At 40.9% G+C, this 138,147-nt stretch overlaps 2 protein-coding genes across 3 annotated transcripts; one reads left to right on the top strand and one right to left on the bottom strand.

Annotated features, from left to right (window-relative positions):
- Window positions 1-28,971: 28,971 nt before the first annotated feature.
- On the bottom strand, window positions 28,972-65,671 carry wrnip1 (WRN helicase interacting protein 1). Its single transcript, XM_077242060.1, has 7 exons — window positions 65,029-65,671; window positions 60,488-60,682; window positions 56,598-56,830; window positions 31,914-32,128; window positions 30,730-30,885; window positions 30,526-30,605; window positions 28,972-29,443 (listed from the first exon to the last, which is right to left on the bottom strand). The coding sequence occupies exons 1-7, from the start codon at window positions 65,533-65,535 to the stop codon at window positions 29,162-29,164; spliced, it is 1,668 nt and encodes a 555-aa protein (XP_077098175.1). The 5' UTR covers window positions 65,536-65,671; the 3' UTR covers window positions 28,972-29,161.
- Window positions 65,672-73,770: 8,099 nt separating this feature from the next.
- mylk4a (myosin light chain kinase family, member 4a) lies at window positions 73,771-135,749 on the top strand. 2 transcript variants are annotated; one of them, XM_077242058.1, is made up of 16 exons: window positions 73,771-73,962; window positions 89,281-90,376; window positions 91,525-91,615; window positions 91,702-92,314; window positions 106,609-106,868; window positions 108,408-108,513; window positions 109,108-109,201; window positions 109,295-109,404; window positions 116,934-117,075; window positions 117,224-117,294; window positions 117,398-117,526; window positions 117,813-117,965; window positions 119,219-119,297; window positions 119,384-119,438; window positions 119,555-119,738; window positions 135,447-135,749. In XM_077242058.1, exons 2-14 carry the CDS (start codon window positions 89,870-89,872, stop codon window positions 119,435-119,437), a joined length of 2,409 nt encoding a protein of 802 aa, XP_077098173.1. In that variant the 5' UTR covers window positions 73,771-73,962; window positions 89,281-89,869; the 3' UTR covers window position 119,438; window positions 119,555-119,738; window positions 135,447-135,749. The 2 variants fall into 2 exon arrangements, with proteins under 2 accessions (XP_077098173.1, XP_077098172.1); XM_077242057.1 differs by lacking the exon at window positions 73,771-73,962 and having other exon boundaries at window positions 89,595-90,376; window positions 106,606-106,868.
- The last annotated feature ends 2,398 nt before the right edge of the window (window positions 135,750-138,147 follow it).

The raw sequence follows: 138,147 nt of genomic DNA, 5'->3' as shown, positions 1-138,147 counted from the left end.
ATTTAAATCCCTGCCGCCAAAACGCTCCTCTCTCGGTCACGGATCTAAAGTGAAACTTAAATCTGTCACGGGGTGTTTGGATTTATTCACGCACGTTACAAATATTCATTAAAAGCTTCTTCCTTTGCACATTTGTATTTACAGCATTATTATAATAGGCTCCTATATTAACGTATTGACAGAAAACCGTTAGTTCTATGTGAAATCAGACATTGAGCACCCGTATATAACCTCTGCGAAGATTCGACCATGAGATTGGTTGTCGAATCAGGCTCCTCCTATCGATGCTTCGAATCTTCGACTATCCGGGGTCACCCCTAATAGGGTAGAGTGGGGGAAAACGCCCCCCTTAAGGTAAAATGTGATATTACTGTGAAACAAAACATAAATGTGACTAGAATTGCCATCCCAGTTTTGAATGACTATGGGAGGAGTTATTCACCAAATATAAAAATTGCTCAGCCTTAGTAAATATTTTGAAATTTGACTTTAAATATTTTTGTACAAAGGGGGCGTTTTGCCCCAGCGGTGGGGTAAAACGCCCCCCAAAATGGGGTAAAATGCCCCCTTTCTTACCAACCAGTTTGGTTCATAGATCAACAGCAAAATGAGCAGACTATAGTTTTTAATCTCTAAGAGTAAAAGGCAAGTAATGTATCATCATGTATAATTAATATTTATTTCAGGAATGTCCAAAATAGCCAACTTTTTTACATTTATATTTATACATATAACTAAGCCATGTAAACAAATATGTTGTAATAAATAAATAAATAAACAAACAAACAAACATTCATTCATTAGTCATTCACTGTTCATCCATGCAAATTCCGCAGATGAATTCCCCTCGAATCTCATTGGAACAATCTACATGTGCCCACTTTTGGCACCCCTCACACCTTATCCAGTCCCCCCTACTAATTGAAAATAACTCCCCACAGTAGAGGCATTCTGCATCATCTTCTTTCTTCTTATTCTTCACTCCAGCTGCACTTTTGCCTTTTACCTTTTTTGTGTGTGCCATTCTTTCGTGCAGCTATCTTGTCCTCCAACATTTTTTTATATGGCGAGGAGGTCAGCACAGCTGAAGATTCGCATGCCCTCTTTCGTGGCCTCTTGTTTTTTATTCTTGACCTAGGGGACAGCTCTTCTAGAATCGATGAGGGTGACTGACTGACTTTTATTCCGGAAAAAGGAATAAAAAAAATACATTAGAATACAGAAACTCACTGGGGCCTGTCAAAACAACACACACACACAATTTAGTGATGATGAAGATGATGACCATGACAATGACAGGAGCCTAACAGTAATAGAGGTTCTAATACAAATTATACCATGGTCTGGGTGAATACTCGATTCTGATTGGCTGCAGGGTGTCTGTTAAAAAGTTATAGAGGACACCTAGTAAAGTAGTTCTGGTGAAACTGCCTGTTTACCATTCGCTTTTGTGGATCCTCCTTCAAAGGCCCCTATGTCTGACTGGCCGACTTTTTCAAATTGCACTATAAATTGCCCTCTATAAGCGCAAATCGCTGGAGCGCAGAACTAATTGTTTTTTTTTGTATGATTGTTGTTTGATTAATTGTTTTATGTGTAATAAAAAAATAACTATGCCTACCTTTGTGTTTCATGAAAAAAAAAATGCATTTTTGAACCTGAAGGGTTCTACAAGTTGAGCGGACTATAAATATCTCCGGTTGCTAAATAAACCGTCAGGCAAGTTATTATTTGTAAAAACTAGATTTAGCCTAATTAAAATATAAACTAATGTTTTAAAAATGTTTTATTTGGCAAGTGACCATGGTATAAGTGAATATACCTCCGCTGCTCGTTGGCCGGTTCACACCTTGCCGTCGTCCATTAAAACTTGACAATGGACACCTTGTCGGGTATTAACCCTGACTTAAATGACCAGCTGGAGTGTCTTCAAGTGACTGGAAGGCAAATTATAGTAAGCTCTTTAGAATACATAGTTTTTCTTACCTTTTACAGCTGGCCTCTGGAGACTTGTCCCGGGTTGTGGTTGGGAGTGGGCGCTAGTGCTGGGGACCACAGATGATCCACTTGGGCCTGTCAAGAGAACACACACACACACACACAATTTAGTGATGATGATGATGATGATGATGACAATGACACTAGCCTTATAGTAGTTGTAATTGTTTACCAGCACTTATCTCCTCCTCAATCTCCCTGCGGTCCTCGAGGGTTGGATCTGGCTCCTCAGTTACTTCGGCTCCTTCAAAGTCTTCATCTTTGTAGACGGTCTTGTCAACAGGCCACATCCCACAGGCCTTGAAACACTTTTGGCCCTTCCCCACACACGCTGAAGCTGAGTAGGCTTTTTCGAAAAGCCCACACACAGCATAAATATCTATTCGTTGTCCTGGGTGAGAGGTCATCCAGTTATCTGCAGCTGTGTTGTATTTTGCCTTAAAAGACTTGAAAAAGGTGCGGTCTAATGGCTGCATCTTGTGGCTGCAGTGGGGTGGGATGGTAATCATTATCACCCCACGCTCTCTCGCAAACAACACGGCCTCGAGGGTCTTATGCGAGTGGTGACCATCCAAAATCAAAATGTGAGGCCTCTGAGGAGTGCACCCAATGGTGTCACAAAAATGTCTCAGCCACTGGAGAAACAGTGTACTGTCCATCCACCCTGAGTCAGTCACTCCACCAATCGATCCTGCTGGGGCACCATATAGCAGGCGCTCATTCATTTGTTTTCTGGGAAAAATGAAAAGTGGTGGTACAAACTGCCCAGCGGCATTCATGGAACAGGCAGCAGTGATATTAAAGCCTCTTTCCGCGCTTGTGACTCTTGCCACCTGCCTCTTCCCCTTTGAAACAACAACTTTGTTTGGCTTCTATACATTCTGGACACCCACCTCATCCATATTCCACAGACGGGTGGGGTCAACGTTTTCCCCAAGCCTATGGAGTTCGTCCTCATAAATACGGAAGAACAGGTCAACCTTTGGTCTATTGAACCCCACCATCCTAGATATGCTTGTCGCCTGTGGAGTCCTGACAGACAGGGTTCCTTGTCTCCTTAGAAAATTATAGAACCATTCTTTCCCTGCCATCTTGCGCTCTGAATTAAAACAATGGTTCAAGCCTAACCACTCTGCCAGGTCATAGGCCAGCCTCCTTACATCCATTGTTGAAAGCCCAAACAATGCCCTCTCCATTGACTGAATGTGCTCAGTTAACTGGAGCTCGAATGATGTAGTAAAAACTGCTTTGCGGCCTAAACACTTTAATCCAGGCTCCAAAACTTTTATATCCCTATGCCGCCTCAAAGTCTTTGGGGGGACTCCAAATTGATGGGCTGCAGCCTTCAAAGCAGTTCCCTCTTCAATAGCTCTGATGGCATTTTGTAGAGCTTGCTCTGTATATGCACCACGGTTACTTTTTCTCTTATATATCCTCATCTATAAGGAGAGAGAAAAAATACATTAGGTTGAGATGTCTACACTAGGCCTATATGGAGTTGATAATTGATGTATTTGTTCACCACTATCACCAAGACAAACAGGAAACCCTAAATAAATATTAAACTTATAAATTAGTATATTTATGTAGGGAAAAGTAAATTCATTAAAAGCCACTATGTTTTATCATTGAGGAACCCACCTTCCATCAGTGAGCTAACTGTGCTAGCAAGCTAACTATTTAATGCTCACTTGAGGTATTTTTTCATGTTTTGTTAAAATATTTTGATTTTACCACCTAGTTATACTGCATTAAGTTTGAAACAAAAGGATTTGATAGACAGAAATATGTTATTACAGTAATTATGATAGAGAGAAACTATGCCCCCTAGGGGGCGTTTTACCCCACAAGCTATGACTTTTTTTTAAATTGTTTAATTTTTAACATATAATTATATTCCTTGTAAATAACATATGCTCTCAAACTACAGACTTCACTGTTCATATATCATACATCATTGTGATATTCTGCTGAATAATATTTTCTTAAACACTTGTTTACTAATATCTGAAAATTATAGCACTTACCATGTAATCCTCTTCTCTCAAAATATGTCGTTGGTGTCAGCATCTCCATGGAGATTTGTGTATCCCCGTTGTCAACGTAGTGCATAGCAACAGTAAAAATGTATCTTGACTCCCTCTAGTGGTTATTTTGGGAAAAAACAGGTGGGGGGCGTTTTACCCCACTCTACCCTATATATATATATATATATATATATATATATATATATATATATATATATATATATATATTATAAAGCATTGTTCCAAGTTGTCACTGTAACAAAAGTTTATTCGTCTTTGGTTTGTTTCAATTCCACCGTCACTCCTTAATTTAATTTTTAGATGTTCACTTCTTAGTAAAAAAGATTCAGTTTATGTGACGTCAGGGGCGATTCTAGGATTGTTTCAACTGGGGAGCACAAGAGGGGCCACAATTACTACAGAAGGGCCATTCTTATGTTGTGTATTTATGTAGAACTGTAGATATCCAAATCATTTCAAGTTCAGTAAGCTTTAAAATCAGCAATAAACATTGATACCCTATTATCTTTTAATAGCAGTTATTCACTGCTCTAAATCAAAACAATAAAATACAATTTATATTAACTTTTCACTTTACAAAAGTGAAAGAAAAACTGTAATAAATAAAATAATCCAATGTATTAGTGTACAACTCACAAATAATAATAGAACAGCCTTATTTATATAAATGCATAATTATAATCATTAATCATTCATATAATAAATACACAATTAATGAATTCATATAACTGTAATAAAATTGTATATATAAAATCTTTTTTTTTCACATCCTATTCAATTTGCATATCAGCAGTTGCAGTAAATTTGCATTGATGAATAGACCAAATCTACTTATGTCGAGAAAGGCTAATTAGTCTTGAGCATATTGATTGTAAAATATCATATATCAATACTTTGTTAGATAGCTACTTTTCAAAAAGGTAGCTTTAGTTTAACGTAAAATATGTGGATCATAGAAACAGTATAGAATGACTTAATTAATCCAGTGTTATTTTAGTATTAATTATTTATTTTGCTATTTAATCATGCATTTTTATTTATTTATGATTTTTTTTATTTGAGAATGTTTCTGCATGTCATCAAAGGACGTTTTGTCACTTCTGTGAAAACACAGTACACACACCAAATTTGAGACTCATTTTATTCACTTTGCTTGACACACGATTCGCCTGATTGTACCACACAGCATAGCAAAACAAAACTACAATATCTTGTTGTACAGTCCTGCGATTTTTATGGTTGCTGCTAAAACGGTTTAAAAACTCATCCATATTTAATGATTTTGCTCGTCTTGATTCAATGCTCAAAACCCCTAGATGGCTCAGTCTCTCATCCCCCATTGTTGTTCTGAGCTGGTTTTTGATCAACTTAAGTGTTGAAAAGCTACTTTCCCATGCAGAACTACTTACAGGTGTTACAATGGCTATCTTGCACAGCCTGAAAAGCTCATGAAACACATCCTTAAAGGGTTCCAGAAATACCACAAATTCAATGAGAGAAGTCATTTGTTTTTTTCTTTCCTTTCCAAAACCCTTTTGGTCTGATACAGCTCATGCTTCAAATCTTCATATTTTACTCAAAAATTTCCGCAAATGAAAAAAGTGGTTCTTCATGCAAGAAAGTGCTGCTTTTAGGGTCGAGTGCTTGGATCCCGTTACAAGTCAAATTAAATAATTCAATCCAAATCCATCTTTGCAGTGCAGAGGTGACAGAAGCGGCATCAGAACTGGCATTAATATTCACACTCCATTTACAATTGCATAAATAAAGCTATGAGATAGTTTTTTTTTTAAATCAATATTCAATATTTAAATATGAAATGATTTCTAATTTTAACGTTTTAATTAAAGGGTAGTTTAAATTTGAAACTAAAACCGCCAGTAGGCGGCGGCAAGTCCCTGTCTTAATAAGCGAGTTGAGGGAGTCATTCATTCAACCGATTCGTTCAAACGGCTGATTCATTCGGGAAAGAAGCAAGTGATTGATCATTGAAAATCAATCTCGTTAAAAACAAGAAATCATCGCCGTCTGTTGCATTGAGACTCTGCTACGGTTTAATTTTGAAATTATAGTCGGCGAAATAAAGGGAAAACAAACAATATTGACAATATTGTGTCTAAAAAGTAACTCAAAATGTTAATTTATTTTTAATTTAACTATTGTATAACATCAATATCACAGTTGTGCACGGGAAAACGGCACTCTTACTAATGTGATATTCTAATATAAGAACATATGATATAAATATAAGACAAAAACTAATTTGGGGACATAACGTTACCTATAACTGCACACATTACGCAGTGAAAGCACGAGAGACAAACGCGATGTCAGCTCACAGTGCCTCGTACATCGTTAAAACAATGATTACAATCTCATAATAGACAATACACATGGCACACCCTTACGCACATAAAGAATGAACTTACGACTGAACTGACATTTGCCAACTTTCTTCTTCTCTCCTCTCTCGCGTGCAGGAGACAGACGTTATTCTGCCGCGAATGTGATGCGAATTGTCACGTGAACAAGCAAATCCACAAAGATAGAATAATAAAAAATAATACTACGCTAATTAGATAGTTTTAATTTGGAAAACATTTAGATATGTCTAAGTCGAAGTCTCGTCTAAAATTTAAGACCTTTCATAAGTAAAAATAAGACTTTATAAGACTTTTTATGGCCTTATATTTAAAAAATCTAATTTAAGACTTTTTAAGGATCCGCGGGAACCCTGATATAACACGACCCCCCATTTTTCAGCCTATTTTTAGGACAAAACCCTCTCTTATATTCGGGAATATACGGTGATTAGCATTATCTTGGTCTGCTCTAAGAGAATACACGAGCCTGGTCTGTCCTAACACTGAAAGACGGTACCAAACTCTAGCACTGCAACAACTCGCTAATCGAAAAAAATAAGCTGTATGAAATAGATCAACTTACCGTGTGTTTTTTTTCCGTTGGAAAACAGCTCGCTGTTCTTGGTCCTCGTTGAGAAGCATCGCGATGCGGATTCATTAATTATTCTATTACAAGCTGAAAGATTATGATTTGAATTTTTGAGTGACAGACAAATAGAACGGTGGGGGCACAATGGGGGCCAATCAGTTTGCAGGAGGGGCCAGTGCCCCCATGGCCCCTCCCCTGTCTACGCCACTCTGTGACGTTGAGGTATATAAGAAAATGGCTGTTTCTGTGAAATGCTACTTAAAGGTAAAATATTAAAATGTTGAATTTGCATGGTAGCGTTTGTCATAAATCTAAACTTGCAATAAGATTGTTAAAAGAATAGGAGAGTGTTGCGTTGTAAGATGCGTAACCAGTTAACAACTATGGAGATAGCATAGATATATTTTGCGGACATTCTTCATTTTACAGTAAGTTAACTTACGTGTACTTACAGTGTACTTACCTAAGAAAGTAATGGGTAATAACGCTTAATTTTACAGTAAGTTAACTTACGTGTACTTACAGTGTACTTACCTAAGAAAGTACTGGGTAATATAAGGTAAGTACATGGGTTAAGGTTAGGTTTAGGGGTAGGTTCAGGGTTAGTACCTAGTTATTACCCAATTATTGTAATTACTATAATAAGTACATAGTATGTACATGGGGAACAGGACTGTAAAATGAAGCGTTACCTATTTTGCAACCAAGGCCAGTAATGTGCATTTACAGTGAGCTGATTGTATGTCATGAAATTAATGAAGAATGTTGTGAACTTTATATATTGTTAACATCTACTTAAAGGTGCCATGTGTCAGAATTGCTTTAAAAATATACAGAAAATGAGTTACACGGATCAAAAGAATGAGAAGAAATAAGGTTGATGATGTCATTAAAAAAATGAAAAGTTATAGTGTTGCAGAGATATCAACCTGAATTAGCATGCTAAATTACTAGCCCCGGTCCGACAGATGTCATAATACCAGTTTCGGCTATGGGAGGCGGTATGCGGGCAACACCAGCCAAACTGCAATACATGTATTAGTCGCACGGCTTGTGGGCGTACTTGAACCTGATGTCAATCGTGTGGAAAGTACACCCCACTACTACAGTTCAGTTCAGGGAAGAGAGCGGAAGAATGGCTGAAGCCCTTGGCAAGAGACCCTTACCACAACCACCCGCTGCCGGGAAAAAAAACGCGCTCGGAATCACAAATAAAATCGGATAAAAAAAAGGAGCAGAACCAGAGTTAACATTGACACTGCTTTCCATCGTTGGAAACAACTAATGGAAATTAAAGAAATGAGGTTTGACTCCGAACTTGCAACATTTCTTTTGGATTGGTAAGTAAGATGCTGTTAGTATTTCGCTAGAAGTTTGTTTTATATGTTTGTTTAGTTTTTTCGGGAAGTTATAAGATAGAAATGTATCGAAGGCTGTTCGATATAAGTCCTAAAGTTAGCGATGGCTAACGTTACATTGAAAGGTGTAATGAGAACCACGTGAGCTATAATATGTTTACTAAATTGCTTTCCTGAGGTAAATCTGACATATTTGTTCTCCAGCTATGTTATTGACCTCTGCACGCTGATTAAAAAAATGATTGGTCGGTATTATGTATGAAGAATACATTTTGGTAAGTTGTAGCATACTGTATCTTTCAACAGTGTTTGTGTGTTTTTACTATTAGCTAGTAGAGCTGATCGGTTCACGTGCACTAGGGATCTGCCGTGTAACATTAACATTTACAAGCGCCAAAACAGTATTTTTTGTTTGAATTGCGTAATAACATTGACAGAATCGGTGACGGTGAATTCGTGAGAGTTGGCAGCTCTGAATGGCGCTAGCTTGGTCAACAGCAGCGAATGCTGTCTGTCAAATTAATGTAATTCAAACTAACAATAAAAATGTAATATGAACAAAACGAATATGAACATTCACTGGTGAAGGGGAGTAGCTTGAAGATGTCATTTAAAAAGCACTTGACATCAACCAACGTTCCTTTGGAGTCAAAACGTCCTCTATTAGGAGTTGGCTCGGCTTCGGCTATGGCTCTAGGGTCGTTGTGAAGGTAGGGGCGGAGCATAGAGACTATGCCGTTTCTCGTTTGTTACTCTAGAGCAGATCAATTCACTTTCTGGAGGTAGACTGCCCCCATCTGGTATGGAATGTGGAGTATGAATTGATTTTTTTTGCGGATATTACACAAGGCACCTTTAAACTAGATTCACAAAAAAATTGAGATTGTAAGTGCATCAAAATCATGCACTTACAAACTGAGTACTTGCTATTGTTTCTAGTCTTTCATTATGACGGACTAGAAGCAATCGCAAGTACTCAGTTCCTTTATCCAAAAGTGCAACAACAGTCCAGTGATGATGAAAAGACAGGTGGCGCAGGGACAAGATGGTCAGATCCAGGGAACAGTGACTTGATGAGGTGAACCCAGTGAAGCGTGACGAGTAATCCAAACGAACCAGACGACATCAACAAAGAACACGAACACGGGAACACTGAAGCACGAGACTGGAGACGCCGACACAGGATACATGAAACAACGATCTGACAAAGGGAATGAGAAAGCGGTGAGTATATATAGAGAGATGAGATCGGCTGCAGCTGGTGATGAGATGATGGTAATCAGCTGGAGCGGATCAAGTAGTGACATTCAGACACACCCACTACACACGTGCTTTCATACAACAACACAAACACAAGACGAGAAGGAAGCAATAAACTTGTATACCGTGACACTCTCTATTCATTAAAATGCATTATATCAGCATCATAGGCATGGCAGTCAAAGTCATTTCAATTCAAGTCTTATTATACCTGTGAACCCAACACCTGTGTGGCCAGTTGCATAAACTTAGCCACTATGTTAAGACTGTCTTAAGAACCAGTTTGACCAACTAGCAATTAGCCAAGGAGTCAAGGGTATAATTTTCCAGATTCAAATTAGACCAATTAACCATTTTAGACTGGTCATAATATTTAAATGACTAACTTTTAAGACTAGTCTAAGCCATTATGCAACTGGCCCCAAAGGGTCATGTCTTAAGGGTATGATTCTTGGAGTTGGGGTACTCTGACTCAAGCAACTTTCGCGGACTTGGACTTGCAACAGACTCGGATGCAGTTCTACTCAGGTCAGTATTACTGTATTGTCACGAAACTCAATCATTTGCATGTGTTTTTAAGTCTTGTCTGTTTATACAATCTATCCAATACTTAGAAGCTCCTGAATAAACTACTTTAAATTTAAACGCTGGAGTTTGTGCTGAATTTTATGCTATTCATTAGGGACATTTTAAAATTCTATAAATACTTTTTAAGTGTGTATGTGAATGTCTTTTTAATCAGTACTCTTGGTCAATTCCCTAATATATACTTTTAGGACAAAGGCCTCACAGGAAGTGCTGTCCTTTTGGTGTGGCAGTGTGTCACACGCCCATCTGGACACGCCTTTTTTCACGCATTAATGAACTTTCCAGGTCATTGTGGCTCGCCCCTAGGGGATCCAAATACAGAGCCTGTTTTTCCTTTGGGATCATAACCTTAATAATTGGAATATTGCAAATGGTTTTTAGAAAATCCCCCCAAAAAGTCCCACCTACTCACTCATATTAAAGGTTACAAATTAAAGGTACTATATGTATATTTCAGTGTCATTTAAAAAAAAAAAACATCCACCAACCTTCACTTTTGCTCTTCTTTGCTATATGCTTGTCATTTCAAATTAATCGATTACTGCAGACCTGTCTGTTGGATGCCTATTACATTTTTGTACTAAATGAATGAATGAATGAGGGATTTATAAATAGTACATATAGGCCTTTAATGAATTAATGAAGGCAGATTATCCATTTCAGGTAAAATATGATTACAAATAGTAGTAATAGACAGTAAATAAATAGTAGATAAGATAAGTTTTACATTAAATGGTTTGTAGCAATGCAACAAATATGAATACCAGATATTATCATGAATGACTAAGATTAATCTCACTTTCAAGTTGTTGAGAGGGTGCAGTTCAATGAATGTCAGCAAAGAAAAGTTTAAATAGCCCTATTTTTGAGACAAGGAAATAAACATCTTTTCTTTCCCAGGTACTCTCATACCTGCAAAATGGAAAATAAAGAAAAGCACCGTCTTCCTGTGTATATTGCCAGGGGGGAGCTGAATGGAGAGTCTGTGCTGACAGGAACTGCAGATGGACTGGAAAGCTTTTTTAACTTTCGAGGAACTCTGGGTAGGTCCACAACATGGTGATCAATATTAATTTTGGGCATAGGTACACCCCTCGCATCCTCAAGATCTGCACTCTTGCCTTCCAAGTAAGTAATTGTAAACGGCCCAAGGAAATTTGCTTCAAGTTTTCCCCGTTTCCGTTGCTCTGATGTTTCTCCTCCACAGCTTGTCCCCAACTTTTTAAAGTTGTGAGAGGGGACTAAAGTGTTTTTTGTACATTTTCCGACTTTTTCTGATCTTCCCCTTAACATCCGTTAAACTTTTAATAAGACTTAGGGATCCCGTTTACACTGCAGGTCTTGTTGCCCAATTCTGATTTGTTGCCTATATCCGATTTTTTTGACCGTCCGATTACACATTCTTTCAATTGCGACCCATTTCCGATTCATGTATTTACACTAGCCATACTATCTGAAACATCGCGCATGCGTTCTTGCACCATACACAATCTGAGATGGATGAACGCACAATTTTGATGGTAGCTCTGGGATATATGCGAAGTTCCCCTAACATCCCCATGATTTTGAGGCAGAGGAGGAGGAAAAGGGCCATAATTGCAGCTTGTGCATAATGTTTCAGCTATTGTTCCCACGACCGTTCAGAGGAATGTCTGGGTGCGAGAGAGGTCTCAGGATTGGTGGGGGCATATTGTGGCGGGCTTTAATGTCGAACAGTGAATCCAAAATTTTAGAATGAGCAAGCCAACATTTGATATGCTGTGTCATCATTTGTCCACATTCCTCTCCTACGGGCCATCCCTTTGCAGATGCACGTCGGGGTTGCTCTCTGGTGGCTTGCAACAGGAGCGGGCTATCGCGCATTGGCACACCTGTTTGGGACAAGCAGCGCATTGGTCTGCCTGATAGTCAACGAATTCTGTCAAGCCATGCGAGACGAGCTGTGGCGTGAGTACACCAGCTTCCGCAGCTGATTTTTTATTCAAATTATTACCCCCCTAGCATTGGTAGGTTTAGGATTAGTTGTGGGTGAGGGGTTAGGATTAGGGGTGGGGTTAGGATTAGGCAATCAGGTACTGACTTCAACGAGAGGGGTAATAATTTGGCAGGGGGTCGAAATTCGGCACAACACCGGCCATCTCTCCATCTGAGGACCACACTGACTACTTTAATCCAAAGGGATGGCATTCTATGATTTTGCAAGCTGTTGTGGACCACAGATTTTGGTAAGGACATAAATTAAAAGCATCCTAACTTCCATTGCATCCTTAGCATAGCATATCCAGGTATATAATCTGTGCTTTAAAAGGCTAGTAGCAAGTCATAATGTAATAACTGTACATAATAAAATATTACATTATTTTAATAAACGGTTCATAATGTAGTAATTTTCTCAATTTAATAAAATATTGAGCTCATAATGTAATAACAATTTTTACATTATGATAAATTCATTACATTATAAACTCAAAAAAACATTTCATATTTTCATAATTGTATTAGCTTTTAAAAGTATTACAGATATTAGTATTTCCTTACAGTACATTTTTAAAAATCTAAATCCAGTTTAAAAATGCAACATTGAATGAAATATGAAATACATTATGCGCAGTTTTTACATTATGTGTAGTTATTACATTAAGAGTTACTACAATGCTCGAAATCATACAGACTTTTCATCTCAATAGTTTTACTGTACAAACATCAGTGTTGGATAGCCTGGAAGTGTACATGACTCCAGAGTTCTCAGGAACTCTGACATTTATGAATAGGCAGAAAGAGGAGTGCTCTTTCCCAACGTGAGTATTTTTATTATTTTTATATGACATTTGACATTTCTGCTATTAGGATTTAGAATCATGATCTTCATATGCTATAGATATCATAATGTTGTTGTTAATGTGCTTCGATATACTAAAAACATTGACCTGAATTGTAAATACTAATGATGCAGACCTGTACTTTTGATCTGTAAATTGACTGCAGTTACACATTTTCTAATATTTTCTCTCAGATCACAGATGAGATCCAAGGCACACAGGTGTCCATCATGCTGCTTGGAGATCCGGCCTACCCACTTCGGCCATGGCTCATGAAGGGTTACCCTGATACGGGAAACCTTACTGAAGACCAGCGCTACTTCAACCAGAGGCTAAGCAGTGATAGAATGACAGTCGAAAGTGCATTTGGTCGATTAAAAGGTAGATGGAGATGTCTAGCCAAACGTCTTGATGTTGACATAGCTTAGGTCCCCACTGTTATTGTTACATGTTACACTCTAACATATGTGAGAAGCACAATGAAACATATGGCGAGACCCTCCCTGCAGCTGGCCCTCCTGAAGCAACAGGTGAGGATGCTGACCCAGTGGCTGCTGTGGACACTCAACCATTGAGAGTTCAGGAGGCACTGACCCAGCATTTTGCTGCACAGCGCTGAACATGACAATACGGCGAGATAAGAATGTGTGAATGCCTTACAATATCAATGGAGTATAGTATGAACGCCTTACAATTATTTGTTATTATTTTTGATACTTTTACTCTGTTGTGGTGGTGTATAATCACACTCAAATTACCGAGTTATCGTGTGTAAATAAAATCAGGACCACATTTATTCTCGTTCAACTTGTATTTATTTTAACTGTATTCAGATCTAAGTCAAATGTTGAAAAATGAAAGCGACAAGTGCATTCAAGTCTGAATAGATCAAAACAAAGCTTAACTCCTCTAGTTAACACGAGATAGCTCAAATGAACATTGGCTACACATTAAAATGATGAAACAAAAAAGGCAATTCTGAATATTCAATTCCCTGAGTACTGCTAAATACAAAATGGGATGCAGGTTTTGCCTATCCATTTTCAAAAGTTGCCTAAACACTATCAATTGTGGGGCTGGGGGCTGAGGCTGAAGACTGTTGGGGGCTGCCTGGCCTTGACTGAGCAGAAATGATGGGCTGAGAGTATGTGTGGCCCTGGTAAGAGGTTGAAGGTTGGGTTTCATGGTGAGAGGAACAGATGTGTGTCTGAGTGTGTGAATGATGAGAGGACATAGTAGAAGCATAACCTTCGTACCAGGAATGAAAGTTGGTAGCTTCACTTTGGTGAGGTGTTACTGTTGTGTGTGTTTGATCTGGGTGATAAGGTGCAGTGTGGGTGTAATCTGGATGGATGGGAGGAGGTTGTGTGTGATCTTGGTTGAAGTGCTGAGCATTAGTATGATCTGGATGGAAAGGTGGATTTTGGGTCTGATCTGAGCGTAAGGGAGGAGGGCGTGTGTGATCTTGGTGGAAAGGTGGAGTGTGGGATTGAGCTGGGTAGAGGGCATGTGGCCTTGTCTGTTCAAACCAAGGAGGGTGTGCTTGCTCTGGGAATGGCCTTAGGACAGGAGGTCTGCTGGCGAGGAACTGGGTGAACATGCTAATCATTATCGTAACTCGTGGGGTTGCTGAGCAGCCTGCAGTTTGTGTTGAAACTCTGCGTCATCCGTCTGGCTGAGAGAACTGGCAATTTTCTGTGCAAACAGCTCCATTGTGGATTCCATCTTGTTTTCTCCATGTTGTATGTGGACCTGTAAGAACAGAATTTATTTATGTTTAGAGGAAATTGTTTATGACAGTAACTACTTTTCTTTAAAGCCATATTCGCACGGGTTTAGTACTATCTGGGGACCTCGTGTGATTTAGAAATTACCCCCCCTCCCCCCCCCCCCCCACATCTGAATTTCATTTGACGCATTCGCACGGGATAACCGAAGCCTGTGATTTTACTCAAATTTACTGACTTATCTCCCGGATATGACGTCAATAGGCTATTGCTTGGAAATGTCTTTTCGTTATAGGTCTAGCTGTGTGATATATTATGACATAAACAGAATAAAGTTCCTTACTGCATGCTGCTATACATGTCATCCATCTCCATCTAATCATTCTTTTTTGTTTTTGCTCTTCTGATGATTTTCAGCTTTCACTTTCTGCAAATTGTGTAGGTGTGTAAAGCGATATGACCCAGCACCCAAAATACTATCAAAACACTCCAACACAGCCTCCATTCTTCGCAAAAGATGGATAAAAAGGCGCACATGAAACAAAAACCTTGAAAAACTGATATACGATCCGGCCAAATCACAGAGATGCCGATTCGCACGGGACTAATATTATCACAGGACCTCGGTGTTCGGCAAAATATTGTAGGTAATTTGCGGGGGAATTTTGACTTTACAAATTACAGACATGGTCGATTCGCACGGGATTAAGATCTCAGACAACCTCCGCAATTATTACAAATGACTAGAGGTCTCCAGGTAATACTTCAAGTATTTGTAAAATGGACACACAAAAGCCCTATTCGCTTTCTTTCACGCCTTTTTATCCATCTTTCGCGAAGAATGGAGGGTGCGTTGGAGTGTTTTGGGCGCTGGGTCATATTGCTATACACCATATACAATTTGCAGAAAGAAAAAACTGAAAACCACCACATTTCCAAGCAATAGCTTATCAAAAATAATGCACAATCAAGCGAGGGGGTTCACATCATAATTAGAGGTTAATGTTACAAATAAATCAAGCAAGCTTGAGCTAATAGATTTTAACCTGGTGAAATCTTTTTTTTATCCATCTAACCGGACCCTCAACCATACGCACAGTGTACAGTGCCATATAGTCGCTCATTGAAAACATATTTCCACTGGGCTACAAGAAATATAATATGGGGTAGCTATAAACTATTTTTATATGGTTATAGTTTATTTTTATTATTAGTATTTTTGTTTATTTATCATTGCTATCAATAGCCTACATGGCACATTTAAATGATAACAGCCTATGAATAATTATTTTAAAAAACTATATCAATCTTGCTAGCCAATGTGTAAACTGTAAAAATACAGTGAAGAATACAGACTACAGTAAAGATATGTAAAAAAAAAAATGTGATACACAAATGCAAGCAATGTTGGCTGTTGTTTTTTTTCTGGTGTTCTTGTAAAGTTATGTAGTCAGTCTGGGCTGGGTTTAGGTATTAACTTTTTTTTTTAGATCAAAATGTCATTCTTAAATTTCTGAATACCTTTGATGTCACTGTTCTCATGCGAATCGTTTTCTGTAGTTTAGGTTCTTAAATTTGTAATAAAATACTATGTTAATGTAATGATTTTTATTAATTAAACATATGTGTTGAATATTAACACTGCAAACTGACAATGTGTACTGATCGCCTTCTCTCTCTCAAAGCAAAATCATGTACAATGAGAGAACAACATGGGAGCAAGGCCCTTCCTTTTGGGAAACAGAGGTGCACCAGAATTTTCAAGACAATGATTGGTACCTCAACTTCAGAATGCCCAAAGAGGCCTACAATATCCTTTGTGACCAGCTGCACCCATACATCAACCCTCAAACTACCAACATGTTGGATCCAGTACCTCTAGAGAAGAGGGTAGCAATTACCATCTAGAAGCTTGCCAGTAATGTTGAGTTCCACGATGTTGCCAACCTGTTTGGTATTGGAACCAGCACCGCCTGTAATATCTTCTGGGAGGTGTGTGAGACACTGAGTAAACTCAGAAGGGTTTTTGTGAAGAGGCCTAAAACTTGAGGCCTCAAGTCCAAGCCATCATCACAGGATTTGAGAGGAAGACGGGATTCCCCATGTGTGCTGGGGCTTTGGATGGCACGCACATCCCAATCCTTGCCCCAGCGAGCTATCCCACCGACTATTATAACAGAAAAGGATTGTACAGTGTTCTTCTTCAAGGACTTGTAGACCACACTTACAGCTTCCTTGATTTTGATGTTGGTTGGCCTGGGAAGTGCCACGATGCATACGTTGTTGAGTGTTCACGTCTGTGTCGCAAGCTGGAGGATGGTACCTTTTTCCCTCCTGTCAGCAGAAACATCCAAGGGGTCGACATACCTGTCCTGATTGTGGCCGATTCTGCCTATAGCTTGACTAGCAACATAATGAAGCCATTCCCGGAAGGTACAGCGAGGGGTCCCAAGGCAGCCTACAACGCCTCCCTGAGCCGTGCTCGTATCCATGTTGAACACGCATTTGGTCGCCTCAAGGGCCGTTGGAGATACATTATGAAAAGAAATGACTGTGAAACCCAAAATGTGAAGTATGTTGTGTCTGCTTGTGTAGTGTTGCACAACTTCTGTGAAATGCAGAAAGTTGCTTAGCAGGAACCCCAGGAAGATGTGTTGGATCAGCCAGAGGCAGGACCAGAGTAGCTTGATGTACCTGCTCTCTCCCCAGCAGAGCACATCTGGGAGGCCTTAGTAGCTCATATTAATACAAATCAGTAAAGTGCAGAGAAGCTTTGGAAGCTCATACACAAACTATGCAGTCAAGACGCATGTGAAATTGAAATCAAACATTTATTTATAGTGCAGAGCATCCTTCATTTCTGAACTTGGCAATTAACATAAGTTTGAACTTTTGTTAAACTTTTTTTCCCCCAGTGTTTTGATATAAAATAAACAATTGTTAAAAGGATAAAAGAAATGTGCAAATATTGCTTTCCTAAAAGAAAAAGGCACATTCGGAATTTGTCCAGACAAAGTTGTCTAAATTTCTAATTTTTTTTACACACCTTTTTTCCTACATACTGTAAAATGTGCAAAATACTGCTTTCTGTAGGGAAGCACCAAAACCATACAAAAATCTAAGTAAAGTGAAATAAATAAAATGGTGAACTGCCAGACCTTCTAAATACACTAAATCTAAAAGGCCTAAGAACAAATAATGCTTTCCTGCAAGATGTTAAGGCACAAAAAGTTGGGTGTATCATTGTAGTAGTGCACTTGATATGCTGCTGGGGCAGGGGGTCCAGGGGTTGTGGATGGAAAGTCCATACTCTCAGCTGATGGGCGTTGGGGAGGTGGTGTATAAGGGTAGTAATGTGGGGCTGAACATGGTGAATGGTGGGACTGGGGCCTGAAGCACTGAAACATCTGGAGTATTAACGACCTGTTCTCTTCTGCTCTCTTTTCATCAGCTTCCATCTTCTTCATTTCAAAATCAAGACGTTTCCTTTCTAGCTCCATTCTATTTCTCTCCATCTCTTTCTCCCATTCAAACCGCTCCCTGTCGTAGTCACAGGTATTTTCATTTTGCAGGAGACGGTCCAGACCCTTGTCCATTGCCACCATTATCTGTGTTTTTCGCCCCTTTCTTCGGCGATGTGCTGCAAAGACAAAACATTTATTTCAGCAAATTCCGATGTTAAAACTTGTGGTCAATTAATTGTTTGTGAATACACCTTTGGGACATTTGTTTTGGTTACATCTGTGTGCCCGGCAATATCAGTGCCCCATGCCATTTGCCAAAGTTCAGTTGATTGATGCACCTGTTGAGAAAATTATGTATTTGAGCTCTCATAATTCCTTATATCTTTATTCTCAATTAAAGTGATGCTGTGATGCGTGGTCTGTATATTATGCTGTAATGGTGATAGGCTACTATAAGCAGGGTGAGGGAGACTGTCCTGGGATTTTGTAAGTGCAGGTTTATTGCAGTCCACCACAACATAGACCAGACAAGCCCCGTTTCACTATTCATACATGAAATTACACACACAACAAAGCATCACTGTAAATGACAAAAACAATGAAAGTTATGATTGGAGATAAAATACAATTTCCTGGTGGTAGCAGTTGCATCACTCAACTGAACCTAGTGTGTGGGAGTGTTGTTGCCTCCGACACACACATGTAGCCAAAACAAGTATTGCCCAAAGGTACATTCACAAAATATTGATACTTTTAAGTATAAAAGTACAGCTAACCATATCATCCATTCACTCCTAAGTAACTACCTACATTGTGCTGAGCCATGCCTCATCCTCTGCATCATTTTCCCTAGATGTATTGTGATCATTAGGGCTCTCAGATGAACCTGCGTAAAACAAAAGAAAATCAAGCAGGTTCACTCAGTAATGATTTACTATGCTTCTACTTATTTCTTTATTTAATTATAGAGAAGATACAATGTCTACATATAAATTAACAACACAATATAGCTTTACAGTATTATGTAGTGTACAGGCCAGTGTAGGCTGCTTACCACAGTCAGATTCCTCATCTGAACTCTCCCAGTTATCCATCCTTATGTCTCCAGGGTTGTTCATTGTACAGCAACCTGTAAAAAAAAAAATTGTAAACAAAAAACAATAGAAAATTAGGTAACACTTTATTTGACAGTGTCCTTGTTACATATGTTACATGTACTTACCATAGTAATAACAGTAAATTATGCATAATTACATGCAACTAACCCTCAACCAAATCCTAATCCTACCCTAACCCTATAGTAAGTACATGTAGTTAATTCATATCACTCAGTACTTAAATATATAATTACACTGTAACAATGACACCTTAAAATAAAGTGTAACCGAAAAGTAATGTCAAACTAATGTGATTTGCTGTGGATCAACAATTGGCAAGTAGATGTCTAAATTGTGTGCCATTACTAAAGTTAGCATAAAGTTAACGTTACTGTACGTTAGCCGTTGTATGTTGCTGTTAAACTGGCTTTTACTGTAGGATATGTTTGTATTACGTTAACGTTACAGTAACTTACGTAGCTGCTGAAACGGAGAAACATTTATAGCGGCTAAACTTGCTATTACTGTACCATATGTTAGCTAACGTTAGAAGGGAAATGATTCTTACCGAGAACAGTATCCAGTTCATCAAAATAAGGACATTTAATGGGGTTTGATCCGGTCTTCTTGTTGTTTTTGAGGCTATGATGGTACTTTCGTCGCAGGCAGTCCAACCTTTCTTTACACTTGGTCCAATCTCCAAAGTCCTGTATAGATGGGCACAGGAGGACGAGGTCTTTGTGAATATTTTCCCAAACGGTGTGGTTGTGCACCATTTGTTCAAATTGCCTTTGGTAACGTGGTTCACCCCAAACATTGATTAAACAGAGTGTCTCCTCCCGCGTCCAATGTCGGGTTTTCTTCTTAGCACTAGCAGCCATGTTGAGAAACAAGAAAGCAGATGTACGCAAAGCCTTGACATCATATCCGGGTTCCGGGAGAGAGTGAAGTCAGTAATTTTGAGTAAAATCACAGGCGTCGCTTATCGAAATTCAGATGTGGTGGGGTAATTTCTAAATCACACGGGGTCCCCAGATATTACTAATCCCGTGCGAATAGGGCTAAAGACTGGTAAAACATAATCAAACCCTACCAGTTCCACTCTCCTGATGGCGTGCGCCAGTTGCTTCTTTGATGTAATCAAAAGACGTTGCTTCTTTTTCACGTAATCGTGCTGCTCGTATGAGGAGGTTTGCAAGGTACCAGCTGAAGTGCAGCAAGGACTTTGCAGCTTTGATTACGGACTACAGTTCCCGTACATCACGCGTCCTGTTCCGTGCTCCAGCACGGTTAGCGCTCACACTGCATGCGAACCGCGCCCGAGTCCAACTGAACCGTGCTCTGGCCCACCTCTTCCAAGCGGGCCAGGGCCGCCTAATCGAGCCGCGCCTGGGCACGGGTCGGAGCACTCACACTAGTCAAACGAACCGCGCTTTGGTGGTCAAACGCACTCGGGCACGGTTCAAACTGGCTAGTGTGAGTACACCCTTAGGCACAGCAGCTGCTTTTCTTTTCTTGTTTACCAAGAACTTTATTGAACAATGTGAAAAACCATAAATGGCCTGGTACAAAATAGGGATGTCATGATATTCGATCAGTTAGAAGACGCATAAAGCTTGCCACAAAGAACCGGCAAATGTAGCCTAAACATTATGAATGTGTCAAATATAACAAGGAGACATTTTAATTGTTTCTTAATAAATAGTGTTTTCTGTGACGATGCTGACTCGTGCACCCTCGTAGTATTGTGAAGGTGCCTACAGAGAGAAATGCACACTTCATACGGATTATAAGAGAGTTGTCTGTTTCTTTTTGTTTTGAATTGTTTTGTTTAAAAGTAGACATTTCAAGCTTAGATATATTTCTGAGTTTGTTCATTTATGAGACAAGCTCCAGTTCACGTGGGATGCAAGTTATACCGCGTCGGCGCCTCCGTGTCCTGATTATAGGCTGCTATATTTGCTTCTTATTTATTAAATCCAGGCAATTGGTTAAAACATTGATTAAAATTAAGATGCAATTTATACAAAACGAAATTCACTTTAAAGAAAGGCTTTATACAAAACAAAACTTAATAAAGCGGTCAAAATTATGTCTCTCGATATATCATGATTAGGCTATTCATACTGGCTGATCACTTTTCATATAATCAACATAGATGAAATGGAAAAAATAACATATTATTTAAACATAAATATGAAACTAACTTTACTTTAATGGCTACAACACGAAGGCCTACAGTACAGAGAAATGTAATGTAATGAAATGAAATGAAATGTAAAGGGGGGGGGCGGGGTTTTGAATAATAATCAAATTATTGCCAGCGATCGTCGAATATTATTTTTGCTTGAAATGCCCATCCCCTACAAAATACGAAATGTCTTAATCAAACAAAATACAAGCATCATAGCATAAGAAAGAAATGTAAATATGGAAGTAAAATAAAAATACATTAAAGTAGGCCTAAATAATAAATAAAGAAATAAAAGAGGCTCAGTAGCTTCTGAAGCAGGAACACAAGCATGCAGTCCCAGTTGTTGTTGATGTTAGGCTACTGATTTAGCGTGTCTGACTAGTCGACGTGTGGGGTGATGACATCATCGTTTCACAAAATATGTTGGGGGGGGGGGGGGGGGGTGGGGGTTGTGCGTTACTGAAGGCCCTGACTGAAACCCCATGGTACGCTACTGAAAATAATATTTTTCATACCCTAATGGCAGATAATTAAGCTTATTTTAAGCAAAAACTCAAATATATATATATATATATATATATATATATATATATATATACAGGTCCTTCTCAAAAAATGAGCATATTGTGATAAAGTTCATTATTTTCCATAATGTAAAGATAAAAATTAAACTTTCATATATTTTAGATTCATTGCACACCAACTGAAATATTTCAGGTCTTTTATTGTTTTAATACTGATTATTTTGGCATACAGCTCATGAACACCCAAAATTCCTATCTCAAAAAATTAGCATATCATGAAAAGGGTCTCTAAACGAGCTATTAACCTAATCATCTGAATCAACTAATTAACTCTAAACACCTGCAAAAGATTCCTGAGGCTTTTAAAAACTCCCAGCCTGTTTCATTACTCAAAACCGCAATCATGGGTAAGACTGCCGACCTGACTGCTGTCCAGAAGGCCATCATTGAGACCCTCAAGCAAGAGGGTAAGACACAGAAAGAAATTTCTGAACATATAGGCTGTTCCCAGAGTGCTGTATCAAGGCACCTCAGTGGGAAGTCTGTGGGAAGGAAAAAGTGTGGCAAAAAACGCTGCACAACGAGAAGAGGTGACCGGACCCTGAGGAAGATTGTGGAGAAGGACCGATTCCAGACCTTGGGGGACCTGCGGAAGCAGTGGACTGAGTCTGGAGTAGAAACATCCAGAGCCACCGGGCACAGGCGTGTGCAGGAAATGGGATACAGTTGCCGCATTCCCCAGGTCAAGCCACTTTTGAACCAGAAACAGCGGCAGAAGCGCCTGACCTGGGGTACAGAGAAGCAGCACTGGACTTCAGGCATTTTGGCATGTCCTTCTCCCCAGTCTTCCTCCAGACTCTGGCACCTTGATTTCCGAATGACATGCAAAATTTGCTTTCATCCAAAAAAAGTACTTTGAACCACTGAGCAACAGTCCAGTGCTGCTTCTCTGTACCCCAGGTCAGGCGCTTCTGCCGCTGTGTCTGGTTCAAAAGTGGCTTGAACTGGGGAATGCGGCACCTGTAGCCCATTTCCTGCACACGCCTGTGCACGGTGGCTCTGGATGTTTCTACTCCAGACTCAGTCCACTGCTTCCGCAGGTCCCGCCAAGGTCTGGAATCGGTCCTTCTCCACAATCTTCCTCAGGGTCCGGTCACCTCTTCTCGTTGTGCAGCGTTTTTTGCCACACTTTTTCCTTCACACAGACTTCCCACTGAGGTGCCTTGATACAGCACTCTGGGAACAGCCTATTTGTTCAGACATTTCTTTCTGTGTCTTACCCTCTTGCTTGAGGGTGTCAATGATGGCCTTCTGGACAGCAGTCAGGCGGGCAGTCTTACCCATGATTGCGGTTTTGAGTAATGAAACAGGCTGGGAGTTTTTAAAAGCCTCAGGAATCTTTTGCAGGTGTTTAGAGTTAATTAGTTGATTCAGATGATTAGGTTAATAGCTCGTTTAGGGACCCTTTTCATGATATGCTAATTTTTTGAGATAGGAATTTTGGGTTTTCATGAGCTGTATGCCAAAATCATCAGTATTAAAACAATAAAAGACCTGAAATATTTCAGTTGGTGTGCAATGAATCTAAAATATATGAAAGTTTAATTTTTATCATTACATTATGGAAAATAATGAACTTTATCACAATATGCTAATTTTTTGAGAAGGACCTGTATATATACACAATGTATGATGTCATTTTACATATCTAATAAATGTCTATTAAATGCTTCTTGATTTAAGAATGTTTAGATATTTGGACTGGAAACAATACAAAAAAAATACTAAGTAAGAAAAGGATATATATATATATATATATATATATATATATATATATATATATATATATATATATATATATATATATATATATATATATATATATTTTTTTTTTTTTTTTTTGCAGTGTGTTTAAAAATCAGAAATGTTATATCTTTTTAACTTTTAACAATTGATATATAACGTTATATAGCCTTGTTTCTGGTTGGGGGGCACTGACATAAATTAACACATCATATTTTCTCATCTGGCGACAAGACAACAATAGCAACCATTAATGTGAGCATGAAAGTTCCTAACTGCAGGAATATAGTGTCCTCCCCATCCACTGACTCTTCTTCGCGGGAACTGTCCAGAACATTTCTTAGTGTTTGTCCCCTGAAATGATATCCATTTGGTGGTAGAATGGGAAATGTAATTTTCCCCTATTACCATTTTTGTTATTGTGGTCTTTCACCTCCTTGTATTTAGATTTAAGGGACTTCATTTTTCGCTGACACTGGAGCCAGGAACGTCTGTAGCCCTGCTCCGCCATTGCAGCCGAAATATCCTAAAAAACGGATTCGTTTCTTTATGAGCCTTTAATTTTATCTTGAACTGACTCTGCCCACAGGGTGAGAAGGCAGGTAACTTCAGCCGTCGACTACTGCCCTGCATTTTCCTCCTCAATGTTACCTGCGTTATCATTTATCGCCTCCACACGTTAGAATAATACGTCATCAAAACCGCGTAGAAGAACCAAATTGTGGCAGTTTTAATGATGTACAGAGTGCAATGCTTCAGAAAATCCGATCTGCCTGTTTACATGACAGTCGCATTGGCATATATCGGATTTATTTCCACATATGAATGAGGCCTGAAGCCGATCTCGAAATATCCGAATGCATGCGTCTTATTCCTGTTTACACTGTCATAGAACACATCCGATCTGTGTTTCATATGTGTAAAAAATCGGAATTGGGTCACATTTCACTGACAGTGTAAACGAGGCCTTAGAGCTGACTCAGTCACCTCCTCAATGAATACTGTGTCCTCCACAGTCTTGTCAATCTGTAAGGAAAGTTCTTATTTTGCTTAGTATATTGACAGATGTTTAGGTGATAGTTAACATCCCTGTTTGGAAACTGAAATAATCTGCAGTTACCCTGTAGTGTTCGGCAATTTCAGAGGGATAACGGGCCTCTTTCCCCAAAAAAAAATAAAAAATGGAGACAACTTTGTGGTCATTTGAACTTTCGTTCGTAATCCAAACATAACTGCGTCCAGGTGCCTGTCCCAGTCTTTCGGCTGATCGTTCACCAGTTTGCAGAGGGCTCTGAAGATGTTGTTCAATTCAATATATATGAATATGACAACCTTTAAATCTTGAAACATTTAACTTTTGTGCCATGTTCTTTGATTTTATAAATTATGAATGCATTCCATTTTAAATACATTAATTGCCTGAGAATGAGTCTTGGCACGCCATTCCATGTTTGAACTAAGTTGACCTCCAGTGTACTTGTGAATCAAACCCATGACCTTAAAGGGATAGTTCACCCAAAAATGAAAATTAGCCCATGATTTACTCACCCTCAAGACATCCTAGGTGTATATGACATTCTTCTTTCAGATGAATACAATTGGAGTTATATTGAAAAAATGTCCTGGCTCTTACAAGCTTTATAATGGCAGTGATCGGTTGTATATTTCAAAGTGCATCCATTCATGATAAACGTGCTCCACACGGCTCTAGGCAGTTAATAAAGGCACTGTCACGAACACACACAGGACGAGGGAAAATTCAAGTGCAGTAATTTATTAAGAGGGCAATCCAAAATTGTTGTAATCCATGCAGAGGTCAAATATCCAGAGAAGCAATCCAAAACAAGAACGGGTCTAAACAGACAAGAAGTGTGGTAACACAAAACAACGACTCCGTACACATACTAACACAGACAGGGAATATATGTGACCCGTCACAGAAACCAGGGACACAAGTCGGCAGAACAACTTTCGAGCAAAATGAGAAAGAAGAGTTTTTTTTTCAAAATTGGTGAATTTCAATTTTTTGCAGAATCTGTTAATTGAAATCACGAAGAAGCCTCTCCATGTTTGAGATAACAGTATTGGTATATTTAATAGCTTACATTTTGAGGTTGAAATCGGCTTGTTTTCGGAGATTCTAGCATGCAGTAGGGGCGTGGCGTGTCATTGTCTGTGTGTATTTCCATACTGAATAACCTGGCGCTCTTGCCCCCGCCCTCCAAGTGAACCGCATGGCTACTTATTATGCTGTGCTCTGGCCGGCTCTATCTGATATCAAAATTCAATAAAGATGGATGCCCGAAAGATTGTCGCAGACGAGCTGAACCGTCTGGCAGTTACGTCTTAGGGAGACGTAACGTCTCCGTTCCCTACTCACGGAACGAGGGTTACATATGTAGCCGAGACGTTCCCTTTCGTAGTCACTATGAGTTACGTCGAATGGGGTTCCCAGTCTAATCACGCCATGTCAGCTGTCTTCCAGTGCTCTGCGTAAGTCAGAGCTCCCTGTCGTGAGACTAGCACGGACGAAGGACTCCTACTTAACACAGGAATACCAAGGTACACTGGGGAGCATATCTCAGAGGAGATATGCAACACAATGCCTACCCGAAGGGAGGACTTAAAAATACACATATGGCCCGAGAGGGGGTAACATATGGAGAAATACTGGAGTATCCAGCCCCCAGGGTGGAATCTTTCAACTCCAGGGGTGGCAGTGTGGCTTGCCAAGGGAAAGACACATTCTCATAGAGACTTACAGTGGAAATACACATGTTTGGGTCGCCCAAGGGGGGAACCATGCACATGGAGGCACCTAGCCAACTCGAAAACTGCCGCTGGCATTCACTCTGGCGTTGACGTCAGCAGTGCTGGAGGAACTCAGGGCTTCTTGGGGAAACTCACCTGAGGAGAATATCGCACGTATCCAGTCCGAGGAGTGGAATGGCGAGCAAGCGATGACACCGAGCAGGTCCTATTACCAGCCACTGGGAGCATGCACATGAGAGGACACTGGCTCAACTCGGAGATTGTACAATCTCGCGAATGTGTTAGGTGTCGCCTTGCCTGCACTGCAGATGAGATCTGAGATGCTTCAGAACTTGACGAGTGATGATTCGGATGCAGGGGAACAATTGGAGGTGGAAAGTGACAGCAAAGTTTCCTGGGTGCACGTAAACATTTCCTTCTCATCAGAGAGTGATTCAGAGTCAGTCCACATCAAGGAAAAAGAGGCGGCTGCTATCATTAGACACGGCGGATCCAGATGTCCCTTTCATGTCGGATGATCCTGGTGAGCTCCGCTGCCCTGTCCTGTTTTGCTGCATGGGATTTTCACTAGTTCTGCTGGTGCTATTATTGTTTATTATTATTATTATTATGTTATTATTATTGTTATAGGCCCTCCCGGAGCAGTAGTCCTACCTGCTCTTGAGCCAACTGTGCTCAGCCCACCCTTAGAGCCATCTCAGCCAGAGACGGCTGTGGAAAAGGGGAAGGATGGGACGGTGTGGACGTCAGTCAACTAAACGTCCAGGGAGAAGGCAGAGCCAAAATGCCCTGACTGAGCTGCTGGCTTCTTGTGTGTGTTTGATGATGGCATGCTGAAGCATATCAGGGACTGCACTGTGGCTGAGGCACATCAGCATCATCGTGACAGCTCATGGGACCTCGCAGTGGCTGAACTAAAAGCCTTCATGGGCTGTACCCCACCAAGGCCCGGTGCAAATTTATTCAGTTTATGGGGAATAAGCCTGATAAATTCGGCATCAAATTTTGGCTGCCTGCAGATGTCCAAACCAAATATATGCTGGGAAGGGAAGAAATATCACCACGGATAACTTCTTCACATCTCTCAAACTGCCCACTGCCTTGCAGGCAAAGACCAGCCTGGTTGGCAACGTAGGGACAACGAAACGTGAGTTTACCCTTCCGCGAAAGAAGCAAACAAGCGGAGCTGTTCAGCACAAAGGTGCTGAAATGTGCTGACACAACGCTCACCATCTACCAGGAAAAGCCGTGGAAGAATGTATGTATTTTGAGCTCTGTGCACACAAGCGTGGGCATCACCGATGGGCCGAAGGCAAAGCCCGAGTCGGTAACGTACTATAATATGTGATCTGAAGACCGTCCTTCAGGCCAGGAAGGCATCGAAAAGAGGTTCTAACTCACGTTGGGCCCTCATGAAACTGGTGTCAGTATCCCGCCGCCAGTGGCGCTTCAGGGACACATCAGTTTCCAGCGAATGCACACTGCTCTGTCTGCCCCACAGGCTTCAGGAGAGGAGGAAGCTAAGGCTCTAAGGGGAAGACCTATAGGGGGTTTGAAGAAATGGATTCTTTTTTAAATCCAAATTGGCCTAATCTACATGATAATCAAGCAAGAGCACAAAGTTTTGCCCCTTGATGATACATAAATAATTATAATATAATTGATTATATTTTGTTATGGGAAACAGAAAACAACACTGGGTGAAATATTACATGAATGTGTAACAAACCAATGAATTTAAGAATGATGAACACATGTCCATGTTATTGGTAAAGTTTGATGAAGTGAATGAAGTTTGTGCCAAAACTATGTCTGAGAACGAAGGATGAGTCAGGATAATTGCATGAATGGAGTGTTACTTGAGTTCACAGACATGAAGAGGTGGGCAGCTTGCACCTGTGAGGCCTTGAGGACGATCTGGGAAACTTTGAAAAGCCTAAACTTATGTCAATCAAAAAGATTAGAACCTAACGCCTGTGGTAAAGAATTGGAGTATTAAAGACTGATGAGCTGATTGCCTCTTTGGATACTGATACGTCAGTACCCCCGACACCTAGAAACCCAGAGCTGAGGACAAGAAATCCCAAGAGGAAGACAAGCCCAGAGCTGACTACAACTTTGATTCAAAATGTGATTGTTGTATTTTATACTTTAATGATGAAGTTCTATTTGCCTATACATTTTTGTTTACTATATAAAGAACAGTAATAAATTAAAAGAAATAAGAACATACCACAGAAGTCTTCTGAGAAAATTATAAGTGATTTTAAAATGCTTATAATTTAGGCCAGACTCGACTTATTTTACCTAACCTGAGAATAATAAATAATAAGATTAAAGGTGTTAAGATCAAAGTACACACCGCAAAACAATTTACCACTTTTTATTTAAAACTTTGAATAATATAAAACCATTAGCAGCATAAGAAAATGCAGATTTATTGGAAGATTTTGTGAAATCTCGTTGTAAGAAGTGGAAGACAGGACAACAATGACAAAGGCAGAGGATAAACTGCAAACTCAAAAATCCATTCCTCATGCACCCAAAAGGGGAACAGTCATCGATTGGAGGGCGTCCAGGTAAAAAAGTTGATACCATGAAGTTCCTCAGGAAGGTAATCTTGGTCCACTGTTCCACTGAAGTTTGGGTTATATTTGTATCCTTTAGCGTAGCCCAGATTCTTCATTAGTTTGGTGGGGGCGTTGCGTAGGTGGAGGGGCACGGGCGGTAACGGGCCCTGATGGTTTCTCAGACAGGCCTTGACGTTATTATAGGCCTTGTACACCTCCACAGACTTGGGCGCTCTGGCCATATAAACCACACACTGGGCTAGAATTACCTAAAATAATTCAAAAAGAGATGTAGGTGAGATTGAAGGTAAAAAGTTAGTAAGAAAGATCAGGTGTATCAAAAAACTACTTCAACAAGTATATATACTTTATGGAAGCTTGTTTCTTCCACTGAATAAAACAAATTTAATTGCAATTGCAAGAAAATGTCAGAACTTCCATGAAGTTCAGAAAGGTTCAAAGGGAATTGCAGGTTTTTATTGGACAGGATATGCGCTGTGAGAAACTCAGGCTTTTGAGAAATATTAGACTGCAGTCACTTTAAGACCGAATGCACAGATCTAATGTACTGTTCACATGCAACTTATTTCCCAACTGTTTATGTTCACTTTAGACATAACCAACTGTTTTTAAACGGATACTCACCAAGCCGGGCATTTTGACATATTTCTGTGTATTTAAAAGTTTAGGCTTTTAAGGTTCACTTTGCTTGTCCGGTTTCCACTCTGTCTCGAAGCATGTTCACAGAAAGCCACTTGGAGAACAGTATAACTTTCACAGTTTCAATAACTCTTATTATTAATCATGCACGCCCTGCAGTTTAGCAACAGCAGACAGTATTTTACGACAAACACTGATCTAGCTGATTTGGACGTTAAGTTTGGGCTTTTAGGAAGGAACGAATGCGCACTGCAGTAAAGGGAAAAAAAAGAAATGCACTAAAATCGCACAGCCCTAGCTTCTTGCTGTCATTGCTGTAGAGTTGCAATGTCTCTGATCTCCGCAAAGATGTTGCAAATTTATTGTCCTTTTCAGACATCTGGTAGAACTGAATGTAGTGAAGCAATCTTAGCTGCGCACAGAGAAATTGTCTTGCGAGTTTTCTGTCATCTGATCGGGCTTTATAGAGACCACCGATCAAACTATATAAAGCTATTATCGGCTAATAACCATCAGCGCCCGATCAAGTGGACCACCCTTAAATAACAGTTAAAAGTAGTTAAACTAATGTAGATCAAGAATTGTTATAGTATCTGATTGTGACTCCCAGAATCTAAATTCGATCGAATGGTGATGTGCCTTAAGATTCCCACCACTAGCAGCAATTGCAGTGTATTTGTCTGTGTTGTACCTCACATTCGGGCATGCCCATGAAGTGACAGGCCTGGAACGCTGATACAGCCTGAGTGAGCGCCACAGGGTCCGCCAGACCTTTAGAAGAGTCCACAACAGATCCAGTCTGTCAAGACGTTAACTTTTGGATCACACACTAATTATGAAGTTACTATTATGGTAAAACAACACAGGTTTTGGAAACAAAGGACCAGCTACTTACCAATATCCTCACTAGCAAACCGGACCAGTCTGCGAGCCACATACAGGGGGTCTTCACCTCCCTCCAGCATTCTTCCCAGCCAATAGAGGGCAGCATTTGTTTCTGATCCTCTCATTGACTTGTGCAGGGCTGAGATACAGTTATAGTGCTCCTCACCTGTGTGTCACAGATTTTACATTTCTAGTGAACTGTGGATCTGACTCAATGTATTGTGTGTCAGTGAGAGTTTGAGTACAACTACTTGTAAACATTTATGTGCATAATGACAATATGCAGTAAACATATAAGCGTTAAGCTCAAGACTGACTGTTCATTCTGATTTTAAAGCATGATCACTCTGTGAACACAGTTACAATGACTTATTCAAGTCAAGTCACCTTTATTTATATAGCGCTTTTACGATACAGATTGTTTCAAAGCAGCTTTACAGTGATAATAGGAAAATAATGCAACAAAGTTTTTTTCCAGAAGAAAGAAAAGGTCCAGCTTAAGTAAGTGATGTCTGACTGAGTGAACCGTGATTCACACTGACTGAGGACAATTACCATTATAATAGAAGTTTTTGGCAATAATTTACTTAAGAAAATAAATGGGAGTACAAAACGCTCCACCGCTCTCATGAACCAGTCCTATTGATATACATTTCATGTTTATAAATTCCTAGAATATATTTCTTCATAGTAACGCTCACTTACCTGGAATGTATTCTTTTTAATAAAAATGTGCAGAAAAATTCTGAAAACCATTTCAATTAATGTAGGGATAATCTGGGATTGCTTGAACTTGCATTAATTCTTGCAACTACACATTCCTGAGGGATTAAATCAATAAATTCAAATATATTTTTTGACAGTTCAAAACCATAGTGAGCTGCCTGAATGCAAAATAACTTATAAATAAATAAATAAATAAAAATTATTATAAATAAAACGTTTATATCAGCATGTTGCTAAACTAATAAGCTAATGACAAAATACTTTCATAAGCTTAAACATATATGACACACAAATTCAAGACCCTAAAAACAACACCACAATGGGAAATGGCTGCAAATTTATGGTAGCCTAATTCGTGAAAGTGCAACTACTGGACGTCTTTTGTTACAGGTTATTTTAGCCACAATAACTGCATTAGATGAAATGGACTGATTATTGAATAATAACTTCAGTGCAAACCGGACATACCTGCTTTGTCATAAAGAATGTGGGATCTCTGAAGGCCCTCTTTAATGTGTTGCTCACGCACGATTATCTGCGGAGGGCCGCCGTTGGGTTTGGAGGAAGCCTGCACAACACACGCCTGCACCGCCAGCTGAAGGCCGTTCAGAGCGGCTCGGGCATCACCATCACACAGGTGCGCCACAGTGTCCAGGGCTTTCTGCTCAACACACACCTGAGATCTGAAGACAAACGGCACATTGAGTTCAGGCCTCTTTAACAAATAGTGTTTTCAACAAACAGTGTTTCCCAACCCTTTTCATTTCAACGTTTTCAAGATTCAAAAATTACATAGCAAAAAGTAATCCATAAGAATCGAGCAGTTTAATCTAAGTCTTCTAAAGAGGCACTTCCGTACACAGAAGACAGTCATACAGGTTTGAACAACATGAGGGCGAGTAAATGATAGAGCTATTCTTTTTTTTTAATCGAAGGGACAGATTATCCCTTAACAAAATCTTTCCAAAGACACCTTGGCAATCACATAAGGTACACATAACTAAGCTCAATTATTAATGATATATTAATATTCTTCACAGTCATTCATCTCAATTAACTGTGTGCAGATTGCATTACCCATTGTTTGGAATACAGAGTCTGTGCTTCTAAGAACCTACATTCACTCCAGTCTTTCTGGAGGTAATATGGTTTGCTCAAAGGTACAATGATTCTCTTACGAGAGGTTCTCTCGTATTGCGTAAGTTTAGCTTACGCTACGGGAAAGATTCATCTTCTCGAGATATTGAAGCCAAAAAATTATCCTTAATTTTGTATTCATTGTCAACGCAGTGAAGCAGCTAGCAGACCTAGAGCAGGCCATCTCGCCTGCTCATTGGCTGCCCTGCGGGTAGGGATGGGACGATTACCGGTTTCACTATAAACCACGATAAAATGTACTGACGGTTAGTAATATCGTTTAAAATTCAATTATCATTAAAACCGTGTTTGATTATCGCGATTTTAATAACTCACTATAAATCCTGTCCAGCCAGCAATAGTCTGACGCAGGCGCGCAATGTTGTTTTTTTTTTTTATTCGAGAAGGAATGGCGGAAGGCAGTGACCGTGTTCAGGAGATTTTTCAGCCTTTTAAGAGGACCAAATCTGAGGTGTGGTCATGTCTGCAGAACATCCACGAAAAAAGTCGCAGTGATAGGGGTAAACACTTCAAATCTGCCGAGTCGTCCTGTGTGACCATCATCCACTGTTGTAGCGAACGCAAGGCAAGTTAACTTTGATCTCAATACTAAAACTACGTCTGGGAAATAATTGGGCACAAAATGTTGTTTTGAGTTTACATATTTTATCTCACTCACTTGAAATAAACTTGAAGCTTCCGCGAAGAAAAGTTCGCAGCAAGTGACTTTGAGCCAAAGACGAACGAATAAGTTCAAACAAGACTATTAAGAGTGACACTTAAGAGATAATAATGTATATATGCATTGTACACTTATAACACCGATTCTTTTTTTTACCACATAATTACAGGGACATATTGAATAGAGATTAATGTCTCTATTCTTCGCTGTTAAATCCATTTAGCGTACAAAACTCGTCCAGACAATATGATCACAACAATAATGTCAAATTCTGTAAACAATAAATCAACTCTGATTTCATTTTCAAAAACGGAGACGCAAGATGACAAGTTCTATTTGAATGAAATGAGAGCGCGCGTCCGTTGTGATACATGGATGTGCGCTGTTATAATATGTTGCTATTGACGACGGTCATCATAAGGAAGAAAATCAAAATGCCACAGAATAGAATCTTGCTTTAAAAAGTGCATAGAACTTCTTGTTTTATTTGTTGTTTGTTGATTCTCAAATATTAAACTTGTTGAAATGTTTTCAGTGTGAGCATCAGTTCTTTTTTAACACTTTCATCTTGTTTTAACAAACCCGTGATAATATTGATAATCACGATAATTTCGGTCACTATAATCGTGATATGAAATTTTCATACCGTCCCATCCCTACCTGCGGGCAACTGCTGCAGCCTACCAGTGAGCCCGGCGTGACGTCACGCCCGCGCCTTCATAGTGTCACAGCCCGCCGGAATGGGCGTGGCTTAGCGTATAAAAGTAGGGGCTGTAGACTGACTTCCCAAATCTTTCGTCTCTTCACGGAGCTCTTCGCATCGCTGGATCTGAGAGAAGCCATCGCCGCCGTCGAACGCTGTCCGTTAGGAACGCCGTCCGCTGAGGAAGCCGGCCGTCTTCGCCACCTTCAGACATCCGTGCAAGCTACGCTATCCGGCGACGTATCCTTTACCTTGCTAACCTATTCTAAAAGAGCAGCGAGTGTCTTTTTAAAGATGCCTCGCGCTTCCTGCGGCTCGTGTAGAGCCCCGCTCAGCGCCGGAGACCGCCACTTGATCTGCGCTCTCTGACTGGGCCTGGAACATGCAGAGCTCGCCCTCGCGTCTGGGAGCCGTGAGCTCTGTGAAGCGCTTCCGCTGTCGACCCTGCGGGCTCGACTCGAAGCCCTCAACACCGCAGCAGTCACTCTGCCCTCTGTGGGACCACGCAGGAAGAAGCGCAGTTCCCTGAGACAGCCGGAACCTGTGGCCACAGCGACGCGCTCGCCGGAGAACCTCCCTCGAGCCTCGCTTTCGCCTTCCCCGCCCCTCCTCACCGACGCGCAGCTGCCGCTCACGAGCCTCACTGCCGTCGCATCTGAGGATGAGGCCGGGGACACGCCACGAGAGACTGCTGCTCCATCCTGGCATCAGACAACGAGGAATGGTCGCTTCACTCCGCCTCCTCGTCCATCCAGGAATCCACCCGTACCTGCACTGGAGCTGATGCGGAACTGATGCGCCTGATGACGCAGGCTGTTGACCGTCTCGGGCTCGAGTGGTCACTGCCGAAATAACCCGCGCCGAACAGGCTCGACGGCTGTTTCCTTCAAATTCGCCGCCGTGTAGCTTCAGCAAGCAGGCACGCTCCATTCCTGCCGGAACTTCACTCGGAGCTGACGAAGTCATGGAATGCACCATTCTCCTCGAAGCTTCAGTCCCAGGCATCCGCGTCGCTCTCCCAAGTGGACGGCGCCGCCGAGAAAGGGTACACGGCTATTCCCCCTGTGGAAGAGGCGGTCGCAGCGCACCTTTGCCCGCCCTCCGCGAGATGGCGGTCACGGTCAGCCCTCCCGTCAAAACCCTGCAGAGCCACTTCCGCCTAGGTCGGCCGCGCATATGCCGCCTCCGGCCAGGCCGCATCTGCTCTCCACTCCATGGCTGTGCTACAGATCCTGCAAGCCGACCTCCTCCGTGAATGGGATGAGAAGGGCCGAGATCCAGCTGCGGTTACAGATCTGAGAAGTGCGACGGATCTCTACTACGGATCTCTACTTTAGTGGATCGCCACTAAAACCGCAGCTCAAGCCATTGGACGAGCCATGGCCGCGTTGACTGTAACAGAGAGGCACCTCTGGTTGACGCTCGCGGATATGAGGGAAACTGAGCGAGCCACCTTTCTGAACGCGCCGCTCTCCCCCACTGGTCTCTTCGGCCCAGCGGTGAACGGGATCGTTGACCGTTTTTCTGAGGTACAGAAGACCACGCAGGCCATGAACCTCATCCTGCCGCGACGCTGGAGCTCCGCTACAGGCCACTCTCGCGAGAGAGAAAGCCAGCCTCCTGTGCGAGCCAGCGCCCAGCGTCCAGCACAGCCTCAGCCTTCGCAGCGATGTCAGGGCGGCCGCCCTAGGTCGCGCTCAGATAGCCGTCACAGACCGCTGCCCCCCAGAGGGCCTCGGCAGAAGATCACGCTGAAGTCTGAGCACGCGAAGCCCTCCAAACAAAGAGAGAGAAAAGACGCGTGTCCCACTTGCCGGACCGCCGTCAAAGTTTATTTCCCTGTCAGTCCCCTTCAAACAGGCTACTGCAGTGGTTCATTTAGCAGCCAACGAGCCGGTGTGTTCACCCTCTCGCCTGCACACAAACGCCGTTTTCACGGCGACCCAGAGAAATCTCAAAAAGAGTATAATGTCTGGTCCGGCTCACGTCGTCGGTGTTTTAAGTGTAGTGAAAGTGCCCACGCCCCAGTATTCACCCCTACACACAAGCATTTCGAATCTCGTGTCACTCACAGAGCACACTCTCATAAAGCGCAGAAAAGCCGCTCGAGTGTTGAATGTAAGAAATGTGTCCACAGGTCTGTGCCCACTATCTGCCCGCTTTGTTACACGATCAAAACAGCAGGTTATGAATGTAAGTCTCGTGCCCGCCAGAGAGCGTTCACGCTTGCTAACACAAACCTCCCCCCGGCTCTGCCCGCACATTTAAGTGTTATCACAAAACGCAGGGCATTAATAAGACGCTCCCCATCCATTATGATCGGGGCGTCAAATACACTTGTAAGTCTCGTGCCCGCGCACACGCGCTCACGCTTACAGAAGCTTTTCCTTGTTAAAAAGTGAAAAAAGAATGCTCCCCATCCCTTATGATTGGGACATCTCACATAAATCAGCCGGTTTCGGCTTTCAGCGAGCAGCCATTGCCCAGTTTCACAAGCCCGCAAATGGCGGCGATCTGAACCCGGAGGCCATTCGCCCCCTAGCGGCTCACATAGCTGCGTGGGAAACTATCCCAGGGGTTTCAGAATGGGTGCCGAGCACAATAAAGCAGGGCTATACACTGCAATTCATTCGCGCTTTCAAGCACGGACCGCGACGATAGTGTATGCGGAAGTAGCACACCTACTTCACGCAGAAATAGCAAAGCTGCTGTGCAAAGGGCCTATAGAAAAGGTACTACCTTCTCTGAGCGAGTCAGGTTTTTACAGCCGAAATTTTCTCGTACCCAAGAAGGACGGAGCCTTCAGACCTATTAAATAGGACGCCTATTTTCAGATTCAGATAATACCCCGTCACAGGCAATTTTTGAGATTCGCCTTCAACGGTCAGGTATATCAATACACAGTCCTGCCGTTCGGCCTCTCCCTAGCACCCCGTACAATTACGAAGTGCATGGACGCGGCGCTCGCCCCCCGAGAAGTCAGGGGCTGAGAATAATGAACTATCTTGACGATTGGCTGATATTGGCACAGTCAGAGACAGAACTGCTATCTCACAGAACAGTGCTTCTCAGTCACCTGGAAAGCTTGGGTAATGAAAGTTTATCGACACAGCGCACGCGCCGTGTTCGCCCCCTAGCCGCATCTTTCCAGAAGGGCAGCTTTCTCCCTTTGAAAACATTTCAAAGGATGTTGGGCTGTATGGCATCAGCTGCAGCGGTGCTTCAGCTGGGCCTACTGCGCATGCGCCCACTCCAACGCTGGTTGAATGCTCGTGCGTCCCGCCGAGCCTGGGTTTCTGGCAACAAGAAAATCAGAGTGACTCAGACCTGCATAGCGGCTCTGCAGCCCTGGTTAGTAGCCGACAGGTACCAGCAGGGATTGATGATGGGAACCATCTCTTATCGGAAAGTCATTTCGACAGACGCGTCCAACTCGGGTTGGGGCGCGCTGTTCGAGGGCAGACCGGTCTTCGGCCAGTGGTCAGACCACGAGAAGTGTTTTCACATAAACTGTCTGGAAATGAGTGCGGTCGAGAACGCGCTGAAGCGCTTCCTCCCGTTCATAGAGGACCAACATGTTCTTGTCCGCTCGGACAACATGTCTGTGGTATCCTATGTAAACCGTCAGGGCGGTGTCAGATCCAGAAATCTCTGCAATCTGACGGAACGCCTCCTTATTTGGTCTCAGATGCACCTGCGTTCGCTGAGGGCGGCACATGTGCCTGGCCATTTGAACGACGGCCCAGACAAACTGTCCAGGGACAATGTTCCCCCAGGGGAATGGTCCCTGCACCCCCAAACGGTCCAGAAGCTCTGGCGCCTATTCGGCAGAGCGGAAGTCGACCTATTTGCGTCAAAAGACAACGCTCAATGCCCGACGTTCTTCTCGAAGGACGAGGACGCGCTGGCCCAGGTTTGGCCCAGCCTCCCGCTATATGCTTTCCCTTCGGTCTCTCTGTTACCACAGGTGATCAAGAGAATCAGGGAAATGCGCCACTCGGTGCTCCTCATAGCCCCGCGTTGGGAGAATCAGATTTGGTTCCCGGAGCTAGCACGGCTGTCACTTACAGCTCGGTGGCCGATTCCGGTGAGGGCAGATCTCCTCTCTCAGGCTCACGGCGCGAACTGTCATCGCCATCCAGAGCGCTGGTCTCTGCACGCATGGTTGATCAACTGGTACTCGTTGCCCTGCCAGAAGGAGTGATGAACACGATCACGCAGTCTAGAGCTCCTTCCACGAGAAGGCTCTACGCGTCGAGTCTCGCTCTACGCGAGAAGGCTCTAAATGGTCGCTGTTCTCCGGATGGTGCACCGACAGAGGTCTGAACCCACGGACATGCGGGGTGGCGCATCTGCTCACCTTCCTACAAGAGCTGTTGGATAAGGGGAGGTCCCCATCCACACTCAAAGTATACGTGGCGGCCGTGGCAGCGTTCGCAGAATCGACGCACGGCCAGTCACTGGGAAGACATGAGTTGGTCATCTGCTTCCTTAGAGGAGCTAGAAGGATGAACCCGCCGCGCCCCCCGTCGGTTCCTATGTGAGATCTTTCATTGGTCCTCGAGGCCCTGAAAGCCTTTCCATTTGAACCACTAGACTCCGTGGGGTTGAAATATCTTTCACTGAAAACCGTCTTTCTGACTGCACTGTCGTCAGTAAAACGTGTGGGCGACCTGCATGCGCTGTCTGTCAGCGCGTCGTGTCTTGAGTTTGGGCCGAATGACTCTAAAGTCATCCTCAGACCTAGACATGTCTATGTTCCTAAGGTGATGGGCACTCCATTCAGAGCGCAAGTTATTTCGCTGTCAGCTCTGCCAGCATCTGACAGCGAAAGTGAGGTGAATCTCCTCTGCCCTATCAGGGCGCTGAGATTTTACATTACGCGTTCTGCCTCCTTCAGGCGTTCAGAACAGCTTTTTGTTTCGTTTGGTGGGCGCACCAAGGGTCTCGACTCCTCGAAACAGAGCCTGTCCAGATGGATAGGGAAACGCTATAGCAGCTGCTTATGCGTCAAAAGGTCTGCAATGCCCTCTGGGCATCAGGGCTCATTCCGCGAGAGGCGTGGCCTCGTTGTGGGCGTGGTCCAGTGGGATTTCTATCCATGACATATATGTAGCGGCGGACTGGAGCTCTCCGTCTACCTTTGTCAGGTTTTATAAACTAGAAGTTCCTGCCTTGCAGGCTAAACTTTTGTCAGTTTGAAGGAGAGGTGTATTCTGCCCAGATCTTCCTGCTGAGATCACTCATACGTGACTCAGCTCTCCTGGTTGAGCTGCACTAGTAGGGTATGTGGCATGTGCATATACAGACCGGCGCGCTGCTCTGTATTCCCTATGTGTGCTTATATATGCTTATATATATATATGTTATATATATATTCCCTATGTGTGCCGCGTGGCTGGCCACCTTATTTTTTCCACTTATGGGGTTCCCCTGAAAGTTCGGGGTCTCATGGTGGATGCTTGGCGCGCACGGCGTTGACAAAGTGTTCCCGTAGCGTAAGCTAAACTTACGCATTACGAGAGAACCTCTCGTAAGAGAACGATACTCGGTTACTAAACGTAACCACGGTTCTCTCTAGAGAGGGAATGAGTATTGCGTAACCGGCCGTGCTCGCGCCACGAGCGACTTCGATTCAGTCGACGAAAAACCAGGGAAGTCAGCCTACAGACCCAACTTTTATACGCTAAGCCACGCCCATTCCGGCGGACTGTGACGCTATGAACGATTCATTGGGCGTGATGTCACGCCAGGCTCACTGGTAGGCTGCAGCAGTTGCCCGCAGGGCAGCCAATGAGCACACGAGATGGCCTGCTCTAGGTCTGCTAGCTGCTGCACTGCTTTGACAATGAATACAAAATTAAGGATAATTTTTTGGCTTCAATATCTCGAGAAGATGAATCTTTCCTGTAGCGTAAGCTAAACTTACGCAATACTCGTTCCCTCTCTAGAGAGAACCGAGGTTACGTTTAGTAACCGAGTATCGTTTTATCACAGTATCAATAAGAAAAAGTTAAAAACTAGGGTTGGGAATCAAAAAATCTATCTCTATTCTGAAATTGGATACATTTTAATGTAATTTCAAACCATTTTCAAGTGCAAGTCGACGAGAAAGAGTGTTTACACATTCAAAGAGCGCACACAGAGAGCCGCTTCTCATATAAAACACGATACTGAATTGAGTTCTTGTCCGCGTCTTCTTGCTCTTAAATGCACAAATACACACAAGATTGTCAAAATATCTTTATAAACACAGTCAGTTGTGTCTTAAGTGAACGTAAACAGTTGAGAAAGAAAACACGTGCAACAGTAGATTGGATCCTGCATGAGGTCTTAAAGTGACAGTAGGCTAATAAACCTGCCGTCATCTGTCATTAAATTAAAAGTTGTTCAAGTTGTTTCAAACCTGTATGAATTTCTTTCTTTTGCTGAAAACAAAGGAAGATATTTTGAAGAATGTCGGTAACCAGACAGTTAATGGACCCCATTAACTCCCATAGTAGGATACCATGGAAGTCAATGGGGTCCATCAACTGTCTGGTTACCGACATTCTTCAAAATATCTTCCTTTGTTTTCAGCAGAAGAAAGAAATTCATTCAGGTTTGAAACAACTTGTGGGTGAGTAAATTATGAAAATATTTTCATTTTTAAGTGAACTATACCTTTAATGTTAATCAAAGAGCAAAAGACTGATCTTGACTGAATAACTTTTGTTAATAAAGATTTATTTTACATTTGATTTCAATTTCTGCACCTGAACTTTGTTCAGTTGGATTTATTTGTGCTATTGCTAATTTGTTTATTTCTTCTTATTATTACCGTTTACTTGTCTGTATTAATCTCTGACATTTATATTAGTTAGTCCAGTTGTTTTTGTTGTGGTATTTATGTTAAAACCATAGAAAAATGTTAAGTGTTCTTTAGGCTGCTGATTTTTGTTCATGAAAATCAGCTGCATCAAATGTTTCCAAAAGGAATTTACCTTACTGTAATTGAAACTGGGAAACAGTAAGAAATGGAATTGATAAGCAGAATAGGAATCACTAAAATTCAAACAGTACCCAACCCTTGTGAAAACACATTTGCATTTACTCGCTGTGTTGTCAAGCTCTGTTAACTTTATCAGTGGCTTTTCCAAATCCCAAACCACTTTTGATGCAGGCCAGGAAGTACGGGTGGCACGATCCACCTTTCTTGCCTCCGATACCGATTCCGATACCTGGGACTCAGTATTGGCCAATACCGAGTTCCGATGCAATACTAAAATAATAATTAGACAAACAGTTTACCGTTTAAACAGTTTAAAGTTGCAACTTTTTAATGAAGCAGCAACATATGATAGATTGGACAGAACAACTAAAGCTATCAATAAACTGCCATTGCGCAAAAGTATTGTAATATGAAAGGCTCCAATTCAGAGCGGCATGAAACACTTATGCGCATCCCGTGCGCAGAATGATGCGCTCGAAGCAACTCAAACTTGGAATATAGTACACGAAAACATTTTGGTACTTTATAATGATTTTGTGCCTTTTGTGTTGTATAACAATAACATACGCACAATATCGGATTTGGATGGTCTCGTCCGGCCGATACCCGATCAGGCAAATATTGGTAGTATCGGAGCAATACCGGTACTGAGTATCGGATCGGTGCACCCCTACCAAGAAGCAAACACAAACCAGACAACAACCCAAATCACCACTGAAACAACATAGCAAAGCCCTGGCTCTAGTGATGGTTGAGTCAGAAAATGTGAAAATCTATTTAATTAAGCATGTTACAACTTAAGATCTGAGACATTGCTATTTTGCTTACAATTTTACTTTGTTTTCGTTATTACCACTTAACACATAATAAATGTCTCAAAGATGAAGTAATCTTACCTTTAACCATACACCAGCATGGGTGAAGGAAGGGACTGTAACACCCAAATCCAACCAAAATTTTACACTGATGTAAGGAACTCAGCTTTTTGGAAATATTAATAATCAATAATATCTTGTTATTATTAATTATAAATATTTGGGTCAGTTAATTGGATTAACTTGATGTGGCTGAATTAATATTACAATCAATTAATCAGTTCTTCCAACGAACTATTTTGATTATTAATTTATTCTAATAAAGGGTATCTTCCATGGCCACCGAAGAATAATTATTTCTTCGCCTGTACAGTACTTTGAGCCAGTAGCAAAAACCGTGATCGTAAAGTGACTTGTATTGCAAACAAAACAGAACCAAATACATATTATGTACAAGTTTTATTAACTAAATATAGATATTTATATGAATATAAATAAACTAAACAACATACACACATGAATACATAAATAGGTTAGTGATAGGATGAAATTGGAAACCGGAAGAGGGTCTATGAGAAGAACCAATAGAATTTCATTTTCACATTTCATTGAATTGAATACTTGCATTTGTAATGGGAACAATTCTTGAAGTTGTTGAAAATTGAAGTCGTTGATGGTTCCGGCAGCGTCAAGTGGAAGTTGGTTGAGCGTTCTCTTTCTCCAGGAACGCATGACTGGTTTGGTGAAGGCCTGGGACTCTGTTGAGGCCACGCCGAGCACCCAGGAGAAGTGAGGAAGTCGGAAGGATGGGTGATTGGAGTCGTTGTTGGTTGGAGTCTTTGTTGGTTGGAGTCTTTGTTCCAAAACTCCTGAGATTGTCCTTGGTTCTTTGTGAGAGAGTCTTCTCTCTTTTCCATGAGGCCGGATCTGGTTGGAATCGAGGCCTGCTGGGCCCTGGGGCCCCCGTGGAGGGGGAGGGGGCTCCCCAGTCTCACCAGAACAGTGTTGCGGCTGGATGAAAAAACTAAGAGAGGGCGGTCACTGTTGCCTGCCTCTGATATACCCTGAGAAAAGAACCAACCCCTAAGGTTTGAATGGACCTATGAGTAAGGTGACATGTCCGAGAGGGGAAGCGGCTCTTAGTTGATTTATGGTCTTTGTCCCCAGCATGCTTAGACTGTTCATTCAAGCTCAAATAGACATAACAAATTCACATTGCATTCTAAGAGAAGGTGATGTACATCAAAGTGTGTGTCATTAAATGAGGATTAATTTGCTAGGAAGCATGATACAGGTGAGGTTATATTGACCGTTGGGTGGTTGTTCAACCACATACACCCCAATCAAACATACCATGTTGTTATACCTAATAGTACACGAGACAGTAAATCATCACAGTTTCTGTGAGGCATGTTCCTTCATAGATCAGAGTAACACCGCAAAGTTTATTTAATTAAAGATGGTCTCTCTCTCTTAAGCATGTGGCGCATGTGGCCACATTCCTTTGAGGTTGTAAAGTCTGTTATCAGTCTTAAAGTGTTCTGTAACCGGACACCCGGCTGACAAAGTAACTTCATTTGTGAGGTTAGTTTTGGGGGAGAGTTTCATAGACCTTTATATTCATTAAATATAGTGAACATGAATAATTAGTGTGTGTCTGATTGGTCCAGACCCTACATCCCCCCCTTTCGACCGTTGTTGTCCCCCTCAAGGACAACCATGATCGAAGTTGAAAGTGCCGACAGATCAGACACACCTTTGTCATAGAAGGCTGGAAGGCCATGGTGGCCTCTGGTTGCTCGCGTCTTCTGGAGTGGTGGTCGTTCCACGGCGGTTGATGTGGACAGTAGCCCAGTACAGGTCTCTGCAGCAGGTGTTGGGGCAGAAGGAGCCTTGACTGGGTATCACCTGTCATTCTGGAGTTAGGGTGAAATTGTGGTTCTTGAAGAAGGATGAGGTTTCCAGCTTTGATTCAGGTTTGGCCTCAGCAGGGCAGCGTGTGTCTTGGATCAGAGACTGCAGACCAGCTGAGTTTGAGTAAAGTCATTCTGGAAGACAGTAAACAGCTGTTTCATGGAGTTCACTGTCTGGTTCAGCCGAACGCTGTGGGTGTTGAGAATTACCACAGTTCCCTTCGATATCTTGCCGATGGACGGCAGGGAGGCACTGTGTTGTGAGTTGCCCTTTTAGCTGTGGGATTTCAGTTTGAATTTCAGCCACACGTTGTCTCACGGTGGCTAGGTTCAGTGCGTTGACACTGGACATGCCAATGTTAACAGAGTTCCGACGGCAGTGGCGGTTGTGTCCATCGGGCTCTGCTTGTGTGACATTTTTTTTTCAAGTTGGTTGAGCATGTGTTCGACATTGGCCTCAGCGTGGGCGAGGGAGTGGAGTCGAACATACACTCTCTGGGTGTGGGTCCTGCAGTTGGTGATAAGGAGTCCCGGTTGTTCCTTCGGGACGCTGCCTGATACCGGACCTGGTGAGATGACCGACTGCGGCTGTCCTCTGGTTGGCTGGAGGCACAGGAAGACTAACCACAGCAGCATCCTGGAACAGACAAAGGGGAGAGGGAGAGAGAAAGGGAGGAAAGATCTCAGCGACTGTCGTCCTTTGTTGGCTAGGACAGTCTTTCCGCTTCGAGGACGCCGGTATGCCAATTGCTTCGGTGTTCTGGTGCTGCGGTGTGCAGCACATGCTGCGTCATGGGCATACACTGGCATGAACCCCCCTTTTGCACTGTGGCACCACAAGCTTTGGCGCAGCGATGTCATCAGGTGCATAACACAGAGTGTTGTCCTGTGCACGCAGCGTGTGCTTGTTGATTTCAGTTGTCTGGGGCACCGGTTGTCGGTGGGTGCAGACGGCGTTCGTGGGTGGTTGGAGGGGTTAGAGGTGGTTTCTCATAGTGTCCATTGGTTTGTCATAGTCTTTGGTAAGCTGGAAGGTTGGGGTCAGGTTAAGCAGAGGCTCTGTGACATTTTGGCACACTTGTGGTGAGAGACTAATTCATGACCCTAAAAGTTCAGAACCACTGTTTAATGGGTTCGCTAGATATGTAGCATAAAGTTAGGTGTTTCATGTGTATCTAGCTAGTGATGTGTCTCTTGTATCTTTATCATCTTAGCTGTGGATGTTAGGAGGCTAAGACTTGTGTGGTTCCTAGAGTATTTCCTGGAAAGGGCATAGCCGAGATGAAATAAATGACTTAAGATGGTTCTTATGACTAAATTGTTTCTCTGGACTTAAATGGTGGTTCACTGCGGCTTGACGAAGTGAAGGATAGGAGGAAAAGGGACAGCTTTCCTATTCAAATTATGCTTATTATCAATCCTCAGGACTATAGTTATGCCCTAGTAATTGTTGAAATTACTTGTGTCGCAGGGTCACAAAAATGAGTGCACTTGTTGAAAATAAACACAATCACAAATAAAGGTGTCTCTGTTTCCTTTCTGGGCCCAATGGGCTATAGAACCACATTCGAACAAGAGAGGAAATGGAATTAAATCATATAGATGACCGAATAGACAAGGGAATAGCTGACTGCTATTATTATCAAAGTGGAAATAAAAGAATAAAATAAAAAAATAAAGTAAGTAATCAAAACAGCGGTAATGATCTGAAATTGAGAATAATCAATAGCACTAGTGACTAACCTTTAGATTTGCCTGGACCAACACTACCTAGTTGGTCACAGCTGTTGCGTGTTTAAGACCACACCGTGTGTGTCCCTCCAAAGGTTTAGTCAATATGCTGATGAAAATTCTCATAACTATAATAATTCTTCTCTAGCTACACAGCTTACATGTAATTAAACTTGGGTTTAATTGCCAGGGCATCTGCAAATTTAGCCTACAGCGCTCAGCAAGGACTATGCCTAAACTAGTGAAGGTGAAATTCAGCTGAGAAGAATTGAAAGTAAGGAAAGAGAAAAATTAGAAACCCTAAATGGGGTTAAAGAAAGTATTTTAGAATACTTTGCGCTGTATACATAAAAGCTGTAATTAAGGCTTCAAGTAAATGATGCTAACCGCTAACTGTAGAAGTTATTATGTAGCTTAGCCTAAGCTGGATGGATGCTAGGTTAGCTTAGCTTAGCCTAAGCTGGATGGACGCTAGGTTAAGTTAGCTTAGCCACCTAGGCTGGTTTGATTACAAAATGACGTCACGAGTTAGCACTTCCTGTGACAAGTCGTTGTCATGGGAACCAGTGCATGTCAGAACAATTCAACAGTACCTGAAGAATGTCTACACATTTTACTGAGTTATGCATGTTTAAACGGGTTAAAAGGGGGCGCCTATACTTTAAGTCTTTCAAGAACTTGATGTTACATTCAGTAAAATGCTAATGTGTTTTGGCATTTGCTAATTTTACTCATGGAACTCTTCTCTTTACTTTACACAACTTATTCTATTCGTTTACAAAGTAAGGAAATAGATTTGCTGTAAGTCAAAGCTTGTCTAAGCCTATATAGTTACGTCCCTCTCATGCATAAATGCTGACTTTTCAGCGAGTGAACAGTTTTGATCGCTAGGTAGCTCTCTGCTTGTGGATGCAGCTAAAAATTTAGGTGAATTACATCAATCTAACAATAATTTGTAAGGCCTTTACATTGTAGAAAGGGGAGCATCACCCAGGTCTACGTATATATAACACTGTCCTGAGCTTTCTTTTTCAGAAACAGGTTTAGCAATACTGCAATTTGGATTTCTTTAACCAAAGCAGGATAGATATCGGTACAGTTTACAAGCTGCTGAGATGAGATTCCTTTGTCAAACAGACTTACGCTTTAATGCTGAACTTACTGATACCAGTTGGAAATCTAAGACTCTTTCACTTACAGTAGAGATGTCAATTCCCGCTATCGTTTTATCTGCATTTAGACAAGCCAGCAACCAGTGATCAAAATGCGTATCGCATGTTGTGTTCCAGTTGGACCGCAATGGTCAAATGCACGCCTGTAGGTTAACAGTAGTTTAAAACTCAGGTGGTTTTCCTACACTATGGCGTCAAGGTATGCCCTATTTGGAGCTAGTTTTTCCTGTAACCCTTCATTGTCATGGAAACTAATGTAGCAGTGCCAATTCAACCAGCATCTAGCAAATGTTTGTTTCAAAAGAGTTGTGCATAGTCTGTTGGCAGGTGAGGCTTACACGTCCATTCAAGATTTTCTTTATATCAGTAAAATTCTATTTTTACTAATGCAGAGTCTTGCTGCTCTTTGAGCACCCATTTTCATCTACTTTAAAAGTTTTATGTCCTATGCTGACCAGGGACTTTTTAGCAGAGTCTTGCATTGTGTTCATGCTGTGTGGCTTCTGGTTTTGCAGTTCAGGATCAATGGGGTCTTAGGAACCCTTTCTGGGGAGGCCTTCTGTGTTAGAGGCCTTCCGCATCAGGTCACACATCGTTGAGTGGGCATTGCGTGGGGGCAGGTGAAAATATGGTGACTAACTGGTTTTGGAGGAAAAGTTTCTTGAAGCTGGTGTCCTCCTCCGTCACAGGTTCGTTGTAAGTTCCACAGACAACTCGTTCGGAGTTGGTGGTGGTAGCACAGGGCCTTCTAGGTCTGTCCTGCTTGGTGTTTGGGCAGGGCCCAGCTGGGCTGGATGTGTCCAGATCAGATGGAGTCTGTCTCGGTGTGCCATACCGGTTGGAGACTGCAGGTGAAAATCAATGTCTCGTAGATTGGCAGGGATGTTTCTGACCTTTCACTTGAGATTGTTGAGTGTCACTTCATGTGCCATTTCAGGGTTTGTCTGATTTACCTTTTCCTCCTGCAGCTGCAGGGGCTCTCAGGGCACTGTCTGGTGAAGTGTTAAGCCGAGGGCTTTGGCTCCTCCCCCCTTTGTGCAGGGCTGGGGAAGCTTACGCTGCTAATGTGAAGGTCAGCAGGGTCCATCTTTCTTGTGTGGTCCATTTGCAGTGGGTTGGACTGTTGCAGCTCTCTTTGGACCACATGGAGTGCGTCAATAATGTTACAGCATCGCTAAGTCAGTGTTCGGACTTCCGCTGCACATTGATGGCTTTAGCTCTCTTTGAGTTCAACCATTTCTTTAAGTTCTTTGAGTGAAACAGTTCTTTACCCGTCGGTTTGCAGGTGCTCAGAGCTGTCGTCCGCCTGAAAACTGATGATCTCTTTCAGTTGCTCTGCTCTGTCAGGGTCCTTGCATCTGTCCTGTGCCTTCTCCCGTTGAGCAGGGTTCGTTCTCTGTGGAGTCCTGTGGCTGGCAGCGTTAGTTCATTTACCTCCTGTTTGAGGCCTGCGGGAGCATGGCCAAGGAGAAGATAATGCTGGTCAGCTCTTGGTGGCTCAGGCTGGGTGTCAGACGTCTGCTTTCATTGTTGCCTAACTGTTCCTTCCTCTGCCGTGGCAGGTCGTTGCCTGCTTCAGGCTGAAGGATGTCCATGACACTGCTCTGCCGGGTCTTCAGGTGGTCCTGGTGGCAGGGCTGGGTGTCTGAGGCCTACTGGAACACTTGTGGGAACACGAGAGAGAAATGGCAAAGGCAAATGCAAGTTTCTACAGAGGTGGTGAGCTATCTGTGTGGGAGAATGGCTATGTGGAGCAGCTAAAATTTAGTGTTGGTGAGCACACACAACAACAAAAAAAAAAGTTTTGAGTATCTTAGTTGACGTGCTTTAAGCAGCATCGACTGATGACTGGGCTCTTACATGTCATAACCTATTACTCAAAAATGCTGATGGTTCTTCTCACATGTTGTGCTACGAGAGTAACAGATAGAGCAAAACCAAAATAAAACAATGGGATGAAACCAGAAAAGAAGAGGAAGAAAGGAGTGTTTTACCTATTTAGGTTTAGCTAGGAGACATAGGTAAACAGGAGTCACTTATGGGTTATGCTGCTGTTAGACTAAGCTACCAGGGACACATCAGACATCTCAAGGTCCAAAAGAAGAAGAAGAAACAATGGGAAGTGTTTCCAGTTCTGTCTGGGGCCTACATGCTCCCAATGAGCCAAATAATGAGAAAGAACCAAATCGCTTACCATAGCTATGCAGACGACACACAGCTCTACTTATCCCTATCGCCTAACGATTACAGCCCCATTGACTCCCTTTGCCAATGCATTGATGAAGTAAACAATTGGATGTGCCAAAACTTTCTTCAGTTAAACAAAGACAAAACTGAAGTCATTGCGTTTGGAAACAAAGATGAAGTTCTCAAGGTGAACGCATACCTTCAGTCTAGGGGTCAAACAACTAAAAATCAAGTCAGGAATCTGGGTGTGTCTCTGGAGTCAGACCTTAGTTTCAGTAGTCATGTCAAAGCAATAACTAAATCAGCATATTATCACCTGAAAAATATTGCAAGAATTAGATGCTTTGTTTCCAGTCAAGACTTAGAAAAACTTGTGCATGCTTTCATCACCAGTAGGGTGGATTATTGTAATGGACTTCTCACTGGCCTTCCCAAAAAGACCATAAGACAGTTGCAGCTCATACAGAACGCTGCTGCTAGGATTCTGAGCAGAACCAGAAAATATGAACACATCACACCAGTCCTCAGGTCTTTACACTGGCTGCCAGTTACATTTAGGATTGATTTTAAAGTATTATTACTGGTATATAAATCATTCAATGGCCTAGGACCTCAATACATTGCAGATATGCTCAGTGAATATAAACCCAACAGATCACTCAGATCATTAGGATCACATCGGCTAGAAATACCAAGGGTTCACTCGAAGCACGGCGAGTCTGCTTTTAGCTACTATGCCAGCCGCAGCTGGAATCAGCTTCCAGAAGAGATCAGATGTGCTCCTACAGTAGTCACATTCAAATCCAGACTCAAAACACATCTGTTTAACTGTGCATTTACTGAATGAGCACTGTGCCACTGTTCGTCCGACTGTTTGCACTTTATTTTATTTTATGTTTTAATTATTCTGATTTCTGTATTTTATCTTTTATTCTAAAGTGTTTTGATTATTTTAATTTCTTCTATGTAAAGCACTTTGAATTACCATTGTGTATGAAATGTGCTATATAAATAAACTTGCCTTGCCTTGCCTTGCCTTGCCTTGCCTTGCCTACTGTGCGTTTGTGTTTAGCCGTACTTCATGTACTTAGCTTGGTGCTAAGGAGTGAGGATGGGTAAAACACAGACAGGAAGTAGGATATTAATGACCTGTGTAACTCGCTATGGAAACAACAGTCGCTAGATATTGTAATCCTATAGAGAGAGAGAAGATGAGGATAGTGACTAGTGATCTAAAATAAGGTAAAGGTAAAGTTAGAACGTCCTTATAGCTCTAAGAAAACTAAAAGGAAAGGGAAGCGTATCAAGTAATTTAATTAAATTTCAAATTTAGTTAAGCCCTTCTTTTTTTCTTTAGCTGAATATAAGAATTCAGACTGAAACAAACGTAAATAACTAAATTGAAATAAAATTAAAAAAAAATAAAAAATGTATGTAAACATTGTGTGTTCTCATAGCTCTGGTAACTAGAGGGGAACTTGACTAAGCAAATTGATTTAATTAAATTCCCAATTTAATTAAATTCAATTTAACTGAATAGGACTATTCAGGCTCAACAGGTGTAAATACACAAAATAAAATAGGGGTAGATTTAAGTAAAAATAAAAGAAACACAAATAAAAACCCAAAGTATCTGGGTTTCAATCTGAAAGTGAAACCAAGAGGAAGGGGTCGAGAGAGAGAAAGAGAGAGAGAAGAGGGTGGTTTAACCCTCTTATGAGACGTGCTTCGTGAAGCTCTGACACCAGGGTGAATCATTCGTCTCAAATCATTCGGAGTGTATCACTGCTAAGGTCACGTGATTTTATTAAACTGGGCTTCGTTACGCGTCATAGCTGTTTCGAAATTGTTTTAAATTTCAACGGTTCGTGAACCATTGTGTATCTGGTCTCTATGTGATCTTGTATCACTTTATAGATTCGTACACAATTAATGACGCATTTGATAAAGGGTCTGATTGACTTTCAAGTCAAGCTTTCATAAAACGAGCCCTACGGTTTACTAAGATATTATGCCTTGAAAGACACCTCATATTAAACGATATGAGGTAGCTCACGGATTGCCATTACCTGATTACACCTTTTGATAAAACCTTTGCGATTGGTTTGTAAAAGGTGTTCCGTTGATTTGAGTTTCCGCTACACTTCCACTGTTTTGACCAGCAGGGGTCGCCAGCGAGGGCGCTTCAAACAAAGAGTCATTTGTGACTCAGTTGACTCCTTTGATTCAAAGCCTCGAAGAGCTTTGACTCTCATTACTCGTGTTCAAATCACTCAGTTCAAATCACGCAAAATCTATAGTCTTTGGTTTAAGGTTACACTTTACGCTCTAACGTGTCTAAGTTTTTAGGTGGTGCTAAAACTATCACTCGAGGTAGAGGGTTTTACTTGTAAGTCATGCGTGTAAGTTAGGATTGAGGGAGCTATTGGCTACAACCGTCGCTTGTTTACACGAGGGTCTGTGAGATTGGTGCTGTTGTCAGAAAAACTAGATAGGAACGCCTGCTCGCGTTCCGGACGCAATGCCAACCAACAACACAGATCGTTCGGAGCAGCGATCTAGCTGTGCTGACAGTTTGCACTGAGTCTCTCGCTTAGACACGACGTTGCGTGTGAGTGACTCTTTTTAACAAATGAAAACAGCACCGTTCTTTCACAGACAATGGCAAATTACTAGTTAGCTAAGCTAGAATTTATACCACTAATTCGACGCGATTGTTTCATATGAGCGCTTCAGCGGTTTAATATGAATACAATGACGTAACGCATGATAAGGCCTTAATCGGTGATTGAGGAACATCGCTCAGATCACATTCAAAAATGCTGAAAATGGAGATTTCTTCGTCCATATCAGGTTAATTAGTTCTGGTACCATTTATGCGCGCGGCTAATCTGAGATTTCTTCGTCAGAGAAGGCTTATGCTCGATTTATATCTGAAATTAGGCTTTCTTCGCTAATATCAGGAGTTTCTTATCGTACGATTTAAATATGCATTATAGCATTTGTGAACTTTCTGCCATTCGTAGGAAGGCATATTCAAGCTATAGTTTTGCTGATTTACTCAGAAACTTGTACGTGCATGTATGAGATGTTAATAAAACTTATGGGACAACATATGATTGATTACTGTCTGCTTGCATACAATGTTTAATACGATGCCTTAAAATTCTCCACCATTATGTAAGGAACTCAGCTTTTTGGAAATATTAATAATCAATAATATCTTGTTATTATTAATTATAAATATTTGGGTCAGTTAATTGGATTAACTTGATGTGGCTGAATTAATATTACAATCAATTAATCAGTTCTTCCAACGAACTATTTTGATTATTAATTTATTCTAATAAAGGGTATCTTCCATGGCCACCGAAGAATAATTATTTCTTCGCCTGTACAGTACTTTGAGCCAGTAGCAAAAACCGTGATCGTAAAGTGACTTGTATTGCAAACAAAACAGAACCAAATACATATTATGTACAAGTTTTATTAACTAAATATAGATATTTATATGAATATAAATAAACTAAACAACATACACACATGAATACATAAATAGGTTAGTGATAGGATGAAATTGGAAACCGGAAGAGGGTCTATGAGAAGAACCATCAGAATTTCATTTTCACATTTCATTGAATTGAATACTTGCATTTGTAATGGGAACAATTCTTGAAGTTGTTGAAAATTGAAGTCGTTGATGGTTCCGGCAGCGTCAAGTGGAAGTTGGTTGAGCGTTCTCTTTCTCCAGGAACGCATGACTGGTTTGGTGAAGGCCTGGGACTCTGTTGAGGCCACGCCGAGCACCCAGGAGAAGTGAGGAAGTCGGAAGGATGGGTGATTGGAGTCGTTGTTGGTTGGAGTCTTTGTTGGTTGGAGTCTTTGTTCCAAAACTCCTGAGATTGTCCTTGGTTCTTTGTGAGAGAGTCTTCTCTCTTTTCCATGAGGCCGGATCTGGTTGGAATCGAGGCCTGCTGGGCCCTGGGGCCCCCGTGGAGGGGGAGGGGGCTCCCCAGTCTCACCAGAACAGTGTTGCGGCTGGATGAAAAAAACTAAGAGAGGGCGGTCACTGTTGCCTGCCTCTGATATACCCTGAGAAAGAACCAACCCCTAAGGTTTCAATGGACCTATGAGTAAGGTGACATGTCCGAGAGGGGAAGCGGCTCTTAGTTGATTTATGGTCTTTGTCCCCAGCATGCTTAGACTGTGCATTCAAGCTCAAATAGACATAACAAATTCACATTGCATTCTAAGAGAAGGTGATGTACATCAAAGTGTGTGTCATTAAATGAGGATTAATTTGCTAGGAAGCATGATACAGGTGAGGTTATATTGACCGTTGGGTGGTTGTTCAAACACATACACCCCAATCATACATACCATGTTGTTATACCTAATAGTACACGAGACAGTAAATCATCACAGTTTCTGTGAGGCATGTTCCTTCATAGATCAGAGTAACACCGCAAAGTTTATTTAATTAAAGATGGTCTCTCTCTCTTAAGCATGTGGCGCATGTGGCCACATTCCTTTGAGGTCGTAAAGTCTGTTATCAGTCTTAAAGTGTTCTGTAACCGGACACCCGGCTGACAAAGTAACTTCATTTGTGAGGTTAGTTTTGGGGGAGAGTTTCATAGACCTTTATATTCATTAAATATAGTGAATATGAATAATTAGTGTGTGTCTGATTGGTCCAGACCCTACACTGACCTTCAGCAGATCATTAATGAACTGTGGCGCTGGTATCTTTTAGGCAGTTCTCACAGTTCTAACATTAAAATATTGTCTGAGTGCAAGAACAGAGCGTCCTACGAGACCAGACCAGACGAGAGAGAGTCTGGATCTTTGCCCTAATGTTTAACTGGAGCACAACTCAGATCTCATCTTACCCGCATTTATGACAGCGTCTGTCCATACATCCAAGTTAACAAAACATTTAAATCTGACTTGGCATGCAGGGCTACTATAATTTTATTATTAAATCTTATTCTGATTAATTGTATTGCTTTCAGCTTTACAACATTCAATTACTGTTTGCGGATGCCATTTAAATAAAATAAAATGGAAACAAAAAACTAAATTCTCTGTGAATTCTCTCATAGTTGCCATGAGTTCACATGCACGGAGCAATAAAGACTTTTTGCCCAAAAGTCTTGAACGGGTTGGAAAAAGCGTCCTCTTAATTGTCTTCTGGGACATCTCACAGGCTTATCGCACATTCACAATATAGGCAAAAGCTCACTTCAAGAATGAATAAAGTGGCGTTAATGAGTTTGAATTAAGGTATTTGGGGAAAAAAACAAAGAGAAAATGTGATCCATATTATTTCTTTAAATGAAGCATATTTATTCAAGCCACAAAAACAAACTTGTTACAGAAAACTGCATAATACACAATCTCCTATGGTGATATATTTGTCCTGAATTGTTGTATCTTAATGGAAAACAATGTGAGTGACTCTGTGGTGCGGTATGATTTTGAACAGTCACAGTTGCCGTAGTCGTTTCTCTCCTTACAGTCATGGTCAGAATTAATGGCACCCCTGGTAAATATGATCAAAACTGGCTGTAAAAAATAAATCTGCATCGTTTATCCTTTTGATCTTTCATTCAAAAAATTGCCAAAAATCTAACCTTTCATTGAAGTAAAAGAATTGAAAGTGGGGGGGGAAATCACATTATGAAATAAATGTTTTTCTCCAAAACACGTTGGCCACAATTATTGGCACCCCTAGAATTTTTTACGAGTAAAATATCTCTGAAGTATATTCCCATTAATGTTTACCTTTTTTAAGCACACCAGGGTGTCTAGGAACATTAAAATGTCTAGCTATGACTTCTTGTTTCACAGGAGTTTAAATATGAGGAAACACAAAGGCCAAATTCCCTTATTCATCCATAACAATGAGTAAAACCAAAGAATATAGTTCTGATGTGCATCAAAAGATTGTTGAGCATCACAAAATAGAAAGTGGCTGTAAGAAAATAGCTAAAGAATTGAAAATCCCCATTTTGACCATCAGGGCAATAACTAAGAAGTTACAATCAACTAAAGATGTTATGAATCTGCCAGGAAGAGGAAGTGTGTCTATATTGCCTTAATGCATGATGAGGAGGAGAGTTTGAGTGGCCAAAGACTCTTAAAGGATCACAGAGGGAGAATTGCAGAGATTAGTTGAGTCTTGGGGTCAGAAAGCTTATTTAAAAAAAAAAATCAAACACCCCCTACATCACCACATGTTGTTTGGGAGGGTTTCAAGAAAAATCCTCCTCGCTCGTCCAAAAACAAACTCCAGCATATTCAGTTGTCAGATTGACTGGAACTTTAAACGGCACAGGCTTCTGTGGTCAGATGAAACTAAAAAAAGACCTTTTTGGCAGCAAACACGCTAGATGGGTTTGGTGCACACAAGGATAAAGAGTACCCCATGTGTACAATTTAATGTACCGTTGGATCTTTAATGTTGTGGGCATATTTTTCTGCTGGGGGTCCTGGACTTCTTGTTCAGATACATGGCATCGTGGATTCTATCAAATATCAACAGATAAAAAATCTAAACCTGAAGGCTTCTGCTAGAAATCTTATAATGGGCCATGTTTGGATCTTCCATCTGGACAGCGATCCAAAACAAACATCAAAGTTAACACAAAAATGTGTTACAGAGCACAAAATGAAGCTTCTGCCATGACCGTCCCAGTTCCCTGACCTGATAAGTTGAGTGAACTGAAGAGGAGAAGCACCAACATGGATCTGGGAATCTACAGGATCTGGAGAGATTCTGTATGGAGGAATGGTCTCTGATCTCCTGTCAGGTGTTCTCCAAACTCATCAGACATTATAGGAGAAAACTCAGAGCTGTTATCTTAAAAAAAGGAGATTGCAAAAAGTATTTAATAAAAGGGTTCCAGTAATTGTGGCCAACGTGTTTTGGAGGAAAACATTTATTTCATAATGTGATTTCCCCTCCACTTTCAATTATTTTACTTCAATGAAAGGTTAGATTTTTGGAAATTTTTTGAATGAAAGATCAAAAGGATAAACGATGCAGATTTATTTTTTACAGCCAGTTTTGATCATATTTACCAGGGGTCCCATTAATTCTAACCATGACTGAACGTCTTGTTTTGCTATTATTTGTGGCTCCTTTAAGGGAAAGGGCTCTAACAGCGATACCATGCAAAGTGATAGAACATAATTTATGAATCATAACCTGCCCAATCTATAAAGCATGGATAGAAAATCATGATGTTAATGTTTATAATATCTATATCATCATGATTTTCAATAAAGCTGCTTTGATCTTGACTAATAAAGCAATAGGTCAATAAATCAGTATGCTGCAGATTATGAAGGGTTGTTCATAGGCTTGACGGGGATCAGAAACTGGATAAATATATAACAGCGATTAAACAATACTACATAGCTGTCATAAAAGCTCTTCAGATCTTTCCATTTCTACACTAGTGGTCCTACTCATCAACTGTTTTATACTCATACGTAAGATCCAAGTCACAGATTGCTATTCAGACTGAGTCTCATAAAACAATGAGAACATTCGGTTCCCTGAAACTCAACACCGGCTCCAAGCGTTTGTGTTTACGGCAGACGCTTCCATGACTCCTAAGGACCCTAAAACCTGATCCGGAGCAGTTCACAGCTGGTACACTTGAGGTCAGGGTTAGAGACAACTGTTTGTCCTACTTACAAATCCCAATGACTAACAAGCCAATAAATCATCAAAATGAGGCATTAAGGTGGGTGGAAGAGCCATCTCTGTTTCGGGTGATATGCTGTGATAACAGGAGCACAACTGACACTTACCCTGAGCAGATCTCCGAAGAGTCCCGTTCCCCTGCATCCCCATTCAACACCTGCAGTCCGAGAAAGTCTACAGCCCGACGCAGAATCAAGCCCATCGCTTCCACCGACAACCTTTCCAGCACCAGAACCCTGCACCGACTCAGCAACGCGCTGTTGACCTGGAAGGACGGGTTCTCAGTGGTGGCCCCGATAAGAGTGATCGTCCCACACTCCACGTGAGGCAGAAAGGTGTCCTGATGCCAGAACGGGAAGAGGAATATTGAAGTAAGGTAACATTGGAGGGAAAGAGAAGATACCAAGCATTACAAGAAAATGGCTAAATATCAAAGGTGAGTCTGTTCTAGAAGTAAAGATGATAGTGTTGATATCTCTGTCTTTAAAAAGCTACTATTTTCCTTTTAAATAGGCTAAGAACTTTTTCAGACTAGTGTTGTCAAAAGTACCAAGTTGCTACTGAAATATTAAAAATTTGACGCATTGAGCGCTGTTGAGCGGAATCGTAAACACCTCTGATTGACAACACTTTTTCAGACCTATAGATTGTTCTAAAGCTTGCACGATTCTGGATGAATTGCGAATCACAATCTTTTTGTTTCAATGACGTGATATTGTAACGATAACTCGTGCAGCTCTAAATTGTTCGTTTTGTTCCGAAACAGGCACTTACATTTTTTGCGATGTTGCATTTTCGGTCCCACTTTACATTAAGTGGCTTTAACTACTATGTACTAACATTGAAATTAATAATTTGATAAAATGGACTTTGTTTTTACATTGTACTTATATTTTGAAAATACCTGCATTTAATTACAGCTGTAACTAATGTATGTAAACATTTGTAATTACACTGTTGACTCTTCCCTTACACCTTAATCTACTCAGTGTTTTACAATACAACATGAAACCAATAAGTACATTGTACTTATTTTTCGATGCAAGTACATAGTACTTAAAGCCACTTAATATAAAGTGGGACCACATTTTCTTCTTGGTTTGGTTCGCTTTTACAAGGCAACATTTCAAAGAGCACCAAAATGTGTTTATGCAGGTGACGTGAGCAAAACTGCGTTTTCATTGGTCAGAGTGCACCTGTTCATGTTTATTGTGGCTTTAGCTGTCATTACACTAACTTGTACGAATGTATAGAAGCATTTATACCCTCTCAAACTGATATATAGAGTGGGAATCAAGGCTTTGTCTGGACAGCATTGTTGCAATGCACTGGTTTCAATTGGTTGCAATTACATGACATTTGAAAATGGGGGCGCTCTTTGGTTTTCAACCATTTTAATTGATGTGCTCACCCAGAGAGTTAGACACTGCTGCTTTTTACGGAACACATTTCCCATTATGAATTATAATAACGCTCGGTTCATTGGTGTGTTGGGTCTGATTGCTTTGTCACCACAAGCGAACCCCTCCAGAGCTCGTTTTCAATCAGGGCGAGACCACCTTGTTCAGAACGATTGTTATGGAGATAATCAAGAGAGTGATTGCCTTGTTCTTTTACTGTATGCCTAAACGACACAAACTAAGGGAGAAAACGTGGCATGTTCCAAAAACAAATGCTCTAAACTCGCCAGGTGTGAAAACGGCCATAATGAATTACGCAGAACATAACATTGCATCAAGGTGCGGTCACATTTAGACTATTTCAGCAAATTTTTGTGGTCGGAATCAAGTAATTTCCGTCTATTCTAGAATTTCGCTTCAGAGCAAAAGATTTCCCCATGCAGATTTTGCATTGTATTCAAATTGAATGAATAAAAAATGCTTGTTTTTAAGAAAGATGGTTGTATGGAAAGGAGCTATTTGTCTGATTAACTGGACATCGTCGCTGACACGGATGAGGTACACAATTATCTTTATCTTCCAGTTGACCTCATCTTTTTACCACATATTCTTTGTCTAATAATTTCCAGCTTGAAAGCCTCATACTCACTTTGGTATTCTGGCTGCACACAATAAAAAGGCGCAATAAATTCCTGTATAAATATATGTCGCTCCTTTTTTTGTCGGGGGGGATGCGGGATATGTTTCAGGTTCTTTGAATCCAAGCTAAATAAGAAGGAATGAGAAGGGTATCCCATGCCTGGCATATTGTCTGCTGCATTTAGAAATATTATTATGAGTGTATATAAAGGCCACTGCGCTGTCGTGAAGGATAAACTGTACTGGCTGTCTGGAATAAATAAACATGATTCCAGGTAGTGTTGTCACGGTACCTAAATTTCAGTATTCGTTACCAATACCAGTAAAAATCCACGGTTCTCGGTACCAATATCGGTACCAAAGCTTCATTTAGAATAAATTTACATATATTAAAGTGTATATCACAGTTACAAAGATGGAAACTGTACATCTGTATTAAAAACACTTTACAATAAGATTAGATAATATGACCTAACAATAAACAATAGTTTATAATGTATAATAATATACTGTAGCAATTATTCTCCTTGTGGTTAATTTAAAAATGTACTAACACATTTTTAAAATCAAAAGTTTTATCTGTTAACATTATTTAATGCACAATGAATGAAGTGAACAAACATGAACAATCAAGTGTTTGTATTAAATACCATTCACAAACATTAATTAATGTTGTAAACATATATTGTTCACTCAATCAATGTGTTAATGTTAGATAACACATTAAGTAATGTTAATGAATGGTATCTTATTGTAGTGTTACCAAACTATACAGGAGATAAAACGTGTTTTATTTGACTTGACTGTACTTTTATTTAATCCAAAACTGCACAATTAATTTTAAAAGGGCCTTTTAAAGCTGCTAAGAGTTATCCAGCCAAGAATAAGCCTAGAACTGCTTTTCTGACGGACTGATATTAATGACATAAGTATGGATGCACTGATACTGATACCAGTACTCTGGTGTCGGTCTGATACTGTGCTCATGTACTCGTAGAACTACCCCGATACAACCGCACCTGATACCACTTTAGAGGACATTCACATATTGCGGTTTTTTTGCAAATTCTTTCCACAAGCGCTTGCTCTCCCGCGGCGTCTGTCGTTGCTATACAACCATGAACAGAGGCGCGCCTGGTATTATGAGCGCGCTTGCTGCGTGCCTATATTTGAAATTGCGAATTTGCATGTGAACGGCCCCTTATGGCAACGTGACATAAGCCTAATCCAAAATATTTCCATATGTGGCTCTTTTCTCCTTTCGTGTCAGCGAGTGGATTCAGAGCCACACATTAGCAGCGCCGCCGGTCGCCGTGTCTCAGAGTGTTTTTATGAAGAGGACGCAACTGTGCTCCTTTCGGACAGCACATCAAGAACCGGATTAACCTGGTACTTCGGTACCACCGGTACTTAAGTAAAGCTGGTACCGTAACAGTTTAATTTTGTCAGCCTGTGGCACTGCTGAGGTGTTATGGAGGCCCGTAAAACTTAATCTCGTCTCTGTACCGAAATCTCGTCTCTGTACCGACTTGGTACAGAAGTACCGAGTCTTTCGACAACACTACTTCCAGGGGGATCCTGTGCCAGCTGTACCTACACAAGACATCTAACAAACAAACTAAGATTTAATCATGCATTGGTCACCAAAAGTACTTGGAGAGCTGCACACAAAAAACATCTCAAGTGTCTGTATCTAAAATGCTATGAGGAATCAGCTGGCGTTTTAGGGTTTTTTATGGATACACCATATGAAGTCAGTTCTCTCAGAGAATTACACAAACTATCATCATGTCGCACTAATGTTTTACAACCACAAAATGGCACAAATGTCTCGTCTTCAATTTCAAAAACAGATCTATTATGTTTGATTTTCTAGTGTTTTTACCTAATGTGCAGACCTTCATAATTTCTATGGCTTTAGCATTCAAATACTGTATCTCTAATGTAAAGTAACTGACCTGCTGGGATTTGTTGAAGCGATGTATCTCGTCGATGAACAGAACTGTCTTTCTCTTGCACAGACGAAGCTCGTTCTGGGCCTGTTTGATGACCTCACGCACATCACTGGTTGACGCGCTGGTGGCGGAGAGCGTCACGAAGCGTCCTGTACCTTTCTTCTTAACAGAACTGGCAATAATATGGGCCAGGGTGGTCTGTAAACAACAAACAGGACGGGATGGTGATATTTACATGATTGCATCAAATATGATCACTTTTGACTCAAGATCAAGTTTCAATACATGTTTGAAACGTATCGATTCCATTCGAAATAGCTGATAAAGACAAAATGTGACATGAGCAAACTCAAGTAGAGGGGAGCAGACCCCCAACATGTGACACTGGCTCTGCTGTAGATCCATGTGACAATCTATAAAATACCAAAAATAAATGAGTGAAACCAGATAGTTGACACAGGAAGATCCCTGTTTCTGAATTCCCCAAGTTAGTTTTCCATTACACATCACAAAGTGAACTATCCATCACAGCAATCGATAATAAGCTTCTAGTCTACACTGAAAAGAGTACCTCTCGACATCCATAAATTGAAGGCAAGATAATAACAGGGTGAATGTCACAAAGAAATGTCTGAGCCACTCAAAAATCGAAAGGGAAATAAACAGAAAGCACATTACATTCTCATTACCACAATGCAGTAATGAAAATCATCCTGTCCCACCAATGTCTTTTCAGAATAGTATTAGTAAGTTCACTTAATGACCCCTAGGGACATTATTCTAGCACATGCATCTGTCAACAGCTAATTTGACCCTTTTTGCGCGTTTTAACAAGTCACTTTAAAATAGCATACAATTGGGTCAACTAGCTCAAATGAAAGCAATGACATTCACGTTGTCATATCTCAAATGTCCTTACTTTTGACCAAAATCAATTATTAATCTTAATAACAGTACTGAAATATGCTCACGTCAACCATCTACAAAAGATCTTTACTGTATAGAAGACATTAAATGCTCTATTATGGCCAAAACATTGACACACATTTGACTTTTTATAAACTCTCAGGCTCTGTTTAGCTACTCCGGGTATTAAGATGTGTTTTAGTTGATCGGATCACAAGTAGACGAGGGAGACACATTCCCGTTTAAAAAAGGTGTTTTAATCCCTCTCTTTTGTCCACTTTCACCCACTTCTGTCCTGATTTCTTTGAGGGGAGGGTCCATGGTCGGTTAAATGCAGGAACTTTTTCTGATCTTTCAATCAAATGGATAAATTAAAGGGTTAGTTCACGCAAAAATGAAAATTATGTCATTAATGACTCACCCTCATGTCGTTCCAAGCCCGTAAGACCTCCGTTCATCTTCGGAACACAGTTTTTAGATATTTTAGACAGGGCTGCCAACTTTTGAGTTTAGCTTGGCGTGAGACTACTCCAACGGGGGGGTGGTCTGCACACGCAAGGTCTCTCGCTCGCTTACCTCTGCCGTGCGCGCGGTTTGGAGCACAATATCTTTACTCTAGATTACGGGATATTTAACTAATTTGCGGTATAACTAGTCGATCGCGAGTGGCTCAACAGGTAGATATATAGATAAACTCATCTTTCAGGCATTTTACCTACCGGGTTGACACTTAAGCGTGAGAAATCGGGGGTGTGGCGTGAGAGCGTGAGAATTGGGTCAATTGCGTGTGTCTCACGCTCAATGCGTGAGAGTTGGCAGCCCTGTTTAGATTCAGTCCGAGAGCTTTTTGTCCCTCCATTGAAAATCTATGTACGGTATACTGTCCTTGTCCAGAAAGGCAATAAAGATATCATCAAAGTAGTCCACGTGACCTCAGGGGGTGAGTTAGAATTTTTTGAAGCATTGAAAATACATTTTGTTCCAAACATAACAAAAACGATGACTTTATTCAGCATTGTACTCTCTTCCGGTTCTGTTGTCAATCCGCTTTCATGAGTCCGCTGACGTAAGACAAGCTGACGTGTTATCTGGTGCGCCCGAGATTCGTTTACAGTCTGAGGGAGACGCACGCTGTAAACAAAACAATCTTTGCAAATATGTCTAAGGATTTACACACAGAGGAAGACTTGCATTTGTTTTTAACCAGACATATTTATTTGAACCCGAATACACGGACGCACCAGATAACACGTCAGCAGCGTCTTACGTCAGCAGCGTCACTGGCCTCGTGAACGCGGATTGACAACAGAACCGGAAGAGAATACAATAGTGAATAAAGTCATCGTTTTTGTTATTTTTGGAACAAAATGTATTTTCGATGCTTCAAAAAATTCTAACTAACCCCCTGAGGTCACATGGACTACTTTGATGATGTCTTTATTGCCTTTCTGGACAAGGACAGTATACCGTACATAGATTTTCAATGGAGGGACAAAAAGCTCTCGGACTGAATCTAAAATATCTTAAACTGTGTTCCGAAGATGAACGGAGGTCTTACGGGCTTGGAAAACATGAGGATGAGTCATTAATGACATAATTTTCATTTTTGGGTGAACTAACCCTTTAAGCTCACGCAATTCACATATGAATGGCCCGGAGATGACGGAAAATACACACAGAGAGCAGCAGCTTTAGTAACTGCTCTGACAGACACAAGACCAGCCGAACGCTGTGAGTGTGTGTGTTAGAAATCAGGAATGTTGAGAGAACATTGTGTTTGGGACATTTTTCATCTTCAAACCAAACTTGGATCTCCAGCCGACAAAGTTTAAATCCCGTTTGACTAGAGCTCTTCTCATAATGTTACGCATTCGGTCAGTAGACGGAGAGAAGACGCTCTTTAGTGGCTGTTTGAACACTTTCAATCACATGAGCGTTTACACTACGAAAGCAATCCGGTCGAATGCGTTTTCAACTTCCTCTGGATGTGTTCGACAGTGGACGAGCTCAAAACATTTTAGACTTGTTTACTCCTGTATTTAGTGTCGTACACTTGTGATCCTTGCCTGTAGAGAGGAGTTTATTTCAGCATCATATCAAATCAACAATAATGATAATAATAATATTAAAGCAAACACAGCTCTGGTATCGGAATAGTATCGGTATCGGCCGATATCCAAATTCAGGTATCGGGATCGGATCGGAAGTGAAAAAAATGCGGATCCCTACTTTTAAGAGTGTAACTGTAATGAGACTGTTGGGGGAATTATGCTTAACTATTAATAAAGCTGCATTTTCTTCAAGAAAAAATTTCCTTTTATTTTTATTTAAATTCCACTGTGAGATTTACTCACATATGCTGTAGGCTATATTATCTGAATATTACCTACTTCCTGGGACAGGTTCGCATTCATATAGTGACCATCACATGTGCAATATTCTTAAACATAAGACCATCATCACAACTAGGCAGCATAAAGTATTTCAATCCGCAACAAAGACACTAAACAAGGAATGGCACTGGAGTCAGATATCAAACAGTAAGCAGAATGAAAGGACAAGGCCTTGGGAAAGCATCATTCCCTCTGCTGTGACATAAATCACTGAGGCAGTATTTCACGAATCATTTCCTATAAAATTCCAGCTAAAGAATCTGAAAATGAAAAGTAACTTTAATAACAATGAAATGACAAAAATGTGACAAGCATTTTGGAGAAATAGGCCTAATTAGAAATGTAAAAACAAAATTATGTGTAAAAAGCCTAATTTATTGTTTGATAAATGCAAATATTTGAAACTTAACATTTTTGGAAATATAGCGAAGGATCGACCTGATATTTAAAGTTAAAATGTAGAGTTCAGTCAAAAATTTTAAATTCTGCATCATTTATCGAATGACATTTATAACGCAAGTCTTTTGTTTGTGGAACACAAAAGAATTCTAGAATTCTGAAAAAATGTAAAAAGTATTTTTTTGTGTTCCGCAGCAGAAATAAATCCATACAAGGAACAACATGACACTTACATAAATGGTAACAGAATTGTCATCTTCGGGTGACCTATTCTTTGCCATATTTTCAAGCTGTTAAAATGATTTTTTGAGGGTGAACTAAGTAAACAATCAGTCTGTAACATCCATTAACATATCTATATCTGGAGTCCCAGAGACCAGGATAGAGGACTTTTGAAACACGTTCTAAACAAGATGACTTACTTGATGATTTGTTTTATTTATTCAATACCACACGTTTGTGAGTATCTCCCTTAAAGTCAGCATGAAATTAAAGTTGCGATTTTGTTTCCCAATTGGGAAAAAGCTCATGGGAAAAGAAAAAATGTAGGTTTTGTCTATTGGATATTTATGTGATCGTTGCCGTGATCTCGTGCGACTGCGAGAGACAGGATGTAGCTGAAATTGGAAGGCAAAGTTATTTAAAAAAAGGATTATCTGCACATTCATAAAAATAAAACAATACAATTATAATGACACGTGCACGGATACATAATTGAAAATAAACACTGCAATATTTCATAAAAATTAAGAATTGTCCATTTTGATTTCATGGTGACTTCAATAGAGCACAAGGCTTGAAGGTAGCATCTAGTGCAAATGAGTGAATTAACTACAAACCAGAGACCTTTCCACAGCCTGGCGGCCCCCAGAGTATCAGAGATGGGATGTCCTGTGACTGAAGCAGGGGTCTCAGCAGGGTATGCTCTCCAATGAGTTTATTCTGCCCGAAATACTCCTCCAGGGTGCTGGGTCTCAGGACTTCTGCCAGGGGTTTGTCATTATTCAGACGTAATGCTCTGGGTGAAGATGCAGCTGGTGAATCTGGACACTCAGGTTTCGCGTCTGGACTGATGGACACTTCTGTAACGTTACTCTCTGTGACCACAGATGCGGGCTTCTGTTTCTGATGATCAGTCGCTTTAGATCTGGTTTGAAACACGGAGAACACTGCAGAAGGGCGGGTGTCAGTAGTGCCAGTGCGGGGTTTTTTGGAGGGTGGTCCAGATGTGTGATGATGAGCACCATTGCCCTGTAAACACTCATCCAAGTGCGCATTGATTCTGCCCGGTTCAAAATCACACGCGCAAACCGGACACTTCACGGCACGATCATCTGAGGCATTCTCCGTCATGCCCACACTGAATTCCTCTGCTTATTCCCCGAATGTGGTGTATAAATCAACTGTCGTGCCTTCTTGTTGACATTCACCCACATGTAGAGAAAGAGCGCTCTTCCGAGAGGTTATTATGACGCGGGAGAATGAAATCTCGTCTCGCGAGATTCTGTAGTGACAGCAAAGTTCACTTGAGTTCCACGTGAAGTTCGAATTTGGAATTTACAACCATACGAACTAGGCTATTTATAATATTAAAAGCAGTTTAATTCATATGTATTTGTATAGCGCTTTTCACAATAGGCTCATTATTTCAAAGCAGCTTTTACAGAAAACGCATGTGTAGAGTACGCTTTTATCAGAGGTGACTGTCAAAGTAATGCCCATATGTCAGAAATGTACAGTTCTAAGATAATACAAACCATACATTTAGTAGATTACATCATGTATTCATTTTAGGAAGGAAGAATGAGCTCATGAAAGTAATAATTACAAGTTGTGAACATAATGATTACAATAGGCTATAGAAAATTTGGCAGTGGTGCAGAACTGAAGTGTTGGTTTGGTGTCGGGGGTCTCCTGCGTGACTGTCTTTGTGTTGTCTGCTCTGATGAATTTATGAAACAACAGAAAGTATTGTACAATTACAGTTTTCATCATGGCCCGTGTCTAACAACTAGCGCAAAAACAAGATATAATAATAACAACAACATAAAGAATGCTTTTTAATTTCTTTATTTGGAATTGAGTGCATTCACTTCCTGCTGCAGAATTTGACTGATGGACTAATTCATTACAACTTTCTTTTTACGCTTTTTCTAGCCCTAAAAATCAACCAAGCCCCGAGAGGCCAGTGAATGAGGTGACCCGGCTCAAAAACACAGAGACTCCAGATGGATCCGCTCAATTCAAACAGGCCAGCATACATTTGGGAAAACTGGCCTTTTTCCACTATCTGGAGAGGGTTGAGACCATGCGCTGCTTCTGGGAGCTGAAGCATATTGAGCTCGAGGGCGAACAGGTATAGGCATACTGTGCACACAAAGACTGTTTACCTCAAACAACGTTATTATTTACATGTGATTTAACTTAAGCTTTTGAATTCCATGTCAGTCGTGCCCTGTCTTCCTTTAGCTGTACTCACTACTGCTATTGCATGACACCATTAACAGTAATGTTACTGGTTGGAATCTTATAAAATGTTTAACTTAAATTCAATTAGCTTCAGATACAAGCATCTGCCAATCCATGAATGTGTATTACCATATACAGTAGTTTGAGATTTCTCTCTCAAACCTTGGTTCCACAAGTGATAAAACATGGCACACGGCTGCCATCTAGTGGAGCGGGTTGTGTAACTTCAATCACTACACTTACATTAAGCATAAATGTGAATACATGGAGTGCGTTCCAATCCAAATAACAGCACAGATATTAAACAGGTTGTAATGATAATAAGATAAACTTAAATAATTGTTAGATTAACTTTGTAGATTGACTTATGCATTGTAGAACATCTGCAAAAATCAAACGCATTAGAAGTCTGGAAAAATTTAAACTGTAAATCTTTGTTGAAAGAAACAGTTGACTGCATCTATATGCAGGGCCAGATTCAGCGAAATTGTGTATTTCTGTTGTGCCTGGCTTGTTATGAATAAGTTGCTGATAATGAAATATATGATAATTTAATTGATAAATTAATGAGTAATAAATGAAGAAAGTAACCTAAACTGATTTGTACGTATATGGTATAAACAAAGTTGAAGTGCAGGAATGCTTGTTGAAATGCAACTATTACATCTGAGCCATGCAACATCTGAAGGATACCTATTATGCTCCTTTTTAAAAGATGTACAATAAGTCTCTGATGTGATTGTATGTGAAGTTTTAGCTCAAAATACCCCACAGATAATTTTTATAACATGTTAAAATTGCCACTTTTTGGGGGTGAGCAAAAACGCGCCGTATCAGTGTGTATTGTATCCCTTTAAATGCAAATGAGCTGCTGCTGCTGGCACCCTTTTTAGAAGAGGGCGGAGCTTCAAGAGCTCATGCTCCAGTCAGGACACACTGAAAATATCAGATATATCTCTCAGTAGCGGCGTTCAGTTCAAACCGGAGTCGGAAAATAATGCCTCCAGAGCCAGAGAATGCTGTATGGAGATATAACGTTTAATTTCGGTTATAACGTAACTTGTCACCTTGCTTTTATCCACTACAAGCCTGCTGTAGTGGACCCCTTCTTGATAAACTTTACTGATTAGTCAGTATAGTTAATAAATTAGAGTTTATTGTACATCACACAAAACATGAAGTATTCGTTTTGCTCCAGAAAATCACCGTAAGAGCTGGTTAAACACAGTACAAGAAGTGTGCATTAAAGTCTTATCTATAAACTCTTTCTCCCTCTTACGGAAGAGTAGGGGGAAATATGGATCTGAGCGTTTGGAGAGATTGTTAATTATTTATAAGGATTATAAAAAAAGTATTGGATGGATTTTTATAATTATAGGCTGGTTGTTTACACACACTGTTTACACACATCTGTGTTCAAACACCTTATAAAAATGAATTTTGCATAATATGTCCCCTTTAAAGTCCCCCTGTGGTGAAAATTAATCTTTTACTGTTGTTTATATGTCTATGTGGTGTTTTTGAAATGCTTTAAGAAAAACCATGTGTAAATTCATGTCAACACCATTAGTTTACTGCAGTTTTAAGGAGAAAATACTCAGCAAAGACAGTCTCAAAAACACGGTTTGAAATCGCTGGTGTTTCTGACGTCACAAACTACCTTGTAACCAATCAGATCAACGTGTGATCGTCAACGAGTGGATCTCTGAGCTGTGTGAGTGAGTGGAGGCGGGGCTCATTTGCATATTCATAGAACCCCGTATACAGGGGAACTTTAAGTCTAATTTACACTGCAAGGACAACAGATATTTTCATTGTGATCAGTGTATGCAGACTGTACAACATGTATGACACATATGTAGACTGTACATTTGCAGCATTGTTATGGGAAGAAGGAGGCGGGAACCGGCGAACATTTAAAGACTTTTAATAATAAAATAAACAAATACAAAATGAAAGTAAAGACTGCAGCCCCTCACAGATGACTGCCGCCACATATAAAAACAAAACATAACATAAAACATAATTGCTACTGGTTTGGACACCCATGTCATAGAAGTAAGGTTTACTTTAGTAAGAGAACAGTGACAGACAGATTACTGCTTACTTACTCTGTTTCACACTCCATGTACGACTCACGAGTCCCAGATCTATACATTAATAAAAATAAATAAAACACACAGCACAAAAATTCAGTAGCTACCAAGCAGAAAGCATTACTGTGGTACACCAGACCAAACAGTGTATAAGTTATAAGGGAGGCCTTGGTGATAATTGATTACTAATCACAGCATATTAAATTACTGCAGTATTATAGCAACTCTTTATTTATAACCATTGTAACAGTTTCCTTCAAAACTATGCTGTGGGGCGGCAGTGGTTCATGTAGGTTAAATCCCCGGTTCCACCTGACCAAGTGTCGAGGTGTCCATGAGCAAGACACCTAACCCCCGCTGCTCCCGACGAGCTGGATGGCGCCTTGCATGGCTGACACCGCCGTCGGTGTATGAATGAGTGAGTGAATGGGTGAATGTAAGGCAAATATGTAAAGCGCATTGGTGGCCATTGGGTCTGTTAAAGCGCTACATAAATGCAGTCCATTTACCATTTATGCTGCTACTGTAATCACACCTAGGCTTCCATGCTGAAGCACATCAGCACATCTACCATATAGTCTTACATAAACACATTGAACTGACATTACTAATGCTCTAATATAGTGCTTAATTCCATGTAAATTCTTCACATAGCTTATTTCATTACTGTACACAGAAAGGTAAGTATAACATATTTGCAATATTCTTTGCTATAATATTCATGACCTTCATACAGTATTCAAGACATTCACTTCAGTTGCTTACTTATTGGTTTTTGTTGGGCTAGCTCCCTTTTCTTCCATTTCTCCATGTCTCCCTCAGAAACCAACACTAGACAACAAAAATAACAAGAAACAAGACAACATCAATACTACATACTCCGTGCAAAATGCGCTTGTAAATGGAATCTAAAATTCTCCCGTTTACAACTATTGTTTCCTGCTTCTTATGTGCATTGTTGACCAGGTGTCTCTCTGATGACAGATGCGATGTCTTCTCTGCTTTGTCTAGTCTTTGCAGGAGCTGCATCTCTGCAAAGACAGTTTAATTTACTTATGCTGACCAATGAGTGATCAGCTTCACTCCAGAAAATAAAAAAATGTATAAACAGTGAACCACCACAGGTCAGTTGATTTCCTCCGTCCATAATGCAAAAGGGCATCAGTCAACAGGTCAAGGTGAGATGGAGTCATCTCCTTTGTGACTCTTCAAATCTTCTGAGAAAAGATCACAGTCTTTCCATTCCTTCCCCGTCTGTGAGCCCAAACTCATCGAGCCGCCTAGGGCTGTACTTGATCTGTGATTAAAGCAAAGTGGTAGATATCACAGACACTGACACTGAGCATGATCCTACTACAGTGTAAACTGCTTATAGTGATCACGGTTACAGTGATCAACCACTTATATGGATCAAAAAGCTTGGGACAGAATCATTCCTATAGAAATGCTTACTGTGTTCTTATTGTGTGTTTTTGGTGTGTGTACATACGCTTGCTGTGCTTGTTCTTGTTTTCCCTTATTGACTAATTAATTACAGTTTAAATGCTCGATTTTATCATTTAAGTGGTCTTACCTGAAAATTTCAAGCGGGAAATACTTGTGGCGTCACAAACTACCTTGTAACCAATCAGATCAACGTGTGATCGTCAACCAGTGGATCTCTGAGCGGCTGTGAGTGAGTGGAGGCGGGGATCATTTGCATATCCATAGAACCACGTATACTAAATGAGCACAAGGGTGTAGAGTTACATTCAAGCTATTTTAAGGCATGAAGACATTTTTTTCAAGGAAAAAAACGTTTAAATGTGTAATTTTGGTGATCAAAGATGAGTTTTAAGGGATAAAATTATTGACTACAGGGGGACTTTAAGTCTAATTCACACTACGACGACAACGGATACTTTCATTGTGATCAGTGTGTTAACCATCACCACTTGTTTTCGCCACTGAACATCTTCAGTCTGCAATTTTATCTGATAAATGACATACTGTGATTGTCAGCATTGGTCGGCATCTGTCAATGCAGTATTAATAAGCCTTCACACCACAGCAGCAAACACTCACTTGCAACTGAATTTTCAACCTATGGTTGAAAGCGCCACTTTCTCATAGGATAAGGCCATGCAGTCTCATGAATAATTGTGATTTACCAATGTGTCATCTAGGTACTGCCACTTTCTTCAATTCTGTCTTTCTTTAATCCCTCTGCCATCTGCCTGCACCTTAAAAAAAGATTCCCCATCTGAGTCCTGGGGCCGGGTGCATAAATCTATTTAAGACTAGTCTTACAAGTTAGTCGTCGAATTGTTTTGCTTCGGGTCGTGCCTTCAGCCGTGACTTCACGATATAGCACTGCTGATCGTATCTTATTGCTTAGTTAAACACTGTTAATCTGTTTTTAACTTAAAAACATTATTGTAAGTTACAGTAGAGGGTTAACTAACTAGCTGTAAGATTGTAAGCATAGCTTTGCCTTCACTTTGTGTTGTTTGGTCCTGGCTTGGCTCCCAGGGATTCCCCAAAACATCGGAGATACCATTTTCGTTGTCCTTTTCAATTTAGGAGTTGGTCCTCCCCCTGTTGCTGGGTTTTTTCGCTTGAATATTTTCCTATTATGCCTCTTGAACCATATTTTTAAACCATTTCTGAACATCTTTGCTGAATCGTTGACGCTGTTAACTTTTTCCGTTATTGTGGTCCAAACCTTGTGTTTTTTGCTATTCGCTAAATTTGTTCATTAAGGTCAATTTGGCAGCATTGTATTCCTCTAATATGCAAATGTTTTCAGCGAAGAAAAACTGTGGTCCTCTGGCATAGGTTTCTTCTGCAATGTAGTTTTTGTGGGATTCTTGAGTATGCACAGTCATAAGGACTGCATATATTTTCACCACTCAACAGTCAGAATTGTCTTACTTAGGATTGTTAGTGACTGCACTGCTTTCAAGCATCCAGTGTTTCATTCTCATCTTCCAGGATTGAAATTTTATTTATCATTCTGGCTAGAGTGTTTTAGTGTGGAATCTTGTTTGTGTAAGTATATTTATCACTGTTATGCCAGCTATAGACTGTGCTATTTCAGCAATCCTATAAGATCATTAGAAATCACACTGTACGACATGAATCTAATAAACTTGGGTACGACATGTATGTAGACTGTACGATTGTAGCAAAGTTAGTTGTTATGGGAAGAAGGAGGCGGGAACCAGCGAACATTTAAAGACTTTTAATAATAAAATAAACAAATATACGAGGCCGTTCTCTCACGGCCCTTGGCCTCGTCCTGCTCGCCACAACGATGACGACACCTATTGAATCGTAGGCTCTGACGCAAGTTAGTATAGAAGAATAAAACAATTGTGTATATGTGCGCTGAAAAAAAAGAGGAGGAAGCGATAGAGAAGAATATGGATGCGGTCATGGCTAGGGGAAAAGAGGACAACTTGGCATGACAATACTGCAAATGGGAGCTTGAGGTAAATATTTTTTTTAGTTTTAGCACCATGTCGCATTGATCAAACCATCATTTCATGCTGCATTTTTATTGGCTAGTCAGTAGACGTAGGTTGTAGCAGCAAACACACTGTGGGATGATCATGCTAAGTTGATGACACTGTCAGAAAATCATTGAAGGCTATTTTTGGTCTCAAGACCGTAACAACAGTCATCTTTAAACTTCTCTCACTGTAGGATGTAGTACCAGCGTATAGGAGCCACGACCACAGAAATCACCACGAATGGCCATCTTTCGTCTGGGACACACCAAAATCATACAATGTGTACCGGGCTTTACTCATCATTGCTGGTCCTCCACTAATCCATCCCTGTAAATGTGTTATTCCTCAATGTGTTTGTTCCATCCACTTGCCATTTTCCTGCATGAATAAAGATCCGTTTGAGCCTAATTCCTGACGATAGCACTATATAGCTTAATTTGGGAGTCTGATTGGGACTATTTACCTTTTTCCTCACTTCTCTGTGGGGGGCGCCATATCGGCGAGTGACTTCCAGTAGGACGCTCTCAACTTCCGTTTAGTGATTGTCATCAGCTAGACGACGTTACTGGTGGTGGCAAATACAGTAGTGGAGGCTCTGCTAGAATTTGCTACTCCAGGGCTGCCAACTCTCAGGCATTCAGCGTGAGACTCATGCAATTGACACTTTTCATACGTTCTCACGCCACACATTCATTTTCTCACGCAGAGAAAAATCGTGGAGCAAAGAGGACACCGACAGACAAGCCAGAGCAGGTTACTTTTGATATGAAACAAATTCTCAGCTCTCAGATTCTGTAAATTTTATTACAAAGTTCAAACAATAAATACCGTTTTGGCGCTTGTAAATGTGACGTGACAGATTTCTGTTAAGTAAAACAGATCACAACCTTTGTTTCAGAGCTGTCCAATAATGCCTACCTAAACCAAAGACCTAAACGCGTCAAGCAGCGAACCAGAGTAGTTTCGCGTCCCGTGAAAAAGGTGAATATGATAGAATTGTCTGTTTTATGTAACAGGGGTTCCCCACAAATAACTAAAAGACAACTTATTATACCTCAACCTGAAGGGTGACTATGTAGTATTTGTATTTTTATGACATTAAATGTCCAAACAAAGAGCTGCAATCTGTGTATATTTGGTGTTTGCAGAATGATGTTGAGAGCATACTTTGTGAATGATAAAAATATGTTTCTGTTGAAGGAGCTTAGATATGACGCCTCATATGCACCTAAAGCTTATCTTTTCATGTGCACTTAACTGTAGCATTGGTGTCTCAAGTAGAGGGGAACTGGCTGCCTTGTCAAGCATGAGCTCATTGCATAACAGTTGTTTAGATATCACAAGGATGTTAAGTGAGAGTGAAAAGAGGGCAGCCAATTCAAATGGCCTTATCTCTCCACCTGTCACTCTTGTGTCACTAGAGACAGATGGGTTTGTCCCCTTGGTCCTTCCAGTAATCACACAAGGTAGGGGAAAAAAGGGGGCGTTGATTTAAGGGAGGCCCTCACACTGCAAAAGCCACGTTCTGTGCTTATCTAGACACCCACATAACAGTGAGAAGAAATAACAAGTAGTCAGTGACAATGTATTGTTTCTTCAAGGGCAGAGAAACTTGGATTGTTGGCAGTGTGTGTATTATGGTATCGTATCTTTGGCATAAAATCTGGGACTTACTCTCATACCGGAGAAAAGCCAGATCCTCCTCTTCCATCAACGAACAGGTAAATGTTTGTTTTTTTGTTTGTTTTCTTTACTGTAACAGCTGAACAACTGTATTTTCTGTCCATTTTATAGCTTCAATTTTCTATCTGATGCATTTGCAGCTGCTTAAACAAATAATTTTCAGCGTCAGGTGGACAGGAACTCAACCTGCCAGCTGTATAATTACAGATTCAATGGTTGCTCAAGATAGCAACTGATTTGTTCCTTTCAAGTAGTCCATACCTATGATTTATAAACATTGTGCCATTGGGCAAATGAAAAAGGTACTTCAAAACACGTTGTGCTTGTTCAGTGGGATGCAGTGATATTTGAACGAGCATAAACAGAGAGTGCAGACATACACATTTTTTAATACATTTTAATACATTCAAAGATTTTCATTTTTCAAGTACAGACTTGAACATTTCTAAATAATTAGTTAATAATTATTTATACAATATTTGATTTATTAACAGAAGTTAGTGCAAAAGACACTTTTCTAAATTATACAATGCTATATTTAAACATATCAAGTGTAGTCATGCATCTGGAAACAATGTAAGCATTTGGCAGTGCACACCATGTCAATTCATCACAGACTAGATGTGTAATAGTCGTAGAAACTCATTCACCTGTTTCCCAGAGAGAAGTTCAGCAGCAGTGACGCAAAGAAGTTGTCAGCACCTGATGCAGTGAGTCACATAACTTTAAGACTTGCTTTAGACACATAGCTTTACAACGTGTTGACAAATGCCATGTGGTGAGGTCAGAAAAGTCTCTCGTTTCATATGACTATGAACTGGAGTCATATATAATCCATTGATCCTTGAGATCTGAGTATCTGATCATCCATTTGTTAGCACCTTTATTGCAAGCAGATTCATCAGTTCACATCAGGCTCAATCTGTAAACAGTTACAGAACAAATTAAGACTTTCTTTGCCTCAAGTCAAGTTTAAGTAAATTTCTTAAATGTACCTTACTTACACGAAAAGTGGAGTTGCAAACTGTGCTTTTCCAAATGTTTTATTTGCCACTTATTGTGGCTATATGATCAGCGTTTGATTAGTTTAAATTTATTTATCTGTTTGTTACGAGATCATTTTGTTGAGTTGTCGTATTTAGCTTGCATGGCGAATGCCATTATTTTTTTTTCTACCAGGGCCACCAAAGGGAGGCTGAGCTATGTAGTGTCAGGTGATTTAGTGCTGTCATACAGTTGGTATGTTCATTGTCTGCAACTAGGATAAATGGGATGGCCACCCTATATTGTCATGAGGCTGAATTTGAAATAGTCACCTATTCTGATGGTCACAAACAGTTGCACCATCCATCCCCCAATTTATTTATTTATAACTGCTGAGTCACAGATGCAACATTCCACTGTATGGTTTTTATAGTAAACAAAAGGGGTTTTACATTTACATTTATTCAGTTAACAGATGATTTTATCCAAAGCAACTTACAAGATGAGTAATGCAACAAAGCTATACAGTACATCTTAAGTAGATTTAGATCTCTAGAGAAACAGGCTTAAGCTGACAATTACATCGAGAGTTGTCTAGAGGGATTCGTTATATTCTAATAATTTTGCCAATGGAATGTGCTACAAAATGTTTATACAAACATTGTGCAATGTAATTGTCATGCGTTTTCCAGGTTCTCTCGATATCATACAATGATCCCTGTCACCGGAGTACTACTCACCAGCACCTGTCAATCGTTACGCATCTCATCAGTCACCACTTATAAGCACACACCTCAGTTCAGTATTTATCTGACCCAACTCATGCAAATCTAAGTGTCATTTTAAGATTCCAAGACGTAATCCTTTTGTTTATTCCCTATCGTTTCTAACTCTGCATCCAAATGTGTATTCGCCTGCTATACTTACCTACTCAATGCTCCGATGCCAGTTGACTGAGTTGCGTGCTTCATCTGTCAGCTCTCTATCAGCCATCTGTAAGAAAACGGACTTCCATTGTCATCACATCATCACCCACAAACTATTTCATTTATTTATTACTCACCTGCTCTTCCTGCACCCGCTGTGTGTCAAAAAGTTTTTTATTTGGATTCACTTACAGTACCACCCTGTTCAGTGTATGTTCCTGATAGAAGACCTAGAAAATAGAAAGTTAAAAAGAACAGCATTTATTTGAAATATAAAGCTTTAGCAACATTGTAGAAGAAAGTTTTGGCCGAGTAACATTTTTGTGTGTGGTTGTGTGTGGGGGGTATATATATTTATTCAGAAAGGATGCATTAAATTGATCCAAAGTAAAGACAAAACTTTAACAGTAATGTAATGCTATGTTTCACATTAATCTAACCCTAATAATTTACAGGGCCTATAGGCTACTTTAACCTTGCATTTGATAGCATGAATAGGACATTATCTAGACATCCCTATATATAGATAGAGAGCGAGAGAGAGAGAGAGACTACATAATGTCATCTTAATGCTATCAAATACACACACACACACAGTTTATTATTGACGTTAAGGAATACAATACTACTGTAAAGAAAAGGCCCTACCTGTATCTGGTCGCTCCAATTTACACAGAGATGTACAGGACATGTAGTGACTGCTACTTCTACAATTATCGTTGTCCATGCTTTCAACAGAATGGGTGGCGTGTTGCTGGGAGACAGGTGTGCTTTCCCGATAGGATTGTAGTGTATGAGGAGGGTCACTTGTGGGTTTTGTACCCAGAATTGCGTCAACTTCGTCAAACCACATGAACTTCTTTTTAGCATCAATTGAGCTGCCTGTTTTACGCAACTCGTCTGGTATTTTGAGGTATTCCTGAGGAAGCTTTTTCAGTTTGAAACGACATTGCTCGCTAGTTCTGTGAAATTCTAGTTCTGTGAAATTCAAACTCTTTTAACTTGGCTCTCTGCAATGCAAAAATGTCTGAATTTTTGTACGTTTTGTCTAGCTTCTCCTGTATGTTTTCTTCTCCCCATATTTGAATGAGGCACCTCACCTCTTCTGTGTCCCGCAACGTTCCCCTTCCACTCATGGTTCTCGTATCATATGTTGTTGAGGAAATAACGGAAATAATGATATCGACAGTGTCACGCATGCGCAGGTTACTTTACTTCCTGAACAAGTGCGCACCCGAGTCCGTGCTGCTTACACATTCACGCGAACCGTGCCACGGTTCGGGAGCAACCGAACTCAGACCATCTCTTCCAGGTAGTCTCGGGTTCGGTACCCCAGTGCGCACCCGGGTCCCATGACAACGTTCACATTAGCGATTTTTTATGCGAACCATGCCCCGTTCCAAACTAAACTGCCAGTGTGAAAGCACCCAGAGATGCTACTGCAACGATTTCCCACTGAACGGTCTGCAATTTCTTAAATTTTTTCCCTGTTGACAGGACTGGACCAGTTACGCAATCATTCAGCAATTTATTCAATTATTGATTCACTAACAGGTGTTTGGCCGTTCAGTGAGTGCCTTCACCGTCTGTGACCAATTGTATCATCTTCACCAGGGTAATAGCTCCATCTCTGATTATGCTCTGACATTTAGAACACTTGCTGCCTGAAGTGGATGGAATGAAAGAGCACTACTAACTACGTATCCCCAAGGATTAAATCCATAGTTGCGGTTGCAGCTCTCCATTTATGACGACAACGTGGGACTTCAAAGATTCATCCAAATCTATCCAAAATCTATAGTCACAGTGAAAGTGAAAGTGACACGTGATGGCCAAGTATGGTAACCCATACTTGGAATTTGACCTCTGCATTTAACCCATCCAAGTAAGTGCACACACATTAGGAGCAGAGTAGTGAGTAGTGAACACACACACTGCAAACGTGGATACACACACCTGGAGCAGCGGGCAGCCTTGAGTGGCGCCCGGGGAGCGATTGGGGGTTAGATGCCTTGCTCAAGGACACCTCAGTCATATTCCTGCCGGTACTGGAGGTGTACATCAGAGGTGTCAATTCCAGGGGTCAGAAAGTAAAAGTCCTGCCATATGTTTTCTCCACCCATTAACTCAGCCAGCTGATTTCACTAATTAGTTTTATCTCCTGGCTGAAAAACTGTGCTAATTAGCAAATCCAGGTGATTGGAACAAAATACTGAGGAGGAATATTACTTTCTGAACCTGGACTTGACACCTCTCCTTTACATGCACCCTCATAATGTGATTATAATGGCATTAAACTATGTGGCGTACGCCAATTTTAATCGCAATAAGCAGGCAAGTAAAAACCTTTATCGCATTATTACCGCTCTGACCAAAGTGCACATGTGCTCGCTTCTATACGGATTCAGTGTTTTGTTCAAACAACTTCATGAATGAACTCAGTGACATTATTCTGAAGTTTTTCTCTTCTCCAAATTGCTAAACTCTGTCAACACAACTCCCTACAAAGTCTCTGCTCCGTATCTTCATCCAGATGGCGCAGGAAAACCTGGCATTACTATGTTCATCATGTCGTTGAATAATATCCAGAACATCCATAAAAATGTATTTTGAGTTTGATGTTAGTAGGTTAACATGCATTCTGTATTTGCTAATAAGTATAGTGATACCACACTCAGATATGCATAGTGAAAATTGCATATAAACTGGAGATAAGAGTTCTGCTCATGTCATGTAAACATCTTATGCCGGGCGTACACCAAAGGATTTTCACAGTCCCAGACTAAAGACCGGCAGTCTTTAGGAGTCTTACTGGAGTCTCGGCGGGCTCCCGTCGTCTCGATCGTTAAATGTGAGGTGATAATCTGCAGTCGACGACCCGATTTATGCCAGTCTTTCTCTAGTCTTTCATATCAAACATGTTTGATATTATCGCAAGTCTTTAGTCTGAGACTAAAAACTGTGAACTGTGAAGTCTTTAGATGTGAGCTGATAATCTTATAAAGTCTTTTCTAAATCTTTTCAAAGTCTTTAGGTGTACAGAAAGCATTACTGCGATTAAGACCTTACTCTGATTATTAGAAATAATCGCATTATTGGTGCACATGTAAACGTAGTCTGTGAATGCACAACTGTCTAGATCAGTATCATTCCTTGCATTCCTCCACTTCCTATCGCCAACCAGAACCAACTCCTCAGAACCAGAGATAGAACCCATGCAAGTCGACAGTACTCGTTTATCTCCAACTAAAAGACTCTGTCGGGTGACTCAGAATCTTTGTCTATACTGTGGGGCAAGTGGGCATTTGATTGCTGCTCGTCCCATCCGTCCACCAAGTCCCTTGGTGATTTCAGTTACGAGTTACAGTTACTGTCCTCCTTGACTCTGGGTCAGCCAATAACTCAATCTCTGGAAACCTTTGCAGGCAGCTACAACTCCAGAAAGTTACAACTAAAACCCTGTACAAGATATAGTCAGTGACTGGAAGAGTCCTGGGCCGAGGTTGCATTCGCTATCAACCTGTGATTCAACGAGTGGGCTGCCTGCATGAAGAGTCTTTTGCACCTCTGGTTCTGGAGGATTCCACCAGAATCACCAGTGTGATCCTAGGACGCCAATGGCTCATTCAACATCAACCGGTGCTACCTTGGAGAACAGGTGACGTTCTTCAAAAAGGCCAACAATGTTTCCCTGAATGTTTTCCTTAACCCTCTGAGGTCGGCGTCTCGCTCTTTTTCTTATCAGTGCAAAAGAAACTCAAAATACTCTGTTGATTTTGATCTTAAGTGTTGTACATCATTAGATCCTGATAAGTGTCTATTTTTTTGTGGATACTCACAATAAAAATAAAGTGTTGTGCTTGTCGCCAAATAAAGAAAAAAAAAACATGATGCGCGTTCTGCCTTCTCTCTGTCAGTTAAAGTCCATTCTGAAACGCGTCCGAAAATTAACTGTAATTCCGCGAATACTTGTCATACAGGCACGAGTGTTTTTCCATAATGAAGCTCTCTTCTTTTAAATGAATTAATTTATATTAAAAAAAACAAATATTCTCAGTTTATGTAATCTGTATGTAAAGAGAGAGATGTCAGTCTTTTTCTTTCCAGCTCATTATACCTGATTACGCGTTAATGTGCCACGCCCACGGAGAGCGCGCGGTATTCAAACCAAATGATCTAAGGCAAGCCATTCAAACATGCCAACGCCCACCAACTGGATTATAAAACACATCATGTTTAGTCAGTATCCTACTACAGCTGTGTACACAGCGTATCCATACGCTGTGAGCAATAATACTATCTAATAACCCTGGAAAATGTACCAGAAGTGATGGTAGTTTCATTTCAAGGAGCAACGGATCCAGCTGATGTAGTAAGTCATTTATTCTTAAGTGCTTTGTTCTGATCGCAATATTGAATAGTGTCTGACTGTAAACCGCAAAAAGACTGTTTAAATATGAATTGCGTGTCTGTGTGTAGGCTAAATGATGAATGAACGGCACAGGCGCGCGCGCTTTGTTTACTACAGTTATACAGCGCGTGTCTGTGCCGTTCATTCACTCTCGCACCTACATTAGTAAACGTTATGTTTACATGAACACATCCAAAGTATATTGCTATAGCCTACTAAGATGAGTAAAAATAGACTGAAATATGTTGAAATAAAATGTCTGTATAAGCAAACTGCAAATTCACATGTAAATGCTAATATATCATACACAATATGTTACAAATTTTGTAACAAAGACTAAATATGAATGTTTAGACGAGATTTTGTGATTAGTTTTGGATAGATTATAAAGTTTTGACTGTAAAAAAAGACTATACTGTCACATTAAATAGGTACGCTTTTGTTCACCAATTTCTGCTCATAGTTAAATATACTATAGCATGATGTTTTGTCAAAAATAAAGTAGGTATATTGAATTATCAACTAAGATGTTATTATAGTGTTTGTTCTAATATTCAAACTAATTAATCCTTACCTTTTTTAATACGTATGATAAAATGTATACTTTGTACAAAGAAATACACTTGAAATATTGTTAAAATTGTAAGTGTTGTTGTAATTGTAACCTATTTGTAATTGGTTACAATTTCTAATTGTAAAATATGTATATATAGATAATTTCTTTTGTCCTTGCATACTTTGGGATCCTGTGACACCTGTGTGAAAGGGCTAATTAATATGCAGCTCATTATGAATGTGGCACATTATCCGGCCTTTGTCTTCTCAGGTGTGAACACGCCTCCACGCATATTGCCTTTCCAAACAAAAGGTGTCTTATAAAATTTAAATCAATGTATTGTTTTGTGTAAATGATTAGGGAGGATGATTTTCAGATCATTTTGAAGCAAAAATTCTAGGCAACAACACTCATTAGTCAAAAGTCTTGTGGACACATATTTAGTATGTGTTTTGTGGCCTTATTTCAGACACTTTAAGTTTTAGTTTTTTCAATTACCACGCATAAACATTATTCTCAAAAAAATACAAACATGTACATACATGTTGCTCACATATTACGGTAGCCCCGTTTGTGCTATATAGAGTGAATTTACACCTTTGCCATTAACATGTTTATAAATAACTGAAAAAAGCACAAATGTCAGAGCATGTCAGAACACCTCCAGGACCCCAAAAACCCCTTAGACCTCAGAGGGTTAACTCCCTCATTCTTTTCCAAGACAACTTTCAGTGATTCCAGTCAACTCAACCTCTATTGAGACCCCTATCGCTCAGCAATCTGTGGATTTCCCAGCCTCCTTTGCAGACGTCTTTTGACCAAAATGAGCCTCCAAATTACCACCATACTAATCAAGGGACTGTGCCATCGACCTGGAACCAGGTAAGCCAGTACACTGCAGATGAGTCTATCCACTCTACATCCAAGAACAAAAGGCCATGGAGGAGTACAAAGAGGCTCTAAAGCAGGGTTACATCTGTCCTTCTACTTCTCCTGCTGCTTCCCGTTTTTCTTTGTGGCCAACAAGGACCGAGGCTTGTAGCCCTGCATTGATCACCGGTCACTCAACAAGATCACAGTTAAATTCAGACACTCACTTCCCCTCATCCGAGCAGCTATGGAGCAGCTTCGCGGGACCAAGCCGGACTTTCCAAAGTGCATACATTCTCATCCGAGGGGGACGTGTGCAAGACCACCTTCATTAAAACCAACAGGACACTATGGTTATGCGTTTGGCCTGGTCAACTCCGTATTCCAGGATTTTATGAATGAGGTGCTCCGGGACTTCCTGAACCACTTTGTGGTTGTTTACATCGATGATATCCTGATCTGCTGGATCTCATAGCCAAACATCACAGGCAAGTTTCGGAGGTCCTCCAGAGTCTCAGATACCACCTCTTCCTAAAAGCTGAGAAATGCAGTTTCCACCAAAGATCCGTCCACTTCCTTCGATTTCAGATCAGCCAATAAGGTGTCAAGATGGAGGAGGAGAAGGTTGCTGCAATCAAATCCTGGCCAACTCCCACAGTCACTGGATCACCAGGCTCTCTACCACCATACAAACATCCCTGTCACCGGAGTACTAATCACCAGCACCTGTCACTCGTCGCTCACCTCATCAGTCACCACTTAAAAGCAAAGCACACACCTTAGTTCAGTCTTTATCTGGCCTTGAATAAGGACACGGACCCAACTCAGTGATCTCCATGCAAATCCAAGTGCCATGTGAAGATTCCAAGACGTAATCCTTGTTTATTCCCTCTTGTTTCTAATTCTGCTTCCAAGTGTGTATTCGACTGCTCATGGGCGAGGCTAGCCCCTTTTTAGGGGTGCTTCAGCACCCCTAAAACTTGGAGTAAGAAATGTTGTTATTCTAAAAATTTTGTTCGTCTTTGACAAGTTTAAATAATGTCCAAAACATACTTCGTAGTTTGTGGTTTAAAATGTATGTGTTAAGGATAAAACGAAAACATCCCTGGCCCCGCTTAGCTAATGGTGTCATCCTCTTCTCTTCTTCTACTTCTCTGTACTTGCACTGCTCAGCACGAGTCTGCACGACCGTCATCCAGCTCGAAACACACGCAGAGTGAGATCCAGTTATGTAGTGTTGTGAAACGTGAATCAACTAAGTTGCTCCAAACACACTGTCCCACACTTCTTTCCTTTTAACGTTACCTATAGTTGTTCCGATTCCAAAACCATATCAGTGAGTACTGGAGTCAGTATCCTGAATCACCATGGTACACCTATAATAGGCTGTTTATAAGTGTTTATATTACACCTATAATAAGTGTTTATTTTCGGACTATTTTAGTCCAGCGGGTCGCCGCCGCTGTGGAGTAGCACAGGACCTGGGTGACTCATCAATAGTCATAAACGGAGAGAGAAGTAGCGAAAAGTTTAATGTTTTTCTTTTGCTGTATTTATTTATTCATTCCTCACACACAGAAGATTTAACCTGAACCAGGCTTAACTCCCGAACTCCTCCTAGCATTACTCTCACACACACTCTGTTGATGTGTGAACTGAATATTAATGCTGAATATTTATACCTGAGAATGCTTTGACGCGTTCCCACAACGCATGCCTAAGGGAACGTCTGCCAATTCCACTAACTGCGTTAAACGTAGCCTATAATTTGTATTATTTAAAATTACTTTTCAAATTCCAAAGCTTGTAGAAGGTTCCTATTGGCAATACTGACCTGGTAGCCTTGAGTAAATTAATTTATCTAAATTTATCTAAAATTAGATCATTTATCTAAAATGCTTCATAAAACTCATCAGTTTAGCCTATGTTTACTTTCTTCACTGACAGACGAAAATGAAAAGACTATCAGTCAAAGTTCAGCTTTAGGTGGGGAAGACATACGGCAGGATAAGGAGACTGAGAAAAAAATTAAGATTAAGATGAGAGAGCAAGTATTGACAAATAATCTAATGCACACTGACATGGTTTTAAAGCTATTTATTATCCATTTTTTTTGGCCTTCAAAAGTCTTAAATTGCACATATGTAGGTCAGAGAAATCAAAATATTCTCAGGGGAGCATGCCCCTGAACCCCCCTAACTACCTCACATTTAAATGCACATGGCTGTGGGGGGTAATGTGGGCTGATGTGGCTACAATACCAGGGCTCAATTTTGGGATGTCTGTGTGAACTCTCACAATTAAGCTGGTGTTCTGAAAAAGGTCTCAAAAAAAGAAGAAAAAAAAAATCTGGATTTTGGAGTTAGTTAAACCAATGTTAAAATGATAAAGTAATTTTTCAATAGTTTTTCAATAGACATATTTTTTGGTTTTGTGTGAAAAGAGGGTTAGTGGTGGCAGTGGGGCTCATTGGGTGCACAGCACCCCTAAAACTGACCCTACAATCACCCCTGCATCTGCAATACTTACCTACTCAATGCTCCAATGCCAGTCGATAGAGGTGTGTGCTTCATCTGTCAGCTCTCCATCAGCCATCTGTAAGAAAAAGAAATTTCATTACCACCCGCAAACTATTTCATGTATTTATTACCCACCTGCTCTTCCTGCACCTGCTGTGTGTCAAATAACGTTTTTATTTGGATCCACTTACCATCCTGCTCAGTGTATGTTTCCTGACAGTAATGCATTGTAGCATAATTTTGCCTTATGTTTTGTATGCTATCTGTAATGTGTAATGAAATGGTTAGGTTACAGCTGGCAAAAAATCAAAAGGTTCAGTCTGAATGGCTGGCTTTATGCAGTTTTTATTCAGTTTTTATTTTATATGCAGTTTTCATTTTATTATTTTAGTCAGAGCACACAGGTTTGTATTAGTCCACTAGGAGGTTTTGTTACTAGTTACTTGGCTGATATAATTAGCTCTCCTCAGAATCAACTAGTCACTGCATTGTCTATAGTTTGTCCGGTTGGGGGCTGTGAATATTTGAAAGAGTCCAAGAGTTCTCAAGAGTTTTGTTTCAGGCAATCAATAACAATTAAATGGCTTATTTCCTTAAAGACCTTTTATTCCCTTTTTTTAAAGTCTTGAATTTGTTTTTGGACTCTACTTGTGAGTTTTCATGCTTTAAAGTAAAAAAAATAAAATAAAAATAAAAAATAATAATATATATATATATATATATTTCTTTAAAATATTTTTTTTCCTCATATCTGACTTTTGTTCCAGCACCTCTCTTCCCAGTCTGTTAGTGACGGATTGTTTAGTCCCTGTCTCTATAAAGCCCCTCCTTCTGAAAAGCACAATGTGCTCTGATTGGTCGGCTGGAGCAGTGTCTTGTGAGTGGTCAAGCGCTTTGAGCGTGTTTGGGAAATTTCCTGCCCCTTACCATAACCGCCAGTTTCAACAAAGTAATTAACTCAACCAGACCCCGCCCCTTTATTTTGCTTATACTCTGGGTGTGAAATTATTTAAATGAGGAAAATTGTGTTACTGATATAGATTAATTTCCGCTGGAGGGGTTTTGTGCTTTGTAACTTTGCAGACCTTTTTTATTCTCAAACAGCAACATTACACACTAAATAAAGTTGAACATGTAAAAAAGCATAATAGGACCCCTTTAATATAGATTAAACACCATAGTACAATTTGATTTAATGTTGTTTATATTACCCTTTGTGGCGGTAGCTGTGCCATTAACGGAATGAATACTTTTGGTTAATCTGTGGTAGCATCTGTTTCAGATTATTTTTGTTTTAGTTAAGCTTTTGCTCAAATAAAACTATTGTAAACTGGACAGTTGGAGCAATAACTAAAAAGACTTATAAAATATAATATTCAGAATCATTATTTACTGTTGGTAGTGCAATGTCGTTATAAGCAGATCACAACAGCACATATGTGTTGAGGCACTAAAAGTCAATTAGCTCAAGCTTTTTTACTACTGTGCAATGACATGTGAAGACAGTTCTTCTCTTATTTGATATAAAATTCCATTTTTCTACTAGAAAAGCATACATAGGTTGTATGTGTACTGTATGCACATGAGCTTCAGACTACTACACTAGCCCTGAGCACAGCTCATATGTTACCTGTCCTTTGGGCACGTGTCATGTAGAGTGTATGGCAGGCAAACTGATACTAGAACTGAGGACCAAGGGGTTGCAAACCACCCCCAAATGTCCTGGGACAAAGTGTTCTGGCTGGATGGAGGGGGCTGCTCAAGGCTCCCCTGCTGTGAATGGGTGTTGTGACGTCACACTGAACTAACTCTCACTCTGTGTTTATATGTGTCCATCTCTCGCTCTCTTTGGAACTCTCTGTAATTCAAAAATCAAGTATTATAAACAACATACAAACTGATCTTCTCTCTATCCATATACATACAGTATATTTATCCACCTTCATTCTGTTTTAAACTTGTTTTTATTTCCTCCTGTGGGACACAAAAGAAGATACAGTATTTAAAGGGATAGTTCACCCAAAAATGAACATTCTGTCATCATTTACTCACCCCCAAGATGTTCCAAACCTGTATGAATATTTCTTCTGTTGAACACAAAGGAAGAAAGTTCACAAACAATTTGTTATAAGTGCCAACAACATCCATTGTACACAATGCCAAGTTTAAAGTATTAGCTAGATTAGTTCAGATATTTAAGAGTAAATGTTCAATTAAAGAGTCAATAACCCCTTACATGTACCTGTTTTCATCATACAAAGTGATTGTATCACCTCAGAAGACTAAGATTAAACCACTGGAGTTGTATCATTACTTTTTCTCTACTTTTATGTAGGCCTACCTTTTGGAGCTAGAAACCTTTGGACCCCATTGATAGAGTTTCTAGCCAAACATGCCCACTCTACAACTAGGATGTACCACAATCAGCTTATTGATGACCACAAATTACTGTCAAACTTAGCAATGGGTTTGGGGTATAGAGCGCATGCACTGATGTAACAATTTCATCAACGGTCAAATCATTAATAGGAATGGTCATCTTAATCAGGTTTTCAAAAAGACATTTAACATTGATGTTGTCTGATGGGTGACATACAGTATGAAACAGATACTCGATCCGAAGTTTTCATTGGATTTTTTTTCTAGCACAGGTTCTTCAGATGCTTCCATCGTCCTATATCAATAGCCATCTTGTGTGTATCCATTTACCCAACTTAAACTTTTCATCTTGCCAAAAGAACAATTCGTGCTTGGATCTGTTTGGGGATTTCAGCCCTAGTTCAAGTTTCAAAACATTTGTCTCACCTTGTCCAAGAGGGGACACCGTATGCCTCAATCTCTGTAGCTGCGTATTCATTACTGCACAACATGTGTTATTTAGCTTTCATATCAGTAAATGAATGGCCTGAATGCACTGTATGTCATCTTGGGCAGCTGTGCAGCTTTTTTTTCCACACTGCCATAACTCGCAGTGCAGTCACTTGCTCACCGCAGCACCGCACAGTAAGACTTGGCTTAATTCTCAGTATGGCTGTATTACCTCCTATCTATCAAGTTTCATTGTAAACTGCTAGTAATATAAACTCAAGAGAGTTCTTATGCTAGCTTGTGTTTACGCATCAGTCTCACGGTTTTGTTGTCGTGAAATGGTACTGGCCTCTGCCGGTTTGTGTTACTCTGACTCCGACTGTCCAAATTTATACTCTGGCTAAGATAGCTGATGTGTTTTTCTTGGATATGCTGATGGGCTGCACATATCAAAATGTGCTGTCAATCAAACTCACACTGGAACAGTGGCGTCCTTGCCTGTACGCAGAGTACACACATTGCGTACCCTGACAGCACCAACATTTAGATTTGATTTATGTTATTATTGCTAAATCATTTATGCCATTAAGAATCATGTATGTCAATAAATATTTTTGAAAACTGTGGGTGACTTTTCCTTTGCCATGTTTGTCCTTCGTATGATTCAATGAGAAGGTAATAATGTTTTGTGACAGTCTCTCATTTAAAGATGGAGTAAGTCTACTAACTATGCTGAACATTTTTTCCCGTCTAGTTCTAATATGTTAGTTTGCCCTAACAATGTTTCCAGGTTCCTATACAAGGGTGCATTTAACTAATCATTTTTATAAAGCAGGTGTCAATTTATTGCATTTTGATTCCTTGAGTTGTCATTGAACATATTCGTGCTGCATTGTCACACAGTATCTATTTTGTCTTAGACAACATGTAGTGACTGTCGTCTACATTTCTAATTTGTCATCTTTTAGTGTCCAAGGACAGGTGATGCACACCCTGGTCTCACTTTGATCCCCTTGTTCATAGCACTCTTAGTGTCAGATGTCCACTGCCAGTACATTATGAAAATAGAGAACAGTAGTCTTTTTCTCATGAGACTCGCCCAGCTCTGGTTTAAACATACAATTTTGCGAGTTGCGAGTTAATGGGTCAAATGATGCCTGTGACTTTGAAACAGTGACTATGGTGTTGGGACGGCACCTCTGAGTGTTCTAATGCTATTCTGGGAAGAGAAATTTTAGTCTGGTAAGAATGGCATTTAAGAAATATAAAAAAGGAACACTGAGTTGAAATGCACAAGGGATCACTACACTATAAGTAGGTCAAGTGAACTGTATTATGGGGCAGAGTTTGAGAGGGTGGAGGGCGGCTTCGTCTTTCAACCTCTTAGTTAAAATTGATCCGTAACTGTCTTAACTGTGGATGAGTAAGCTTTACAGTTTTTTTTTCTGTGGGTTTCTGCTCCAAACCCCCTGAACGTACAAATTCAATGCTCCGACCAACCCACCGACGGAGAAAATTTTGATTGGCATTCGGCCTAATTTTGTTGCACAGACCTGGCAGCCTTGGGAGAGGGTGAATCGGTCAGAACACTGGCACTAGCTCTAGTTTCAATCCAGAGAGGGTTAAAAGTCTTTCACTTTTCTTTTCCAATAGTAGTGTGATACCATTTACCAGTTTGTCTGTACATAAGAGGATACAAGATCTTATTCAATAAAAATAAACTCTGGTCTTTTTGTATGTAGCCCCTAATGGGACATACTGATAGTAAATAAATAAATAAGTAAATAAATGAATGAATGAGATGGAAAAAAAAAAATATATATATATATATATATATATATATATATATATATATATATATATATATATATATTTCATTACTTTTTAACTCTTTTGCAAAACTTTGTCTTTAGAAATTCACTCACAAAACATTTGTGACTGAAATAATATGAGGTAGGAGGAAAAACTATATTTCAGTGCTTTTGTGAGGGAACACTACGTTTCTCATCGTAACACAAACATTTAGCGAGAGAATGCAGATGTTTTACAAGCAAACCCAATTGGGGGAATTCCATACTTTTGAGAGAGAACAAAGTTTCTCAGAAGAATGAAATAATTTTGCAAGAGAATGCAAAAGCATTTTACCTCCCATCTCATATTTGTTTCCATCACCAAGTCCCCTTCAGGGGGCTCCGTATATTTGTTCATTTTTTTCCCATAATTTTTTTATTGACCTCTTCATGTGCTCTTGGCTTTCCCTACTCCTGGCTTCATTCCTGCAGAATACGAGCCCTTGGAATTTCTGGGAAGTTCCATCAAGGTGTAATCTTAAGTAACATGACGTCTGTGATTGAACCTCTCAAGGTGAAAGAGAAGTCAATACTCAAGTTTCTTTCCATTCATTTTCTGAGCAGCGCTTTCTGGAAACCGAGTGTCTCCGGGGCCCCTTTGACACCTGGCAGGGAGGCATCTGCCATGGCTTTAGCACTCAAAGCTTCTAAGATATCACACAGCGATTCCTGAGCCAAACATAGCCCCTCCCGGGGAGCTGCTGACGCAAAACCCCATACCAGTTACATTTTCTGACACCGGCTCATTCCATTCTTAATGTGATCTCCCCTTTGTAGAGGTACATAGAGTGTTCAATGAAGAGGAAGAGATGGACGGATCAACTTGTTATTGGGGGATTTAAAATGTCTTGCTTTTGTCTGGCTTTGATGTCATATGAGTTTTCTGCTTGGCTCATTGTTGGATTACTGATATCTTTTTGAGTACCCAGATTGAGCTGGCTTCATCTTCTACAGGTGAATCTCTGTTACTGTAGGTTTTCCAGAAGTCTGGCTGGTTTTAGTTGAGATCTTTAATACTACCATGAGTTCTGCTGACTCTAGCACAGGTATTGACCTGCTTCAGGTCAGGATTGAGTCCTTGAGTAGCAAAATGGACAGGCTCATAAGCATCCAGGAAAAAGTGCTTAGTCGACTCGATGGCATGTCTCAGGACATTGATGGAATTGAGAAAGATGTAGAAACTCTAAAAGTGGAAAAGGAGGAGATCCATTTACCTCCAATTATCCGTACAAGACCAGCAAATGAGATGAAGGAAATGTGCCAAGAAATGAACAGCATCATGTTGGCAGTAAATCAACGCTCAGAACAGCAAACCCAAAAGCTGGAGGGAATGGAGAGACTGGTGACGAGCATTCAGCAGGTTGTCAGCTTTATTGGAGAAACAGTGAAAACTTCCAAAATCATGGATATTATGTTCAAAGGGCCGGCTTCTCGAAAAAGTAAAACGGCCCTCAGGTCCAAGGATAGTAAAATCAAACTGATTGCCAAATGCCAAGCGTCAGATAACAGTGAGCCTCTCCTTACCAAGGTGAGTTAAATCTCAAGTATGGAAGATTAGACGATGCTCGATTGTCTGAGTATATACAGTACAAAGAGGAGAAATAGTTGCATTTCATGAATAAAATGTCATCATAATCATCAATATAGTCAAATAAGCAATGTCATGATTTAAACATTTCCATTCATTACATAGAAGCTTTCTCAAGTAGACATAGAAGGTATGTGCCATTTTGAAAGGTCTTTAAAATGTAGACACTCGCATGGTCATTACACCAGTCACTGAAGTTAGATTATCTTTAAAACACATGACTAATTTGGCCTTCATGATGTGAATTATTGGACAGGAGAACATTACCTAGAAAAATGAAAAAGATAAAGTCAGCTGAATTTGTGTGTTGGGCTATAGTTCCAACTAGATGAAACCCCACCCAACACTGTTTGGTCTTCAACATAACATGTGTTGTGCTATTGTAGATAGCCCACATATCATCAGCCAAGCTATGGAAAGGAAAGGCTTCAACTGATGATGCCACATTAGGGGAACCATGCCATTTATGCCTTCATTATTGGTATTTCATTTGACAGTCAAATGAAACCCACACTTTTATGCCCTAACACTTTTAGAATAACTATTGTATAAGTGACATGTTGTGCATAATTGTCACATTTGTAATTATTTTGAACAATATATTTATAACAATTTATAACAATATTTTTTCATAAATTCATTTTATTATTCATTTACTACTGCTTTATTGTATTCATAGCTGTATAGTTGCTTCCTGCATCATTGCACGAAGAGAAGCCAAGAGTTTATTTTCATGTAAAATTTGGCTATCCCAGACTACCTGTGCTTCCTAACAACCCATCCCACTTATATTGTGTCTGTGACAGAAAACTACCTCTACTAAAGGCTCTAAAGGGACTCGGAAATCTGACCCCAACATTCTGAGTCTACTGACAACCTCAAGCATCTTGGGTCAAAATATTTGCTTCAAATGTACTAACTTTGTAGGTTCATGAACCATGCATTTTACACAAATTATTAGCAACCCTGAAGAATTGCATAAATTCAGTACACATTACTGTTTTGTTGATGAGAAAAACAAATACTTTTTCAATTTAAACTTATTTTCTCATCTTATTTATTTGCAATATTTTCATTTTGCTCCAAAGCAAAAAGATCACAAAGGTAATGATGGGAAGTTTCATCTGAGCTTCAAAGGCCTCAAAGCACAGAAGAAGAAGAAACCACCTGATTCAACTGGTAAATACAGCACAAAACAAAATGCAAATAAAGTGTGACACATTTAACACAATTTTCACTTTTTCTTTATTATGTTCATATTGCAGTTGATCCAATCTCTTTGAGGAAACAGACACTGTTGCTTGAAGAGGTTCAGAAACTAAATCAAGAGAATATAGATCGCTCTGAAGCATCTCAACATCAGGAAAATTACGTGCAGAAATCTGACGATGGCTCAAATACTCCCATTCCACAAGAACTTATCCTGGAAGAAGCAAAGATGCTTGAACCTGAACAAGAGAATAACTCAGAAGAAGAGAAGGAGGTCAATCCGGAGCTGAAAGAGGATGAGATAAAAGACACAGAGCCAAAAATAGAGGAGATCCAAGTTGAAACACAACAATTAGCAGAAGAAGAGACTAAGGAAGAGACAAAGGAGATGCCCGTAAAGGCCACTGACATACTCAAAGATCAGGAGGAAGAGAGTACAGAGGACCAGACGTCTACTGAGGTTCCTTCTGAACCTGACATTACTGACACAGAGCCGCCTACATCAACTGATCTGCCTACACCAACTGATCCGCCTACACCAACTGATCTGCCTACACCAACTGATCCGCCTACACCAACTGATCTGCCTACACCAACTGATCCGCCTACACCAACTGATCCGCCTACACCAACTGATCCGCCTACACCAGCTGAGAACTTAACGCAAAGGTGAGCTGTGAATCTGGTGGGGTTTCAATGTCATTCACCACATGACCAAAAGTATGTGGAAACCCCCGTCTCAGGCCATGTTTACACATAGCCGGGTATTTAGAGAAACAAATATCACCCCAAACCCCCACTGGGTGGCAGTGTAGGGAGAAGGATAAAGCCATGCAAGCCAATCAGAATTGACAACAAACACGAGCGACTTCCTTTTCCTTTCATAACAACAAATATGGTGCGAGGTTCGTTTGTTTGGACAAACAGCGAAGTTGAGTTATATAGTACTGCGGTTGTATTTGCAAAGGCAAACAGGCCAAAAGTGTTTGGACAAAAGTAAAAATGAGTACCACCTTAACAGCATCCATGATCAGTAGCCAAACACACTGCAGACTTAGGGCGCTCACATGACGTTAAGCATTTTCTGGCGCATAATGTGACATTTGAGAACCTAAAACCCTGTTTCTCCCAGTTGACACGACAACACATAACTGCCGTTTTCAGAAATCTCCAGTTTTTAGAAATAATCGTTTTCTGTGATAAAAACTGGGTTTTCGTGTAAACGAGAGGCCAAACCGCAGGGAAATATCTGCGTTTTCCCTTCGTGTAAACGGGGCCTAAGTAACATGTTTGGCTATTCAAATAATTCAAATAATTACAAACCTCAATCCTACTGCATTCTAGGGCAGTGTTTCCCAACCTTTTTGTAACAAAATTGCACAAACATACATTGCTTTAAATGGCATATTAAAACTGGATATAATATTAATAGTACCCACAATTAAGGTGAAACTTGATCTTAAGTCCGGTTGGAACACAATAAGGTCATATAAGTAGTAGCTACAGTATGACGTTGGTGATGTTAAAACAACCAATTTTTATATCGTCAGGCTGAAACCTCGTACAGGTCCTTCTAAAAAGATTAGCATATTGTGATAAAGTTCATTATTTTCCATAATGTAATGATAAAAATTAAACTTTAATATACATTAGATTCATTGCACACCAACTGAAATATTTCAGGTCTTTTATTGTTTTAACACTGATGATTTTGGCATACAGCTCATGAAAACCCAAAATTCCTATCTCAAAAAATTAGCATATTTGATCCGACCAATAAAAGAAGTGTTTTTAATACAAAAAAAGTCAACCTGCAAATAATTATGTTCAGTTATGGACTCAATACTTGGTCGGGAATCCTTTTGCAGAAATGACTGCTTCAATGCGGCGTGGCATGGAGGCTATCAGCCTGTGGCACTGCTGAGGTGTTATGGAGGCCCAGGATGCTTCGATAGCGGCCTTAAGCTCAAGAGTGTTGGGTCTTGCCTCTCTCAACTTTCTCTTCACAATATCCCACAGATTCTCTATGGGGTTCAGGTCAGGAGAGTTGGCAGGCCAATTGAGCAAAGTAATACCATGGTCAGTAAACCATTTACCAGTGGTTTTGGCACTGTGAGCAGGTGCCAGGTCGTGCTGAAAAATGAAATCTTCATCTCCATAAAGCTTTTCAGCAGATGGAAGCATGAAGTGCTCCAAAATCTCCTGATAGCTAGCTGCATTGACCCTGCCCTTGATAAAACACAGTGGACCAACACCAGCAGCTGACATGGCACCCCAGACCATCACTGACTGTGGGTACTTGACACTGGACTTCAGGCATTTTGGCATTCCTTCTCCCCAGTCTTCCTCCAGACTCTGGCACCTTGATTTCCGAATGACATGCAAAATTTGCTTTCATCCGAAAAAGTACTTTGGACCCCTGAGCAACAGTCCAGTGCTGCTTCTCTGTAGCCCAGGTCAGGCGCTTCTGCCGCTGTTTCTGGTTCAAAAGTGGCTTGACCTGGGGAATGCGGCACCTGTAGCCCATTTCCTGCACACGGCTGTGCACGGTGGCTCTGGATGTTTCTACTCCAGACTCAGTCCACTGCTTCCGCAGGTCCCCCAAGGTCTGGAATCGGTCCTTCTCCACAATCTTCCTCAGGGTCCGGTCACCTCTTCTCGTTGTGCAGCGTTTTTTGCCACACTTTTTCCTTCCCACAGACTTCCCACTGAGGTGCCTTGATACAGCACTCTGGGAACAGCCTATTTGTTCAGAAATTTCTTTCTGTGTCTTACCCTCTTGCTTGAGGGTGTCAATGATGGCCTTCTGGACAGCAGTCAGGTCGGCAGTCTTACCCATGATTGCTGTTTTGAGTAATGAAACAGGCTGGGAGTTTTTAAAAGCCTCAGGAATGTTTTGCAGGTATTTAGAGTTAATTAGTTGATTCAGATGATTAGGTTAATAGCTCGTTTAGAGACCTTTTTCATGATATGCTAATTTTTTGAGATAGGAATTTTGGGTTTTCATGAGCTGTATGCCAAAATCATCAGTATTAAAACAATAAAAGACCTGAAATATTTCAGTTCTGTGCAATGAATCTAAAATATATGAAAGTTTAATTTTAATCATTACATTATGGAAAATAATGAACTTTATCACAATATGCTAATTTTTTGAGAAGGACCTGTATATTTTTTATATAATTAAACAACGTATCGTCAAAGTAGGTATTGTGGCTTAAATGGTCAGACACTGGTATGTGTCATAATAATAACATATTATGAAAATCAAGCTTAAACGTAGTTACAAGGATTTTTACCAGTGAAGGACGGGTCCGTATATTTGCTTCAACAAGACGGCAAATGACAGACTAAAGCCCTATTCGGACAGGGTTAGTTTAACATGGAGAGGTTGGATAATGTAATTATTACCAGAGCTTATCAGTGCTTTTAGTCCAATGTCAGTAAAGATTACGTCGACTTTTATGTTCCAGAAAGTGGTCCGGAAAAATTCCCTCAGGTAATACTAATCAAAATTTTCTCAGGGAAGCATGCGCCCGAACCCCCCTAGCTACCTCACATTTAAATTCACATGGCTGTGGGGGGTGGGGGGTAATGTGGGCTGATGTGGCTACAATGCCAGGGCTTAATTTTTGTCCCAATGTTCAGCAATTTTACCATAGTATCGTCATCATATCAGTGTTGATGGACCAAAATAAAAACATTAAAATATCAAGCTGATAAGTATTGTGATACTTAGTGCCACTGGGACACTCTTGTCCCAAAAATTATTGTTATACCACGATACTCAATATGTTGTCCCACGGTGAGTCATTTTTCCCTGTTGCACCAACACAAAATTTGACGGTTCCCCCACCTACCAAATCCCACTTTAACCACTGGTTATATTTATAGATTATGTGTTTGCGCTCGTGATATCAGGAAGCAACGTAATACGCACATGATGACAGGGAGGAGATAGCGGTGCTTAAATCGAGTTGCCCCTCCCACTTCTACTAGTTCTACTGAGATTTCTTATCCCGTGCGAATTGGCCATTAATATTAAAAACTGTGGTAAAAATTACATTACTACTACTACCATTGTAAAACTAATCTTGTCCGAATAGGGCTTAAGACTCTTCTCCGCTCTTTAAATATACAAAAATCAATAGCCTTTATATACATAGTGTTTCTTATATAAAGAAAATGCTGTCTTACTCATATATCAGGGGCCGGTTGTATAAACATAGCCATTATGTTAAGACAGTGTCTTAAGTTCTAGTGTGACCCACTAGCAGTTAAGTCTGGGGATGTCAGTTTTACTTTTCGTTTTCAAATTAGGGTAATCTACGTTTTTATGTAACTGATTTAAAAAAGCTATCAACAGTCTTAAAGAAAAAAAATTGGTGTCTAACTTGTAAGACTAGTCTTAGCGGTATTTACCTTTGCATTTTGAACCAGCAGAGACAGTTCTAACTGCGTGTGGCACTTCACTCACAATTGAGGCTGGCGGAGTTAAGAGGATTGACTGACAGTTTGAGTAGCCAATGGAGTTACGAGGTTTAGTCACAACCTCTTTTCAATGCATTTTAAATGCATATTTTCATTAGTAAAATGTGGGTGACTATATGACAGCATGGGGAATCAAATGACCACTCAGTCCCCTTTCGATACACACCCAGGTCTGATGAGCCTGTGGTGGACTTGCCTTGGCGGAGAGTGTCTTGTGGCAAATGGCCGAAACGCCCAAAGAAGCCAAGGTGCACAACTGAAGATATGTTGTATAGGAGGACACATAACTAAGTGGTCACTAACGCAACACCCCAACTAAGAGCATGCCTCAAAACAGGAATCGGACTGAATCAGTTGGGATTGTAACATCTAGTCCTTATTATGTAATTAAAGGATGACCAATAGAATTAATAATAAAAAAAGATAAAACAAAAATGACTAAATATAGAGATATGAGCTTTCCATCTGACAGCAACAATATATTCTTATTTGTAGCATTTATTATTATATATTTTTTGGAATCTAATAATTTTCCACGGCACACCTGACAACCTGGCACAGGGGTAGTGAAACACTGTTCTAGAGAATTGTGTGCTTCCAATTTTGTGACAACCCTTTTTTATTCTGGCATGACTATGCCCAGGGGCGCAACTACTCAGTGTCAGAGGGGTATGCAGCAACAATTTTGGCGCCCCACAAAAAATAAATAAATAAGTGTGCCGGACATCATCATGTATGTATTATATAATAAAGGTTTATTTTAAAGTATATTAGCCACTGTAGGCCTACCATATTATATGGTATATATGTACATAGATCTGTACACTACAAAGATCCTTTAGAACCCTCTCTGTTAACTATAATGTAGTTTTTGTCAAACAAACATTATGTAATAGATTTTCCATATTACTTTTTCCATATTAATAATATGAAGAAATTAATCTGTTGGTATCAAGTGGCTCCCCCTACACTTCCACCTAATGTTAGACCTACCTGTTGCCTTCCCCTGTCTTTCCTGAACCACCAACCTCACACCTGAATGTAATGAACTCACTGATGAATAAAGCAGCCTAAATTCAATTCTTAAATCAGCCTAGTGATGGCATCAGATTGTGCTGCTGTTGAAATTACATTGACATTTTGGATTTTAAAAAGTACAACACACACACACACACACGCACGGACGCACGCACGCACGCACACACACACACAAACACACACACACACACACACACACACACACACACACACACATACACACACACACACATATATATATATATATATATATATATATATATAGCACAGACATTTAAAGAGAGAGATGTGACCCTGTAATTACAGCTTCGATGTCACCCAGCAGATTTAACTATAGCCTGCATGTCTGACAGCACAGCTAACATGAACAGCTTATGGTAAAGCAAAATCTATTAATGATTCCATGGTAAACCAGACTTATTGCGTAAGTTATGTTTTCCAGTGTCTAGTCATTTATTGTGCAAGCTACCTTATATTTACCAGTTGTTATTGAGATATAAAATAAAATTGAGATATGTCATGCATGGGATTGGTACCAGAGGGTTTAACCAAAATCTAAATGTAGCTATCAGCAACATTAGTTTGCATTAAGTTAGCAAACACTAGCCAGTCTGTTAACATTAATTAATGTTAACAGACTGCAAGCCTAGAAGTTTGGTAGGAAATCGTCTCGGTTACATATGTAACCCTCGTTCCCTGAGTAGAGAACGGAGACGTTACGTCGGATGACGACGAATGGGGGTTTCGCCTAGAAAGCCAATCATCTTCGTGTATTATAAAACGAGCCAATGGCGATGAAATGCCATGGGTCTGCGGAATTTGCATAGCGTAACTCCGCCCCACCTCGTGGGTATAAAAGAGGGACGCTCGGCAAAATGCAGATATGTCTTCGCTGTGGAGCCGAGACTGAACTCAGGCGTCTACCCAGCGGTACAGCGGAAGTGGCAGCATATCTCAGAGGATGCCTACCCGTAGGGAGGACTTAAGAAACACATATGGCCGGAGGGCTACATATGGAGGAACACTGGAGTGACCAGCCCGAGGGGTGGCGACTTTCAACTCCAGGAGGGCAAGGTGGCTTGCCAAGGGAAAGACACATGCTCAAGGAGGCTTACAGTGGAAATACACATGTGGGGGTTACTCAGGGAGGAACCATGCACACGGACATGACCTAGCCGACGCCTAGGCAATAGACACTGGCGCCAGCGTCAACAGTGCTGGAGGAACTCAGGGCTTCAGAGAGGAAGGCTCACCTGAGGAATAATCGCACGTATCCAGTCCGTGGAGTGGAATGGCGAGCAAGCGAAGACACCTGAGCGGGTCCAGTACTAGCTAACTGAAGCGAGTACACGAGAGGACACAGGCTCCACTCGGAGATTATAGAATCTGGCGAATGTGTTGGGTGTCGCCCAGCCTGCAGCTCTACAAATGTCTGCCAGCGAGGCGCCATGCGCTAGGGCCCAAGAGGAAGCCACGCTCCGGGTGGAGTGGGCTGTCACACCAAGGGGGCACGGTCGGCCTTGCTGTTGGTAAGCCAAAGCAATGGCGTCCACTATCCAGTGAGACAACCTCTGCTTTGAGAGAGCCTTTCCCTTCAGTCTCCCACCATAACAGACAAAGAGCTGGTCTGAGTTCCTGAAACACTGCGTTCTGTCTACGTAAGCACGGAGAGCGCGTACTGGACAGAGCAGTGCCAAGGCTGGGTCTGCCTCCTCCCGGGGCAGCGCTTGCAGGTTCACCACCTGGTCCCGGAAGGGAGTGGTGGGAACCTTGGGCACATATCCAGGCCGGGGTCTCAGGATCACGTGAGAGTGACCGGGCCCGAATTCCAGGCACGCTTCGTCAACGGAGAATGCGTGCAGGTCCCCTACCCTCTTGATAGAGGCCAAAGCAACCAGGAGCGCTGTCTTCATAGACAGGAACTTAAGCTCAACTGAATGCAGAGGCTCAAAGGGAGCCCTCTGCAGGGCATTTAAGACCACTGAGAGGTCCCAAGAGGGAACGAGAGGAGGGCGAGGAGGATTCAGTCTCCTCGCTCCTCTCAGGAACCTGACGATCAGGTCGTGCTTCCCCAGAGACTTGCCTTGAACTGCTTCGTGATATGCGGCGATAGCGGCCACATACACCTTCAGGGTGGAGGGAGACAGCCTTCGCTCCAACCCATCTTGCAGGAAGGAAAGCACGACAGAGATCGAGTATCTCCTGGGATCTTCTCGACGAGAAGAGCACCAGTTGACGAAGAGGTTCCATTTCAACGCGTAGACATGTCTCGTGGACGATGCTCTAGCGGAAGTGATGGTAGCCGCCACCGCTGGTGGCAGGGTACTCAAACCTGCCTCGTCCCGTCCAGGAGCCACACGTGGAGCCTCCAGAGATCTGGTCGAGGGAGCCAAAGGGTGCCCCGTCTCTGAGAAAGGAGATCCTTCCTCAGAGGAATTGGCCAAGGAGGTGCTGTCGCGAGGAGTACCAGTTCGGAGAACCGGGTCCAGGTGGGCCAATACGGCGCAACCAGAATGAGTTGCTCCTCGTCCTCCTTGATCTTGCACAAGGTCTGTGCGAGAAGGCTCACTGGGGGAAACGCATATTTGCGTAGGCCCCGCAGCCAGCTGTGCGCCAGTGCATCCGTGCCGAGGGAGCCCTCGGTCAGGGAATAGAACAGGGCGCAATGGGTCGAGTCGTGAGAGGCAAACAGATCTATCTGTGCGTCCCCGAACTGGTCCCAAATCAGCTGAACCGACTGGGGATGGAGTCGCCATTCGCCGGAGATGGGCCGAAACCGTGACAGCTCGTCGGCTGCAAAGTTCCGATCTCCGGGAATGTAGATAGCACGAAGGGACCTCAGGTGCTTCTGACTCCATAAGAGGAGGTGGTGAGCGAGTTGTGACATACGGCGGGAGCGTAGACCACCCTGACGGTTGATGTACGCTACAGTCGCGGTATTGTCTGAACGGACTAGTACGTGTTGACCCCTGAGCAACGTGAGGAAACGGTGCAGGGCAAGGCGTACTGCCAGCAACTAGAGGCAATTGACATGCAAAAGGCGCTGGGGTCCTGTCCAGGAGCCCGCGGCAGCATGTCCGTTGCACATGGCGCCCCAACCCGTGGAAGAGGCATCTGTGGAGACAACAACATGCCTGGAAACTCGTTCTAGGGGAACTCCGGCCCGTAGAAAGCTGAGGTTCCTCCACGGAGTGAAGGACTGACGGCAGGTCGGAGTCACTGGAACTCGGAACGTGCCGTGATGCCATGCCCACCTCGGGACTCGATCGCGAAGCCACAGCTGAAGCGGTCGCATATGAAGCAATCCGAGCGGCGTTGCCGCGGCTGCAGATGCCATATGCCCCAGGAGCCTCTGAAACAATTTCAGTGGGACCGCACTCTTGCCATCGAACTGTCGAAGACAAGTCAGCAGCGTGTGTGCGCGCTCGCTCGTAAGCTGCGCGGACATGGCGACCGAGTCGATCTCCATACCGAGAAAAGAGATCCTCTGCATGGGGCAGAGTTTGCTCTTCTCCCAGTTGACCCGAAGGCCCAGACGGGCTAGGTGCCGGAGCACAAGATCCCTGTGTTCGCAAACCTGGTCTCGAGAGTGAGCTAGGATCAGCCAGTCGTCGAGATAGTTCAGGATGCGAACCCCGTGTTCCCGAAGGGGAACAAGGGCAGCCTTGACGACCTTCGTGAAGACGCGAGGAGACAGGGCTAGCCCGAAGGTGAGAATGATTTCGTCAACTCCTCATGCACCTCCGGGAAGAATGGCATTGGGGTTGGCTTTTGGCCGTGAGGCCAGGAGGATGTAGATCGGGGTGTGGATGAGGGGACTCTCTCTCGAATGAGATCATTGAGTCTAGACCTCAGTGTTGCGATGGCCATGTTCCCACAGAAGGAACATGAGTCATCCACAAGCGCTGCTTTAGCGTGTTCTAAGCCCAAACACGCAAAGCAGCGATTGTGCCCATCAACGGAAGACAGGAAACGACCGCACCCAGAAGAACACGGGCGAGACATCTTTAAAAAGACGTGCCACGTGCAGCTCTTTTAGAGAAAAAACTCAGCGATGCTGAGGCGACCAGGGAGAAACACACAGACTGGCAGATCACTGCTCAGATCGCAGGCAATGTGAACTCGCTGGGTACCGCCGTCACACCAACACCGGAGAGTTCGCTCGTCACAGAAGATGAAGTCAGGATTGGCTTGTGGAGTGAAGAGAAGCTCTTGGCTCCGAAGCGAAAACATATCTGCATGTTGCCGAGCGTCCTCCTTTTATACCCACGAGGTGGGGCGGAGTTACGCTATGCAAATTCCGCAGACCCATGGCATTTCATCGCCATAGGCTCGTTTTATAATAAACAAAGATGATTGGCTTTCTAGGCGAAACCCCCATTCGTCGTCATCCGACGTAACTCGGAGTGACTACGAAAGGGAACTATGCATGATTTCATGGTAAACCAGAGATATTGCATTAGTTGTTTTCCAGATTCTTGTCATTTATTGTACATGCTTTTGTACATGCTTTTGTACATGCTTTTGTACATTAAGAACATGCTACCTTTTATTTTCCGGTTTTCAGCATAGCAAGTTTTGCATATTCTCACGTCACACTTAAAATCCTAGCTGTTGCCTTTCATCATCCACTTATTTAGACAGCTTTTTTGCTTTATCCATCTTTTTCAACAACTCACTACTCGTTCCTGCACCCTCAGCGCTCACGGCGCCCCAGCCTGCTCGCGATATATATATTTTACCATCGTTTTGGCGCCCCCATTGTGCTGCGCCCCTATTCACCGCATATAGATCATACCCACTTTTCGCGCCACTTTATCCATCTTTTTCAACAACTCACTACTCGTTCCTGCACCCTCAGCGCTCACGGCGCCCCAGCCTGCTCGCGATATATATATTTTACCATCGTTTTGGCGCCCCCATTGTGCTGCGCCCCTATTCACCGCATATAGATCATACCCACTTTTCGCGGGTATGATCAAACATGTTTGATATGAAAGACTAGAGAAAGACTGGCATAAATCGGGTCGCTGACTGCAGATTATCACCTCACATTTAACGATCGAGACGACGGGAGCGCGCCGAGACTCCAGTAAGATTCCTAAAGACTGCCGGTCTTAAGTCTGGGACTGTGAAAATCCTTTTGTGTACGCCCGGCATTACTCGACCCTCCGAGACCGGGATTCAAACTGGCATCTCCTGCATAGGAGACAATGTTCACTGTAAAAAAACGTTACATCTCTGCCAGCAAAGTTTCCAGAAGGATGCCGTTAAGTTACAGCAAATAACCATTTACCAAAATTACATGCAAAAACCGTAAAAATACAGAATTTACTTTACAGTCAAAATTAGAGTTAATTTTAGTCTTTTTTTAATCTAATTTAATCTAAAATTAGATTAAATTACAGTATATTACTGTTGATAATGGCTTATTAGACTGTGAAAAACTGATAAATTATGTCAAATTACAGTATATTACTGTTGATAATGGCTTATTAAACCATGGAAAAACGGATAAATTATGTCAAATTACATTAAAACAACATTTAACTTTCAGGCTAAACTGTACATTTAGGGTTTTATAAAGTTATTTTATTACCATGCTGTCTATCTACTGTAATTTACTATTAATATATAGTTTTTCTGTGTAAAATAACAATGAAATTATGTATAAAAATGCAATAAGTACATCAATTCAAATACAAAAGTTTGTATATTAACAGTTTTAATTTTTACAGATCCAATTTCACAACTTTGACCGCAATCTCTAATTAAGAACAGAATACCTGCACATTTACAGTATTAGTAATTGAACATAAACACTGAACGTCAAGATAAGTGATAGATGGGAAATACAAGCTTAGTATATCATTTAGAACATGTAAAATTATCCACATTAAAAGGCAATTGCTGTATACCTTTATACTCTAATATCATTTTTTTTTAAACCTGTGCAATTACACTTTATCCAAAGTGACTTACCAACTACGATAACAATAGAAGCAACAAGGGCAGTGACAAGTCACAGTTAGCCTAGCACAGTACACATAGTAAGTTTTTTTTTTTTTTTTTAAACAAAGATTTAGTATTATTGGGTCAAGTGTTTACGAAAAAGATGGATCTTTAACAGTTTCTTGAAAATGTGTTGGGCAGGTCATTTCACCAGCAGGAAACAGTCCAGGTAAAGGTCAGTGAAAGTGATTTTGTGTCTCTTTGGGATGATGGCACCACAAGGCGCCGTTCACTTGCAGAACACAAGCTTCTGGAGGACACAGATCTAAAGTAGTGAGTTTAGATATAGGGCTACCTTTAAAGACCACTCTTGCTGCAGCATCTGGATCAGTTGCAGAGGTTTGACTGATGCTGGAAGAGCTGCCAAGAGAGCATTACAATAGTCCAGTCTGGATAGAACAAGAGCTTAGACCAGGAGTTGTGCAGCTCTGATAGTATAATGATGTAGAAGGCAAATCAGCAGGATCACACAGCAAGTATGGTTCAGCTGAAACCGTAAGCAGTTCTGTCTTGGCAAGGTTGATTTGAAGGTGAAGGTCATTCATCCAGCAAGAATGTTCCATCAGGTAGGCTAAAAACAACAGATTTTAGCGCTATATCTCTTATTTAATAGTGAACTAAATGAATGCTCTGCTAGTTAACTGGAGATGTTTTATTTATTTTTGTATTAGGTGTACAACTTTCCCCCCAACTTTCATAGATAAAGTTAATAATTTGCAAGCTGCTAAAATAAAGCAAAACATCAGCTAAAATGATCTATAGGCTAAATGATTATAATAAGAGCATGCTGTGCATGTTTGACTGTGATTTATTTATATTTATAAGGTTATTACAGCATTTAATGAGCACAGGAGGTGTATTTGTGAAACGCCTTGTAAGAAATACTTTTCCTTTTCAGGAAAAGTATCGAAAAAGTATCGAAATCGCAATTCTTGACTTGGTAATCGGTATCGAAACAATAATTTTAATAAAATAAAACTGGATGGGTCAGTTAAAATAAGCAAAAAAAGAAAAGAAAAATGGGTTCCCCTTCATCTCCGTTTCAGCGCTTTTCTGCGGCACTGAGGACAGCGACTCAGTAGCCTACCTGTGTGGCTCTTGTGTCGCTGTCCTCAGCTCAGTGCAGTAACGTTAGCCTAACTCGCGGGTCGCACACTGGACAAGAAGGCGTCGCGTCTAGGACAACTCGAGGTATCGCACACTGGACGTGCACTTTCTCAGTTTATGGCCAGCAATACTGTTATGTTTAAGGACATTATGGAATTAAGATAATGTCTGTACTATGTTATGATTGTACTGTAGGCTACAATTATATACAATTAAAGTTGCTGACTTTGCAGTCTGAACACTTTACCTCAGAGCGTCCGTTAACTGAATGAATTGAGAATATCAGCTGAAAATCCAATAACATCAGCAATTTTCATTCAAGCAGCTGATTTCTGTAAATGAATATAAAACTAAATGTATATTGCAGCACAGGGTGAAGTCAGTATATACATTAAAGACGATTTGAGACAAATAGCCTACATTTAAATTTAATATAAAACAAATGGCGCTCTGTGGCGCGGCAGGATTTTGAACAAGGTCCTGAGCCATTGCTGGGCGCCGCAGACAAATGGCGCCGCCGGTGTGTGTACACTCATAGAGAATAAAGTGTTCGAATTTTAAAGACGCGGCACTGCTCTTCTCGTCCGGTGTGCGACCCCCTTAAGTCACACGTGGGGTAGAAGCCGCTGATTGGTTGAGAAGCTTTCACTCAAAGCTTTCCTCAGGCTGCTTATTGGATGAACTGCTAGAATGAAAATCACTCACTACTCACTATAGGCCTGGGTCAAAATGGACGGGCCCGGACCTAAAATGGGTGGGCCCAGGCCCACCCGGGCCCAATGGTAGCGCCGCTGGTGCTTGTGACAACACTATGCTGCAGTGTTTTGCCCTCCAGCTCTCAACGCCAGTTATGACTGAACATTTAAGAATGCTAACGTTAGCTTGGAAACTGTCAACTTAACACAATTGTAATACAAAATATCGTTCACATGTAGTCTGAGACTCTTATCTCAGCCGGTGATCGGTTGGCATGATGTCCGCTGTGACGAACCAGGCTCACTTAAAAAAGCGCGTTATTTCCGAACTGACTGACTGACACTCGCTCCTTTTCACGGCTGCTCCTGACGAATACGATGATAGCTTAGGACCACAGTGATCACAATCCACTTCACGAGCGTAGACTCAATTCAAATCTCCCGCTTGCCCTTGATACAGATCTGACCAGCTAACCGTTGTGGGCGGGACTAAGCAACGGAAAAGTATTGGCGGACAATTTGAATCTGCGTCATCCCGCGCACGCGAGCAAACACACACACACACACACACACACACACACACACACACACACACACACACACACACACACACACACACACACACACACACACACACACACACACACAGTCACAGGCACACAAAGCCACGCAATATGAAGCAACGCAGATTTGGAAAAATATTCATAAAATACATAAAATATACATAACATTATGGGAGAATCATAAAAATTATTATCAAAATGAGCACCTATTTGCAAGACAAAATTAAAAGACTAAAATGATTCAAATACTAACCTATTATTTAACCTTAAACCACACTTTAACCCCCACATGCCTAATGATATTCAATAACAACATGTTAAATGACTGCTGATTTCTGCAGTTATACCTTCTTTTCTTTGTTTTCTAATTTCACAGAAAAAAATTGTAAAATATTACTTAATATTTTATGTAAAATTACACACAACCCTGTAAAAATACAGACAATTTCCTTTAAAAAATGGATGTAAAATCAAAATACAAGCAATTACCTGTAATTTTAATAGTGGACCTTTAAATTACAGCAAATATCTGTACAATAAGAGGCATTCACTGTATAATGACAAACGGCAAAATTCTGTAAAAAAAATACAGACCGTTTCCTGTAAATTTACTTGTTTGTTTTTTTTACAGTGTTGCTAGACCGCAGTCTTTAGCATTAGTCGCTAGTGCGCGTCTTGGGGCCAGGGGAGTGAGGTTTTACCTGCAGCAAGGTTTTTTAATTGTGCTTTTCTCAGAAACACCTTTACTATATAGTATGACTAGACTACATGTGATTGGCTGAACTGTATGTGTATGCAGTACCTAACCCAGATCAACCTTACTCTGAAAGTGTTGGTCACTTATTCAGTTTATATCACTATTTCTAAAATACATAACCTGTTAATATATACATATGTAAACACATAGCATGTTTCTAAGACTACCAGGAGTCTTTGATTGAGAAAAAGTTTAAGCCTGATTTTTGTGTGAAAACATTCATGCAGGCACAAACTGCACGGCTATAGTGAATGAGACCAGATGTCTTCCCCCTCTTTTCTGATTCTTTTGTTTCAGCAGTGAGCCTGAGCAGGTGAATGAGGTGACGACCAGCAGCAAACGACGCGTAACAGAAGAAGATGTGGGTTTGGAGGACCACAAGAAGAGCAGGGTTGATGAGGGTCAAGACCAGGGTGAGCAAGAGTCACAGGAGCCACAGGAACCAGAGGATCTCCATGGTGTTTTCAAAGCTGATGGTGTGGAAATCGAGTTGGATTTCAGCAAATTAAAGAAGGAGAGCTATGAGGATGAGAATGAAGATGACGATCACTTCTTCATCGGTAAGATTCTCAGTGGTTCATTGCATAATTAATACAAAATAATAATGGAATATATATCTTACAGTCATATAATCCACCATTCATTTCCTGATAACCAGTTTGCTACAACAATTACCAGGGTTCATTATCATGAACTAAAACCATAAAAAAAAAAAAAAATTATATTCCATTAACAATATGGAGTTGATAATATAAACACATGATCATAACATGTTTTGATGCTCTAAAGCCGGGTGCAAACTGTACGATTTATAATAGTCCTTAACAACTGTTGCTTCTTTCTGTGTCTTACCCTCTTGCTTGAGGGTGTCAATGATGGCCTTCTGGACAGCAGTCAGGTCAGCAGTCTTACCCATGATTGCGGTTTTGAGTAATGAAACAGGCTGGGAGTTTTTAAAAGCCTCAGGAATCTTTTGCAGGTGTTTAGAGTTAATTAGTTGATTCAGATGATTAGGTTAATAGCTCGTTTAGAGACCCTTTTCATGATATGCTAATTTTTTGAGATAGTAATTTTGGGTTTTCATGAGCTGTATGCCAAAATCATCAGTATTAAAACAATAAAAGACCTGAAATATTTCAGTTGGTGTGCAATGAATCTAAAATATATGAAAGTTTAATTTTTATCATTACATTATGGAAAATAATGAACTTTATCACATTATGCTAATTTTTTGAGAAGGACCTGTATTCTCAAAGACTTACTTTTAGTCATTCTTTGGGTAGCACACATAGTCTGAATGCCTTCGGCTGAATTCAAATGAGCCATTTTAATGTAGATTAATCTAGATTAATTCCAAGATTACAGTGAGATTAATCTAGATTAAAAAAAAATAATCTATGCTCACCTCTAAATAATACACACTTGATCTTTTTCCTACTATCCACTACAACTCACCGCTCAAAAAATAAGTAAAGCAAATAAAGTAATTTTTTTTAAAGAAATTTGTGTTATACTTTATTTTAAGGTGTCATTGTTACAGTCTAATTAAATATTTAAGTACAGTGAAATATTAATTAACTACATGTACTTACTATAGGGTTAGGTTAGGATTAGGATTTGGTTGAGGGTTAATTGCATGTAACAAGGCATAATTTACTGTTATTACTATGGTAATTACATGTAACATATGTAACAAGAACACTGTAATATAAAGTGTTACAGAAATTTGTATAAGATTTTTTTTTCTGTGTACTAAACAAATTTCAAGTATTTGAACATTTCTCAGTGTAATATTTTAGTTAAGTATGTCTAAATCTTTCACTGTATACAACAACAACAACAAACATTTTTAATAAACATAATTCAATTTAAGTCTGTCACAAAGTGGTCCCAAAATTTCTGTTAATCGCAAATAATGGCCAAATTATCAGTTATCGCTGTTTGACCGAGAAAGTCTTGAAATCTAGTTAAGCATCTCATGTTGGGGAGCAACTTTCAAAAACATAACATATGTGTCTGGTCGGCATGTCAACCTGTTTAACCTCCATGCTTTTCCAGACATTTCTATTCATTGTTCTCCATCTTCTACTATCCTGCAGATTGCACCCCACCTCCACCAGCACCCTTCAAACACCGTGTTGTGTCTGCCAAACCCAACCAGATTAACAACTTCTACACTATCAACCGACAGGAGGTTCTCGGAGGGTCTGTAGAAGTATTTTCATAATTTCTCAGAACAGAATGTTTTAGAGACAGTGTCAATTCCGGCAGTGTAGTCTGCTAATGCCCCCAATGGCTAATTGCGTAACATTGCAGTCAGTCTCCACTCACCCGATTCATAACTTCAGAGTCAAGCCAGTTATTTTTACATAGCGATTTCAGAGTATGTGAAATTGTACCTCCACGCCAGCTGGAAACTAATCACTAGGTGTAAATCCATCTCTTCAAAGGGAATGTTCTTCTTGTTGTTAATGGAATGGTATCTGAAAAATATGACACCCTCTGAATTACAAAAGTGTCCCTGAAGTCTTTACTGGTCTGCACCTCTAAGTCTTTTAAAATGTCGTTTTGCATATACAGTGGCTCAAAAAAGTATTTGGACACTTAAGCCACACTTACACATGTGGGAATGTCATTGCAGATGTCTATATCTGTGCTCACATGCTGCAAGATCTCTTTTCTCAGAACTAATGTCAATTTCACTGTTTCTTTATAGTGGGGGGATAAATGTGATTCTCAAAATTTGGATTCTTCTAGTTGTCTTAATTGTCATCGATTACTGCTTTTATCTCCTTTCAGAGGTCGATTTGGTCAGGTGCATAGATGCATGGAAAATTCCTCTGGACTTACTTTGGCTGCCAAGATAATCAAAGCTAAGATTCAAAAAGAAAAGGTACTAAGAACCAACCTGCATTTTTTTCAAATGTAAAGGTTTCTACATAGAGCTCAGTTGTAAAATAATAGCTTAATGTGCTTTATCTGATAGGATGTGGTGAAGAATGAGATTCAGGTTATGAACCAGCTCGACCATGCCAACCTGATCCAGCTTTACGCGGCCTATGAGTCCAGGAACGACATTATCCTTGTACTTGAATAGTATGTACTTTTTATTTATGCATTTTTAATGGCTGGTTCTTATTACATGCATTTGAAACAAAATGCAGCGGGTTTGGTGGGATTTTCACTGGCGTAAATGCAGCATGTCAATGAAAAGATATTATCAACTATAGACCTTTTCTAGACTGTAATATGATTTTGATGAGCTGTGGGTTATTAGACATATATAGTCTTTCCAGTGTAGTAGAATGACTGACTAAAAGTAGAGATGCTACTATCTTGAAGCTTCGCCTTCATCCTCTTTCATTTGTGTTATTTATAGTTTTAATCAATATTTAATGCAATGTACTGTCATAATCAGGGCTTGACATTAACAACCACCAACTCGCCAAATGCGGTCGGATTTCATCAGTCACTCCTACTAGCCATTTTTGCTGGTTGAATGTTATGTATAATATATGCATTTTTCAATTGTAGTCTTTTAAAAAAGCATCTGAAATAATAAACTAAGTGCAATGTAGTGTAGTGTCAAAAATAATGATTTTATGATACATATCGATACTGAAATACCTGAAACGCTTCCAATACTCATTTTCCGAAGAATAGATACACGATGCCAACTGCTCTTTCTCGCTCTCTTATCTCTCTGACAGCCAGTGAAACACAAACCTGTCTCCCCTCATTCACTCGTTTCATTTGCTCCGGAGGAATATTGTTGGAGTTACAGGACTTGAATTTCAGCATGGGATTGCTTGTATTGTGCATAATTTTACACATTCCCGCAGATTTTGTTCTCACACCCAATGTGCATCACAAAAAGCCGCCACTCAGTACTAAATTGAGTTCCCATCCAAAAGGGAACTCGCGTTGCGTCCCCTTTGGGCCGCTAGGTAGAAAGCCTTGGGCGTGACTGGTGTCTGAAGTGGAAATCTAAACACGACAATGAACTTGACATTGACAGGCGGCAGCCCCATTTTAATTTTGGTTGGTTGTTTTTATATTGTAGCACTTAGGGATTTTGCTTAAATATAAAGTGTGTTACAAATAAAATGTATTATTATAATTATTTATGAGGACGACGATGTTTCCGACGACGCTCTCAGCCCGCCTGCCCCACATATGACAGTTGTTGGACGTTACGTTCGTGCACCGCGGATAGGTTAGATCGGCCATTGGAGACGCAAGAAGCGCGCGGCCGCCTCGATGACTTTTTTTCTCGGGGCATAAACCACCAGCTCGTACGAGTCTTCCTTTTTTCCCAGATCTTCACACTGAGGTGCAGAGATCTTGGAAAAAGACATATTCTGCAAGCATCCAGCGTTCACAGGCGTTGCCAGGCCTCCTCTCGCTATAGAGAGTCGTGTTATAGAGGACCAACACCAGGATAGCGATATCAGATAGTAGGCTCTGTGAGCCTCCTTGTAAGCTGTCAGAGCTTACAAGGAGGCCTCCGCTCCTCAGAGCTCCGCCTGGATAGCGATATCAAGTGGAAAGGCTCGAAAGGGAACGTCCAAGTTTACACATGTAACCATGGTTCCTTGAGAATTGGGAACAAGACGCTGCGTCCCTTTGCCATGCTTCCGGCATTCCTGCACACGTCTCCTGAAGACAAGAAGTGGATGACATATTGCACATGTGCCCTTTTATACTCTCGTCTCACCTGTCTCACCTGTACCCTTTTATACTCTCGCCTCACCAGTCTCACCTGTACACCACTTCACCTGTAGTGTAGTGATGGGCCACCGCCTGCCAATGTCAAGTTCATTGTCATGTTTAGATTTCCACTTCAGACACCAGTAACGCACAAGGCATTCCTCACTGCAGGATACCCTAAGGCAGACCCCAAGGGGACGTAACAGTATAATGGATCCGTGCGTCAGGTCTTAAAATGACAGCAGCCTAATATACTTTTCCCCCTTTTTTTATTCCATAATTATAATACAGTACAAAAGGAAATAATACAGAACATTGGACACGAAGATGTGGGGATAAAGAGAAAAGGCGAAAAAAAAGGAAAAATTACAATTTACATAAAACGTCTCGGTTACGTATGTAACCCTAGTTCCCTGATAGGGAACGAGACGCTGCGTCAAATGCTGTGGGAACGCCCCTGCGTTGTGCATCATGAAGCACGTATGGAAATCAGCCCAATGGAGAGATGGAACGTCATAGGCGGGTGACATCATTGACCAGGAAACTATAAAGCACCACATAAACACAAGCGCAACAGCTTCTGATAGGCCTGAAGGAAGCGCTAGCGGGAATGCTGGGAGTATGGTGGAATGACGCAGCGTCTCGTTCCCTTTCAGGGAACTACGGTTACATACGTAACCGAGACGTTCCCTTTCAAGGGAACTCGAGCTGCGTCAAACGCTGTGGGAACGCTAATACCCACGTCGCCATAAGACCAAGTGACCGCCATGAGAGAACTAGCGCACAGAGGACGAGAGCACCTGTGCCCCAGGGGTAGAACTTAAGTCTAGGTCGTAGAACTTAATGAAAGTATGCGGTGAAGACCATCCAGCCGCATCACAAACGTCACTGAGGGAAACTCCTGACAGTAAGGCTTTAGAAGCCGCCATACTCCTGGTAGAGTGGGCTGGTACAGCCAAAGGTGAAGGCTGACCAGCCGACTCATAGGCAAGTGAGATAGCCTCGACCACCCACTTGCTCATTCTCTGTTTAGACGCGGGACACCCCTTCTTGGGTGGCCCAAAGCACACAAATAGTTGTTCTGACTTCCTCCACAGGGCAGTTCTGTGGACAGAGGGGTCTAACGCCCTAACAGGGCAGAGTAAATTAGGTTTCTCCTGGTCAGACGACAGAAATGGAGGAGGACAAAAGGCCTGCAGAACTGTAGGTCTAACAACATTAGTAGGGACCTTTGGAACGTAACCTGGTTTAGGATGCAGAAAAGCCTTAACCATGCCAGGCGAAAATTCCAGGCACGAGGGTGAAACCGACAGAGCCTGCAAATCTACGATTCTCTTTAGTGAGGAGATAGCAAGAAGAAAGATAGTCTTAAACGTGAGAAACTTCTCAGGAACTTATTCGATAGGTTCAAGAGGAGCTAGGGAAAGACCTTCTAATACGATGGCCAGATCCCAGGCCGGCACCCTCGTACGAACTGCTGGCCTCAGCCTCAGCGTGCCACGAAGGAAACGAGTTATAAGCGGATGTCTCCAAAGAGAAACTCCACTGAAAGGGACGTGGTAAGCAGCCAGTGCCGCCACATACACCTTTACTGTGCAGGGGGATAGCCCTGTGGAGAAGCGCTCCTGCAGGAATTCCACCACTGCACCCACTGGGCAGTTAACTGGGTCCTGCAGGTGCTCTCCACACCAAGAAGTGAAGAGTTTCCACTTAAAGGCATAAAGCTTCCTCGTGGATGGAGCTCTGGAGTGAAGAATGGTCTCAACAACCTCGGTTGAGAGACCAGAGTTCATGAGCTGGGCCCCCTCAGAGGCCAAGCCCACAATACTGGGCGGGCGTGAAATATCATGCTGCCCACCTGAGAGAGTAGATCCCTCCTGACCGGGAGCTCCAAGGGAGAGCCGCCCAGGAGAGAAATCAGGTCCGCAAACCATACTCGGGCCGGCCAGAACGGGGCTACTAATAGTAGGCTGACCCCGTCCCGGCGAACCCTCTCCAGAACTCCAGGTAGCAGAGCAATCGGGGGAAAGGCGAACAGGCGTGACCTCGGCCACGGCTGCACCATAGCGTCCAACCGCAGAGGGGCTGGATGGCTGATGGAAAACCACAGATGACAATGCGTGGTCTCCTTGGAAGCGAATAGGTCCACCTCGGCGCGACCGAAACTCAACCAAAGGAGCTCCACCACCTCGGGATGGAGTCTCCAATCCCCCGGCCCCTGTCTCGACAGGGAGTCTGCTACCACATTCAAATACCCAGGAAGATACATTGCTCTCAGAAATAGTAACCTCCCTTGGGACCACAGGAGGATCTGACGGGCCAACTTGTAAAGCCGGCGAAACCGCAGGCCCCCCTGATGATTTATATAAGAGACCACCGACGTGTTGTCTGACTGAACTAACACATGATGACCTCTCAGGTCTGCTAGGAAGTGTTTCAGAGCCTGGAACACCGCCAACATCTCTAGACAATTTATAAGCCGTGGTAGATGATGGTCCTGCGACAGCCCTTGGGCTGGACGACCACTCGTGACCGCCCCCCACCCTGTGAGGGAAGCATCCGTCGTTAGCATTAGGCGACGACAAAGAGCCCCCAACACAGGCCCTTTGAATAGGAACCAAGTTTGTTTCCACATGACCAGAGCACGAAGGCAGCGCCGCGTGACTTTGACCGTGCGGAGCGGATTTCCCCTCGGGGAGAATCCCTTGGTCCTGTGCCACCACTGTAGCAATCTCATGTACAACAGGCCGCAAGGTATAACGTCAGACGCTGCTGCCATCAGACCCGACAGTCTCTAAAACTGTTTTACAGTAAGTAGCTGGCCTAGCTTTACTTGTTTTACAGCTGAGAGAATCGAAACGATGCGGGTCGGAGCGAGTCGTGCCTGCATCGAAACCGAAACCCAAACGACACCCAGAAAAGTGGTCTTCTGAGGAGATAATGCACTTTTCTTTACGTTCAGCCTCAACCCCAACTTCCTGATATGAACGAGAACGACATCTCAATGTCGAACCGCCATCTGCTCTGTCTGAGCTAAAATCAACCAATCGTTGATGTAATTGAGGACACAAACACCCTGAAGCCTCAGGGGCACTAGTGCTGCGTCCATGCATTTCGTGAAAGTGCGGGGAGATAAAGCTAGGCCAAACGGAAGAACCCTGTGCTGGTACACCTCACCCCGAAGGCGAACCTCAGGAACTTCCTGTGTTGTGGAATGATGGAAATGTGGAAGTACGCGTCCCTTAGATCTATCGTGACAGACCAGTCCTCGGATCTGATTTGTGGCACGATCTGCTTGATAGTGAGCCTTTTGAATTTTGGCTTCCCTACCGAGCGATTCAATAGGCGCAGGTCTAAAAATGGACGCAACCCCCCATCCTATTTTGGAACGATGAAATATCGGCTGTAATAGCCTGACTCCACACTGGGAGGAGGAACGCGTTCTATCGCCTCCTTTTGAAGGAGTGCTTTCACCTCTTGTTCCATAACCAGAGCCTGCTCGGGGCCCACCACTGTAGGCAGAACCCCTCTGAATCTTGGTGGACGACACCTGAATTGGATAGCATAATCCCTTTCTATTGTCTGCAGGACCCAATGAGATATTTTTGGAAGGCTTTTCCACTCTGCCAGAAATTCTACTAATGGTACCAGTCTCTCAAGACTGGCCTCTGGTGTAACTTGAGCAGCAAACGCAGCACCCTGTAACGGCACACCGGCAGGGAACAACTGGTCTAACCGCTCTGAAACCCTCCTCAGAGGGAGCGAGCGTCCCTCGGGAAATCGCTCGCTGGGACCGTCTGCGCCCCGGCATGAAGGCGGGGTTGGCAGAACGGGCCCCTGAGGGCACAGAGGAAGAATGGGCAACGTAGAAAGAGGTGAACACCTTTCCGCCTCGGTGGGGACCACCCTCAGTGTCCTGCGCACCGTGACGCCAGGAATTCTTCTTAGCCGAAGCTTTCTTAGCTAATATAACTGTCCTCAGATCAGTTCTATTACTGGGAGATTTCGGCTGAGAGTGCCGCGGCTGAGCCCACTGTCCAGCAGGGGGAGCACGAGACGCGACACTCTGCTTCAGCGCCCTATATGATGAGCTCGCAGACGGCCGGGGCTGCTCCCGCCCAGCAGCCCCAGGGACATGAATTTTTAAAGGGAGAAATTTCTTAAAAGCTGTTGTTTGCTTTTCCTTCTCCTGGAATTTATTGATGACAGAATTTACAACATCGCCAAATAAACCCAGGGGGGAGAGAGGAGTGTCTAAAAGGAAAGCTTTTTCTTTTCTTTTATATTTGTCTGATTTAACCACAGATGTCTTTCTGCGGCCACCAGAGCTGCCATAGATCGACCCACTAGCTTGGCCGACTCTCTGGTTGCGCGCAGGGATAAATCAGCAGCCTGACGCAGTTCGCGAACCACGTCAGCACTGACCTCCTCACTCTCACTCACGTCCCTCAGCAGGTCAGCCTGGTATGCCTGCATAATAGACATAGTATGCAGACATGACGCAGCCTGACCCGCCGCCGAATACGCTTTTAAACCGAAATAAAACCTAAGAGGCTTGGTGGGTAATGCCGGTGCCTTAACAGATGACGCAGCCTCGAGGGAGAAAAAAACTCGCAAGCGTCTCTTCCACGCGAGGCATAGCCGAATAACCATATGATTTTGCCCCCACAATATTAGAATATGTTGAAGTCTGGGGACTAAACACTCTACATGACACCGTTTTTTTCCACGATTTCGACACCTCAGTGTGGAGATCGGGAAAAAACGGTAAGCACCGGCGTGGAGGTTGCACTCGTGACGGCAAAAATCTCTCATCTAATTTTGATTTAGAAACAGACTCCTGTCTAGTCACTGGCCATACAATGCTGAGTTTTTCTACAGCTCTTGTTAATACCTCCACTAGCTCATCACTTTCGGGAGTGTAAGGTGGTGAATCCTCCACATCTCCCTCATTTATAACTGGTGCCTCAGCCCGAGCGGAAGAAACCGCAGCGCGTGCTTCCGAACACGGGACTGAGGCACTGGATCTCACAGGTGAAGGGAGAGATAAGGAAGAGCCCGTCTCTAACCCCGCTGAGAGATCCATCTGCGATCCCCACGATACGCGTCGTCGCTCTGCCTCGGCAAGAGCGGGACCTGAACCGCGGGGAGAGCGCACCGAACCGCTCTCCTCGAAGAGCGCCCGGCGGGAGCGGAGCGTCCTTAATGGCAGACGCTCGCAATGCTCACAATCAGCTCCCTCGAGAGCTGACTGGGCGTGCTGCACTCCCAAACAAACAAAACACAAAGAACGTGTGTATCCCCACTCGTAAAATAACGCGAGCAGGGAGGGACACACTTACTAAACTGCTGTTCGTTCGCCATATCTCTCTTAATATATATATATATATATATAAATTGTTTGTGTGGTGCAGAGTATGTAAAGACAGACAATATTCACACAGGGACAGATTCACACATAGCACGACTGAAGGCACAGAAAGCTGTTGCGCTTGTGTTTATGGGGTGCTTTATAGTTTCCTGGTCGATGACGTCACCCGCCTATGACGTTCCATCTCTCCATTGGGCTGATTCCATACGTGCTTCATGACGCACAACGCAGGGGCGTTCCCACAGCGTTTGACGCAGCTCGAGTTCCCTTGAAAGGGAACTTGTTCTATAATATAGGATGTTTTCAAATTTGTTTAATTGGAAGGATTTTTTGAAGTGATGACAATAATAACTGTAAATCATAAGCAGCCTAATATACCTGTTGAGATAATATTAAAAATATCTATATGGGCGTTTTTCCCCATGGAATCGATGGCCAGTGAAAATGCTGACTGGCTAGTAACTTTGGCAAACCGCTAGCCAAAGTGGCTGTTGTTTAAAAAAGCAAGGACTGGAAAGCTAATTTTGTGGTGATTCTTTACCAGTGTTGATGGAGGAGAACTGTTCGATAGAATCATTGATGAGAACTACAAGTTGACGGAGCTCGACACAGTGATGTTCATCAGGCAGATCTGCGAAGGCTTGCGCTACATGCACAAAATGTACATCCTCCATCTGGACCTAAAGGTGCAACCACAGATGCAATGCAAAAATAAAAACACTTCAATCTTAAAATATGGCCCTCGCAGGAGGGAACCAGCCGACATTCCTCTTAGTTTTAAAACAAATAACCTCAGTAACCTTTATAACCCATGTTGTTTCTTCTGGCTGGCAGCCAGAAAACATTCTTTGTGTCAGCAGAGTAACTAATAAAGTCAAGATCATCGACTTTGGACTTGCGAGGAAGTAAGTATGGTCACGGCACTGTTGTCTTTGATACAAAAATATGTGCAACATCATGGATAGTATGTAGTGTGCATTTAAATTGGGAAACATTCATTGTCTTCAGGTATCAGCCCAGGGAAAAGTTACGAGTGAATTTCGGCACGCCAGAGTTTCTCTCGCCTGAGGTGGTCAACTATGATTTTGTGTCGTTCAACACGGACATGTGGAGCCTGGGCGTTATTACGTACATGCTGTAAGTTGCATAAGCTGTCAGGTATACTCTGAAAATGTTCTAGCTCAATTAAAATGATCACTTTAACAAAACTTCTCCATTTTATTTTTAAATGATTAACTTAAAAAGTTTTTTTTTTTTTTTTTTTACATTTTAGAATAGTACGTTTTACAATAAAATACTACAAAAGTTCAGGGTTAATTCAATGTGTTATTTTCCATTTATCAGTATTTTTTGTGTGTAAATGTAAATTGCATCAAAGAGAATCCTACACCATTTTTTTCAGTGTATAAATTATGTTTTATAGGCTCAGTGGTTTGTCACCCTTCCTTGGAGACAATGAGAATGAGACACTAAATAACATTTTGGCCTGCCAGTGGAACTTTGAGGAGGATGAATTCTCAGAAGTCTCGCCAGAAGCCAAGGATTTCATTTCCAAACTCCTTGTGGTAGATAAAAGGTATACAGGAGAATCGTATGTGTATTAAAGGGGCTATATGTAAGAATGTTCATGTATTAATTGCTGTATTGCCAATGTGTGAACAGCTTGCAACGAAGCTTAAAAAACGAGACCTTTCCCCCGACTTTCTGGGTTGTCCATGAAAACCTGTAGACTGATTAATGTAAAGGACGCTGTTTCACGGGCAAAATCCAAAGGATGTGATGAATACGCTCCTGAGAGACTCTCTTCCGTTCAATTACATATGAAATTAATGCGTATACAATGTTCCGGATAACACCAAAAGATGTACAGTATTCTGTACTGTAATGTCAATGTGCCATGCAAAGAAACGGGATTAATTCATTTAAACTATTTTCTCACATAGCAAGATCTATATAGTCTATAGTCTCAGATATACTTTATAATCAAGCTATCATAAGAGTGTCATTTTAATGACCTCATCTCTCGACATGATTCCGGTGAATTGCAGAGCTGGTCCAAACATACACATCGCTATGAACAGATGGTTGCTTTACTGCTGTTTTCTCACCACTGTCATTTTTGTTGTGATTACTTTCTTATTGAGAGGAAAGAGTGGACCACCTATTTACATATTCATCTAAACGTCGCTCTCAGCAGTGTGGGCCGCGTCTCGATATCCATTAACAGTAGGCTATATCACTGGTATTTTTAACTTATTTTGACTTATAAGCAAATAATGAAAAATAACTTTGCCGTGAGTATATCGGGGCCTTGAATCAAGTTCAGTCTCTTGTACGTTACGTGAGCACAAGAGCAATAAGTTGCTGGCTGCAGTTCACTTAATGGCCACCGGTGTCACTAATAACAAGGGTTTCTGAATTCTGCATATATCCCCTTTAAAGAGACATTCAACTGGTTTTGCATTATTTTGCTATCCTAATATTGCAGTCACATTAGGGAATATTATTATGTTGGTCAGCTTGGCGAATTCACATGACCAACTTGAACATGAACAAAATCTGAGTGATGATTGTGTTTTTTTGGCCCTCATGCAAACCCCCTGAAATTTCGCTACTTGTGACCTCATCTTAACTATGCATGATTATATGTTCGTTATTATATGCATCGTTGTTCCATCCGATCATGTCAGAAAATACCTGTGACCCATTTTGGATTGCATTCAGCTAGTTTAGAGCCACTGTCTCATACGATAATGGCATTAGTTCATGGTTTGGAACCTAAACCCTTTCTTTTATGTCCATGGCTGTTCTTTCTGTGTGTTTGTGTAGTTGGAGGATAGGAGCAACAGAAGCATTGAAGCACCCATGGCTGTCGGATTCAGTCGTCCATTTCCGCCTGCATGAGAAGGTACAGTCTGCGTTTCATTGTCAAATTGTTCTGTTGAAGTACGGGATTTCTTTGAGCTTCTAAGAGTGACTTGGTTTTCTTAACAGAAAAATATGTGCCGTTCGCGCAGAAACTCCTGTCTGCCTCCACCAGAGAGTTAATGTAAGTCCATTGTCAATATATCGTAGTCTAGATAATATATTGTTAAATGTATGCTATTTGTGTGTCCGGAAGCGACATTATGATATTTGACCACTTTTTTTGGTTTCCTCTTTTAGAGGGACCAAGCCTGCTGTGGAACCATGAGGATTACTGGACATTATATTGCCATTTCACTATATGTTTCCCATTAACATTTTGTTAGTTGATGGAAATTCTTAAACTACAACTCTGTCACATACAATTGATCCTATCCCAGGATTTGAAATGAAGAGAAGGTGGAATCGATTTGGCAGATTCCAGGTTCATATGCTGATTTTTGAATATGCCCGATCACTTGTTTTGAGGCACTAGGAAGTTCAGTTCAAAGGCCAATATATATATATATATATATATATATATATATATATATATATATATATATATATATATATATATTATAGGAATATATTTAGGAAATAAGCAGTATAGGAAATATGCACAAAAAAAACATACTTGAACCATTTAATACGTTTTATTAAGGGCATTTAAAGGGGACATATCATGCTTTAAAATCGTTCCTTTTTATATATAAATCATACATTTGTGGTCTATATAAAGAGGAACTGCAATGCTTGGGTCTGAATTCCTCATTATTATAGCTCCACAGGCCCCTTTTCTAATGTGCGTCTGAGAGCAACTCGTTTTGGTGCGGTCTCTTTAAATGCAAATGAGACACTTCATACCCCGCCCCCTCTCCAGGTTGCAGAGGTGACACTCGTTACAACTCCACCCCGTTCGGCCATTTTTGTAGTTTGATAGCAGAGATATGATTATCTATTAACGTTATTTACAGCTTACATAAGTGCTCTGTTCGTCGTCTCCAAAGATACAAGGAATTGACCCCTCAATCAGACAAAGTCTATCGGCAAATCCTTCTTTATGCTGAAGTAGTTATCCTTGAAGTGCTTCGCTCACACAAAAATGACTTTACCCACAGATGTGGGTACATTTCCATGAAAAATAAAACTCAACAAGGCACTTCGAAGAGGTTCTGATGCTGTGAGACGGTGTAATGAAGCGTGTGGGTTACCACATCCAACAACCGAACATTTTGACTTATCCTCTCGTAACTTCTGCATCCTTGAGCTTGGACTACAAAATCTCAGCGAGAAATTAAAATGGCGGATTGCTCGAAGTGTTGGGCCGGGAGTCGATGTCCTTATTTGGCAGTTCCGCAGCAAATACTGTGACGTAATTGTTCAAAAAAAACGTCATAGAGAATAGAATAATCGGAACAGGTTGCAAAATATGACCAAAACAGAATATAAAGATATCAATGAATAATAATAATAATAATAATAATACATTTATTTTGTATAGCGCCTTTAAAATTTGCTTTCTCAAAGCGCTTTACAGACAAACATAACAACAGAAAAGAAAAGCAACACACTTTAAACACAAAAATAAGCAGGTAAAATAAATAAGCAGGTAAAATAAGTAATCAGATAAAAGCAATCCTAAAATAAATTGTTTTAAGAAGAGATTTAAAAGTCACTAATGTATTTGCTTCCCTAATGTCAGCCGGGAGAGAATTCCAGAGCTTGGGTGCAGCGAAGGAAAATGCTCTATCACCCCTAGAACGAAGCCGCGTCTTGGGAACAACCAACAGACCACTCTGAGAGGAACGCAGATTACGAAATGGTGTATAAGGCAATAAAAGATCAGTCAAGTATTGAGGAGCCAGATTATGCAAAGCCTTATATGCCAGCATAAGGATTTTAAAATCAATACGGTACCTGACAGGGAGCCAGTGCAAAGACTCCAAGACAGGGGTAATATGATCCCTAGCCCTGACCCCAGTCAATACTCTGGCAGCCGAATTTTGCAGATATTGCAGTTTGTCGATTGATGATTTAGATACACCAGCTAGGAGACCATTACAATAGTCAACACGTGAAAAGATAAAAGAGTTTATCAACCTCTCAGCAACTGTAAAGGACAGCATAGGACGTAAACGTGCTATATTTCTGAGGTGATAAAAGGATGTCTTAACCGTATTCTGCACAAAAGGCTCAAAAGACAGTGTGACATCAAATATGACACCAAGGTTTTTTAGTTTGCTTTGAAACTCCAGGGCAACACCATCAACTGACAGAGTGAGAGACCCAGCCTTTCGCAGTTGATGAGGAGAGCCAAGGAGCATAATTTCGGTTTTAGAGCCATTTAAAGACAGGAAACTATTAGACATCCAACTCTTGATCTCAGTAATACAATTGGAAAGATGCGCAGCATCCACTTGCGGACCCGGTCTTGAATGGATATAAATCTGTGTATCATCAGCATAAAAGTGATAGTTAAGGTCAAGAGATCTTAATAGTTGACCAAGTGGATAGATATACATACTAAAAAGTAAGGGACCCAATACTGACCCCTGTGGGACACCAGTATGAACAGCACCAACTTTGGACCTATAGCCACCCATAAAAACAAATTGACTGCGGTCAGTAAAATATGACTTGAACCAGCCAAGAACTGTCTCTGACAAACCAAATACTTTTTCAAGACGATAAAGTAACAGTGCATGGTCAATTGTATCAAATGAAGCCCCTGAAGAGACTAATTTAAACTTTTCTGTACTTATAAACACTCCAAATATACAACAAAATGCATTTACGGGCTAAAAAAGGGGATTTAGCATGATATGTCCCCTTTAATGACAACATAGCTTTTGACTATTATAAATCTAAGTTCAACAGCACACAGCTTTTAGTTATGGTTTTCATATCTTGTGAATTTCAGCAGTTTACGTAAACATTCTATGACCAGCACACTTTACCTCCTCTTTTCAAAACAACTAAACAAAACACAATAATGCTTTAACAAGCTCCATCTCTGGAACATTATGGTTTTCAAGCTTCATCAGTGGTATGCTGATTTTTCAATATGCCTAATATAATAATTGAAATATACCTGAATTATAAGGGAATATCAGAGATTATTGACTCAAGATTGTTATCACAAATGTTGTTTTAGGTTTAACATGTTCTATGGGAAGGCAAAGGGATGCAAGCTGTGATTTTGACAGAAAACAGAAAAATTATTACGTTAAAGCTAAAATATATTCATATAGTTTTTTCACTTTATGTTTTGAATGTTGAGTATGTATCATTAAATTATATGCACTTTAGAACATTATTTATTTTTAAAAAAATATGTAAACGATCTTAATAGATTTTAAAAGCAAGTCTAGTTTTAGAGAATTTGTTTTATAACAATGTCTGTTTCATGTAAACATGAATGAAGAATATCGTAGAATTAAAAAAATATATAATAAGAGAAAAGTCTTACCTTTCTTTTCCTTTATTCAGCTGGTCTTGTAAATGAGATATGAGACAAATATACAATTCAGTTCAGACTACTCTAGGTCTCTTTTCTAATTAGGCAATGAAATTATTTTTGGATTTAAATCTGGATTAAAATTGTATTTTGATTGCTGTTTAAATGATTAACATCACAACTTATTCAGGGAATAAAAATAATTTAAATTAATTATTATTTTTATTTTTTTACTTTATTTAGTTTAGGCAATATTATTGTTTTTGACTTATAAAGCCAGTGGGTCTCATTCATGAAACATTCGTAAATATACGAGTAAATATGTGAGTGATTAGCGCGTAAAGAGACCTTTCCGAAAACTCTTCTCCTGATTCACAAATACTTCGTAACCGTCAGATGTGATAGTGAAATGTGTCCAGTCGTAAATGGGGCGCGCGTACACGCTCATTCTCAATTACCATAAATCCCGCCCATTAAATCCGACTGACAACTATATATATGGGCATCATATTATGACACAAAACGAAGGATTTCAACATGTCTTCACAAAAGCGAATGAAAAAGAAAAATTTCTCAGGTGCAGAAATTGTAATTTTCTCTGAAAATATGCCTTTTGCGCAGCGCTCTATCTACCAAATCTAGCAAAAGTGCTATATCAGCCATTGTACATGTTTCGTGTTATGCCTGATTTTGGAACAATTTCCATAACAATTTAGGGGCTATTAGTTTGCCCAGCCCTATTGAAAGCAATTAATTATTTGATTAAAGTGTTCCGTTTGCAGATGCTATTCCTGGCTCTCATAATAAAAGTAAAAAGAAAAATGTATGTATTTACTATATATAATATTTTTTTCAAAATGCTGTGTAAATATGTATCCGATTAAGGTGAATTAAAATGGAGCCTTATTAATGAGCAAAACGTTCGGATGCTAAGCGCACTATTTACGCGTGGCTGGGAGCAGGTGTAGATTTCTTTCGTATCAACTAACATTTAGAAAATACGAACATTTTAATGAAATCGAAAATTGGCGCCAGAACCACTTTACACACGATTTACACAAAAAAATCGTTCTGCTCGTGTTTCATGAATGAGGCCCAATGCTCTTATTTTACCTTTTTATTTATATATGTAATATGTCTATTTATTCGTTAATAGGGCCAATGTAGAAACATATTGAATGACACTTTCATTTACATTTTTGACACTTACTGTTACGAGACAAAGCATTTCTCCATGAACTAAGGTAAGAATGTAATACACTACAGCATACAAAAGCATGCTAAAAAAGCATGCTTCCATGTCTGTGTTGGATTGTAACACAAGCTTTCAAAGGCACTGAATCCAAATAAAGCAGAGTCGCTCCTCAACCCATTTTTACAGCACTTGCTTGTGTCCAGCAGAGGGCAGGACAGAAGACACTTTCCCACCACAGTTATATGGTTTGTTTTGTCATTCATTACAGAGCTGTTGTTAGACTTCTAAAACTCACTTATAGCATCAGAAGAATGTTCTTCTACCTTTAAAGTTATAGTTTTAATCAAAACAATGATACAAATCATCAATAGCTCTTGAAACATCAATTCTCAGTTTGGCTGGTTAGCATGAACAATTAGCCCAGCTAGTAGATGCTGCACCTTTCTGTACAAAAGCCTGTTCCTCTGTTGATGGTCATACGGAAGTGCTCATGGATTCAGATTAGTAACAGAATATTTAGGCTATATGGCCCAAACTCAGACTGAGGTCCATTGGAGCCCAACATGGAAATAACCACTACAATTTTGCAGTATTTCTAACTTTTTTTGACATGGTGTGTTGGTTGTGCTGTAGGTCCTGCATGATAGGTAATTCATTGGTCTTTATGCGAAATCTTCATGTAATTGCATCTTTATTTGTTGAATTTCTCATATTTGTGATTTAAAGGGGTCCTTTAGTTAGTGTGCAATGTTGAGCATACCAAAGATCGTCAAGGTTATAAAGCTCAAAGTCCACTTCAAAAGAGAGATATTTTATTTAACAGAATCCACTTTTCAAGCACTAAAGTGAACCGCTCATTTGGACTACTGTGCATTTTTTCTGGATCTTATAAAGTCATAATATTACTCATTTAAATAATCCCCACCCACAGAATACCCAGAAAAGTTGGTGAGGCCTGGTTGAGCTGCGCTAGAGAAGACAGTGAGTGTTGTCGCTGTTTTTTCCACCCCGGAGAAAGTTTGTCCTAGGCTGACAGAGTGGCTAAAATGTATTTTAAACAATGTTCCTGAACATTATAACCTCAACGTTTGTCTGTGTGCTGCACATTTTAAAGGAGAACTGCAGACAGATTACAATGCAGACCTGAAAGACATAGCTGTTCCCACAATCTGTTGTTTATGGATCACAACTTGTAAGTATGTCTTATTATTTGTAGTTGCGTTTTCTATTAACAGTTCTAATTATAATTTGATGTAGTTGCTATGATGTAAACGAAGGGCAAAGCTTTGCCTCCGCTAGCCTGCTAACTAACATTACAGTATTGATGTAGTGTTTACTTTAGCTTTTGTAAGCTCTCGCTTTGGTAAGACTGTTCACCGCCCCTAAAGAAAATGAACTATGGTTTTGTGATCGATTACTGTTTGTTTTACCATAGTTTTCTGACCAATATGGTTAAATGGTAGATAACATAGCATCTATAAGAAAATTACAAAAACAACATACTTCTCTGAAACGTCCTCTGAAATACGTTCTGTAAATCAGGCTCGAATTGGTCTGAAATTGACGCCATTGTTAATATTTCCATCTGAGTAGAGCTCGCCCTGCCAATCTAACCAATCACAGCACATTTCGTAAGGGGGGCTTCATCGAAAACGACCCTTTGGACACAGACTGGGAAGAGAGGAGCTGTAATATTGTAAAATTACTCAAAAAAATAATGTAAACAATATTCTAGTACACCCTAAAACGAAGTCACGACGTTGTAAAAGGGCATAATAGAGACTGTTTAACTTGTCACAAGTGAGACTTTATTTTTCACTATTGCTACATACCTTCTCGTTAGTTCTTATCTTTTGGTTCATTTCTTAAGAATAGTTTTATTTATTTTACTTTATTATTTATTTGATTACAATTATGTTACACTTTTTCATCCTATAATTATGGCTTCTGCACGTAGCGCTTTGATCAGTACACAGACGGGGGAGGTACAATCAGTGGCGCAGATAGGATTTTTTAACTGGGGGGGACCGAGCAGTCAGCAAATGATTTAAACTAAATTCGTTATTTTGCGTAATTTGGGCTTTAACTAGTGCTCAAGTAGTTACTTTGCGTAATTTGGGCTAATGATTTGCACTAAAAAGCCATTGGGGGATTCTTATTTGAAATCATGGATAAACAACAATGAACAAAGGTAAACAAAGGCCTACCTGATCACCACTAGCAATGCATGATCATACTATTATTTGACTAGTATGCCAATCACCCACCAAAACTTCATGTCTTCAGCAAAGTATGTTTTGTGGCTGCCCTCCTGCAGATCCTCACTTGCCTGACTAGGGCAGATCTTCAATCCTGCTCCTGGAGGCCCACTGTCCTGCAGAGTTTAGTTCCAACCCTAATCAAACACATCTGAAACACACAGCTCATCAAGCTCTTCAGGATCGCTTGAATATACAAAGGCAGGTGTGCTGAAGCAGGTTGGAACTAAACTGTGGCCCTCCAGGAGCAGGATTGAAGACCTCTGGACTAGGGCCTGCCTTACTGTCATCAGAAATCGCCTGCAGGCCAGGAGGACAACGTTTTAAATCTTATCATTTCAGTTAACCCTCTATACCTCTATAGAATTTCACAACAATGTGAAATACAACATATTCCTGAGAATTAATGGCTAAAGCTACTATTTCAAAAATGTCTAAGAATAACTCAATTTTAAATTTAAGTGTTAATTACAAGTTTGTTGCAATTTATAGATTAGAAATATCTTTCAAATGATGTATGACAAATTAAGAAATGTTTTTCATAGCCCATAATTTAAGAATCTATATCCTCCGTTGCTCCAGTCCGTACAATAGAAAAAACATGATTTCCTGCTATAAGAGGATGTCAAAAGTTTATGTAGGCCTTTATTTGTTGTTTGCATAAACCTTGCACCACACAAATTTACTTATTATGATTATTTTTATAGTGGCTTACACGACAGTGAACATACCTCAGTCAATTTATACAGTACAATGGGTTAAATGATAAGATAAAACATTATTTCCTGACGACGATAAATTGTTTGATTTATCCAACCATTCTTTTTGTGTTCATTCATTATTTGTCTCTGTCCACTCACCTAAATGCATAGTTATGGTCTCCACATTTTGCTGTGTTTACTAAGTGCAAAAGCCTTCTTGCCATTATTGTCAGACTAGCTATTCCCCTTAACAAATCTAATCTGCCATATCTGGGAAAGTCAACAGGAATAGGATACTTACATTGTTTGGTTTTTGAAAAAATGAGGTGATTGTTTTTTGTCTCTTCATTGCCTTTATGTGGCATTTATACAGTCGATTTTTTTCAGTTCAGAAAATCACAGACTCAGCTCAGTCATAGATTGTATATGATCACTATGGTTACCGGTCCGCTCCTACAGGCACGATTGAGGCAGCTACCAGCTCCTCATAGGACCCCGGCGACATCACTCAGGAGTCGTAGCACACACCCAGAAGAGAGTGTAAACGTCGGTGGCATGAGGGCATCGTGTGTTTATTGACAACAGAACAGCGTGTTGTGAGAACGTGGGTACAAACAAAGTAATGGTGACCGGTGTAGATTATTATTGTGTGTCAGCCCGCGTCTGCCCCGACCCGATTCTGAAGCAGCGGCGGGCCGGGACACTACTTTGGCTACTGTACATAGCGAAAACACTGGTTAATCCTCTGTTTTACCGATTTTTGTCGCCTTTCGTAGGGATAGTGAGGGCGGGGGACGGATCGGGTCACTATGAATCTGGGGGGGGTCATGTCCCCCCCGTCCCTAGTGCCATCTGCGCCCCTGGGTACAATAACAATATTGCAGGCCTAAATCAATTTTTATCCGCACTTGACTAGTCACATTTGCAAAAAAATGAATTATCGAAGAGGAAAGGTAATGCAAAGTGTTTAGTGAGGTATTAGGAGGTGCTTTTCTCTGAATATTTACCAATAGTTATGACCATTTCATTTAAGGCAAATACCTTTACCATGCATAACTAATACATGTTTTTATTTATTATAACATGACTCCCACAATCATGTCCTTTCTCTTGGACAGTATGTACTGACTGTTATAGGGTTGCGTAAGCAACATATTCAGACTTTTTCTCACCCTGAATCTGTGGTTGAAAATGAACTGTGTAAATGTACTTTTAGATGGACACACAACTTCCACAGCCTCCAAATAATATACTTCAAGTTCTGAAGAATAACTATTTTTAGTCCATGTGCTTCTTTCTCTCCGTCCTTATAAATATCTATAATACACCATAAGGGCAACAGTATTGGGACTCCTGACCATTACACCAACAGGGACTTTAATGACATTGTATTCTAAATACATAGACATTAATAAGGAGTTGGCCCCCCTTTTATTGATTTCACTTTTCTGGGAAGGCTTTCTACAAGATTTTGGAGTGTTTTTGTGGGAATTTTTGCCCATTCATCCAGTAAAGCATTTGTGAGATCAGTCTCTGATGTTAAATGAGAAGGCCTGGCTCACACTCTCCATTCCAGATCATCCCAAAGGTTCTCGGTGAGGTTGAGGTCAGGGCTCTGTGTGGGCCAGACAAGTTCTTCCCCACCAAAATCTTCCAACTATGTCTTTATGGATCTTGCTTTGTGCACTGGGGCACAGTCATGCTGGAATAGAAAAGGGGCCTTCCCTAAACTGTTCCCACAGACATAGCATAGCAAGATGAGACATAGCATTGTCCAAAATGTCTTGGTATGCTGAACATTAAGATTTGCTAGGCCTAGCCCAAAACCTGAACAACATCCCCATTACATTATACCTCCTCCACCACACTTTACAGTTGCCACAATGCAGTCAGGCAGATAATGCTCTCCTGGCACCCGCCAAATCAAGACTTGCCCATCAGACTAGCAAACAGAGAAGCTCTGTGCTATGCTTGAATTCACTGAGCTCTTCAGAACAACCCATTTTTTCACAGATGTTTGTAAATGCAGACTGCATGGCTTGATTGTATACACCTGAAGCAATGAGTCTGATTGAAACACCTGAATTCCTGAATATCCATATAGTGTATATATTAGTGCTGGGCAACGATGACATTTTTTAATCGCGATTAATCGCACGATTTTCTTGCGATTAATCACATTGTTATGCGCAAAATTAAATAATGACTTCTTAAGTAGTGTATTGCGCACTTTTGATTTAAATGTACTGCTATATACACAAAAGTGCAATAACTTTAAACAAATAAGGTGTTTTTATACCAGCAGTATTCCCTTTACACAGTAATCTCAAATCTCAACTTAAACATTAATGTAATCAAATCAAATATTTAAACAAAGCTATTTGCCACTGCCAGGGCATTACCTTTTATCTAGTTTGTTAAAACGAGTCCAGTTTTCTTGTTTGTTTTTCTGAACAGGTATCAACAGGTATCTTTTATCAGGGAGCAGCAGAAACAGTCTATGTAGTAGTCAGAGGTCATGATCACTACTACAGATATAAGTCGACCAACGTTATTTATAGTATCTTAGGTTTGGTCATGCCATGGTTTCCCACGTAAGATTACATTAAACAGAGTAAAAAAAACAATTGATACTTTATACTCACGCCGTAGCTGTTTAGCGCGCGTACACTTCGGCGTACCCTGATGTGCACCTCTCCAAAAATGTAACGTCAATTCTACGCGTACCGCAAGCGGTGTCATTGCTAGAACCGCTCGGGTTTCACATGCTCCCTCTGCATGTGTAATTGCGGGTCAACGCGGACACTGACGCAGAGATATAAATGAAAACCAACGCGTAGTCTATAGCGTATAGTCTTCGGCGTAAGTCCGACGCAGAAGTATAAATCAGCCAAGAGTGAGGTGAAGTGGTCGAGCACAAGGTGCAGTGACAAGCGGGTGCGTTCCTGTGAAACTGTTGCGGTCATGCTCGTCTCACGCACGCGCCCGCGCCCGCTCGTTGCCGAAGTTGAATCGTCTATAAAGGATATTTTATATTTTATATATATATTTTATAAAGGACGCGCAGCACAAATCATTAGAAGAAAGACTGATCCTCGGCTCACTGTTAGTGAGGTTCCAGAATCTAAATAGTTATTATCTATAGGTTTTATAGGTACTATATCCATAGAGCGCCTGTCATTCACTCGCGGAGCGCAACCCTTTAACTGTTCACCACAGTGAACCTGCCTCTCTCCACTGCTTGTTTGGGTGGGTTATTTGCTGGCTGACCAACATCCCACCCCTCCTGTGATCATGGTTTGACTGTAGGCCTATGTGTATTCAGAGCCAGTGAGCAACGGACTTTCAAAATAATAATTAAAAAAAACTGCGTTAACGTGCGATAAAAAAATTGTCGGCATTAATTAATAAATGCGTTAACGCGATAATAACGCGTTAACTTGCGCAGCCCTAGTATATATGTAATATGGTGACACATTTGCCAATTAAAGAACATTATTTCTGTGAAAATATTTTCCAAAATAGTCTGAACATCATTATTGGCATTGATTAACTCATTGATGAGTCCTCTACACTTTCCTCCATACTCATATTATGTAGAACTTTTACAACGTAAAGCTAGCCGTAATTGCATAATTTAACAATGGTTTTGATAAGAAAAACTGAGAGAAGATAAATGTGGTCAATGAGGCAGGGCGAAGTTCACGTATCCAAACCTGGTCATGTTAATGCCTTATTGTGATTGAATATGCAAACTGTCACTTAGGCAAAACAGGTGAAATCATTTCTGTTCAGGGGATTCTTCATGTGTCTGTTTCACAGGTATGAGTGGCCAGAATGGAATTAGAAGTTTGTCCACTGGATCCCTTTCTTTTTTTACGTCAGTTCTTTCTTGGCTTCTCTCTCTCTCCAGGGTAAAAGGGGGGTTCTGGAAGCACAATCAAAACCAGATGAACGTATTATGGCCTAAAGACAATAAATAACACTGTCAGTGGGACCACCAGCTTTAAGCCTTCATGTGTATACTGTGTTTACACACACAGGCGCGCATACACACACCCATATATATATATATATATATAAAGCTGGTTAGCGTGGGCAGACTCTCACCAGTGGTATGCTGTTTCTCATGTTTTTATTGTTTAATTGAATTATTTTTATAATAATTAATTAATTTACAATTTATATAATTAGATCTAAATTTTAAACCTATAGGCTAAGTGGGCAGAATCATAAATTCTATATCTATAATGTATTGCTATGAAGAGCCCTTCAATTAATGCATTTTAAATAAATAAATAATAGTCTTACAATTTAGCAGGAAATGCAGTTTTGTACAGTAAGGAATTTAAGTGTTTAAGGAATTTAAGTGAATTTAATTTAAGTGGACAGTGAGGTGATTTAATTCCGGATTGATAGCAGATCCACCAAACTGTGGCATGTTGCTCACTCATAGAGCTCATGACCGGTGCAGGCTCCATTGTATGACCTAAATACAGGTTCTCCCAATTGCTTCCTCTTTCAGTCATGTTTAAATTGAGTTTGACTGAGATTTTATTTATTAAAATTGTCTGGGTTATGTATGCAACCTAGGCTCCCTGAGAAGGGGAACAATTTGCTTCGTCAATGATGACATTATGGGAATGCCTCCAGCGTGAGCCAGTGTTTGAAGCATGTCATCAACTAAAATATGGCAGTGACGCAGCTTCTCCTTCTCAGGGAAGTGTTGCATACGTAACCCAGACGTTCCCTTTTGAAGTTGAACTCTACACTGCTTTGATGATTATGCTATGAGAATGTTAATGTAGAACAACAGCCTGCCCACTGTGTTGTGTAGGTTCAACCAACAAGCCAGGCCGTGTCCAAAAGTTGCCACACTGTGTACCTAGTGACCAGGAGCTATGAGTCCGAGGTTTGATATTAGCATCTCAACCCCCTACTAGTCATCCCCAACCTGGAGTTAGAGTCGTCTAGGTGAACTGTACTTATTGTGCCCCCAACAAGGAAGGGCCAAACTAGTTCTGTTATCCCCGTAACTCGACCTCTCGTAGAGACCCGTAATGTGCTACCTGGAACCGACCCGGACCCGTCTATTATTTCAAAAGCCGGACCCGTGCAGATCCGAGAAATGCCATAAATGTGCTACCCCAAACCGACCTGGACCCATCTATTAATTGAAAGCTGGACCCGAACCCGGCGGGAAGACACAGACCCGACTGGACGACACAGACCCGACTGGACCCGATTGTCACATATACCACACTAAATTGCTATTAACAAGTCAATAAACATGTTGGGGTTAAACAAAACTTTTTTGTCTTACCTAAATTTAGTAGCCGTCGTCTCCCTTCCTTGTACCTGACTGTGATGCATTACAATCCTCCGACAAGAAAGTTCTATCCATGTTATTCCTCTCGTTATTCCAAGCTTAATCCACTCATTATTTCAGCTTCAAAATTCCACTTGATGTCACGGTGATGGATGACAAATGCGACCTTTGCGTTTCGACTCAAGTTTACTTGCATAATAACTTTGACTGTTTGGCCTTTTGAACTATAATAATGATTGCTCGTTCAGTGCCATGGCCGCTGACGCTAGCATTATTTATTTGCTATCATCTCTGTGCTCTCTGCGCCGAGTCTGACCACCAAAACTTTAAGATTGAACAAGACGGTTCATATTATTATAAAAATGGGAGAAAGTGTAAAGGACTTATGTAAAGCACAAGCGACTTGGCGGAATAAGTCCCGCCTTTTAAGGAAAAGAGCCAAATGGTAAAGTCATTGTGTCACTGCAGAAGCTCTAGTTGCCATAGAAACATGACGTGCTTAAGACTGCACATTTGCGTTAGATGCCTGGAGCAACCTGAAATATGAGTTTTTTAACGCAATTTGTGTTTTTTTTTAACACCTTTTTCCGGCTTTTCACTTTTCTTATCTTAATTTTAGACCCGGGACCCGAAGTAATAGATTGGGACCTGATCCGGACCCAGCTGACCATTTAAAATATTGACCCAAACCCATACGTGTGGACACGGGTGCTCCGTGTAGACCTCTACTTTGAAACTCATGCAGCACATCTTTCATTAGTGCAAGGTCTTTAACAAAACCTGTGCTGCTGTGTTTCCTCAATAGCCCACTGCATTTTCGTTGATCCAAATCAATGCTGGAAATTTTCTGTGGCAAGTGCTGGAAAGTCCTGCCAAAACAGCTCTGACAGTGCTGGCAACCCAGTGAATAGAGAAAATCTGCCCAATCTTCAGCAGTGAGATGTTGACATGAGTGGCAGCATCATAGAGCAGTCTGCCATTTTTTGGAGATTGGTGATAAAACTTATACCACTTTGAAATAAAGATTTCAAAGTGGTTACATCCAGCTGAATACTTGCATGCATCGTCGACTGCCAACTCTAGCTTGTGTGAACGGAAGTCTTTTCTCAACTTTGCAATCAGTCCACTCTCTCTTCCTGTCATGACTGATGCTCCGTCCGTGGCAATGCTGACCGGGTGTGATTTAAAAATTTTCAAACTGCTGTCAAAAGGGTTTTCTTAAGAGATTGATGCAATGCCTCTGCTTTTGTTCTCTTATCTAGCTCTACAAGATCCAAGAAAAATGTTTTCAATACCCTCTCTATCTGTCACATCTGCTCTCAAATAAATGATTAAATAGATTTCCCAAAGTTACTGCTTTCATCAACTGTCAAATTCACAATCCATCAGTGTACTTCATAGCATATATCAATGACTTTTTCATTTTAGTGGCAATGTGTTCAACCATGTCGATACAAGTATGATCCGATCCGTATGAAGGGTCCATTCTTGCTCCACTGACCTCTTGTAGGCATAATCAGGCTGCTCATTTTACTGAATGCTAATCTCTCTTTTGCCTCAAAGTGGGGGAGTATTGATGGGGAGTATTGATTACTCCATACTTCTAACTGATGTCTCCTGGTATCTGACTTGCTCTGCGCTTTCATTGGTGCTGACCCATTCAGAGCTGTTAGTGGGTTTTTTCTGTTCTGTTCTGAGCTGTTGATGACCTGCTGTTCGGTCTGGGCTGAGCTGCTGTTGGTACAGACCCATATAAAGCTACATTTCCCCTCTTCAGAGGTCTTGTAGCAGCTGAACTCCTGCCACTGTCCTCTGCTAAACTGAATTGGACAGTGCTTGCCTTAGTGGAGGTCCTCTTTACCTGCACTCCAGACAATGCAACATCAGACCGCATCATAGCACAGAAACTGCGCTAGTTAAAATTACAAATGATTTACTTTTAGCTTCTGACCAAGGCTGTATCTCAATACTAGTTCTACTTGATCTTAGCGCTGCGTTCGACACTATAGATCATAAAATACTCTTGACTACAAAACTACACTGGAGTTCAGGGACAGGCATTAAGCTGGTTTAGATCGTACTTATCAGACCGTTATCATTTTGTCTGTTTAAATGGGGAAAAAGCGAAGATAAATGGCGAAGATAACGTCAGTAGACTATGGAGTGCCGCAAGGATCGGTGTTAGGCCCTCTGCTATTCTCAATATATATGCTGCCACTTGGTAATATTATAAGAAAACATGGAATTAATTTCCACTTATGCTGATGACACTCAATTATATATTTCATCACAACCAGATGAAAACACTAACTCATCTAAATTGACAGAGTGTCTCAAAGATATAAAATGCTGGATGACGTGTAATTTCCTGCTATTAAATTCAGATAAAACGGAGGTATTACTTATTGGTCCAAAAAACTACCCACAAAACCTTGTACAATACAACTTTAATTTAGAAGGATGTCCTGTTACTTTATCCACTACAGTAAAAGACCTGGGTGTTATACTAGACCGCAACTTGTCTTTCGAAAATCATATTTCATATGTTACAAGAACAGCCTTTTTCCACCTTAGAAACATTGCTAAGCTACGTAACATGCTATCTGTTTCTGATGCAGAAAAGTTAGTTCATGCATTCATGACCTCGAGACTAGATTACTTTAATCCTTTATTAGCTGGCTGTCCTGAATCCTCAATAAACAAGCTACAGTTAGTGCAAAATGCAGCTGCTAGAGTTCTTACTAGGTCAAGAAAATATGATCATATAAGACCTATTTTATCATCTCTACACTGGTTACCTATTAAGTTCCGTATCAATTACAAATTACTATTACTGACCTATAAAGCCCTAAATGGTTTAGCTCCTGTGTATTTAATGGACCTTCTATCGCCCTACAATCCATCGCGTTCTTTAAGATCACTAAATTCGAGGCTTCTGGTCATTCCTAGGATTCCTAAGTCCACTAGAGGAGGGAGGGCGTTCTCGCATTTAGCTCCTAAACTCTGGAATAGCCTTCCTGATATTGTTCGAGGCTCAGACTCGCTGTCCCAGTTTAAAACTAGATTAAAGACGCATCTCTTTAGCCAAGCATTCACATAATGCTTACCTTTTATACCACTGTTGAATCAGATCGAATGCATTAATATTATGAACAGCAGCTATGCTAATTATCTCCCATCTGCTTTTCTGCTGTTATCTCGGGACGCCAGTCCCGAGGTAAATAGCGTTCGTCAGCTCCGGTTTGTATCCAGCCTCTCACGGAGACTTCAGATGACCCAACACCTGCGATAAGATGACTAAACGCCTTTGAAGAGACGACTCGACGCCTGTGAAGAGACGACTCAACGCCGGCGATATGTTATGCCCTAAATTACTACATGATTAACTAACTGTATTTTTTTCTATGTACATTTCTGAAATGCACATTCTGTAAAGCTGCTTTGAAACAATGCTCACAAAACAAGTATTGTGAAAAGCGCTATACAAATAAATTTGAATTGAATTGAATTGAACATTTTGGTCTCAATACATATTTTTTTAGAAATATGCATAATAAAATGAAATATATACTGTCATTCAAAAGTTTAATAAGATGTGTTAATGTTTTTAAATTATGTCTCTTCAGCTCACCAAAGCTGCATTTATTTGATCCAAAATACAGCAAAAAACGTAATATTGTGAAATATTATTAGACTTTAAAATAGCTGTTTTCTATTGTAAACTGTAACTTATTCCTGTGACCAAACCTGAATTTTCAGCATCATTACTCCAGTCTTCAGTGTCACATGAACCTTCAGAAATCCGTCTAATATGCTGATTTGCTCCTCAAGAAACATTTCTCAAGTCAAGTCAAAATGTATTTCTATAGCACATTTAAGAGTTGCACCAAAGTGCTGTACAATAAAATGTTGAGCATATAAAAAGGAAGCGTTAAAGGAAACAATGCAGTGTACAAAAGATAATCACATTAAACAGAATACAAACAGAAAAATTCAGCATAAAACCCTTAAACTAATCTCAATCAAGAGCTGCCAGAGAGAACAAATACGATTTGAGAGCCGATTTAAAACTGGCTAGTGAAGGAGCAGACCTCACATTTAAGGGCAGACTGATCTGAAGTTTAGCTGCTGCAGCAGAGAAGGCTCGGTTAGCATTTTCAGTGATGAATTGGGAGAGGAATTTAGACTTGGCCTCTTTCACTGACTTTTGGTAACTGGTTAAGCATGCAGTTACATTTCTGATTATTATCAATGTTGAAAATGTTGTTGTTTTTTCAGGGAATCTTCTTTTTTTCAGGATTCTTTGATGAATAGAAAGTTCACAAGAATAACATTTATCTGAAATAGAAAGCTTTTGTAACATTATAAATGTCTTTACTGTCACTTTCGATCAGTTTAATGCATCCTCCTGAATAAAAGTATTGATTTCTTTAATTTCTTTCCCAAAAATAAATAAATAAATTCTAACCCCAAAAGTTTGAATGGTTATATACTGAATAATGTTACAAAAGCTTTCTAGTTGATTTCAAATGATGACAAAATTTACATTTTTGGGTGAAACCCTTTAATGAAAGTAAATGTTACAGTAGACACTTGAAAATATCTGAATGCCATTACGTTAGATAAAAAAGGTTACACTTTACAATAATGTATCATTTGTTAAACAGGTAATTTGAACTAACAATGAACAAATCGTTTACAATATGTATTAATCTTAGTTCCGGTTAATCTCAACATATGCTAATACACTTGTATCAGTCAAATCAAAAGTGTATGTTAACATAATGAATGCACGGTTAATAAATGCTGTACTTAAAATATATTACTTCTTGTTAGTTTATGTGGTAACACTTTACAATAAGGTTAATTAGTTAACATTAGTTAATGTATTAACTAACATGAACTAACATTGAGCAATACATTTGTTACAGTATTTATTAATCTTTGTTAATGTTTGTTAATAAAAATCCAGCTGTTCATTGTTTATGTTAGTTCACAGTGCATTAACTAATGTTAACAAATACAACCTTTGATTTTAATAATGTATTAGTAAATGTTGAAATTAATATTAACTAAGATTAATAAATGCTGTAGAAGTATTGTTGAACCTTATTGTAAAGTGTTACTGTTTATGTTAGCTATAGGATATAGTATTAATGGAAAATATAGTTATATTAACTATTTTTTCCTTTTTTTCTTTTTTCTCATGTCCTGATAAAACATCCTACTAGTGGAATTCAGGCACATCTGTCACAGCTGATAAGCTAGACCCAAATTGAAAGCAGAGATTGTTGTGAGAACCGAAATGTGTTTTATGATCATTTTCATCTGTATCAGTAACTCATCTTGGATGTAACAGGATACTGGATTTCTGCTGAGCTGGGTTCACCACATTAGAGTTGTGCACAACCATACAGCACACTTCACTTGTAAAACAATCATTCGCTCTCTCGCTGTAATGGCAGTGCTTTGTGCAATCTGTCAAAAGTGACTTATGAAATCCAAACAAGGCGTAACGTAACGGTCGTACAGGGGAGCTCTGGGCTCAGGCTGGGCCTGCTGATCAAATGTAGAAGGAGAACCACAACCATGCGGTTCCAACAGAGCCATTGCTGTCAGAGTCAGGCTGTGTTTGGGCTGTGGGCCCGACTGGTGGATCTGATGGTGTTTGTGTGGCTCCAGGGGTCCGCCGCGCTCACCGTGCCCAGGGTGGAGTTCTGTTGGCGGGTCTGACCCTCAGCAGTGTGGATGTCTTGGAGAGCAGAGTTAATTCATCAGGCAGTCTTGGTAACGTTTGCCTGAAGCTCTCAGTTCTCGAAAGATCACGGGTGCAACTGGAGGCCAAGAGGTTGTGAACATATGAAGAATCTTAATATGAAGACGTTAATTCCTCGTGTCCCAAAGACAAGTT

This window comes from Siphateles boraxobius, unplaced genomic scaffold (genome assembly GCF_051911475.1).
Source record: "Siphateles boraxobius isolate OS27281-9 unplaced genomic scaffold, OSU_SipBor_1 25, whole genome shotgun sequence".
In the NCBI taxonomy this organism is placed as follows: domain Eukaryota; kingdom Metazoa; phylum Chordata; class Actinopteri; order Cypriniformes; family Leuciscidae; genus Siphateles; species Siphateles boraxobius.
This window is presented reverse-complemented; position numbering and strand designations above follow the sequence as displayed.

Coding starts and splice junctions, on each gene's coding strand:
- wrnip1 (XM_077242060.1), bottom strand. CDS start 65,535: ATGACGGAGAATGCCTCAGATGATCGTGCCGTGAAGTGTCCGGTTTGC. Junction 60,683..65,028: donor GGCCGCCAGGCTGTGGAAAG/GTCTCTGGTTTG, acceptor TGTTGTTTACAG/ACCACCCTGGCCCATATTAT. Junction 32,129..56,597: donor TCTTCGGAGATCTGCTCAGG/GTAAGTGTCAGT, acceptor GTTTGTCTTCAG/ATCTCAGGTGTGTGTTGAGC.
- mylk4a (XM_077242057.1), top strand. CDS start 89,870: ATGAGTTCTGCTGACTCTAGCACAGGTATTGACCTGCTTCAGGTCAGG. Junction 117,966..119,218: donor CTCCTTGTGGTAGATAAAAG/GTATACAGGAGA, acceptor GTGTTTGTGTAG/TTGGAGGATAGGAGCAACAG. Junction 119,298..119,383: donor ATTTCCGCCTGCATGAGAAG/GTACAGTCTGCG, acceptor TTTTCTTAACAG/AAAAATATGTGCCGTTCGCG.